The sequence below is a fragment of the Protomyctophum bolini genome (assembly GCF_963924005.1).
Source record: "Protomyctophum bolini genome assembly, chromosome: 12".
Lineage (NCBI taxonomy): Eukaryota > Metazoa > Chordata > Actinopteri > Myctophiformes > Myctophidae > Protomyctophum > Protomyctophum bolini.
The window spans coordinates 32,970,625-33,085,401 of NC_137873.1; the positions used below are offsets into that span (position 1 = coordinate 32,970,625).

General features: G+C 42.2%; 11 protein-coding genes across 16 annotated transcripts; 5 read left to right on the forward strand and 6 right to left on the reverse strand.

Annotated features, from left to right (window-relative positions):
- Positions 1-380: 380 nt before the first annotated feature.
- On the reverse strand, positions 381-1,133 carry LOC308326224 (dolichol-phosphate mannosyltransferase subunit 1-like; the record flags this gene model as incomplete). The annotated part of the gene is made up of 1 exon (XM_080779032.1): positions 381-1,133. One exon carries the CDS (start codon positions 1,131-1,133, stop codon positions 381-383), a length of 753 nt encoding a protein of 250 aa, XP_080635158.1.
- A 5,856-nt stretch (positions 1,134-6,989) lies between these two features.
- lrrc8da (leucine rich repeat containing 8 VRAC subunit Da) lies at positions 6,990-14,640 on the forward strand. The gene is made up of 2 exons (XM_080778304.1): positions 6,990-7,476; positions 10,848-14,640. Coding segments are annotated over exons 1-2 (2,565 nt in total). The 5' UTR covers positions 6,990-7,475; the 3' UTR covers positions 13,412-14,640.
- Positions 14,641-15,517: 877 nt separating this feature from the next.
- LOC308325201 (uncharacterized protein) lies at positions 15,518-24,077 on the forward strand. 2 transcript variants are annotated; one of them, XM_080777640.1, is made up of 12 exons: positions 15,518-15,569; positions 15,999-16,170; positions 17,229-17,326; positions 17,492-17,597; positions 19,200-20,046; positions 21,166-21,232; positions 21,950-22,022; positions 22,329-22,473; positions 23,177-23,240; positions 23,369-23,493; positions 23,686-23,775; positions 23,923-24,077. In XM_080777640.1, exons 2-12 carry the CDS (start codon positions 16,058-16,060, stop codon positions 23,941-23,943), a joined length of 1,749 nt encoding a protein of 582 aa, XP_080633766.1. In that variant the 5' UTR covers positions 15,518-15,569; positions 15,999-16,057; the 3' UTR covers positions 23,944-24,077. The 2 variants fall into 2 exon arrangements, with proteins under 2 accessions (XP_080633766.1, XP_080633767.1); XM_080777641.1 differs by lacking the exons at positions 17,229-17,326; positions 17,492-17,597.
- Positions 24,078-25,000: 923 nt separating this feature from the next.
- Positions 25,001-38,521, reverse strand: znf644a (zinc finger protein 644a). 4 transcript variants are annotated; one of them, XM_080777639.1, is made up of 7 exons: positions 38,417-38,517; positions 35,486-35,650; positions 29,977-32,584; positions 29,232-29,837; positions 27,484-27,609; positions 26,185-26,287; positions 25,001-25,233 (listed from the first exon to the last, which is right to left on the reverse strand). In XM_080777639.1, exons 3-7 carry the CDS (start codon positions 32,567-32,569, stop codon positions 25,038-25,040), a joined length of 3,624 nt encoding a protein of 1,207 aa, XP_080633765.1. In that variant the 5' UTR covers positions 32,570-32,584; positions 35,486-35,650; positions 38,417-38,517; the 3' UTR covers positions 25,001-25,037. The 4 variants fall into 4 exon arrangements, with proteins under 4 accessions (XP_080633765.1, XP_080633762.1, XP_080633764.1 ...); XM_080777636.1 differs by having other exon boundaries at positions 26,185-26,323; XM_080777638.1 differs by lacking the exon at positions 35,486-35,650 and having other exon boundaries at positions 26,185-26,323; positions 38,478-38,521.
- Positions 38,522-39,594: 1,073 nt separating this feature from the next.
- hfm1 (helicase for meiosis 1) lies at positions 39,595-60,004 on the forward strand (the record flags this gene model as incomplete). Its single annotated transcript, XM_080779033.1, has 39 exons — positions 39,595-39,662; positions 43,648-43,769; positions 44,420-44,666; positions 44,979-45,316; positions 45,718-45,759; positions 45,876-45,946; positions 46,082-46,214; positions 46,805-46,956; positions 47,040-47,117; positions 47,521-47,676; positions 47,850-48,050; positions 48,137-48,225; positions 48,407-48,450; positions 48,894-48,995; positions 49,616-49,761; positions 50,460-50,554; positions 50,664-50,797; positions 51,274-51,321; positions 51,479-51,559; positions 52,737-52,828; positions 52,964-53,070; positions 53,177-53,224; positions 53,585-53,682; positions 53,835-53,969; positions 54,347-54,432; positions 54,587-54,670; positions 54,992-55,149; positions 55,479-55,582; positions 55,679-55,891; positions 56,193-56,270; positions 56,456-56,586; positions 56,837-56,916; positions 57,081-57,199; positions 57,291-57,392; positions 57,819-58,136; positions 58,566-58,647; positions 58,842-58,950; positions 59,567-59,724; positions 59,855-60,004. 39 exons carry the CDS (start codon positions 39,595-39,597, stop codon positions 59,919-59,921), a joined length of 4,716 nt encoding a protein of 1,571 aa, XP_080635159.1. The 3' UTR covers positions 59,922-60,004.
- A 947-nt stretch (positions 60,005-60,951) lies between these two features.
- On the forward strand, positions 60,952-70,555 carry cdc7 (cell division cycle 7 homolog). The gene is made up of 12 exons (XM_080777942.1): positions 60,952-61,089; positions 61,692-61,794; positions 63,491-63,577; positions 64,385-64,520; positions 65,166-65,259; positions 65,420-65,562; positions 65,973-66,321; positions 66,417-66,527; positions 67,357-67,538; positions 68,073-68,155; positions 68,456-68,605; positions 68,928-70,555. Exons 2-12 carry the CDS (start codon positions 61,698-61,700, stop codon positions 69,311-69,313), a joined length of 1,818 nt encoding a protein of 605 aa, XP_080634068.1. The 5' UTR covers positions 60,952-61,089; positions 61,692-61,697; the 3' UTR covers positions 69,314-70,555.
- Positions 70,556-71,654: 1,099 nt separating this feature from the next.
- On the reverse strand, positions 71,655-74,006 carry LOC308325711 (general transcription and DNA repair factor IIH helicase/translocase subunit XPB-like; the record flags this gene model as incomplete). Its single annotated transcript, XM_080778356.1, has 1 exon — positions 71,655-74,006. One exon carries the CDS (start codon positions 74,004-74,006, stop codon positions 71,655-71,657), a length of 2,352 nt encoding a protein of 783 aa, XP_080634482.1.
- Positions 74,007-75,589: 1,583 nt separating this feature from the next.
- LOC308326226 (protein transport protein Sec31A-like) lies at positions 75,590-78,883 on the reverse strand (the record flags this gene model as incomplete). The annotated part of the gene is made up of 1 exon (XM_080779034.1): positions 75,590-78,883. One exon carries the CDS (start codon positions 78,881-78,883, stop codon positions 75,590-75,592), a length of 3,294 nt encoding a protein of 1,097 aa, XP_080635160.1.
- Positions 78,884-81,508: 2,625 nt separating this feature from the next.
- Positions 81,509-89,077, reverse strand: glmna (glomulin, FKBP associated protein a). The gene is made up of 19 exons (XM_080777520.1): positions 88,998-89,077; positions 88,415-88,519; positions 88,050-88,175; positions 87,187-87,300; positions 86,822-86,930; positions 85,975-86,266; positions 85,785-85,884; positions 85,434-85,609; positions 84,908-84,961; positions 84,383-84,413; positions 84,140-84,229; positions 83,877-83,918; positions 83,616-83,689; positions 83,418-83,502; positions 83,136-83,245; positions 82,950-83,013; positions 82,163-82,298; positions 81,968-82,041; positions 81,509-81,850 (listed from the first exon to the last, which is right to left on the reverse strand). The coding sequence occupies exons 2-19, from the start codon at positions 88,451-88,453 to the stop codon at positions 81,770-81,772; spliced, it is 1,797 nt and encodes a 598-aa protein (XP_080633646.1). The 5' UTR covers positions 88,454-88,519; positions 88,998-89,077; the 3' UTR covers positions 81,509-81,769.
- Positions 89,078-89,128: 51 nt separating this feature from the next.
- rpap2 (RNA polymerase II associated protein 2) lies at positions 89,129-101,929 on the forward strand. Of its 2 annotated transcripts, none has more exons than XM_080777479.1 (12): positions 89,129-89,211; positions 90,397-90,445; positions 91,390-91,507; positions 92,203-92,301; positions 92,392-92,457; positions 92,594-92,682; positions 93,462-93,497; positions 93,871-95,035; positions 95,819-95,910; positions 96,827-96,907; positions 98,673-98,741; positions 101,430-101,929. In XM_080777479.1, the coding sequence occupies exons 1-12, from the start codon at positions 89,154-89,156 to the stop codon at positions 101,572-101,574; spliced, it is 2,067 nt and encodes a 688-aa protein (XP_080633605.1). In that variant the 5' UTR covers positions 89,129-89,153; the 3' UTR covers positions 101,575-101,929. The 2 variants fall into 2 exon arrangements, with proteins under 2 accessions (XP_080633605.1, XP_080633606.1); XM_080777480.1 differs by having other exon boundaries at positions 95,822-95,910.
- Positions 101,930-103,268: 1,339 nt separating this feature from the next.
- On the reverse strand, positions 103,269-107,287 carry gfi1aa (growth factor independent 1A transcription repressor a). Its single transcript, XM_080777481.1, has 7 exons — positions 107,214-107,287; positions 106,037-106,440; positions 105,587-105,730; positions 104,778-105,196; positions 104,497-104,634; positions 104,148-104,313; positions 103,269-103,926 (listed from the first exon to the last, which is right to left on the reverse strand). Exons 2-7 carry the CDS (start codon positions 106,146-106,148, stop codon positions 103,739-103,741), a joined length of 1,167 nt encoding a protein of 388 aa, XP_080633607.1. The 5' UTR covers positions 106,149-106,440; positions 107,214-107,287; the 3' UTR covers positions 103,269-103,738.
- Between the last annotated feature and the right edge of the window lie 7,490 nt (positions 107,288-114,777).

Consider the following 114,777-nt stretch of genomic DNA (forward strand, 5'->3'; position numbering starts at 1 on the left):
GTACATTGTATACTGTAGCTCATTGTGTTTATTGCGTATATCTTTTTTCTTTTTGGGCATCTTATAGCTATATTTACTATTATTGCTGCTACAATGCCTGAGAAACCAGACACAAACAAATTTTACTCTTATTCTTTCCTACTAAAAACAAACATGAACATCAACAGAGCTGTGGGTCTAACGCCATGAAGAAAAATAAATTGTGACATCATCATCAAAGTTCCATTCATTGTGCAGCTGTGAGTGACGTAAAGTTTGGACCTATAAATAATGTGACTGTTTTCACCTGTAGCTTCTGCTGAAACACGCAGCAGGACAGTACTTACTTACATAAGTGAAAGTATGACTTTGGGGTTGGTTCTATTCTAAGGTAGCACTGATCATGTCGTTGCAAAGAGCGTGAGCAGCCCTTTCAGAAATGATATGATCTCATTCCCTCCCAGCTTGGACTCTCCATAAACTCGATCCACGAAGGAAATCGGTACCTCTGCGATGGTGTAGTTGAGCTGTCTCGCTCGGACAATCATCTCCATGTGGAAGACATAGCCTTTGGAGACACACTGCTCAACCAGGCGCTCCAGCACCTTGTTCTTGTACAGCCTGAAGCTGCCAGTGACGTCTGAAGCACCAGGTCTCAGAAGCACTTGAGTCACAAAGTTGGCTCCTCGACTGATGATTTTTCTGCGCAGGTCCCAGCCATACACACCTCCATTGCCTTTGTACCGTGTCCCAGAGACCAGGTCATAGTTGCCTTCCTTCTGCTTCTCAATTAATTCTGGGATAAACTTAGGATGATGAGACAGGTCAGCGTCCATGATGATGACGAAGTTCCCTGTGGCATGCTTCATGCCGTGAATGTAGGCAGTGCCAAGGCCTAGTTTTGATGCTCTTGGTCGAAGAATAATTTTGTCCTTCCCATAGATCTGTTGCAGTTGTTCTGCTATCTCCAAGGTCCCATCTGGACTGCCATCATCAATTACGATAATCTCATAGTCATATCCACCTTCACCAAAGTATTTCACCAAAAGCCATGTGATCAAAGGCAGATTCTCACGTTCATTATACGTGGGTAACAACACTGAATATTTATCGTCATCCTTTTGGCTTCGTTTCGCAACACTTGGCCTTTCCATTGCAATGATTCGCACACCGCAAGTCTTGAGGTACTTGGAGGACAGTCTATGACATCATCTTGATGCACCATATTTGGTCATGAAGGGACCCGTACGGACAAGACAAAGATTTCTGATTACTATGAAAACCTTGCAAAACCTGTCAGTCCGTCCGCCCTTCCGTCTGTCTGTCACACCTCATGACTTGAATGGATTGGATTGGATGACGAACTAAAAAACTGTAGTACAAAAAATACGAGGCCCTGCCTGGCCTTATTAATAATAATAATTAACCGCAACCTCACCCATTTGGCTTCTCGCCCTCTGCGTCTTACTGGTAGTAGAGAAGATATAATGACTCAAACAAATTGGTACACATTATCTCTGGATTAACTCTGGGTCCTGTTCACGAGTGAGGGGAGGACGGATCGGGAGATCAGCTGGAGAATTTTGGAGCAGAAGAGCCAGAGTATTGTACTCGCTACTTCGTCATAAAGTGTGGGTCATGACCGAAAGCTGCTGCTTCCTCACACAGAAAGGAGACAGCTGGTGGTTTGGCTATCTAGTATGCCTCCTGACTGAGCCTCCTCTGGGAATGCTCCACTGGGAAGAGGCACGAGGGCAGACCAAGCACCAGATGGGGGAGGATTATATCTTCACACTGGCCTTGGAATGCCTCTCCAGAGGCAACTATCCAGAGTCTGGATAGTTGGGAGCTTTCTGCTGGAACTGTTGCCCCTGTGAACCGACTACAACATTTCAAGTTATATCAATGAAATACAAAAAAGGGGGGGGGGGAAAACAATGCTGTATAATATAGCTTCACTGCGTGGAAAAGGAGACTTTATGGTTATATTGGAGGTTTAGCCGCCTGCCTTGTCCGTAACCCTAAAATCTCTTTCACTCTATGCGATGCGAGAGTGCGGTCTAGCCAACACCAAGTCAGGACTCCTGATTCGTTGACCTCCACACTCGGGCTCTCGAGCTCTGTCCACAGTGTTGTTATAGCTAAGATGTCTCGCCGCAGTGCATCTACGTACGTAGTTAACCCTGGGTTGGCTCCCATATAGGTTTGCTTGCCTCTAGTTCCGTGTGCCTGACGCAGTGCCCTGCCAATCTCATTCTTCTCTCTCTGACCACATTTCTGATGTGATCCGTCCATGTGACACACCTAGTGCCATTCGTAGCATTCTTGTGTAGACTCCCCTTTCCTGTTGGGCTGTGAGGGGCCATGTCTCAGCCCAGTAGGCTGACTCCACTGTAGCGAACAAACACACACACACTCATTCCATGCAAAGCATTCCAGGCAAGTGCCCTCCGGGAAAAAAAATCTCTTTTTCTTAACTGTAGTGTATTATATTCTTCAAAAGATCATGTAGCATCATATACTAGCTATCTATTGCAGTTTTAAAAAGAATGATTTAGTTGGGTAAGGGGGGTTGTAGCAACTCATAATGTAATAATGGCTCATAAAATGTAATAAACTGTTATAATAAACTAAATGTAATAAAAGATCATAATTTAGTAATAAGCTCATAATGTTATCATTATCACGTACCATAATAACAGATTTTTGCATAATGTGTTACATTAAGAACCTTACATAGCGGCTGATGATGTAATAACAGTGCATAATGTAATGACGTCTCATATTGTTGAGAAAAGTGTTACATTGTAATAATCAGTAGGCCTACCATGCATCATGTCTATCATGGCCACGGGCCAGTATAATGGTCAGTTGAAAAAGAAAACAAATCACACTCGTGTGAAGTGAGTGGTGCAACTCCGTGTGGGGGCCCCCGGTGGATCCCCGGAACTTCCAGACCCACAGGAACGCGCACAGGGTGCCGCCCCGGTTCCGGCAAGCCGCCGAAACGGTCTAGAAATGACAGATTTATACTGTGTGGGGGAATTAGCATTTAGCAGACACCTCCCCCCCCCCCCCCCCCCCCCCCCCCCCTCTCTCTGTAATTAGCAGGCAACAGGCGCACGCGCGCACACACACACACACACACACACACACACACACACACACACACACACACACACACACACACACACACACACAGCAGTCATGATTAGGATAATAATTTCAATTTTATTTTATTTTATTTATATATCCTGTATATGTCCTGTAATGTCATTCATGTCGAATGTCATGTTTTTATGTTCTGTGTGGACCCCAGGAAGATTAGCTGCTGTTATGCACCAGCTAATGGGGATCCTAATAAAACTCTAAACAGTTCAACACTATCTCTCTCTCTCTCTGTTTCTAGCACAACAACGCCACTTTTGCCCCTACTGGTACTCTAAACATAGGTACAGACATAGGGACATAGGGGCATTGCTGTTCCTTGGAGTGGTTGCACCACTCAAAAAAATAAAATAAAGTAGTGGCGCTATTGCTAAGGAAGTGTATTTGGTTAGGCAATATCTATTGCTGTTATCTGTATCTTGAAAGACAGATCAAAGCTGTGTATAGGCCTATAGCATGTTGCAAGACCTATTTAGTATATATAAAGCATATAGGAAGTTACTGAACTGAACTCCCTGGGAAACCATGTGACATACAGATAAGTCTGGATGGCAACCGAGAAAGGTCGTGACGCTGGAGAGAATGCTGACCTCCAGGAAAGACTGGCAGGGTAACAGGGGCCAGCAACCCCTGTTGCAGCACTCGCAATAGGACACCAAGCAAGCTATACAGATCGAGCAATACCCCCGGAGTTTCCCGAGAGGAGGGGAGGAAGAGAGACTCGCTATAGGACAGATTCAACGACAACAACGACAGTGTCACAAACGCAGAGAAGACGAACAGTCTGGTGAGACGTATAGGAGGCAAACCATAGTCCTATCCTATAGAGACCTCTCAGTGCCTGAAATCCCCCAAGAACACACATCATGGCAGAGAGAGCCTCCTGTTGGGCCTCTTGCATATAAGAGAAAGGAAAATGGGCGGGTCCGCAGGGGGATGCCCTGGGCTTGGTGGTTGCTGGGGTGTGGTCGGCACTGGTTGGCTGCACCTGGCCGGCAGGACAGCATGCCTTCCCTGTTGGCCCGGGTGTGGCTGATGCTGTAGCTGGTGCTGGTTGCATCTCGGTGATGGCTGCACCCGGGGCGTCCCTCTGTGGATTTGTCTATAGCTGGAAGCGTGGATGAGAAGGGTAGTGGTTGAGGGTTGAAGCACTGTAAGGTTGGAGACCACCGGATGACCTCTCTTCCAGGCCGAGGCTTTATCCAATAGAAATGTATGTATTTACAAACTAAACAAACCAGCAAATAGGCAGTGAGAAACGTGGTGACGAACACCTTTAGTGTAGTGTCATCTATGTGCACAGATTCCACTTTCACTTCCTCAGACACACGCACACACACACACACACACACACACACACACACACACACACACACACACACACACACACACACACACACACACACACACACACACACACACACTTAACATCTTTATTTGTATTCACATTTTACAAGAAATTTCTTGAACACAAACAATAGTGGATGCGCAAACTTGAGAAACCTCTACAACAAGTGCTTCAGATACAGATCACGGGTACAGAAAGCATCGCCTTCTCCATATATGGCAACTGCCAATTATTGCAGACACCGAACAGAATTTTGCTGATGCCTTAGCTCTCGGCTTGGGCAGGCCCCTCACGACTGATTTGTGGACATTACCGAGGCTTCCAAATATGAACACAAGTAATTTATCTGTTAACATCTGTAGCCAAGCTGTATAATAGCATCCTTAAGACGCTGGTACTTAAGCACCTTGGTATGGAATGCCTCTTCCAGACTGTGGTCAAATGTACATGCCACTTCCAAAATGGTCACTTCTCTACTGTCCTCATCAACAACAACAATATGTATGTATTTACAAACTAAACAAACACCAGCAAATAGGCAGTGAGAAACGTGGTGACGAGCACCTTTAGTGTAGTGTCATCTATGTGCTGCACAGATTCCACTTTCACTTCCTCAGACACACGCACACGCACACACACACACACACACACACACACACACACACACACACACACACACACACACACACACACGTCTAACACTTAGTTTGGTTATATTTCACTCCCTGACTTACAAGTGGTTGAAGTGGAAAAATGAATGCTGAGTAATATACTGTGTATAACTTCCTACTCTGCCTTATGTCTTCACTTTAGACCGTCCTCCTCACTGCAGGAAATCCAGACACAAACAAACATACTGAGTGCTATAAGAGACGACTGCTGCCTGCAGTCTTACCATTATAGAGAATCATCGACTTGGTCACATGCAGGTCATAATATTGAATGCCACAGACGAAAAACAGTCCACACTATTTATCCATAATGTATAAATGATAGACAAGGGGTCAGGACAACGAGGCCTTTTCGTGGAGGGGTCAGAATGAAATTTGGTTTTAGACTGTTTTTCGTCTGCGGTACTCTTGCCATGGAAACAATATGTGCTTGGGTTTGTTTGGATAAGTGCAGACTCAGGATATTCCCAGCCAGTGTGGATAACACATTCCTAAAGAATAGTAATAATTATCTTCGCTTTCACTTTCAGAGTAATTAAAGGGATACCTACTACCTACTCCTAGTTATTTGTGTGGGTGACTGATCATCATGCACAGTGGTTTATCTAGAAAACACAGGAGGGGGGATTGGGAGGCTATATTGAATCGTTTATTTACTGTGCATTCCAACAACTGTAAACACGTCTGAGGTGGTTGCCATGGACATCTGGGTTCATTCCCTACGTAATTGCCCAATGTTGGCTCCACCCAGGAAACCCCATGTGGATGTACCGGTGTGACTGGTACACCACCAATGACATTAACCTTAAACCACCTTCACCCTCTCTGTCCACCACACCATCATCATCATGATGTCTCAACCACGTTCCCCCAGCCAAGCACCACAAACGAGCCATATGTCACTTTGACACCACCTGCAGGTTTGGAACCAGGGCAGAATGTTACACAATCAGTGTCATCAGAGCCTTGAACATATTTTCTACAGGCTCATGTAGAATGTTCCACTGAAATATGTGTGTAATATAATAACACAAAACATTGTTTTACTCTCTGACAATAGTACTGCTTGACTGACAAATAAAGTGGCCGTATAGGCCCACAACATAATGCCTATATAATAGAAGAGAATGACAGAAAGTTGTTTTGAGAATTATGAGAAAATGTTCGCCAGCCCAGCCGTACAGTATGTGGAAACCAGACCCGCAGGCTACTTTTTTTTTAACCTGCTTAGCTTGATCTCCCACAGGCCTAATAATGACATAAACCAAATGCAATTAAAATGTTGCACTGTATCAAAGTTTAATGAGATAATCCAGTCATATAGGTAGGCAGTTGGTTGGTTGTACATGAGCTCTAAGTCCATGTCTGATCTTATCTGCCTGGCAAAGCATCACACAGCAGACAGTACCCTCATATATGACTGCTTTCCTTTTTTCCCCCTCTCCTCTTACTTCCTCCTCACACACAGTACAAGGGTTGAGTGAGCAAGCATGAACTGTGAGTACCAGCAGCCAGCCCATTCTCCTTCTCACATTATCTGGCCGAGACCGGTTGAAACCTGTAGCCTACCGGTTGAAACTCAAGAGACACTTCCTGACGCTGTGCATCAGCAACCAAATCCAGACAAAGCTGGAAATATAGCAAGCACACAGGGAGAGAGAGAGAGAGAGAGATAGAGGGGGTGGGTGTTATTATATTATAATTAAATATAGGCACAGACAGACTACAGTGCGTCATGGCTGATGACAGGGGGGCAATGTATTCCCTTTAAGAGGCAAGTTATTAACAGTTCAGAATCGGGTTCATTGAGTTATCCTATAGTTTATTAACGTGCCATGAACACAAAGGGCGACAAGAGGGGACCAAAGCAGACAGTTGGACTAGTTCACTGTTCACGTTCACATTTATAACAAACAGCGCGTCATGTCGTGTTGTCTGGAACGTCGTTGAAGACACAGCGTTTAGATAAGCACCCACCACGTCAAAACTTCACCGTCCAATGAGAGGCGTCCATAATACCGTTCACTACGGGTTCCATGTTGGACCACCCTTTTCTTCGAATTACATGGGTAGCCCAGGCTGAATATCTGCGCATATTCCTGCAACTCGGTGAACTCGCGGACAAACGGTCCGTCCGTATGTCGTGTGTCTCCATTAAGTATGAGGGACGTTGCCGAACATCAGCCCTTCGTGGTTTTAAACGATGATGGACCCATGAATTGGTAGCGAGAGGCGCGCGCGAAGAGCGGAGCCAAACTGGGATGTAGCGTCAGAAAATAATAATTGGATCGAGATAACGTCACATAAGCAGTAAGTATATGTTCCGTTGGTATTTTTTTGTTGCCATATTTCACTGTTTTATTTATTCTTTTTTTAATTGTTTTATTGTCTTGTCTATATTGCAAGAAGACACCGATAAGCCACAATGTGACATAGCCTATTATGCTGGGACAGCGTTAACCTACGCTCTGCTCGTGTTACAATAGCTTACTGTAAGTCACCTGACCCTGTACAACAACATAAGTTCATGCGCAAGATGTTCCATTTCTTTTCACACGACAATTTAAGAGTTTTCTCCCTCGTGGTAACGTGACTCCAAATTGAAATTACCTAACGCATTACCGAATAGACTAGTTAAGGCCTGTTTTCCACATGGCCATGTCTGCGACCGTCACCTATTTCTTTGTTGAACCGGCTCAGCGGTGTGTGTTGTCTGTAGCCTACCGGGCCCTACCCGTATAGACTATAATGTCTCTCCCTCAGATGAGACTCAATTAAGTGCCAAGTAGGCTAGTACACTATGTGCTCAGTTGTGACTTGGCTATGTTCTTTGGAGGACTTTCCCCCCCGTCAGACTTTAAATTAATTTATACTGAACAACAGGTGTTGACAGTCAAAACCATTCCAAACATTTTAGAAAGGTAAAACGCCGGGTTGGGTAGACTAAACACTGCTGATCCATGCAGCATAAGGTTTAGCTATTCATAATTGGCTCAAGTAATTTCCCACGTTTGCTAGATGCTGACATGGTTGTCCTGTAATTCTTACTTTAGGCACTACAACTTGAGCGGAACAGACTGGAGGGCATGTTTTTAGTTTAGTTTAGTTTTTATTTATATTTACTTGCTTTGCTTATTGTTGTTGGGAGGGAAAGAGGGAACAGAAACAAATAAATGGATGCAAGAAGCAAATACAGGAAGTGCCACATCCAACAGAAGGGCACATTGATTGCATTATTTGCTTCACTAAATGAAGCACATGCGTGCCAAACTCCTGTGACTCACAACAGTTGGTAGACTTAGCTTTAGGTACATCAAAGGTTTCCCAGCCATTCCAGTAACCACATGTTGAAACAAGTCAGGAGGATCAGAGTGATTGCACAGAGCCTCTGCTCAGTGTTTTGATATAATTAAATAGGGCTAGGGGGGGGAAATAACGGAAAGAAAATAATTGAGAAGCACTGAGGATGAGTTAAATTAACATCCAAGCGTAGGTTGAGGTCTTTGTTTCCCTTCACTAACACCCTGCTGTCTGTGTGTGCGCCTACACAGTTCCACATTCACACTTGGTTGCTGTTCACTGTATCCACACAAGCAGTGTTGCCAACTCCTGCGAGAGAAATAAGCCAAATCTTCTCTCGAAAAACAAGCCAAAACAAGCCCAATAATATTGCCATATAATACTAATAAATAAATATTTTATGCATTTATCATTATAAATACTACCTATGTCTATAATTATGAATGTTTTGGTCATTATTATACTATTACAAATATAGTAGAGTCACCAGACCGATTCTGTCACTCGGTGTGGAAAAAAAACAAGCCAACTTTGGCGGGAAACAAGCCGATTTGGCAACCCTGCACACAAGCTGAGGGGAGCAACTCACTGCCCTGGAGCCATCAGGGCTCCACAAGTTATTTAAGGACACATTTAGAAGGACTCACTCTAAAAACTACCGTTTTACGTATGTGCCACAGTGCCACTGACTCTTCCCTTCCCTCTTAACACTTTGAGGGAAAGGAAGTTGCACTTAATACAATTCATCTGCCCAGATTTCACCAGTAGGACTATGCCAGGGATTTAATCCACCACAGAACTGTTGCTCACATATTTGCACCTCTAGTAGTGGGGCGGGTAAACTCATAATATTATATTATGGAAGGTTTTTATTTTATGATGAAAGCATGAAACTTTCTGCAGTTTGTCTTACTTGGGCCCATGTTAAACCCAGAAATGTTGTTTCCTATTTGTAAACTTGTATGATTAAAATGTCATCTATAGGCTAGCAGATGAGATAAAGATTGATTCCTAAAAGTTATATGTTGGGAAATTTGAGTAATTAGCATAATAAGCAAATTAATTGCTTAATGAGCAAATTAACTGGAAATGGCTATCATTTTGTGTTAGAAAGTCCATATTTGTGATATCCAGAAATTCACTGGTGAAGAGAGTCATGCAAACCATTCCGCATTAGCATAATTGGCATAAATTATGTAAAACGGGTACAAATTAGGAATGAGCTATTATTGCTTTTAGTCAACATATGAAGGTTATTTTAGAAGTTTAGAGTCTACTATTATGTTGATACATAAATTAATCTCTTGCCATAACTAAATAATGCAACCTTTCCTCGTTTGCATAATTTGCACAATTGTTTTAATAATTAGGCCACCTGTAATAGAGGCTACCTGGGAAACTGAAGGTCCCAGGTTCAATTCCAGGCCCTGGCAATGTGTCTAGGTATACATAAGCAAGACCCTTAATCCCCAACTAGTGACCTCAAAGGTCTAACCACTTGAGCAGCAATAACCTAATTGAAGCAGAAAACAGAATTTCCCATAGGAATTAATAAGGTCTAATACACAAAGATGAAGACGGAGAAGATGAGGAGGCTGAAGGGAATGAGGAGAGATGGCGAAGAGTGAAAAATACCATTGAGTGTGAGGTTGTGGTTCTAAGTGAACTCACTAATGCTTATTATGGTACCATCCTTGTCTACTCGGTCTGTGTCTCAGAGTAGGTCTAGGGCTGTGGACGGTTGCATTAATTGGAGAACAATGGCTTCTATAATAGCATGCTAACTTTCCAAGAATATAAAGCCTGCCGTTAGCTTGGATTCTCCATCTATGCTCTCTCTCATCTCTCCTAGATGTTTTTAATGTTATAACAATGTCATAACATTTATATCCTAAAAGTTAACAGGAATCAACGTTTCTGTAGACTATTGGGGTTTAAGTTTCCATTCATTAGAACAAAACTTCCATTTAACAAACATAATATATTATTATAATGGAGAATAATGGTGCAAAAAGTGGCAAAAATGCAATTCTGAGGTCAATGACCCCTCAAGGTCACCAGAGGTCAATCAGAAAGTGATTCCAAGTCTGAAATCAAACCTTCAAGCTTTAATCATAAAATGCACAATTGGTTTTGTGGTTATCTGCCCCACTACTCTGGGCGTTGTGTTTTGGGGGTTTCCTTTCATGTATGACACATGTTTCTCAGGACAGTAAACCTCTTTGGAATGTGTTATCTGTACTTTTGGACTTTAAACAGAAAATGATGCATCACCATTTAAGTGGATATGTTTTCCCTAATCTAAATATTTTTTGCTTCTCTGTTTCTCAAGTCTTCTCATCTAACTCATAGAATGATTCATTTTTTCCTGTGCATTGCAGTGATGTTTACTCTCACCGAGGTTGCATCCCTGAACGACATCCAGCCCACGTACCGCATCCTGAAGCCATGGTGGGATGTCTTCATGGACTACCTGGGGATTATCATGCTTATGCTGGCCATCTTTGCCATGACCATGCAGATTACCAAGGACCAGGTGGCGTGCCTTCCCTGTCTGGAGGAGGAGTCATCCACATCGGAGTCCGGCTCTTACACAACACAGAGTCCACAAGAGGCTGCTTCGTCTGGAGTCACTGGGACAACTGTGGTTCCCACTGCGCCACTGGCCTCTAAAGACTTACCAGACAGTGCCGTGCACGAGATCCATGTCACACACCAGCACAGCGTGAAGGCACAGAAATATGCCGGGCAACCTCAGCCGACGGGTATCAGCACCAACCTGGACTATCAGCAGTATATCTTTGTCAACCAAATGTGTTACCATGTTGCCTTGCCCTGGTATTCCAAGTACTTTCCATACCTCACCCTCATCCATACCCTTGTGCTCATGGTCAGTAGTAATTTTTGGTTCAAATACCCCAAAACAAGCTCAAAGATTGAGCACTTTGTTTCAATTCTGGGTCGATGCTTTGAGTCTCCTTGGACGACAAAGGCCTTGTCTGAGACGGCCTGCGAGGACAATGAGGAGAACAAACAGAGGTTAACTGGCACCTCCTCTGCACCAAAACAGGTCTCGTTAGAGGGGAAAGAAGATGGCACTAATGCCAACTCGTCTACACCCATGCTGGGAAACAGTGGGGTTAAGTTCTCAGCAGATAAGCTAATTGGTGAGGTTCCAAGTAGTATGACCATCCTTGACAAAAAAGATGGAGAGCAGGCCAAAGCATTATTTGAGAAGGTGAGGAAATTCCGTGCACACGTGGAGGACAGTGATTTCATTTATAAGCTCTACGTAGCCCAGACTATTGTCAAAACGGTCAAATTCATCTTGATATTGTCCTACACTTCAACCTTCATGGCTGCCATTGAATTCAAACACCTCTGCGAGCCCGATATAAAACACCTGACAGGTTATAGACAGTTCTTCTGCACTCACAACATGGCTTTCATGCTGCGAAAGCTTCTCCTCAGCTACATGGCACTGATAATGATCTACGGAATGGTGTGCTTGTACTCTCTTTTCTGGCTGTTCAGACGGCCCCTTAAGGAGTACTCCTTCGAGAAGGTCAGGGAAGAAAGCAGCTTCAGTGACATTCCGGATGTCAAGAATGACTTTGCATTCCTCTTACACATGGTTGACCAGTATGACCAGCTGTACTCCAAACGCTTTGGCGTCTTTTTGTCGGAGGTCAGCGAGAACAAGCTGAGGGAAATCAGCCTCAATCACGAGTGGACCTTTGAGAAACTGAGGCAGCTGGTGAGCCGAAACACGCAGGACCAGCAGGAGCTGCACCTCTTCATGCTCTCTGGGCTGCCCAACGCCGTGTTTGACCTCACTGACCTCGAAGTGCTCAAACTGGAGCTGATCCCCGAGGTTAGGTTCACCGCAAAGGTTTCTCAAATGACCAGCCTACTGGAACTGCACCTCTGTCACTGTCCAGCCAAAGTGGAGCAGACGGCCTTTGCTTTCCTCCGTGACAATCTTCGCTGCCTTTATGTCAAGTTCACTGATGTGGCAGAGATTCCAACTTGGGTGTATTTGCTGAGGAGCTTGAGGGAGCTTAACTTAATGGGGAACTTGAGCTCAGAAAACAACAAAATGATTGGCCTTGAATCCATGCGAGATTTGAGACATTTAAAGACATTATACCTGAAGAGTAACCTCACAAAAATGCCCACGAACATCACTGAGCTGTCTCCACACCTAATAAAACTCGTGGTGCACAATGACGGAACAAAACTATTGGTACTAAATAGTCTGAAAAAGATGACAAATCTTGCAGAACTGGAGCTGCACAACTGTGAGCTGGAGAGGATACCGCATGCTATTTTCAGCTTGACCAACCTACAGGAACTTGACCTAAAATCCAACAACATTCGAACCATAGAGGAGGTCATCAGCTTCCAGCACCTTAAGAGGCTAACCACCCTCAAATTATGGCACAACAAAATCATCACCATTCCAGCATCCATTGGCCAGGTGAAGTCTCTGGAATCACTCCACCTCTCTCACAACAAGCTAGAGACCCTGCCCCCGGCCCTGTTTACCCTGCCAAAACTCCGACACCTGGATGTGGGCCACAACTCCATCACCGTACTCCCGCCAGACGTGGGTCTCCTCCACAACCTTCAGCACCTTGCCATCAACTCCAATAAGCTGGAGGTGCTGCCCAAGCATCTGTTCAGGTGCACCAAGCTCAAGGTTCTTTGTCTCGGGAACAACGGACTCACCGTGCTGCCGGAGAACGTGGGCCAACTGGTCCAGCTCACCCAGCTGGAGTTGAGGGGGAACTGCCTGGACCGACTGCCTGCCCAGCTGGGCAACTGCCGTATGCTTCGCAAAAACTGCCTGGTTGTAGAGGACCACCTCTTTGACACCCTGCCTGTGGAGGTGAAAGACAGTATCAGCAGAGAGACCAACGTGTCCTTTACCAGTGGTTTATAGCACACATACCAATAACAATAGACCCCCAGGCAGACAGGCAGCTCCCTGATGGTTTGTTGTATCCCTGTATTATGGGATGAGATATTGGACTTCTTACTATTATTACTCACTGAGAAAATTGTGTTGATTATTTTAATTAACTGTCTTAGTTGCACTATATATGGATAGTGACTAGATTCTTTTTTTTTTAACTTTTGAAAAAGTTACAAAAACGTTAGAGCGTGCGATAAAGCGAGAGTGCTTTCCTCGTTAAGTGTGTCTGGTTCATCCAGCAACTCAATTATTAGCATCTCACAATGTTCCATTTTAAAATGTTTAAAACTAAAAAGCTTTTAGCAACATTGTGTAATATTCCATAATCTTTTTTTTCTTTTTTTTTTTGCTGAAATGATTTGTAGATTTAACATTACATGGTATTGTACTAGGCACTCAGGTATAATTGTATCCATGGGGAACAGTCTTTCGCCTTAACTGCTGCTATTTTTACAGTGAGGGCATTTGCAACAAAAGGCCAAAAATGTCCTTTTTTTATTGTCAGTGTGTGTGTGTCCACAGACCTCCATCCATCCATAATTAAGAAGAGGACAAAGTACAATGTTCTCTTTTTCAGTAGTAATTCACTTTTGTTGAAATCACATTACATTCATGTTCCTCAATGTCCTGCAGCTAACAAAATTATTTTGGTGTTGATAAGGCCACAGTGGGAGTTTGTGGAAGCTGTCTAGACATAAGGCTAGTCCCAGCTACTAAATGACAAGAATTCTCATGTGGCATGAAACAGAACTGAACTTTTGCCCTGTCACGGCAAAGATTGTATACTGACTATGGCCTGTAGAAATGTCTTTGCACACTGAAAATGCAATGTTTGTTTAAAGATTGCTGAATTTTATTTGTGATTGATAGCACATATTCCCAACGCATACCATGATAAATGTTCTTTCTTTCTTTTTGGTGATTGATAAAGACTTGATAAAAGGGAAACATCTGTTTTCTGACCAGCTTCATCATATTTTCAAATGTGATTTGTCTTGAATAATGAATTGTACTGATCTTACTGAAAGTACATTTCAAATCCTGTAACGAAGCTATAGCCTATGTCTGCCTTCATTCTTTCCAATGTATTTCCAATGTAAGTTTTCTTCACAGATAGGCTATTACAACTTGAATGAATACACAAGCAAAGTTCATAACTTTATGGCACAATAAAACGAGACAAACTTGTATTGTTATTCATTGCTTGTGCTTTGTTATGGAGTTACATTTGTGTTTACCATTTTAAACACTATCTGCATATCAACAAGGTCTCACCTGGGCTGGCCTTAGAACATGTATAATCAAGCTTTGCTCATACATGCAAAGACAAGGAAATCCAATATGAGGATACCATGGTTGTTATGTCACCTTGGTATTATGTCTCAAGGGAAAACCCGTCACGAAATAGGCTACACGCCTAGCCTTCATTACTTAATCTGTATTTAGCTCCTTGAGCTAAGATTCTGATAAAGGCATTGACTGATAAAGGCATAAATTGTGCCACAGAACAGATATTTGAAGAAGTATTGCACTTCAATCAATCAAGGGTGATAATAAACCTCCAATAACTGCATGGCTTATATAGACCAACATCCAAATAAAATAGAATTGATGTAAAACTCATGCACAGCAAATTAACAATATCATTGATTCATTTTCATGATTTGTTTAATATCCTTAACAGACATTGTATTGAACTGTACTCTCCTGTGCTTGTCTTTGCAACGCCACACCAACAACGTTCATTCATGTTTATGTGCAAGTCAACGCTGCCATCTGCCGGTGGATTATGATTACGTACTAAACCCAAAGCCTAGGAACAAAATGAAAGGAAAAGATGTACTCTTGACATCGAAAAGCTGAAAGCAAGCTATGCCTATAAGAAAACAACCTGTGACATGTCTTCTTTTATATTTAATTCCTGGATCGATTATATGACAAAGCCTAAGGTCTCAACGGTTCATAAATAGTTTTTGTTCAAGAGCGGGTCAATGTATTTCATCGAACTTCCGGTGCAAGTCCTTTCCCTCATGTCCTGTCCCTTCCTTTCATTTTGTTCCTTCCTAGCCCAAAGCCTGGTGACGCGAGGTCACTCTCTGGGTGATGCACACATTCAACATAACCCAGAATCACAACTATTACTCGCATGAGAATTGGACACTCAGGTCTTAACAGTACGTTACATATAATAGGGAAGCACCCGACAGGAAAGTGTACAGAGTGTGGAAGAGAGGAACAAGAAACCGTAGAGCATGTACTTCTACATTGTAGGAAGTACAGTAGTGAGAGGAATCAGTTGCTCTGCCGGCTGAAAAAGGTGAAACATCAGAACTACACAGTGTCAGGTCTTCTGGGAAAAGAAGCAGGCAAAGTTTACCATTACATTATTAAGTACATAAGAAATACCCACTTGGTGAATAGAATATAGGAGTTTTGATTTATTTTATTGGTTTGCTGCTTAGTCCCTAGTACTACACAGTCCAGCTGGTGGCGGTAATGCACCTTGATAGGTTTGCCAACCGCCATAAAACCCGAAAGAAGAAGAAGAAGAAGAAGAATCACAACTAACCAGCTAAACGGAATGGTTTTGGACAAACTGTACACATTAACAAGATGAATAACCTCAATTCATTTCCGTATAGGATGCCTGGGCCATCTATTGGAGCAAACCAGGCACAGCCACCGCAGAAGAAACAACAACAAAAACAAACAGTTGAATCTGGAAGGTAACGATAGAATGTGGGCTCAGACTATCACCTGGAACGGTTTTAGACCTAGAGTAGACCTTTAGAAAGTTTCAGGATTGTAAACCCGACAACGTCCTTGCGTGACATCTAACTGATTAAACAAGGCGGGCTCTCCTTAAAACGAGGATGATCTTGAACGATTTGCGTTCAAATGCTGGCATGTGAGATTCCATATTCCAGCAAATACAATGGACTTAAAATACTCGCTAAGCTAGCTAGCTAGCAGCTACCAACACGATCAATCTACATAACAACGAAAACCAATGCATACTGTTCATCACTGGCACTGCCGTACTGTTAAAGACCCTGCAAAGGCAATGAAATAAGTTGTTTCTAAATACATAACTGTTAAATAGTTATGGCTGAAAACATGTACGTGCAATTATAATTCAAATGATTCACCCTATATACATGGTCAATCACTGTGGTCAACTCTATGTAAAACAAAACAATGTAAAGAAACTATATATGTATATATATGTGAGAGTTATTTGGAAAATAGTCTGAAGTAATTTTAACGATTTGAACATGCACTTTACATTTATCAGCACCCATCAGACCTACATTTACTTTGTTTATGCCCATGGATGACTGCCTTTACTAGGTTTTGTTAATAAGCAATTGTCGAAATATTAGGCCTTAATGTTAGCCTAAGATTTAGACTGAGTCGTACTCGTAGCTGTATTTGATCCATTCTGATTGACAATCTTAGGTTACCTTAATGTAAAATGTTCAAGCACGTTCTAATCATGGCTACTTTACATTACTTCCACTTACATTTCGGAAATAAATAGCCATTGAGAGGTTCCCACTGTTCCTGATACCTTTGGCTTTGGCTGGCTACATACACACTAGCCTATAGTTTATACTGTGGTGTGACAATCTGAGAATACATCATTTATTATAATTACTGCTTTAAATATTGCCATGGAAGTGGACTACTTAGTTAGATTGATGTCGAACTGTGTATTTCTGAATTACACATTTTATGTTTTATTTATTATTCAAGAATGTTATTCTTTATACACACCAATTAGAGCCAAGTGGGTGGCGTGGAGTAAACAGGCAGGTCAAGTCCGTCTGCACAACGATACAAAGAGTATTACAAATGAACCTGCACAACCTGGCGAAACAGGTATGAATCTGAATGTTACTTTTAGGTTAGTGGGTTTCTGGGTTTGTCTCAGTCCTAAGAAAAGGTAAAATTTAACCTTATATTTATTGGTATTTACTATTTCTTATATCCTATGGGAGAAACTCATAATCATTACTAATTCATTTTAACTCTTGTAATGGACAGAATCACCTGGAGCTACCGGATGGAGGAGTTCATTTGCCCCATTGGTTCCATCACATCCTCTGCAGGATACCGCGTCTCAAGACAAAAGTACAAGCAGTTCAGAGAAGTAAGACATGGCAAATTAGTGGTCAACAGCCAGTCATTAATTAATGGAAACACATAACTGGTGCCACGCATTTCAGCTGGCATGCTAGGACAGGGAAAGGTTGCAGTAGTACCATACACCCTGAAACAGAGAAATGTGGGTCATTTGGGAATCTCTCTACGTCGTCCTCAGACGAGCCCTCCATCGGCGTCTCCAGTCATCTCGGTTCTCCATACATCTGGCCAGCTCATTTGTGCTTTCTGCACCAGCATCTTTCTTTAGTATGTCCACATAGGTAGGTGTGGGACGTCCTCTTGATCGATGCCCGTGTGTTGGTTCCCACAGTACAAGATTTTTGGCCGGGAGTTCTTGGTGTCGGTGGCAGTGGCCAGCTAATCTCATCCTCCTTACTGCTATCTTCTCTGTTACACTTGGTAATGCTCCATACAGACGCTTGTTGGTGATGTGCTCGTCCTAGTTGATGTTCAGTACCACACGTAACATTCTGGTGTAGCACCCGTCCAGGGATTTCTGTAGGGCTTGTGTTAGTGTCCAGCATTCACAGCCATATAGGAGAACAGACTCCACGGTCGCAGAGAAGAAACTGATCTTGATATGTCAGGGGAGGTTGGATTTCCACACACTGATCATACCATTAAGAGCTCTCCAGGCAAGTGCTTTCCTCACTTTAAGGTCCTTCTCTGTGGATCCGACCCATGCGCCCAGGTATTTAAAGTCACTGACTTCCTTTAGCGCAGTACCCTCTATTGTTGTTAGAGGCAGATGTTCTTGGGGGATGTTATAGGTTATGACCTCGGTCTTCTTTGCATTTAGCCTGAGGCCAACATTAGCGCACTCTGGTCAGGAGAGCCTGTGCCTGCCTTACGTGGTCAGATAGCAGGCAGATGTCATCAGCGTAGTCAAGGTCTGTGAGGGTTTCTGCAGGGTGTCTCGTAGACCTTCTTGGTACGATAGTGAAGCCGAGCTCCGGCTCCCTTCCTTTAATAGCTAGTCTCAGAGCATAGTCCAAAACTATTGTAAAAAGGAAGGGGGCTAGGGCGTCTCCCTGCAGCACTCCGGTTTGGATGTTGAATTCCTCACTGTTACCGTCCGGCGTTGTCACTCAGGCTCTCGTTCCTGTGTACATGGTCTCAATGGCTCGGAGCAGGTTCGAAGGGACATTGTAGGCCTTGAGTATTCTCATCATCATTCCTCTATGGATTGAGTCGAAGGCCTTCCTGAAGTCTATGAAGCATTGCACGGCTGCTAGGTTGCTCCTCTTTACCTCTTTAATGATCCTTCTTAACGCAAGGATCTGTGCTAAGGTGGTTTTCCCTGAGGTGGGGCTCGATTGCGCTCCTTATCCTGTTCAGTATCATGCGGTTACACATTTTTGCAATGATACAGGTCAAGCTGATACCACGGTAATTGTCAGGTTTTGAGAGCTCCAGATTTTGGTACTGGGATGATGAGATAGAGAGAGACCATATTTCTGGCATGATGTTTTTCATTAGAGCCTGGAATACAAGCATTATAACAGAGACAAATGGTATATGTGATAGACGCACAGTCGCACACACACCCCTAGGACTAACACACTGAACCATGTTCCATTTCCTTCAGGGCTGAGATCTATGACCCATTCGATCGTTACTCGTCAGAATCCGAGCATGAAGACCAAGAAGGTCCCCATCCCAAACGCCATGCATACGAGCGGTCCACTCCAGGCCCTGGTCGCCATGATGACCATCAATGGTCACCATCTCACTCTTACACAGATGATTCCTTCCAAGTTGGGCCTAACGGCCCTGAAAACAGAGGCAGAGGCCCCAGCCCTGACAGGAGAGCCCCTGAAAACAGAGGCCGTGGCCCCAGCCCTGACAGAAGAGTAAGACCCCCTGAATACAGAGGAAGAGGCCCCAGCCCTGACAGGAGACCCCCTGAGCAGCATAGGGGCCGTGGCCCCAGCCCTGACGGAAGACCCCCTGAGCAGCACAGAGGTCGAGGCCCCAGCCCTGACAGGAAAGCCCCTGAGCAGCACAGAGGTCGAGGCCCCAGCCCTGACAGAAGACCCCCTGAGCAGCACAGAGGTCGAGTCCCCAGCCCTGACAGAAGACCCCCTGAGCAGCACAGAGGCCGTGGCCCCAGCCCTGACCGGAGAGCCCCTGAGCGGCGGTCCTATAGCCCTGATGATGGACCACATTGGCGGGCAAGTTATGCTCAAGTCACACCCCACGCAGACTGCAGAGAATCTAGCCCCGACGCGTTGCCTGAGTGGCAGGCACATCGCACTGAGAGGCAGTCACAGCGTCAGAATTCCAGTGCAGAGGAAAGACTGCTCGACATGCTCAAGTCCATTCAGGCATCGGGGACAGGCAGAATGTTCTCTAGAACAGTCCAGAACGAGACATACAGTGGACAGAGTACCAATGGCGAAGAGAAAATAATGGTCCATGAGGTCAGGAGGGAGGTATGTTGAAGTCCGACCAATAAGCGGCAGGTTCATACTTCATAGATACCGGTAGTCCTTTTTGGGTTTTTCACTTTACTCTCTATCTGACTGGCAATGATGTCAGTGCTGTCATTTCTGTGACAGTCTCATGTTTGTTACCAAACAAGTAGTATGAGAATAGCTTTTAGGACCTGTTATCAGTGTATGGTCATGACTCATGTTAAGCCAGGTACAGTACAGTTTTAGGCCCTGTGCTTACCTATATGTATTGTATAGAACACATACACACATGTAGAAAAACGTTGTGTTATTGAGGATGAGGGACTGCTGCGGTAAATCCAGTAAATAATACAATTAAAAGAAAAATCACCTTGTGCAGTGCGGACTGCTATTTCTATATTCTGTTCACTTGAGTCTGCACCCGTCTATCCTTCTCTGAAACTATTGACAGCTCAGGACTTCAGTCCCGTAGTATTAGGGTATTGAGAATGAGCATATGTAGTAACTAGAGATGCTCCGATAATCGGCAATGATGATCGGCAATTTACCTGGAGAAACCGATCTTTTACATTACACAATTTAAGTGGTATAAATGTTAATCAGATATATAGTATCATTTCGTTTTTCATCTTTGACAGGCCAACACATTCTCCCATTCCTCCCCACACACAAGAACAGTTTTGGCGTGGGTTTTGACATATTATACTTTTGGAAAATATTATAATTTGGTATCGGTATTGGCCGATCATGAGAAAAACAATCTGTGATCGGTCCCAAAAAATCTGATCGGAGCATCCCTAGTATTAACATCACCTAATGACTTCAATTAGTTTTTAAGCACACTTACATTCTGTGATGTCAGTGTTTCCCCTAGCCAGAAGCTGGGGGGGGGGGGGGGGGGGGGGAGCTTTCACACATGCACGCAGCACGCTCATGCAGAGCGTGTGCATGCGTCAGACCCGTGCATACAAAATGTGACATTTTTGTGATTTTATTTGCACTTTTTAGCGGTTTCTTTGTGGTCTTTTACAGTCTTTTGCGGTTATTTGCCCTTTTGCTGCCTACAAAAAATTGTAACTTTGAATAATTCCTTTCCCCTTAATCTTTTGTATGTGATCTCCTTCCTGTCCTTTTCAGAGTACTACTGTGAGATCATTACCTCCACCACAGGCCCAGATGGACCAGCCACGATTTGTTGGAACAGGTAGGAGATTGTCGTGAAACTGTGGGTCCCTAGTACACAACAGGACGAATAAACAATCTGAAAAAATGCGTCGTAACTCGTGAATATTTGACGTCAAACTATAAATTTTGCATGATACAAAGGTTTGTGTATGTACTCATGACACAAACAGCATTTTGCACATACATTGCAGTGTGTAAGGACCTTCATACTTCAGCTATTTTAATGGCCAATCTACAAGCTCACAATGTATTGTACTTGTGGGTTAGGGTTAGGTCTGCTATTTCTGTTTGTGAACATGTTTGAAAGATGGGACACTAGGTTGAAGGTGGCTAATAGGCAGATTAGACAGAACTGCATTGTGAAAAGGTGTGTGCATATACAGTACTGGTATCAACTTTTTACTGTGGACCTGCTATTGTTGAGTGACATTCCTGTGACATTTTAAAGTTGTGAAAATATTTCACTACTGGCTTTTACTATATTGTTGCTGTCGGGCAGACACCTAGTATCGCCATATTAAAGTATTTGTACGTATAGATCACTGTGGTGCGTACACCCCTTGTGGTGCGCGAGCGCCTTCTAGGGGGTGGTGTGACATGAAAAGGCTAATGGTGGTGCTATAGTTTTATTTGAAATATATTGACATATTATGCCCATATAGGGCAAGTATATACAGAATATGTGGATAAATAGGAAAGACGTAGATCATACGTAAACGTTACACTCATTTGACAGGAGTGGAACAACTCAGACGTTCTCCGGAAAGGACAAGAACCAGGAGCAAAAGTCCAATAAGGGAAATGGAAACGTAAGAATGCAGAGTTGCTTTTTGTTCCATTTTACAAATGGGTTGATTGCTTGAACATGCAACGATTTAATAACTTTAGCCCTTGTCATATGATGAATGTTGTGAGCTTGTGAAATATTTCATATAAAATGTATACTTATTTATTTATTTTTGCTTCTCTGTTAATCAATAGGATATGATGTATAGAGATGATATATTCCACTCAAAAAGGTTGTGGACGTGGCCTCCAATAAGATAATTTAAATATCAAGAGTCGGCACAAGTTGACATCTTGTCTGACTCTGTGTTTTGTCTTTCTTTCAAAAGCCCCTTTACCTGTGAGCTGTGTATGGTACAGGTGGCCAACATGCAGGATCTGGAGCAGCATCTGGGGAGCAAGAGCCACTGGGACACACTAGAATACATCCAGCAGCAGAAGAAATATGATGACCTGACTATAGCCTTCTTGCAGGTAACCTGTTAACCCATTTCGACCTGAGGACGTTTCTACAAATGTCTTCTAAATCCTGACAATTTTCTGAAAAACCCATGTTTCTATGTCAGTGGTTCTCAAACTATTTCATGTCAAGGACCCCTAGAATTATATGTATTTGCCCGCCGACCCCATCTCAAAATATGTTGTTCCAGGGACCTCCCAGAAGCAAAGATTTGAGTTCAAAACGTTTGCTCTGAAAGACCTTCACGATTTTTCAAAAATAGCAGACCTACAAGTTGCACCAAGTGCCTTGCTATTTTTCAACAGCTAAAGCATAACATAATGCTTAAAACAGCAAAAGGGGTAATGTAGTTTTGAGTTGCTAGCCATTTATTATTTTAGTTTTTGGACACCCATTTGTACACAGTTTTAGTGTTGGTTTTCATTTTTGAGTAAACCCTGCCATGGCCTACACCTCCTTCCTTGAGATCTTCAACATTAAATCTCAACACATTTAACGTGAATGGATTTGAACAAAAAACATTTCTGTTACCTATTTTTGAACTTTAATTGACCGATTGACCAAACTAAATGGTTTGTAATGAAAATGTGTTTGTTACAATGAATCTATTTCCACTCTGTCGTCAGTTTACAGTAGATCTGTATGATCTACTGTAACCTTTATGTGTGTTGGTCATTCATGGTCCATGACTGACGGCTGCTTTCTGTTCAACCACAGGAAGTCATGATGTACAAAGTCAGACATGTCTGTAAACAGGCCATGGAGGAACCTGCGATTGAAGGTAAATAATCTGGAACTAAGAAGGGTGAAAGACGTACATGGTTTCAGATGTCTTCTCTCCAGTATCGACTAGATACAGTAGATTTAATCCCCAAATATATCATCATATTTTTTCTTATTTTGCGTCAGAACTGTGTGAAAAAGACCATATGACCAAGGTGGAAATGCTTCACTGTGCAGCCTGTAAAGTCTATGTGTCCAAGTCCACCGTACTTAAACACCTGAGCTCTCAGGAACATCTCTACAACAAAAAGGTACAGTATCATCATCTGCCATCCACATTTGAGTGCATAACTGAGCAGGATAAAACATTTGATCAGAACATTCTTCGTATTCTTATGTAGATCAATAATATATATTTTGAAGTTCACTATGTATCACTATGTAATCACTATGTATAATTCTTCACCAACTGTTGAAACTGGGCCCGTTTTCCTTTTTGGTAGGGGTTTGGATCGAAGCAGAGACTTGAGTGCCTCTGCAAGGCAGAAACCATGATGAAGGAACTAAAACCACAGTATGAACATTTTCTCAAGGTACATACTCCAACATTGAGTGACTGCCGTTTCTTCTAGTGGTGAAATGCCACATTTATATTTTAACAAAATATGTCCTGGTTTGAATTCTTGAATATCATGTTGTGTTAAGTAATGTTTCTAAATTGAAATTGTTCTTCCTTTCAGGGTTCTGATCCATTTGAATGACTATCTATGGAAAAATGGCCTAGGAAATGCTCTCCAGAGATTTAACCATAAAGACCAGCTGACTTTAAAAAACAGACCAAATAATTTAGATCCATTTTGACTTGTCCCAGCTTGTCACCAGTGATGAGTCAGGGTTTGTAAGTTTGATTTAATTTTTGAATTAAATACAAAAGTTCTAAAAACAAATTATGATCTGTGTACAAACAGTTTTTTAAGAATCCTTGCATTGACAAAAAAAAATGGTTGACAGCACAGAGCCCAAGTTTATCCTGGTTGCTTAGCCTTTCTTTTTTTTTTATTAACATCACAAAAAAATGTTTTCAGCATTGTAATCTGTGTGAGAGTACATTTAAAATTAAATTATTTAAAAACAGTATATTTTTTTGAAACAGTTGAAAACATTGAATATAGGAGACAGTATAATGGGCAGCCAACACTGGGTGTGCATTTTTTTAACCACCTTCAGTTCAAGTTTGTATAAAAAGAAAAATGCAGCGACCATAACTAGATAAACCATATTCTATGCATAACATGAATTGAAATTCATAATTCAGTTTTATTTTATGATCTCTGACTGTATTTGACTAGTTTTCAGGTAGTTTCTTTTAATTTTACAGGAGTCTACAACCAGTAACTATCTGCCATGAAAACAAACGGGCGGTGTAGTCCAAGTTTGAACACGTCAAATACAAAAGAGACCATATTTGTCATATCATGATTCTATGTATATTATAAATGTAAATATAGAGAAGAAAGGTGCTTCGAAACTGGACTAAAAGGGACTTTAAAACCATGTGATATCTGAGGTAAAAGTTGTCTTCATTAGAAATGGTTTCCACACTAAATTACTGCATGAAATAAAAACAGTCTGCCCATTCAGAATTTTATTCCATAAAATGGACTGTAAAAACAAATGTAACATTATCCAAAATAATTATTTTCTTTTTTTGTTACCTCCAAAATGTTCAAACCTGTAAAATATCTCCGACATTTAATGTTTTTTCTCCCATGGTTTGGCCAATATTTGCAGTTACAAAAGTGAAGGAACATCCAATGTACACACATACAGTCTAGTGAATTCTAAAAAGGTGGCTTCATGAGGCAGCGTTTGTTGCTGTATGAGAGCTGTCTTGGACAGTCACGTGGGTTGGGGGGTCCATGGGCAGTGAGGTGACCTCTACCATGCTTAGCCCAGTGTGGGGGACACTAGTGTTCATAATGTGCCTCTGTAAATGTTTAATCCAGTCCTCCTGGACCGCCAAGGGACCCTGGAAGACTAGGTCACAGAACCTGCAAAGAAAAGAGGACATGCAGACAATAAGTATGGTCCCATGCACGCATGGTACTCTAAGTTCATCAGGCCCTGGTTGATTCCACCAGAAGACCTCTACGCTGCCCTGAATAAGCAAACTGCCGCCTAAATAATCAGAATTATGTTGAGCATGTAAGCATATCCCAATTATAATGCAGACAAAGTCCTATCTTGGGATCAAATGCCTGAATATTAATTTATGGATATTGGGGTGTGTGAGTGAATATTTTAGTGGCTAGAAATGTGAATAACTGCAGCGTAATAGGTAAGTACTTGCTGGCCTGACATTTTCCTTAACTGGCAACCATGTCAAGTGAGATTTTCAATGTCTGCACTCAAATGAACTGAATTACTTCAAGTCACATATACATCTTTTATGCAGCAGGGTGCAAGTAAAAACGACAACATTTCAATGTAACTATAACATCTTCAGGTCATGACCTGACGAAGATGTTAGTTACATCGGAACATCGTTATTACTTGCACCCTGCATGTATAAAGGCTTTAACTGTCAGTTAAACAGGCTTGGAAGCCCCTTGTGCTTCACATTATATGAATGTTTGAAGACACATGGAATTGATAGGCTAAGTATAATACCGGTAGTCCACTATAGGCAGAAGTTCAGAAATCCAGTTAATTTATGACATACATGTTTTTGTTCTGCATGTCCAGCTCAAAAATGGCTAATGCCTCAAACTGGACCATTTAAAAAGAGCCTGTGGCTAGGTACAGCTCAGCATGCATCATCCTATGATAAAAACTGAATTGTTTGTCGTGGGTTCGAGTCCCGATCCCCGACGACCTTTGCTGTGTTTGTGTGTGTGTCCCGCCCATCTCTCTCCCCGTTTCCGGTCAACCAACTGTACATCTATAAAGGCAAAAATCCCCAAAATATCTTTAGAAAATAAACTGAATTGTGATCAACAAACCTGCAGGTGAGTCTATACATTTCCTCTGGAGTGTGTGACATGGGCACTGTCTTCTTCTTTGAGCCAGGCCTTGATCGCTGCCTCGTTGCTTTACAGTCATAAGCTGACGGACAGAAAACATTGCCATGCATCAGGTTAGCTCTGAATATATCAGTTCAGTGAAATTATCCAAGCCAAACGCTTAGGGCCTTATCAGCCTTTTGAACATACTGAGATCAGTCAGCCTATTAATGATTGTTATTAAGTACTCAAATATCACCTTCAACACCTCAAAATCACACAAAACTTCACCAGAATGCTATTCTCATGTTAGTGTTCCGACTTCCATTTGAATAATTTAGGGTTCAATTTAACTCCACCACCATGCATATACATAGTATGGGACTCAGTTATGGATTGTGGCACAATTAATTTATTTTTGAGCCAAATTCAAACGGAAATAAAAGCCTGGGTACCAGGTCCGAGGCTATGGCACAATTAACCTAGATCTAACATTACCGTCTACTTCACTCTGCAAAATGTTCCCTTATTTACATGTAATGGTTTATGTATGCATTTTATATTGTGTTGAAAATGTCTGTAACTAAGCAGATCGGTTGGTTACATTTTGAAGATGTAACAAGTAAAGGACTAGTAAGGCTTCATTTGTGGGACATACAAGGACAATCTGTTGTGTCCACTTCAAGGATATGTTTTCTATAACATTTTAGTTTTCAGTTTTATTTACCGACACATTCTACATAAGACTACTGTGGCTATTATTATAGGTTTACTGTCTTTGCCACCACTTAAACTTCCCACTATATGGCAGATTATCCATTCCAAGGTAAACCACTGGCAGAAACTACGATTTCTCATTGTCTGCCGACGTCCATTGGGTGCGAGCGAAGGGGAGCACTGGTTTGTTTTGACACAACAGTGTAATTCCCCTTGTTTATCGGTAGAGGTCATGAACCGCACAATAGGGCTTTAAAAACAAACCCAATGGTTCTTGGTCTAGCTAGCTGGACCCGTGTGATCCATCCTCTAACAGCCACTGTGGGACATCCTTTTCTGACCCTTGCGGGGCCCCAGGACATACAATACACTTAATCCCACACTGACTGTGCATTTTTTTATTGAGATTCATCTTACTGAATTAGTTTCTGCACCAGCAATAACATTGCTCTGTGGAACGTCTCTAGCAGATTCCCAGAACCCGCAATAAACTATAAACTACATCAACATCTAAGGATCTAGTGTAATCACTTGAGTTACAGAATTTCAAAGTCTTCATAAAGATACGGATGGCTCACTTACTGGTTCCTTCAAGTAAGGCAGTGTTTTTTCGTTTTGCATATGCCCGCAGGTGATTGGACAAGCTAACGCCACTGTGGAAAGATGCATTGCAATGGACACAAACCTTCCTGTTGAATTCACCTTTCTCTGCAAGAAGACAGTAAGACACACAATACAAGGTATAGTGAATAATACACATACACGCAGTCGAAAGATACCTTACAGATGGCCCAAGGCAGACGAAGAACCATTTTAAGTCCATCATTTATTCCTCCCCAAAAAGTCCTGTCCATTTAAGTTCATAATAATTATCCGTAATTTATAAATTATGGATAAGGGGACTTTTTGGGGAGGGGTCAGAATAAATGATGGACTTGGAAATGGTTCTTCGTCTCAACTCTTCATGGACATGTTCCCATGGTATCTCAGTGTGTACTCTTAGTAATTACTACAAATCACACTTGGTGATGGTGATGTCCACAAATCACACTTTCGAAACACAATCAGCTCTGCATAACTATAGTCCCAGGTTTTCAGAGGGTTACACCGTTTCCTGTTCCAGTTTATTCATATTTCACCATATCTTTTAAATTGCAGGTTGGAACTGAAAATACATATGACACCTTCAAATGTGTTTCCAGTTTGCTGCTGAGCCAATCAAATGAGGCTATGGGAAAATAAACTGGATCAGGAAACGGATCTACAGTATGACACCTTCTGAAAAATAGGGACTTACAGTAAATTATGAATATGCACAGAGCTTATTATGCAAGTTAAAAAATGTATGGTTAAACAAAAAAAATGTAGGTTTTTGTTTAAAGGGATCCTCATGACATAAAACGTTTTTATTCTTTTTACGTTTTCTGAGCTCAAATGCACCCAAAAACCTGAACTTTTAACATTCAGTAGATTTTCTGTGGTCTGGGGTTTTCTGGCTCAAACAAGTGCTCTTTCCTACATAACAATTTGCCAGAAGATGTCACTGTTGAGGGATTTTGCCTGTTTTTTGCCTGCCATTGCAGCTCAAAAGGCTTACACTCAAGACCACAGAAAATCCACTGAATGTTCAAAGTTCAGGTTGTGTGGGTGTAATTTGAGGTCATAAAACATAAAATAAAAATAAATGAATGTCATGAATCCTTTAAAAACTGGTTTAGCTGCAAGGACTATCATATTTACAGTATGATATGCCCCCTTACAGCTGTAACATCCCTGTTGTCTTCGCTTACAAAGTTAGTAGCACCTTCACCTTGATTGGTAGAGGTGCACCGATCAGGTTTTTTGATTGTTGTTCGATCTGCCAATAGCGATACCAATCTTGTGCGTAAGGTGAAAACTTTTATAAAATTATTATATATGTCAAAACCCACGTCAAAACTGTTCCTGTGTGTGGGGACGAAGGGGGAAATGTTTAGGCCTGTCACAAAGATGCAAAACGATATAATATATATCTGATTGACCACTTAAATGTTATAAAAGATCAGTTTCTCCAGATCAGGTAAATTGCAGATCACATTTGGAGTGAAAATCGATCAGATCGTGGCCAATTGAACGCTATTGATTGAATATTATACATTCAAAATGGTCTTTGATAAATCGCCCTATCAAGCCCTAAGCCAGGAAACTTTTGATGAAAATGTTGAAAATGATAACCAAATAGCCTATTTTCCGAATAAATCAGCAATCCTTAAGTAAAAAGAGAACCCATTGCGAACTCATTTCAGGTATTTAGGACTACAAACACTATCTGGCAAGTAATCTGTACTTACCCGATATTGACTCTGGCAGTGAAGAGACATCTCTTGAACCTGTACTATGGTCACCGTTTGGAGAAACTGGCATGGTGCTTTTTGACATGGGTGAACAACATTTCAATTTTGAATCCTCTTGACACTTCCTCTTTTTTAGAATTCCTATCAAGGCACTCGCACTCGAGAGTGATCCTTTAACCTCTAACTTGGTCTCTAAATGCTTATTGTCCGATGCCTCTCCCGAAAAAGAAAACTGTGGTTTGGCATCATTGTAAAGGTTCGGAATTGAAGTATGTTTGGAGATTCTAATGGGCGGGCGTGGTAAGCCATCGGCGTTGGCCAGCTTTGAGGGAGCGCCGTATCGGTAACGGACCCGGTTACGTTTCTTGCCCAGGATTTGAAGTGCCCTCTGGACCTCCTTCTTGTCTCGCATCAGCTCCCGGAGTAAGCATAACGGGGATTTGGTCTTTGTTGCAATGTTCCTACCGAGCCGTTTCAGGTGGCCTCGTATGTGGTTGGACTGCCCAGTCTTGTTATCAAACGAATCCCCACACAGTGGACAAGAGTGGGTGCTCTTGGGGACCTCAGATTTGGGGACCTCAGATTCTGACTCCAACTTTAATGCTGCAAAAGGAAAAAGAATATCAGAATATTAGTCAAACTGTGATCTGTGCATGCAGCATTATCACAATGAATTTCATGTTATACTGTTATACTTTCATGGCAGGCTACTAAGACATTTGTTATGACATGGTCACAGTACCCTTTTTTAATCGTCGAATTGCTGACATCCTGCGACGATTCCGTGGCCTCTTGTCTTGAGAAGCCACGTGCTCAGGAGGCACCACGTGGCGTGCGTTGTAACTCAGGCCGACCCTGTGAAGATGTCCTCTCACGTGATTGGACAGTCCGACGCCTGACTCAAAGATTGCAGGACAATATGGGCAGGTTTTGTGATCCGAGTCCAACACTGACAAGTCATCAGTGATTGGTTGTTCTATTACCAATGACATGGTGTTGGGCTCAAAGGTTTCTTCGTAACACTCAGTTTCTATGCACTCTTCCTTGATCTCGCACTCTTCCTTGATCTCAGGGTGGTGGTGGTTGTCATCATCATCATCATCATTTATATCATCATCAGGGTTGTAGTCATCATCATCATCATCATCATTATGTTCGGTCTTAATTTTGTCAAACAGTCTCTTAGATGCCTGCAGTGCACCCCTCATAGACATTCTCCTACTATAGGTGTAAATGATGTGTGGTTTGTCTTGCTTGATATCATTGTCAAAAGGTGTAGTGTTATCCTCGTCCTTGAATTGGAAAATGTCTTTTTCATCACAGTCTTCCATTTCTTCTGACAGGTTTAGCCTCTTTGGACTTGGCAAATGTTTTGGTAAGATGAAACAAGAGTCCTGTTCAGTAGTGTTGCGATATGGAGTGCTCATTTTTCTTTTAGAGGGTGACTTTTTCACAGTTGGCTGATCTGAGGTTGGCTTGGGTGCATCTTGGCTGTTGAGATCTTTTTTTGCTGATCTAGCATTGCTTGTAGAAGAGATACAATTGGATACTGAAGACATTGCATGGCCATTTGAGGATTTATTGGTATCTTCAACTTTTACTGTCAATATACCAGGCAACTCATCATCACTTTTCTCATCATGGTCCTGAAAAGATGTGCTACAGTTGTGCTCTTCTTTTCTCTGTTGCTCTTCAGTTTTCCTGCTATGTTTTTGTCGAGACAGGAGATTATTGATGGATTTGTCAAGTTTTGATTCTGTTAATCGAGGCTTGATTCTTGTATTTATAATCCGTTTCTGTCTATAATCTGTTTTGAAAATGTCTGAAACCTTATCAGAATCACAGGGTGCTCGTTTTGTTGAGGCCAGGCTTTTTATTGAGATTTTAGATGTGAACTCTGAATCTCCTGCAGGAGATTTGCAGGTAGGTGTGGGACATTCTGCGGGTGGTTGTGCATTTCTTTCACTTTCCTGTTCAGCTTCATATGCCTCATAAGTCTTCTGATGACGACGCTGAAGGTGATTTTTGAAAACACTTTTGCTAAAGGCTCGATAGGAGCAAAGTGTACAGGAGTAAACTCCGACATCCTCTTTAGTTTCCTTTGGAGATGGATTAACAGTGTGCTGCCTAATTTCATGTTTGTCAAGCTCTTTCTCAGACAGAGCCTTGAAGCTACACTTGTCACAGCCAAAGTGTCGCTTGTCCTTCTCGTGTGTCTTGGCATGCTGAACGAATGCATTTGGGCAGTTAGTTCCAAATGAGCACTGAGGGCAAAAAAGTTTACAATTTTCATCCTCCTCATTCTTGCCCTTGATCTCTTCAATGAGTCTCTCCCTCTTCTTCTGGTGAACTGTCATGTGCTCAAGGAGCAAGTAGCTGTATTTGAAGGACTGTCCACATTCCCGGCAAATGAAAGGCTTTGGCGACAGATATGGAGGATCTATGTGAGACTTCATATGGCGTTGCAAATGTTGTTCTCTCTTGAAAGTACTGTTGCATTCTGAACAAGGGTAACCTGATGATTTCTCCTCTGAGTGAGAGAGCACCTTCAATGGGGAATGCCTATGACCGATATTGTTCTCGTGTGAATTTCTTGATGGTGCATGGTATAGAATTTGCTTGATGGCCTTAGCAGTTCCATTGGGATACTGTGATACTTTGCTTGTTGGTGATGACTGTGGTTTGGAATGCTTCCTCGGGGTTCGTACCTTCCTGATGGGAATTGAGTCTACTCTGTCTTCTTCACCATCAGATGAGTCCTCAGGCGACTTAAGGCTCTGATTAGGATAAAGGTCTTCACTGGGATCCACCATAACCACCATGTCCATTTTCCGTTTCCTCTTTCTTTGGCTGATGGGGGGAGTGACAACTTTTTGTGGTTCCTCTCCGGGGGAATCATCATGATTATCCCACAAAAACTGCATAAACTCTTTGCGTGGGTCCCAATTAAGGTCACTGGCACTGCTGAAATTGTCTAACGAATCCTCTGGTGAATCAACATCAAATCCCCATATTCCCGTAGTGTCGATTTCTTGCACCGTTTTTAATGGGGTGATGCTCTTTCCCTCCTCCTTCTCCGTGGATAAACTGTTGGGTTCATGGGATTGTGTAGCCAGGTGTAAGGAAGGTCCATTTCCCAAGCCAACTGGCAACAATATATCTGTGTTTGATAGAACATCAAGGACATCATTTTGTTTCAGAGAAGGCTTGCCAAAGGAATCAATGTAAGAGATGTGATCTTGCGCCATTCTCACTGGCTCTTGAAGGAGTGTGAGAGCATTCATCTCATGATCTGCATCTTTGTCATCTTCATCAAGACCTGCCAGACATGACATTTCTGTAGCTGTGCCCTAGAAAAGAAAAATACATAATTTTAGATTATCCAAACGTAATACCATAGCACTAGACAAAGTGACAAACCAACAAGTCATTAGCTTGATAGCTCTACAAGAGTAACCATTTACCTAGTTTTAGATGAAAACTCAATGGGCTATATGCACACAGAATAACTTCTTACTTCCGGGTTGCTTCCCTACTTCCTTCACACTTCACAGGTGTTACAGATGATACTAATGAAGGCTCTGTTTCATTCTGGTCAAACAGAGCAGGGTGCTGCTATTGTGCATGTTTGACTCACTGGAATCACTCTGCTACACCAGTGCATCTCAAAGTGTCCTTGAGTGTGTTCCAAATGGCCCTGTACAGGTCTGTAACTCTGAGTGTACAAATGGAACCACATTTGTTCCATTAGTTTTGTATTGCTATTTTTATTTGCTAATTTGTATATATTGTGTCTTGTATTGACCTGCATTTTCCGCATTCCGCTGCTAGTTATTTTTTATATGAAGCACTTTTGGGTTGCATTTTATGTATGTATGTATGTATGTGCTATATAAAAAGGTTTATTATTATTATTTGTACAATTAAAAACTTTGAGAACCACTGCACAAATGGAACAGAGCCTTAATTAGTGTAATCGTTAACACCTGTGAAGGATGTAGGGAAGCAGCCCGGAAGCAAGGAAGCTTTGAGAAGGAAAGGCAATGGTCACGTGACTGGGCTGCGCCATGACACTTTCATGGACACTTTCATGGGAGCCAAACTCACACCGTAAGTTCAATGAACTGTGAATGGCAGTGAATGGAGCTGGCTGGACCAGTAATAAACAAATATTATTTCTGAACAATTAAGACCTTTGTCATATAATCGGTTCAGGAATATAAACGAAGACATATCACAGGTTGTTTTCTAATCACTTGCTTTTCGATGTGCACAGTATATCATTTTATCTGAGGATCTAAACAGCAGCACGTATCGTTTCTGGCTCCGAGGTATCGCAAGATTTGGCTGCCAGACAGGAAACTGTGGGAATACTCGCTATACTTGGTACACTCAGAAAGGTACTTTGTGCTCTTTAGATACCATAACCATACTTCTATAAACATTACACAGTGTACACATCGAAAAGCAACACAGCAGACAATAATGTGTTATATCTTCTGTTGTTTTCCAGAAGCGATTACTTTACAAAAGGTCTCACAGTGCATGTTCGGGTCTGTAAGTCCCGGGAAAGATGCGCTGTGATTGGCCAGTAAATCACTTGAGTGGCGTGACGTAACATGCCTTCCACCCTTCCGGCGTACTTCCTCTCCCAGTGTAAATTCTTCCGCCCCTCCTTCAACACACATCGCTCCAACGTACTGCAGCGGCCAATGAGGCATCTATTTTTTTTTAATATCTATGGTTTGGCTCCCATGAAAGCATCCATGAAAGTGTCATGGCGCAGCCCAGTCACGTGACCATGTCCTTCAAAGCTTCCTTTCCCGGAAGTACGAAGAGTTATTCTGTGTGCATATAGCCCATCGTGCCTACTTAAGTCCAGTTGGACTACCTGGCTCTATATCGTTTATATTTATTATTTTTCTATCAGTGATGTTGAACATTGGTATACGACTGATAACTAAGTCTAATTATTTTCAGGCCCATCACGTGTAGGGAACAAGGGATTCTCTTTGTCCACTCTATTGCATGACAAATCAGGTCTCAAAATCACAATTTGGTACATAAATAAAACTGAAAAAGTGGATTCGGCCAATATATTAAAAATCACACCCGTGTGAAGTGAGGGGCGCTCTTATCATCATACATCATCTCATTCTGGCCAACCACAATTTGCATCCTCACTTTTCTCAGCCAATCAAATCATTGCTATTATTCACACAAACACACAAAGCTGGGCGCCCCTCAAAAATAAGAACTGGCACCCATTGATTTAGTCAAGGAAAGCCCTAAACTCAAAGGTTCTAACACTATCACTGTAAGTATTAGTTGCCATCGCATTCTACATACAGTACTGTGCAAAATATAGGTTTAGTTATTTTGTCTTAAACCTTATTATGAAATACAAATTTAATAGATTTGTTTAGTATTCCTTTTGCAAATAGTGAACTATTACAGTGAGTGAGAAAGAACATACAAAACAGACCACTTTCCAAACGTTGTAGGTATTACATGATTATACCAAACGTGCTGATGATCCACAACATAATATAGCCTATAGATTGAACCATAATAATTAACTAGTAGAAAGTAGAAACAGCTGTGTAGGGGAAATACTAGAGCAGCCATACTAAAAAGGTGAGATTGCTGAAGAAGTTTAAAAGTTGAGGTTGCTTAAGACGGTTTTAAAAATTAATCTTACGCCATCACTAGAGAGAGCATAGCAACAAGACACAAGTTGGTCATCCTGCCGTCAGCAAGGTTTCTCAAATTCAGAGTTGTTTCCAGATGTTCTGTCCAACCTCTTCTGCAGAAGCACGAAGAAACAGGCAGCATTGAGGACTGGAAATGCAGTGGTCTGGTCAGCCAAGGAAACAGAGTGCTGCAGATGAAAGACACACCAAGTAGACTTCCCTTCACAATCGGAAGATGTCAAGCAGCACCAGCAGATCAGAACTGGCATAAACCAGTCAGACCCTATAGTACACCCATTTACAGTCTGGACGAGAGAAGATGTCTTCATGGGGTCTCTGGTGGCTCAACCACACACTGACCACATGCTTCTTATGAGTTGGCCCAGGTGTGAATCTGACTCTCTTGTCTTTCTCTCTGCCCTAGGTTTGTCTACACTCTCCTATCTAATACAAATGGCAAAAAGCTAAAAATAAATGAATACAAAAGGAAGTGGTCTTCATGGAAGACTTGCAGCCAAATCCACTCCTCCGACATGGAAACAAAACCAGGCGACTCACCTATGCATGAATACACAAGGACTGGACTGCAGGTGGTCAGGACTGATGAGTGAGATTTTTAATTATTTGGCTCTAACAGAAGGCATGTTCTTTGCCGAAGGGATGGAGAGTGCTCCAAGCATGGTGAAGTATGGGGAAGGTTCCTTGCAGGTTTGGGGCTGCATTCTGCAAATGGAGTTGGAGATTTGGTCAGAATTAGTAGTCTCCTCAATGCTGAGAAGTACAGGCAGATTCTCATTGATCAAGCAATACCAAAAGTGCAATGACCCCAAACACACAGCCAGAGTCATAAAGAACTATGTGCAGGAAAAGAACAACAAGGAGTCCTTCAACAGATGGTATGGCCTCAACAGATCCCTGCTCTCAACATCACTGAGCCGTTCTGGGATTGAAAGGTGCATTTGAGACCACAAAAGAACTGTGGCAACTTGTCCAAGATGTTTTGAACAACCTACATTCCAAATAGTAATAGTAATAGTAAACAAATTGTGCATAAGTGTACTTAGGACTAGTTGCTGTTTTGGAGGCAGAAACCAAAGATTAATTGATTTAGGGTTTTTCTGTTTACTACACTTCTTTCATCTTGTTCATTTCGGTTGATTTCCAGTGTGTGAGCGTCAACCGGTTAGATTTTATATGGACTGACTGAACCGGTAGTCCGGTACACATAATTTTGAGATGTGCTGGCAAGGTAAAATGGGCTCTGTTAGGGCCGATTCATACTCCTATTTTACCGCTGTTTCGGCGCTGTAGTGCCGAAATGATTTCGGCTCGTCAGAAATTTTCAGTAGCACCGAAGAGCCGACTTTAGGACGAATATTAGAAAATATTATCATTGCTTTTATGAAAAGAAAAGTACAACCCTAAGTGGTCAAAGTCAGTATTATCGGTCCAGTTTGACCCTGAAAATCTAATCGGTTTGTACATTTTCAACCCGTCCCACTTTGATTGAATTTCTTTTTTTTTAAACATCTGTTTATGATGATTTTTGTTGATTGAATTTCTGAACAGTTACACATGGTGTTTGGCTAGCAGAGGTCGCTAGTTAGAAAAACTTGGAGGTGTAACAACTACTGAACAAAATGTTAGAGAGGCACTATATCGGACATCTTATTGGGGAATGCTGCAGCCTTCATTTTCAATAGAAACCAGCTACATGAAGCTATAAGTGATGCCAGATACATGTTGCTTTATTGTGATACGAATCATATGATACAAATCTACATTGAGCTGGTCCCAAGTTTTTGTCTTTGGGCCAATGACACTGTGAAGCAAACCATTTGAATTATTTATTAATTTTTACCCACAATTTCCACTCCCCTTCTCTTTCTTGACAATTCATGTTCTGTTCTGCTGCGAATCTACAGTATAGAAGAAAAACTCATTCTGGCTATTAAACAGTTCCTTGTGCCATTTAATTCAACCCTTTTTATTTACGCAGTGTGACTTGAGCAACACACTTCAACATAGACTCGCCTGACATGTAGGTGACCACACTAGTTGGCCAATTTGTAGATGGTTACAGCTAGTAACTAGTTTTTAACGCATCAACACTAACATAACATAATTATGGACAGTCAACAGTAACACTATCTATAAGCACAATCCTGCTAGCTAGAACCAGAGCCATAGAGTAAGATAGAGTTACAACAACTCTGTTCACTTCATGGGGCCAGTCCAATGGCGGCTCTTCTACATAGACTTCTATTGGCGAATAGTGACAAAGGCCTGAACCGGAAGTTGACGGAATGCATTGGAGTCTATGGGCTTTATAGTGACAAACGAGTTACATGAACCACATGACCGGGCTGTTTTAGGCCCCTCAATGTCGTAACTCTTGCCTTACTTAACTATAAATGTCACTTTAAAAATTGTTCTAATTCTAAATAATGACGACAACGGTGAACAATATAATTGAGATCCCTTTCAGAGAAATTTGATGAATTATCATTCATCAGATTAATCAGAACACAGATTCATCAGAACACTGACAACCAATTAATATCTACTTAAAATTTCAAGGCATGATATTCAGCACATCACTCACATTCAACATGTTTATAGAACCTTATTGTATTCAGTGTGGATTATTGTTATATTTAATTAACATTCTTGGTGTGGGTGGCAATTAAGGCCATACATACATATAACAGCTTTATGACACAGATGGTATATAGGCCTGTCCTGAGATATATATATATATATATATATATATATATATATATATATATATATATATATACATACACTACATACATACATACACTTCATATCATGCACACATTGAGCTACCAAGTTGGAATTTGCTTGATTTGGTTAATTATTTACATTGTTTTTTGTTTTCCCACAAAATGGAAGCTATATATGAATGAATCTAAAATTACAAATGGCATTTTCAATGAATTAATAATGGCAATGGTTGCCATGGAAAAAAAGTCGTTGGATTGAGATGTTTTACACACATGATGGGCAATACATCTTTCAAATCCGCTCTTTCTCCGGAAAAATAAAGGCTTTTGTAATGATCACACTCACATCACATTCACAGCACAGTAACGTTAACTGCAAAAGGGGCAAACCTCATAATGGCTTGATGAGCGCATATGGACTGTATTCTACAGCTAAAACTTTCAGCACTGTAGTTGACTTGCATACCAGCCCAAAAGCTAACCCCTGCTTTGTAAATCACCGACATAGCGAACAAATAGTAGTTTTCATGGTGTTCTGCAAAGGGATCATATTGCATTTTGTTCTCGTTTGTGTCACGCTGTGTTGTTGGATGCTGCTTGCAGGAGCTGCAGCCCATTCCATTTAGGCTGTGTTCCATACCAAAACCCAATCCTTAGGCTACATTTACAGCTTTATGTCAATTATGGCTCGCATTTACAATACATATGTCTGTATATAAGTGAAAGACAAGGAAAACGTTACCTAGAGACGACGTGGATGCAGACAAGGTGCACTTTAAACGCTGCATTGAATTATTTCTTACTTTCGTCTTCCATCCATTTCACACAGTCGCCATTTTCCGTGGTGGTCTGGTGTGGAACAATCCATTTCTTTTCAGAGGTTGACCATACCCAATATCCACAGAATAGTCAAATACAACGCAGGCAACTTCTCTAAATATGCATATCCTTACAATCAATTACATTTATACACTTTACAATTTCAAAATAATAGGTTTATAATGTTCATCTTCGAGAACATTCTTACATTGTATCGCTATGTCCCCCACGAGACGAGATGGTTCATTCCAGATAGGAGGCATACAAAACCTGAGTTAATGACCATCTCTTTAGAGGTAGCAGATTTTTTTTTCTCTCCCAGCCAGGTTGATAACGGTTAATCACAACATTCATTCATATAATAAAGTGAAATTTGATTAATCCCAACCTGGATCGATATCCCTGGCATATTTATATCTCAATACGTTGGCTATTTGAGGACTCCAACATTCCCAAACCAACCTAACAAAGATGTTGCCATCACACAATCCCCTGGTGGAGGGATATTATCTGTAGTATAATGATTTATTCAATTATTGTCGCTCTCATGGCGGATTTTCAACACAGCATAAAAAAACGTGAAAGGTTTGCAATGAATGAATGTAGTTTCCCCGAGAGTAGCATGCTCATTTCATTATCAGCCTATATTTTGATAGTAGACTATTAATAACCTATTAACATCCTCTCGCGCGAGGATACTGTGTAGAAGAGTAGCGATAGGCCCCACACGTCTCGTGCAGACCAACTCTGTGGTGCAGAGTAGACGGTCGTTGAGTTTAGTTAGCAAACTGACTTTAAGGTCAGCATCAGCAAGTTGGTAGCTACACAAAGAGGAGAAAACGTGTAAAAGTACAGGTTTAAATTACGATGTTTAATGTAATGTCAACACTCACTCACTCACTCGCTTACTTTTGACGAATAATTAAGTTAACTCATTGTTCGTCTGAGAGGCTGCTTGACTTGACATAAAGAACAGGTAAGCTAGCTAAAGAGTTGTCCCTTCTCTTATAACTATAAGGAACGTAAAATGACAACGTTTAATAATACATTAATATTCTAGCTATTGTTTTTTCCTGGTTTCAGCTGAGTTAATCCGGTGAGATGGTGGACCAGGGTGGCGCCTTTTCCTTGGACAACCTCTTCTTTGAGAGGCCCATTGTCCACAAAGTGTAAGTAGAACACACAAGCAAGACCTATAACAGTAGGGCTACATAGAAAGAAACAATATTAGCCTAATGTTTTCTAAACAAATGTTTTTTTAGCAGCTTTTTAAAGGCATTGATTGACTCTGCATTTTTAGGGACAGTCTGAGAGTACTAGTAAGGGGGAAGGGGCTACATTTTGTTTTCATCCTGGACCTGGTGTGTGTGTGTGTGTGTGTGTGTGTGTGTGTGTGTGTGTGTGTGTGTGTGTGTGTGTGTGTGTGGGGGGGGGGGGGGGGGCATAACAAGGAAACATCCATCATATCCTATCCATGGTGAAACTCCCAAACACCCTAACAACACACCAAATTCAACAACTCATATTAAACCTTAGTTAGGTTTAATATGAGCTGTTGAGTTTAGTGTGTTGTTAATAGAGAATTAGTAGTTTGGTGTGTTGTTAGATAATTAGTAGGCCCCTACTGCAGGCTTATAGGGAAGCTGACATGAGTAGCATATTACCATGATGATGACACCCATATTATGGTGTGATAACACCCTTTCCAGAATTACGCTGTTTGTTACATTGTACAACCCAGAGTCATGAATAGAACAATCACATATTTATTCCTCTGAGTCTGAATCACTATATCTATTTCTACAGAAAGCCGATGTGCCAAGAGGCTGATCCATGGCGGTTGGAAATGCCTCCATCTTTCTCTCAGATCCCAGCCACGCAGGACATCCTTAAGGAGGCAGAGAGTTTCAGTTTCTCATCCTTGTACAGTATGTAGTGTGGTTTCTCATCCTTGTACAGTATGTTGTGTGGTGCATAGACTTGAGTAAACATTTCCGTATCTGGCATACACAAGTCTTATAACAAACTGAAGGAATCCAACTGTTCAGTTGGATTCCTTTTCAGTATGGTATGAAAATCAATTTGCTCATTCTTTAATAAGGCCTATTCATTCATACTCCATAAACAAAGTGTTTGGGTGAGCGGTGAGTTGCTTATCACCGTGGTGTGACGTCATGTTGTAGTTTTCTACATGTACTACAGTATGCCTTTTCTACGTTTTTTGTCTAAAAGGACATGCCCAAAATAGGGATAGATTATTTCCCTTTAGTGATTTTTTTTAATGACTGTGGAATGTAAACAAACAAATCAAATCTATATATTATGAAGCCATTAACAGATAAATGTGTCTGCTTATGTGTACTATATACACTTATAGAGTATGGCTGAAGCTGTGAATAGACAATGACATGTATTGACAGTGGAATGGTCCTTCAATTGTAAATAAAGTCAACAATCCTGAACTCTACCAAAATATCAGTAGTGCAATTACTGGTACTGACTACAGTACTTAACTGTAATGATCTTCTTCATATAGATTTCTCCCAGAAGCCTGATCAATTGTGGCCATCTTTGACAGACTCAGTTGACACAAGCGTCAAAGTCACCAGTTCTCAGAGATTCAACAATGCAGAGGAAGTGACAGAGGAAACCAGGGACGGCAGGTGTAGTGGCCCTCGGGTGGTTGAAGGGTTCATGGATTCGTAGTTTGGTGTGTTGTTAGATAATTAGTAGGCCCCTACTGCAGGCTTATAGGGAAGCTGACATGAGTAGCATATTACCATGATGATGACACCCATATTATGGTGTGATAACACCCTTTCCAGAATTACGCTGTTTGTTACATTGTACAACCCAGAGTCATGAATAGAACAATCACATATTTATTCCTCTGAGTCTGAATCACTATATCTATTTCTACAGAAAGCCGATGTGCCAAGAGGCTGATCCATGGCGGTTGGAAATGCCTCCATCTTTCTCTCAGATCCCAGCCACGCAGGACATCCTTAAGGAGGCAGAGAGTTTCAGTTTCTCATCCTTGTACAGTATGTAGTGTGGTTTCTCATCCTTGTACAGTATGTTGTGTGGTGCATAGACTTGAGTAAACATTTCCGTATCTGGCATACACAAGTCTTATAACAAACTGAAGGAATCCAACTGTTCAGTTGGATTCCTTTTCAGTATGGTATGAAAATCAATTTGCTCATTCTTTAATAAGGCCTATTCATTCATACTCCATAAACAAAGTGTTTGGGTGAGCGGTGAGTTGCTTATCACCGTGGTGTGACGTCATGTTGTAGTTTTCTACATGTACTACAGTATGCCTTTTCTACGTTTTTTGTCTAAAAGGACATGCCCAAAATAGGGATAGATTATTTCCCTTTAGTGATTTTTTTTAATGACTGTGGAATGTAAACAAACAAATCAAATCTATATATTATGAAGCCATTAACAGATAAATGTGTCTGCTTATGTGTACTATATACACTTATAGAGTATGGCTGAAGCTGTGAATAGACAATGACATGTATTGACAGTGGAATGGTCCTTCAATTGTAAATAAAGTCAACAATCCTGAACTCTACCAAAATATCAGTAGTGCAATTACTGGTACTGACTACAGTACTTAACTGTAATGATCTTCTTCATATAGATTTCTCCCAGAAGCCTGATCAATTGTGGCCATCTTTGACAGACTCAGTTGACACAAGCGTCAAAGTCACCAGTTCTCAGAGATTCAACAATGCAGAGGAAGTGACAGAGGAAACCAGGGACGGCAGGTGTAGTGGCCCTCGGGTGGTTGAAGGGTTCATGGATTCGTAGTTTGGTGTGTTGTTAGATAATTAGTAGGCCCCTACTGCAGGCTTATAGGGAAGCTGACATGAGTAGCATATTACCATGATGATGACACCCATATTATGGTGTGATAACACCCTTTCCAGAATTACGCTGTTTGTTACATTGTACAACCCAGAGTCATGAATAGAACAATCACATATTTATTCCTCTGAGTCTGAATCACTATATCTATTTCTACAGAAAGCCGATGTGCCAAGAGGCTGATCCATGGCGGTTGGAAATGCCTCCATCTTTCTCTCAGATCCCAGCCACGCAGGACATCCTTAAGGAGGCAGAGAGTTTCAGTTTCTCATCCTTGTACAGTATGTAGTGTGGTTTCTCATCCTTGTACAGTATGTTGTGTGGTGCATAGACTTGAGTAAACATTTCCGTATCTGGCATACACAAGTCTTATAACAAACTGAAGGAATCCAACTGTTCAGTTGGATTCCTTTTCAGTATGGTATGAAAATCAATTTGCTCATTCTTTAATAAGGCCTATTCATTCATACTCCATAAACAAAGTGTTTGGGTGAGCGGTGAGTTGCTTATCACCGTGGTGTGACGTCATGTTGTAGTTTTCTACATGTACTACAGTATGCCTTTTCTACGTTTTTTGTCTAAAAGGACATGCCCAAAATAGGGATAGATTATTTCCCTTTAGTGATTTTTTTTAATGACTGTGGAATGTAAACAAACAAATCAAATCTATATATTATGAAGCCATTAACAGATAAATGTGTCTGCTTATGTGTACTATATACACTTATAGAGTATGGCTGAAGCTGTGAATAGACAATGACATGTATTGACAGTGGAATGGTCCTTCAATTGTAAATAAAGTCAACAATCCTGAACTCTACCAAAATATCAGTAGTGCAATTACTGGTACTGACTACAGTACTTAACTGTAATGATCTTCTTCATATAGATTTCTCCCAGAAGCCTGATCAATTGTGGCCATCTTTGACAGACTCAGTTGACACAAGCGTCAAAGTCACCAGTTCTCAGAGATTCAACAATGCAGAGGAAGTGACAGAGGAAACCAGGGACGGCAGGTGTAGTGGCCCTCGGGTGGTTGAAGGGTTCATGGATTCGTAGTTTGGTGTGTTGTTAGATAATTAGTAGGCCCCTACTGCAGGCTTATAGGGAAGCTGACATGAGTAGCATATTACCATGATGATGACACCCATATTATGGTGTGATAACACCCTTTCCAGAATTACGCTGTTTGTTACATTGTACAACCCAGAGTCATGAATAGAACAATCACATATTTATTCCTCTGAGTCTGAATCACTATATCTATTTCTACAGAAAGCCGATGTGCCAAGAGGCTGATCCATGGCGGTTGGAAATGCCTCCATCTTTCTCTCAGATCCCAGCCACGCAGGACATCCTTAAGGAGGCAGAGAGTTTCAGTTTCTCATCCTTGTACAGTATGTAGTGTGGTTTCTCATCCTTGTACAGTATGTTGTGTGGTGCATAGACTTGAGTAAACATTTCCGTATCTGGCATACACAAGTCTTATAACAAACTGAAGGAATCCAACTGTTCAGTTGGATTCCTTTTCAGTATGGTATGAAAATCAATTTGCTCATTCTTTAATAAGGCCTATTCATTCATACTCCATAAACAAAGTGTTTGGGTGAGCGGTGAGTTGCTTATCACCGTGGTGTGACGTCATGTTGTAGTTTTCTACATGTACTACAGTATGCCTTTTCTACGTTTTTTGTCTAAAAGGACATGCCCAAAATAGGGATAGATTATTTCCCTTTAGTGATTTTTTTTAATGACTGTGGAATGTAAACAAACAAATCAAATCTATATATTATGAAGCCATTAACAGATAAATGTGTCTGCTTATGTGTACTATATACACTTATAGAGTATGGCTGAAGCTGTGAATAGACAATGACATGTATTGACAGTGGAATGGTCCTTCAATTGTAAATAAAGTCAACAATCCTGAACTCTACCAAAATATCAGTAGTGCAATTACTGGTACTGACTACAGTACTTAACTGTAATGATCTTCTTCATATAGATTTCTCCCAGAAGCCTGATCAATTGTGGCCATCTTTGACAGACTCAGTTGACACAAGCGTCAAAGTCACCAGTTCTCAGAGATTCAACAATGCAGAGGAAGTGACAGAGGAAACCAGGGACGGCAGGTGTAGTGGCCCTCGGGTGGTTGAAGGGTTCATGGATTCCTCCCGGGATGCCAATCAGTGTGGCAGAGGTGGAGATGAAACCCCGCTGGACTCTGGTCACGGGGCTGTCAAGGGAAAACATTTCACCCTGGACTTCAGCCAAAGACCTCCTCTACGGAGAAGGCAAGCATTTTTATCCAGGAAAACAATGTACAGTAGCTAAATCCGAATCCCTTTGGTTGTGTTTTGTACATTCAGTAATTTCAGTTGCAGGCACAGTATAATAAGAGACATGCAGGATAGGATGCTTTTTCCACCCAAAGATAAAACATGAGAGTTGTCACGTGTGATCCTGAAAAGCCATTTAGTCTATTTTAGAAGCCATAATGTTTATCCTGCTTATAGAAGCCTCGACCTTTCATGACCTCAATTCTTCATTTTCTCTCCTCCGTCTCTCTCCAATCTCTCTTCCCTCCATTCTTATCTCTGTGACAGTTTGTTTAAACCCCCCAGTGGTCAGGTGCTGAACAGCGGGGGCGACCTGTCAAACACAGACGACCTCAGTGGCAGCAGTCGGGCAATGTCCAGACCTCAAACTTTCCTCAGTCCGGTTACCATGGTGACAGAGCCTCCTCCTTTCCAGCCACCGCCAGGGAAGGCTAGCCAGTCAGCTCCTCGTTTCTCCCCCTGTCCCCCCTTCCCCCTCCCCCACCAGGGCTCATCTGCAGTGAGTGGCCGCCCCCCGCAGAAGGCAGCACGCGCAGAGGCGCAGGACAAGGGCACAAAGAGAGCCCATGTTCTGCCCATGACGCCTCAGCCGCTTCACATAGAAGGTGCATTGACACAGACACAGACCCATGAGTTCTGTGCAGAATGTCATACTTTCATTCAATGTTCCACATGTATTTGATCTATATAACTCTGGTATGGCTGCTAAGGTTAAAAAAATATGCCTATATGTTTATGCTACCACTTACCATTATTGTAGTTAATAAATGTCTTTATGTACCATGTCTGTACCAACCTAGCGGCCATATTGTGTTAGATTATAATGAGGTGAAACAAGGTGAGCTCTCCCCACTGACCACTTCATTATACATAGCGGCCACTAGGTGGCAGGCAATTCCAAACCTCTTCTACATGATCAACTAGTTTTAGCTTGTCAGTGGATGTAGTAGAAAACAAAGAAAAAGGTATTGACTGAAAACAATATGATCTTTGTTTTGGTTTTTAGGTTCTTCTGAGTCTGGTGTACTACGACCAGTCTCTGAGATTCGTATCCTTGCGGTCCTGTGCGTCAACTAAATTAAAGATGAAAGATGAAGTGACTTGCTATGCTGGAATGTGTGGAATGTAACTTTACCTTGGATTTCCTTAATCAGAATAAAACAGCAGCTAATTTTAGATCAATTTTCAAAGAGTTCCCCTTTTTCAACTATGTTCAGTCAAAAGCATTGGATGATGTAAGTGTATACTGTAAGCTTCCTCCATGTCTTTGACTCCTCAAATTATCACTCCACATAATTTAAAGGCATTTGTGATACTATATAGCAGCACATATAACACACATGAATTGGTTTGTTCTCTATTATTTGCAGGTTCTTTACACAGCTAAGAACTTTGTATGCTGCGCCCCCACTGGCTCTGGTAAGACAGTGCTGTTTGAGCTGGCCATCATCCGCCTGCTGATGGAGACCTCAGAGCCCTGGACAAATGTCAAAGTCGTGTACAGTGAGTGCATTATGGCAGTGGTACCCAAACCTTTTCATGTGAAGGACCCCCACAGTGACACTCATTAGCCTGCGGACCCCCCATTGGAAAATATATGCCAAATATTCCCATAAGAGAAGATCTTTACAGCTCTGGCAGTGATTTTTAATTTCAAGGACCTCCAGTTTGACATGCAACAGGCTACGGACCCCCCATTTAATGGCATTTCTATCTCTAAGACCCCAATTTATATTGTAAAATCAATGTTAATTTAAATTCTCAGTCAAACGGCATTATTAGGCATAAGGCATTATTCTACGTTTGTGTATTTGTGAGATAATGCACATATATAAAAAGTAGGGCTGGGACTTTAACTGATTAATTGAGATTAAATAATTACCGAAACAATAACGCGATTTTTGTTCTGCAAAAAAAGTTTTTGAACCTTACCAAAATCTGTTTTAATTGACTAAAAAAAGCTTCTCAGGGCAAATATTGATATGCAATTAAAATGCGATTAATTTTGATTAATTAATTACATTGTTTCAAATTAATTACGGTAGATCGAGTCCCAGCCCTAATAAAAGGATGCTCCTTTCTGTGTTGGCCAGTGGCCCCGATCAAAGCTTTGTGTAGTCAGCGCTTTGAGAATTGGAAGGAGAAATTTGGTCCTCTGGGGCTAAGCTGCAAGGAGCTGACTGGAGACACCGAGATTGACGACTTCTTTGAGATTCAGGATGCCCACATCATCACGACCACACCTGTGAGTGACACAACACACATTATCAAGTGTGGGCGGGGGGGTAATTGATGTAAATTCCTAATCTGTTTTTCTTTTGCTATCAGGAAAAATGGGACAGCATGACAAGGAAATGGAAGGACAATTGTCTGTTGCAACTTGTCAGCCTCTTCCTCATTGATGAGGTCAGATAGTTTCGCAGATATTCTATCAATTAACTTATATAGGTTTATTACCTATGTTTGGTATCGTTTATGTGGTGGAATTTCTGTCTAAATAGGGTGTTCTAATACTGCTCATATATCCAGGCTGTATTAGAGAAAGTGTTACATTTTATTCAACATGTAGAAATGCCAGCATCTAATTTTATCTCCCAGCTGGTATGTATTCAAACTGCATAAAAAATAAAGTATGAACAAAAAGCTGTGTCTAGTCTAGTACTAGTAGCCACCTCCTGTTTTCAGATCCTCCTTGTTGTGTCCTTGGTGTGCCTTGGTGCATTTAGCGGTATCTCCCCTTTTCTTCTTTTCCTACCCCATGTTTCTAACTGCTGCACTACTTTTGGCAACTGAATTGACCTTTTACCAGGTGCATGTGGTAAAGGACACGTCTCGTGGGGCCACTCTGGAAGTGGTGGTGAGCCGAATGAAGGCGGTGCACACTTATCGGACAGCAACAAAGCCACAGGAAAACCTCTCCATGAGGTTTGTGGCTGTGTCAGCCACCGTACCCAACATAGCTGATGTACGTGGCTGGGAAGTGTTAAAGAGCATTATAAATAATATTGCACGCATGTTTATGCCCTGACGTTGCTTGAATGACTATCAGGAGTGTCTGTCTGAAATCATTAACAGCATTTTATATATGTCATCTGTATAAAAATGTAACGTGATGTTGGAATCGTTTGTCTGTGCCAGATAGCAGATTGGCTATGTGATGAAAACGGCCCAGCCACCTATCTAGAGATGGACGAGAGCCACCGTCCAGTGCAACTGAGGAAGGTGGTGCTTGGATTCCCATGCGGCCCAAACCAGACAGAGTTCAAGTTTGACCTGTCACTCAACTACAAGATGGCTAATATCATACAGACCTATTCTGACCAGAAGCCTACATTAGTGGTAGGTGGCAACACAGCTAAGCGTTTAGAAAAATGTTGCTAGATTGGATTACCAAGTCTCATGATTATATCTGTGCTCTGGTATAGTTTTGCTCCACGAGGAAAGGTGTCCAGCAGTCAGCTGCTGTTCTGGCCAAGGATGCTAGGTTCATTATGAGCATTGAGCACAAACAAAGGTAGGTCAAATCATCTCGAGACACACACACACACACACACACACACACACACACACACACACACACACACACACACACACACACACACACACACACACACACACACACACATAGGCCTATACTGTATATGAATACTATTCATTGAAATATTTCTGTGTGTCTAATTTATAATCATTTGCAGGCTGATGAAATATGCAAACTCTATCTTGGATTCAAAATTGAAAGGTATGATTTTTTGATTAAATAAACTTACCTGAGCTGCTGAGAATAAATTAGCTGTCACACTTCTAAACGCAGTGTCTACTGTCTATAGGTGGTGCTTCCCCTCCTAGGGTTGGCTTTGGGTTTGGCTTGGGTTGGCTCTCACGGTTTCAGTTTGCTCGCTGCACGCAGTGACCTGTCAGCCTCATCCTCCTCTAATGTGAATGCTTTATAAATACTCTGGGAGACCTATAGACATATTAACAGTTGCAGCCATTTGTGCCGCAGCCCCAGCTCAGAATTGAAATGCTCTGCCAAGTGTGATTACAACTTAACGTTTTTTTACTGTATGAGAGGGCTGTGTGTGTGTGTGTGTGTGTGTGTGTGTGTGTGTGTGTGTGTGTGTGTGTGTGTGTGTGTGTGTGCGTGTGCGTGTGTGCGCGTGCGTGTATGCGTGTACTTTCCAGACCTGGTCACGTTTGGTGTTGGCTACCATCATGCAGGGGTTGATGTTTCTGACAGGAAGGTAGTGGAAGCAGCCTTTACCCATGGAGACCTTCCTGTCCTCTGTGAGATCTGTTAATTGTTTGCTGAACATTATATGATAATTTATATGATAAAGATTTCCTGCATTCATACTACTAGTACTACTACAGTAGCAGAAAAGGAGTAGGTTATTATGCAAGCCAGAGCCATCTAATAGAAGAGTTACGATATAGAGGGGGCAGAAACCGAGCGCCCGAGCGCTGTTCATGCAGCCTGAACTGAGACAAGCTTTAATGTTTATGTTGTACTATTACTACAAAACTATCTCAAATAAAGGGATTTAAGATCATTAAAGCTGGGCTGTTGCCTGAGTCCAATGCATTTCTGCCTACTTCCGGCCCAGGACTTGGCCCAGTTGGTTGTCCCCATGCTCAATTGAAGTCTATGTAGAAGAGCCGCCATTGGCCCCATGAAGTGAACGCAGTTTGCGTAACTCTGTCTATATCTAAGGCTCTGATGCAAGCTACGGTCATGTTGTCATTGGCCTGCTTTTGTATGTATTCAAATACATAAAATGTTTCTGTATGGGACAGAACCATACACCGAGGGCGAATGTAATGCTCTCATTTGTACCAATGGTCAGTAGAGTCACCAGCTAGTACATTTCTGGTCTTTTTTCTCTCTCTCTCTCTCTATATCTCAGTCACCACTAGTACTCTGGCTATGGGGGTGAACATGCCAGCCCACCTGGTGGTGATAAAGTCTACCATGCACTACATGGCAGGCTCCTGTGTGGAGTACAGCGAGGCTGACATGCTGCAGATGATCGGAAGAGCTGGGAGACCACAGGCAGGTGGTGCCATATAGTGGCGACATTTGATTTGACAGAACGGACGATATTGACTTCAACTGGTGACTTGTGTAATGTACCACGCCATATTAACTATTCACAGCGTAATGGCTTTATTTTATCCAAAGTTATTCAAACATTACCAAACTTACCTGAACAATTTAGTCGTTTGGTCGGCTAAAAACATTGTTTCACTGTTAATGTCTGTAAATCAAAGATGTTTCATTTGTAAGTCAACCTTTGTCCACTTTAAAATGCTTTAAAACGCATTGGTGAGGTAGCTTTGATAAAAAATAACCAGACAATGATACTTAAAGTATGTTCTATTTTGTATCTCAAGCTAGTTTAAAGTCCCTGCAAGTTGATTTTCATATAAAATGTGTAATGAATGAAAGTTGGTGTCGGCAGTTCGAATCCCGGCTCCTCCTGTCCACATGTCGAAGTGTCCTTGGGCAAGACACTGAACCCTACATTTTCTCCAATGAGTTGGTCGGTGTGAGCTTTCCACCATTGGTGTGTGAATGTGAGGACGCTGGCGAGTCGCGACTGACGCCGCTTCACCTCCCAATGAATGAACCATTGTGAAGTCACAAGTGCTTTGAGCACTTGGAAAAGCGCTATTATATTCATTGTTAATGTCAACTAGTAAACTGAATTGTATAATAAGTTGCTCAGAATTTTGGATTTGCACTTCTAGTTTGATACATCAGCGACCGCAGTGATCATGACCAAATTCCAGACCAAGGACAAGTACATGACGTTTCTGAATAGAGCGGAAATCATTGAAAGCAGGTACGAAAAAACAAAACTCTTCAGCTCTCCTATATGTCGCTTTCAAACTTACACACATACTAAATATAGCCAAGAATATCCATATCAAAAGTATACCTCTGTCACCCAGCTTACATGGTCACCTGGTAGAGCACCTGAATGCTGAGATAGTCCTCCAGACCATTAGTGACGTCAACATGGCTTTGGACTGGATACGCTCAACCTTTCTCTACATAAGAGCCCTCAAGAACCCCAAACACTACGGTCAGAGAAAACAACCTGCATTACAATTAGCAGAGATTAAAATAGGGTGCCCAAAACGCAGTTCATAGTTAAGGGACGCAATAAAACAACGACCTCTGCATCCACGGGATGCACTACTGTACTACTGTACTGTTTTTTTATTCTAGTTTATTTTGCTAGCTTTAGTAATAATACCGGTAATCATTTATTCTGTTTTCTACACGAATATAACCACATTATAACCATATAAAATGAAATGGGAGTTAAATGCTGCAATTTGTAAAAAATAATGGCAAAATATAACTCCTAATGTCGTTGAAGTGAGACTCATAAAATGTCCCTGGGACTCATCTAAAAGACCACCCCTGCATCCCGGGGACTCATTACATTTAAAACCTATTTACATCACTGAATTAGGTTGCAGTTGTGGTTATTTACAGAATTGTAATTGGCCATTTCACTTAATACGAGCATTCTTATTGTTGTGTTCCCAATAGGTTTCTCCACAGATCTCGATAGATATGGAATCGAGGCCAAATTACAAGGTGGGATACGTCTGTTACACTCCATGTTTTTAATAGGGTTATAGATTAGTTTCTTGGGCTGCTGTAAAAGGTTTTACACCAGAGGCTATTTGTGCTGAGTCAGTGCAGACGACCTAATAATTGCAACATAAACTAAAGTACAGTCCCTGTCCCACAGAGCTGTGTCTGAAGGACCTCAACTCCCTGTCTTCCATTGGTCTAATTACCATGGACGAGGACATCAATATTAAACCTACAGGTAGAGAATCCTGAAGGTTTGATCATGAACATACGTAAATGATGCTATGAATGAAAATATGCATATCCTTACACAGCACAGGTATTGTCCCACATTTAAGTACCAGTTTTCACCATGGCCTTATACTTCCAGCTTTAAGTCAGTGATTTAATGTTTGGTTTGTGTGTGTTGTGTTTATTAAGATTTACTTTGTTTGAGCCTGATCGCTGATGTCTTTAGTTTATGCCCATATATGGGCATGCTCCCTTTTGTAGCCACTATGGAGCTAGCTGATTTGCATGACGACACATTGAGGTGAGACAACACACTTCATATTTGGGCGTAGCTGCATTGGGAACTCCTTATATGGTTATGGCTGAGTCATAGTAGTGACTTGGTCTGCCGCATGGCCCTCATGGCGTCCGGCACCACGTTGTGGAGACTCCATGTTAATTTTGAGCAAGGCTGACACAGAACTCCATATGGGCATAAAAGGCACACAGACAGACAGATACAGAAAGGGAAACAGACAGACAGTCGGGTACAACCGGTATTGTATAACTGGGTGGGGCATGCATTTCCAACTTGCATCATTCCTGACTTGCATCGTTACCGACTCACCGAGTAAGCCGGTCTTTTATTTAGAATCAAGTAAAGAAAGTTACAATATTTGATGTCACAGATTTAAAAAGTAGCACAAGATTAAGAGTTAACTGTAAACTCAATAATGCCAAACACATTGGCATATTATCTGCCATTATGCAGAAAAATATGTGGTTTGTTAACATTGTCTTTTAACCCATTCTGGGCGGGAACCCCTTTTGATGTTTTAAGGATTATGTTATACCTTATACCTTATTGAAAAATAAATGATCTACAAGCTCATAGCGCGGCACCGAGTGCAGTGCTATGAGCTTGTAGGTCTGCTATTTTTGAAAATTCGTGAAAATGTGCCTCAAATCATTGAATATATATTCTTTCAGAGTGAAAGTTTTTAACCTGAATCTTTGCTTCTGGGTGGGGGGGGCAGACGGGGGTTGGCGCTTGGCGGCCAAATACATATAATTCAAGGGGTCCTTGACATGAAATATTGAGCACCACTGATACAGAAACATAGGTATTTCAGAAAACAGTTAGGATTTAAAAGCCATTTTTTTAGAATCGTCCTCAGGTCTAAATGACAGTATTTATCTTCCAGAGGCAGGCAGGCTGATGGCCAGGTATTTTGTTGCCTTTGACACCATGAAACAATTCAGCAACGTAGTCGGCACCGAGACTCTAGCTGAGATGGTAGGCTCCCCTGATGAAACACAGCATTCTTTGTATAATATTTGGAACGGCCATGTTTACATGGAACTGTCCGTGAAAGTGCAGGCAGCACATATACGCCAGATTGTTTAGAAAATCAATGGCTCTGTGTAACAGATTGGGCTGGTGGTGAAGGGCAAAGAGTTCAGCGATGTTCAGCTGAGGGTGAATGAGAAGAGAACCCTGAACACACTGAACAAGGATAAGAACAGGATCACCATTAGGTCAGAAAATAATAACCAGCATGTTTAAAGTTCCTTGGAGCGAGATTAGATCATTTGTTTTTTGTTGGATCTGGCAATGAAATAAATGTCATACATCTTTCCCCAGGTATCCTATGGAGGGGAAGATAAAGAGCAATGATATGAAAGTTAACTGGTAGGTATAGATTTACGGTATGCTTTAATTCAGTACATTCCTGAGCTGTGCCCTAGCGAGGGAACATAGGGCTGGGAGAACGTATGTTCTCTCAGCCCTATGTTCCCTCAAGACCAATCTGGGAACACTTTATTCGTAAGAAAGGGAGAGAGATTACCTCAAGACTAACAACAACACCCCCAGTCCTGACCCTAACCCCTAACCGCAAGCCTAACCCTAAACCAAGGGAACATAGACCTGAGGGAATGTAGGCATGGCCCCAGTAGGAAATGGATGTCAGAGTTTATAATTTGAATATACTGTATACATACCATATATGCGAGTGTGTGTGTGTTGTGAAAGCACTGTACTTGTATACAGTTTGATTCAGGCTCAGCTGGGCTCCATCCCAATCCAAGAATTCGGCCTCACGCAGGACAGTGCAAAAATATTCAGGAATGGAGTGCGCATCAGCAAGTGTATGTACAAAAAATAATTCACAATTTCCTCAAATTTTTGTTTTACAGTATTTCCACTTCTGCATTGGTTACATCATTACTTGCCAAGTCACTGGTTCTGGAATATCATTGTATATATTGTTTGGTAACGATTAGATTTTACATGTCACCAGGCTTGTCAGAGTTTCTCAACCAGCGGTCAAAGGCAGGTTTCACAGCTCTACTCAACTCGTTGCTCCTGGCCAAGTGCTTCAGAGCCAAACTATGGGAGAACTCACCCTATGTCTCTAAACAACTGGAGAAAATAGGTGGGGCAATGATTATATCAGTACATGAATGTAACAAAAATATATATTAAAAACTCAATCAGGAAACTATGCTGGGGGAAATCGTGTGTATGCGCGCGCGCGTGCGTGTGTGTGTGTGTCTTGTTTGCGTGCGTGCCTGCGTGCGTGCGTAATAACCACCATGTATTCCAGGCCATGTGTTATCTGTCACTGTCGCCATCTTGTGTGAATGCAACAATGTGGTTGATTAATCAGACACATATGTAACTGACTGACTCAAAATCCAATTGCATTAATACTGTCTATATCCATATAGATACATATATTGTACAGTATGCTTGCATTTTTGTAGACATAAACTATTCAAATATGTGCATAACAACCACTATGTGTTCCAGGCCTAACCCTATCGACTGCTATGGTGAATGCTGGACTCACCACTTTCAACAAAATAGAACAGACCAACCCCAGGGAGTTAGAGCTGGTCAGTTGGCACAAGAGTTAAAAATGGTGTTGAGTGTTGAGTCACACACACACACACACACACACACACACACACACACACACACACACACACACACACACACACACACACACACAGACATGCTTTTACAGTTGTCCACTTGTGTTTTTTCCAGATTGTCAACAGACACCCGCCATTTGGAAATCAAATTAAAGATTCTGTCTTACACCTCCCCAAGTATGAAGTTACTTTGGAGCAGGTAAAAAGGGTTACACAATCTAACAAAAAAGAGCAAGTTTAACATCTGTTTGTGGATCATATTATTGCTTGGATTATGGACTATACCAGTCTAAATACATGCAGGTCATTGTCTACTCACAGCTTGGCCCATACTATATCGTACATAAACACAGACCATTTTGCTATTATTGGCTATAGTTTAGAGGTCACGGTTGTCGTATGTTTGTTTACATTTTGTCTGTATGTTAAAATGCTATCAAACGTAACAAAATAACTGAATGTTAGCTATACAAAACCGTGTGGTTATGAGACTAGTATCTCCTCTTGTTTTATTCCCTAGCTGCCGAGGTACAACTCTGCCACAGCAGAGATTGTGGTGACGATTAACCTGAAGAACCAGCAGCATCTGCTGTCCAAGAGAACAGCTCCAGACTACCACTACGCCACTCTTATCATAGGAGACTCAGACAATAATGTCGTATTCCTACAGAAACTCACGTGAGGAAATACAATTACACAACTGCTATCTACACTAACTGAATCTAATGCTTTTAAAACTCTTATTATCTCTCTTATTCTCTCTCTCATTCTCTCTGTCCCCTCACACGCACAAATGCACCCCCAAATGCACGCATGCGCGTGCGTGCACACACACACACACACACACACACACACACACACACACACACACACACACACACACACACACACAGCCATGTCAAAACCACTTTTACTTCACACGCACAGTCTGAGCTGTATTGTTTAGGGCGAGGCAAATTACGACATAGTATTTTGTCATATGCACTCATTGTTTAATTTCCCCCCAGGGACTTGGTGTTGCTGAAGTCTGGCAGCTGGTCAAAGAAGATTGAAGTGTTGAAGGCCTCCAAGGGAGAGGAAATCAGTGTCAACCTGATCAGTTCAGAATATGGTCAGCCTGCGAAGCACAGCAAATGTCTCACTTTAGCTTTGACCGTTGTAGTGTTTTCGTGAACAGAATTTTCACATTTAATTTCTACTCCGGTAGTGGGTCTGGACATCCAGCAGATGTTCAGCGCATTCTACTCTGGGGCCAAGAGGTTTGGGGCTGAACCCAGTGACCCTCCACACCACACTCAGTGGAAGATGCAGCGTATTCCTGGTAATCAGAGAACACAAACCACTGGACAGAGAGCCAATCCCACCGCACTGACGCCTCAGCCTACAGCACAGGCTAAAGCTACGTCAGCTACAGAACAAGGTAAAGTATGCATTACAAACCCATACACCAAGAGGTACATACAAACCCTGCCCGGAGGGCCCGCACCAAGATATGACCATTCATGTCATTTTGAGCTTGGAACTTCATTGTGGCCGTAAACGTTTGAGCTTTACCCAAACGTTAATCATCTTTTTATGGGTAGCCTGAGCCTACTGAACATTCTCACCAAGTTTCTTATACGAATAATAATGTATATGTTTTGTTGACTAATATAATAGTGGATTTATAGTGTGATATATCTTACAGTACAGTAGTTGTTGTTTTTTCTCTTGATATGCAGACCCTGCACAGACAAATGCCGTTAAGAGACAGTGCAATCATTTCTGCAAGAATAAGGACCAGTGTGCCCATGACTGCTGTGAGTATATTCACACACCATACATACGTGTGTGTGTGTGTGTGTGTGTGTGTGTGTGTGTGTGTGTGTGTGTGTGTGTGTGTGTGTGTGTGTGTGTGTGTGTGTGTGTGTGTGTGTGTGTGTGTGAGTGTAAACTTGACCTTGTCTCACATGATTAAACCAGTTGTCTTTCCTGTGTTTCTAAGGTAAAGTAGGAGTAACAGTGTTACAGAAAACGGAGAAAACAGCGAACCAGGACTACAGCTTCTCTTCCTACCTCAGAGACCTAAAGAATAGAAGTGACACACTGACTGAAACACCTGTCAAACGACTCAAGGTGCTGGGAAATACAGGCAGACATCACATAATTTAAATAGGCGTCACCATTTGCTCTCAAGGTGGACCATTGCTCTCAATTGACTTTTGAAGGAGTGAAAAAAGTATTAGTTCTTTTAGATTTGATCCATGACAATGTTTGGAACTCCATTGTGATCTTAACCACAGAGCCACGTTACTTGACTACCTTTCTTTATTGCTGAAATCAGTGTGCTTGGACTGTGCTTTGACGCTCTGTTTTATTTCTCTAGTTGAAGATGAGCGTGGAGGCCGGGGGCAATCTGCAACAGTTTTCCTACAAACCTAAGGAGATATTACCATCTCTCTCCAGGTAAACACATTTCCAGCGTTTTAGTCAATGCTGAATCTCAAACAGCAGAATATGTCCACATTCACCAAAAAGAGAGAGAGAAATAATAGATATCAGAGAATAAATACCATCACTGATGATGGGGTTCACTTACATTTGTGCCTTTTTTTGCATTTTACTTTAAGGTATGGGGGAAGTCGCTATGAACCTTCAGTGACTAGTCAAATTGCGACTGTGGATCTGACTGATGAGGACTCTATAATGCCACAAGACAGCGCTTATCTGGAGGATGAGTATAGCTATGGTAGAGATTTCAAATTATTTTCACTGTTTAAATATGCGTATGTCTCATGTCCACCTCTCTTACGTTCTCCTCCTCTCTGTTTCTTTTTGAGACGATATTGACTACCTGGACAACATGTGCGAGATGGTAGAACAGAGTGGGGCTGCTCCACCGCCTGCGCAAACCTCTGCTGCACCTCCTGTTCATTTCCAAAGTATGTCGGATCCTCATGGCTCACTGTTTTTTAAGGCTCACACTTAATCTGCATCCTATTGTTAAATTATACATAATGTCAATACATTCTCTATGTGTGTTAAGAGCATTTACTCGTATGCAGACCAAATCGCCTTCGCAGAAAAATGTTTGCCGCGCTGGTACTGTATATGCAGTATGTCACTCCAGAAATCGGCGTTGGAGAGTGTAATGGACCACGCTTGTCTTTCTAAATGATGTCACTGTTTTCAGTTCAACAAAAACATATAATTCTGTTAACATTTTAGGCAAGACATTGGACATCTAATCAGCCATTATTGATTACCATAGGTTCGATATTTGTAGTGCCATAACGTGTGACCCACTGTGCCTCTTTTCACTGGTAGTGAAAAGCCAGTGGACTAACAGTGGATGCTTCTGTTTTCAGGCTCCTCAGTGTGGAGGAGACCAGGTACCAGATTTGGTGACTGTCGGGACCTGAACCCTGTTGTAAACCAGAATAATAGAACCTACCCAGCTTCCTCAAAGAGCTCTGGCAGCACAGTGTCCAACCAGAATGTGGAAAGTGGTTATGCCTCTTCCCTACAATCGCCCAGCGTTAACTTTGACCTGGGAAGTGACTGGGATGACTGGGATGACTTTGACGATGAGTGTTTGGAGCATGCCAGCAAGACGTCTCTGTCCATTTGTACCCATGAAGCTAAAACACAGGTCCAGCAAGCTGTGGGTTACAATGTTCAAAAAGGTACATAGCATTTTGAATATCATTAAAGGAATGAAGATTCAATTTATTTTGACTAGACACATTGTATTGGATTTCAAGACACAATACTGGCCACATTGGCCAGTTATTATAACTGGCCACACCATAGAAATATACTTACATTCATACAGTAGCAATGCTGTGCTTGTTCTGTGTCAAACATGGAAGAGGGAAGTCCATTGGAGCTTCCATTTTTTCAATATGATGTTGGTTGTAGCGATTATCATAATTGTGCCCCCTAGCAAAGTATGTGGCTGTAAACATGGAATTGCTTATGAACTATCTATACTTTTATATCTGTCGGTCACACACACATGTTGTTTAGTTTTGTGTATGAACTGTTGATCTATGCCTACAATATTGTTATGCACTTCTTAACAACAACTGAACCTACTTATCTCATATGTGCAGACGGTGCCACCACATCAGCACCACTACCCACCAGTCTTGCACAGGCTGAACCACGCTTGAACACAGCTAACACACCACTCAGGTATCTCCAGCAAATCATATGCTTAATAGTAATTATACTAAAATAATGTGATATTATAAGCCGTCAAATTACATTTAAGATATCTTTTCAGGAATTGCCAACACTTCTACTGTACTTAGACCCTCAAGCAGGTCAAAGCAAGTGGGATTTCAATACTTTTGGTTTTGATGTCATGAGATTTATAATTGTTTTAGGTTAATCTCACCATCTGTCACTCCTGCAATCAGAGGATCAGGAACCCCCTCCCTTACAATCAGACCACAGAAAAGACTGACTCGTCCTTGGGACCAGCTGGATACCAAGGTGTGTGTGTGTGTGTGTGTGTGTGTGTGTGTGTGTGTGTGTGTGTGTGTGTGTGTGTGTGTGTGTGTGTGTGTGTGTGTGTGTGTGTGTGTGTGTGTGTGTGTGTGTGTGTGTGTGTGTGTGTGTGTGTGTGTGTGTGTGTGTGTGTGTGTGTGTGTGTGTGTGACTGTGTGTGTGCTTCGCTTGCGAGCCCCCTGCGCCACAAAAAACAGGCACAAACATTCCTTTGTCCCGATCTCTATTCACACACTGAATGCTGCTGTGGGTAGATCGAGGATATAACCTTATGATGAGCACTTTCACTTTTTACTGTATTATCTCGTGCCATGTCTATGCACATGCACTTTTATGACCTATCGCATAGCACTTTAACGCCAGCACTTTAATGGTTGTGTGCACCTTTGTACTCTGGTATCCGCTATGTGAACTGTTTGTTTGTTTGTTTGTACTGTTTCATTCATTGTTTAATGTACTGTCTATGCTGCAACCCAATTTGCCCTTCGGGGACACTAAATAAACTTGAACCTTGAACCTTGTGTGCGAGCGCATGTGCGCACATATATTATATACTACACTTAGAAAGTCTGTGTCACATGTATTTTGTCTCGTTGTGCAGGCACAGAGCATATTCAGTCCACAGTTAACAATCAAGGCACCAGAATCACTTCCGGTGCAAAATGTGACAAGAAGGACCCCACACTGCCCACAGGCTAAAGGGTTTGATTTCTTCTCAAACAGTGGCCAAACCACACAGAGCTCACCTGACATAATCAGGTAGACGGCATTTCCATTGTACTTTATTCCATGTTGACATTTTAAGCTACAGAATATTATATTTTTAAAAGAAGAATACAATTTTATATTAATGTGTTATTACGCTTTTGCATTCCGCCTGTCTTTTCAGGTTGCACACTGACAGCAGTAGCAAAGAAGAGGAGGCTTTTCTGGGGATATTTGATGGAATATTTTAGACATGCTTGCAGCTTGCTTATCTGATTCTGACATGGTGGATATGTGTCATGATATAGCATGTTTCTTGTTCACTGTGTTTTTGTGTAACAGTGTTGTTTATAAATATACGGTATGAATAGTTGTACAATATACACAGGCAAATATTCAAATGTGTTTATTTATTTTGAAACGGAATGTAAACTAACGAGCTTTCATTGGTTTTCTCTAAATGTGTAACTAAACCTGTTTTTAATAGAAGTAAAGTTGATATTCAAAGGTAATGAGGATCGTGTTGTGCTAAATTTATGCTCTGTCATACTACAGTGTTGTGCGCTAAGTTCTGCCAACAATAGCTGATCTACAAACTGTTGGGAGCTTGTAGATTGTGTATTTTCAGCACGAGTATACATCAGGCTTTTTTTCCTGTGAGGAGAGACTCATTCTGTTGGGATAAAGAAAATAGACAGTAATATGGAAAAACAGATTTGCCAAGGAATATATAATGAAAGAAACCGGAAGATTCAGTTAGTGTTTGCAAAGAAAAAGAGTGCTACATAGCTCCAGTGGAGGGAAAAAGAAATGTTTCGTTATTTTGCTGTGTCTGCATCTGATAAAAGTAAGAAGTGGAGGATGATGACAGACTCTGAGAGAAGGGATTGTGTTGTTAACCAGACTGAGTGAGACTGACATTGTGGTCTACTCTAGCCAGTTTGAATGTAAAAGACATAGGGAAACATCCAGATGACTTATGTAGGATACTAATTACAGGCAGCAGCAGTTATTCAGGGAATTTTCAGATATGGGCATATAGATTTATCTATTGTGTCTATTTTCTATGTCTGAGGTGAATTTTCTACCTATTTTTGGAAGCCAATCTTCTCCAGTCAACTGGTCAAAAGTGTGAAACAGTAAAGAGTAAGCCCTTGCCTGTAGAGGGCGGCATTACGCTTCTTAATGTACATTATGCCGGAAATTAAAAGAAGCTCGACTGTCTCTGACGTCACTTTTAGCGCGGAGTTTGTTGTTTACTGTTTTACTGAAGACAGACACAGGTCTTCTCTACATGCAACGGTCAAACTAGATAACTCTCCTGGAGATATTTGTGCTTATATACTTTTAAAACTTTATGTCGTGCACTTTTGCAACGTGTTCATCTGAGAAACTGTTAAACTTTACAATCAAAGACGGGTGAGTTTATTTGTTAGCGCAAATTGCGCTAACAATTGTTAGCGCAATTGTTATCTCACTAGGCTAGCTCAACTAGCTTGTTGCTACTTTGTTAGCTTTAGATTGATTGATTTGATTTATTAACAGTTTGAAGAATTACAGTACAATTCAAGAACAACTCAATACAAAGACTGTTAACTGTGAGTGGACGACCCAATATAGCATTACACTTGTTTACAAGAGAGTCCACCTTGTTCAATTAATCAAAACATTTAGAAACGTATAAATATACACTTCTATAAAGCCAAAAAAAGAAAAAAAGCAGAACTGGAATTAATCATAAGGGAGGTAAAAACTAGTGACGCTAGTTTCACTGCTAGTGAAAATGGCATAAACAACTACCGATGGATAAAACATAATAATGTTTATTTTATTCCTTACTCATGCAGCAGTCTGAGGTCAGTATGTTTTGGGTAAAGGGTCAGAAAGTTGAGATTCATCACCCAGTAAAAGTTAACTGTACAGTAATCATGGAACGGCCATCAGTGTTACCCTACTGGTATGAATGAGTTGATGATGGGCAATTAGCATTAACTGAGCATTTCGATTTAATTTCTCTTTAGATACACATGTCTCTCAGCATGGAGTTGCCACCTCTTAGCAATGACAGCATCGCCACAGAGGGGCGCCTGGGGAAATCTGCTCAAAGAAGAAACAAAATATCAAGTGAGTTGGATTCTTGACGGTTGACTTGACACACATTTTACATGCATGTGTATAAAGGATGTGGATGACTAGAGAGAAAAATCCATGCATGGTGTTTACGGTTTAGCTTAAGATTTAGACTCGTAGTTTTATTTAATACTCTCATGACTGCAGTAAAATGTGACAGAAGTAGCATGTTAAAGCACATGCTACTTATGTCACATTTTACTTAATAATAATTCATATTCAAAATGTTTCAGATGTATAAAAAAAAATCTGAGATTATGGAATGTGTCTGGTGCTGGGACTCTGGTGCAACGCACAGGTCCTGGGCCTGGTGAGACGTAGGAGGGTACTGATTGAGGGTAGCTACTGGGACATAAGTCGAGACTTGATCACCCATGCTAGGTCGCCTGAGTGAGGGGTATGATGTTGGTATACCCGAAAACTCAGGATTCATCACTGAGGATACGTCCCCGGTGCATCCATGCGATGTCTTTTTTTTAGTTAATGATGATGGATTGATGATGGTCATGGAAGGGAAACCTTCTGAAAGCTTCATGAGCTAAATCAAAATGGGTCAATAACAACCTCTCAGTCATGCAAGTGTTAATCAATTCTAGATAAATGTAATTTAAAGTGGGTGACTATTATCACAAGAAAAGACGAAATTACCTACCTAGCTTCCATCCTGGAGGCAAATCTTTCCTGTGATAAAATGACTATCAATATTATCAAAAAGGTCAACCAAGGAACAAGATTATTGTACAGAATCTCCTCACTGGTCAACAAAAATACTTTGAAGACCCTAACAGGAGCCCTCATTGAAGGTTTCCTTGACTATGCAATGCATGCACCTCCACAGCACCTCAAAGACCCTAAAAACAAGGCTTCAGACATCCTAAAACAAACTAGTTAGGCTTTTAACTTGGCTTAACTCTCAGAACCCACCTCACCCCCACTCATTTTTATTGGAATGGCTTAGGGTTGACGACAGAGTGCAGCAACTTGCAATGGGCCTTCACTACACCTCTAAGAGTTTTTTCATGTAGGGACAGACAGTAGGCTGACAGGAAATGGGGAGAGAGATGGGGGGGAAGACATGCAGTAAAGGCCGTCGGGATTGGGAGTCGAACCCTGCGGCACACTGCCAGACTGGATTACCAGCCAAGCTGCCTGGACCACTGAGCCATGGCCCAGGCTGGGATAAATTAATTTTAATGTGGAACGCCCTACCAACAGCCGTTATGGACTGTGAATGAATCCCTAGACTCCTTCAAAACCCCCCCATACTGCAGTGTATATGTTTTCCCTTCTTTTTTTTGAGTGGTGCAACCACTCCAAGGAATAGCTTTGTCCGTGTTCACCTATGTGTTCACCTATGTGTTCACCTATGTGACTATGAGCATCATATAATGAGTACCAGTAGGGGTGCTGTTTGCCAGAAATAGAGAGAGAGAGACAGTGCTGCACTGTTGCCTGCTAATGAGAGAGAGAGAGTGAGAGGAGGGGGGGGGGGGGGGGGGGGAGAGGGTAGTTGCACCAATCGGTTCACAGGGGTGTGATTTGTTCTTAAAAAAAACTGTATATATGATTTCCTTTTTTTGCGTAGAAGTGTTTATTTGTACGTCTTTAAATGTTCTGATGAATTGAACATGGAGGACCCTGACTTAAACAAGTGGTGTTGTCGTGTTGTCTTTTCCCACTATTCCTGTAGAGGATGTGGAGATGGACATTGAGTACCTCTATGACGCTGTACCTCAGCTTGCTAAGGTTTTCCGCATCATCGACAAAATTGGAGAAGGTACGTGTTCTGCTTCAGTAAGTAAGTAATCCTTGCCGAGTCATGTGGCCCATAGAGCAGGAGTCTATATCTGTGTGAGACAGCTTGATGTACAAGTACGCCCCCTGGATCACATGAGTCATGACTCATGACACCAGTATGTTGCAGGGGCTTAACCCCATTTTATTTTCAATTATATATTTGCAGGAGTGTCTGTCTGCTATTAGGACTGGTTGGAAAACAATTTCCTTCAGCTTATACAAGGCCAAAACTGAGGTGCTCATTGTTGCCTCTGGTCTCTCAAAGTTCATTGTCATTTTTGATCAGGCTATGCACCTCGAGTTGACATGCACATAAAGTTAGTTATGCAAATGCATGCGCATACCCTCTATACATCTGTAACTGATGAGATTGTAAAATGAATAATAATATCTGTTTTTCTGCTTTGTTATATGTCTGCTTGTTTTTATTTAAGCACTATGTGAGTTTTCTTTGTGAGACTGAGAAGTGCTATATAAATAAAAGTTAGTTAACGGTACTTACTTACAATCCAACCCTTGATGCTGAGTGCCAAGCAGGGGGTCATTGTGTCCCATTTTGTTTATGGTCTCCTTTTATGACCCGGCCCGGGGGATCGAACCCCAACCTCCCAATCAGGGCCGACACTATAACCACAAGGCCAGTCAGTGTTCTGCTCACTTTGGGTAAAAATACAGCCGTTAAATACTTTTGTAGATTTTATGTGAGGAAAGAATGTATATCAAGTTTGACTTGTTGATGAATGCCTTTCTAAGTATTGACCAATCATTTGACTTACTGTCATACCAGGTACTTTCAGTTCGGTGTACCTGGGTGAGGCTCAGATGCTGGATGGGAGGAGAGAGAGGTTTGCTCTGAAGCATCTCATCCCTACCAGCCACCCTGTACGTGTCGCTGCTGAGCTCCAGTGTCTCACCGTAGCTGGGTGAGTAACAAAATGAGCACACATATTTAATTCTTCCGACTGCCTTTGCTGCGTGTCACTCCCCAATCTCCATATTTCCTGTCAGCCTACTGTCCTTTATTATAAAGGAATAAAAAAGTGTGTGTGTGTGTGTGTGTGTGTGTTTATCTCTGTTCTTTCTTGAAATGTTGTCATGAGATTGTGATCAATTTAATTGGGGTAAAGCATGCCTCTTTATTTGTGAGATATAAAGTATTTTAATCATTGATTCTCAGAAAAGCACATGCATTTTTTGCGAGCTTTTGGTCATAAACCTTCAGGCAATCTTTGATTATTTGAATCTAGATCTTCTCTACATTGCCCCTTTAATTTGTTGATCGACATGCCAGAGTCCTTCAACCATTATTACCATCATTGTATTATATCAATAGACCGGTGCATAACGCTGTTATCAGCAAACACGGTTATGTTCACGTTCATGCATGTTTGTCAATTATTTACCAAGAGTGAATGTGCTCATGCATTCATATAAATTTCATGTTGATCAAAGACAGATGTACTTGCAGTCTAAAGCCTAGGATTAACAATGCTAGATCTATTCTCGCGCAAATTAAATAGAGTTTGTGTACTCTGATCTCATGGTGTCACGTTTCATTTGTTTTACAGAGGCAAAGAAAATGTCATGGGTGTGACTTACTGCTTCAGGAACGAGGACCATTGTGTGATTGTCATGCCCTACATGGAGCACCAACCCATAGTGGTGAGTGTTGCCAATCGGGTTTTAGTTTTTTTAAAGCAAATATCAGTACATGCGTAGAACCATTAGAATAAAAATTGGTCTACATCCAAAGTAGATTATAGAGTAGACAAAATGTTTATGCAACGGGGAAACTAAAATGGCAATCGAATGTGTCTCTCAGGACGTCATCGGTCTGCTGAGCTTTGAGGAAGTGCGCCAGTACATGTACCACCTGCTGAAGGCCTTGAAACACATCCACCAGTTTGGCATCATCCACCGTGACATCAAACCCAACAACTTCCTCTACAACCGCCAGGACCAGACGTGAGTTAAACTGGTTAAACCATCGAGATGCTCAGGTTGGGTCATCATTACACTGTGTGTCTTCACTAGTCAGACTCCCTCTGGTGTCTATAAGGTGTCTCTGCCACACTTTCTTTGGTTGATGGGAGGAATAATAGCCTCATCCTTTACAATTCACTTTCCATTTCCAAATTTGTCATTTCAATATCAAAGTTCAGTTATTTTTTAACATTTAATTCCTAATGCTCTGATTATCCCTCGTAGTAGAGTAAAACAAATATTTTATCTTTGAGAGAAATAAAATTGGCCCTTTTTGACCAGTCGGAGCTATACAATATAGTTGTAGGTGTTTTTTGTAACTGTTTTTGAAAAGCGCTATATACTGCACACTTTACTTTTATTATTATAAAGAAGTGCACTTGTACGTGCAGGTATTCTCTGGTGGACTTTGGGTTGGCGCAGGGCACCGACGACACCCAGGTGGAACTGCTGAAGGTGGTGAAATTGAAGAGCGCCCCGAAGGGTGGTGGTGGTGGTACCACTGGGAAACAAGACGTGGCACAGGGCAAGAAGGCACCGGCGTCGAGACCCCCAATCACCACAGCCTCCACCTCACGAGCACCCCCTGCACAGCCCGCCAAATGTTCCAAAGCCCCACTTCACTCCACGCCCCTCCCCTCCTCCTCCACCAGCACATCCGTGGTCTCTTCTTCAGCCTTGGGGAAACCACTGATTAAGCGAACGTCTGTCACTGCCACCTCTCGCACGAAACACACAAAGGTGTCTGCACTGGGGTTTTAGAACTTTCTAATATCGGGGTGTATGTTTTCATGCACTATATTCTGAATACATCCATGTGTTTTTGTTCTGTGTAGAATTTGAAAGCATTATGTAATGCCGCCTCCACACGACCTGTGTTTGGAGAGAGAAACCTCAACAGCTGCACTCCAGCTCCCTCCACTAAACCAGCTGCCATGAAGGTAGAGGTAAGCAAGTTGTCATAAATCACTGAAAGGAATTTCACTATTAACAAAACCTTTCCGTAAATATCGCAATCCCTGTTCTGTTCCCATGTTTACGTAGATAATTACCAAATGGTAATATCTTGGAATATGTAGCTATACCACAGAGACCATTTTTTTTAAATGTATCATATTTCATTATCCTTTTTATTGCATAGAAATTACAATACAAATGTGTTGCGGTTTCCAGGCCTCAGAAGTGTACACAGTTCATACTACAATTCACTCTGCACACATGCATGTGCTGAAGAGCAAGATCAACACAGGCTGCACTCAATACAAGGCACAAACTAATGAATGACCTTGCAGAGGACTAGTGCCATTCTATTTAGATTTGTATTAATATCACTATAAGTCCTTTTATTGTAACCTATTGCTCATACAGGTTTCGGGCTGAAACCTTGCCCAAATTAGGAGTCGTCATGGATTAAAGTTGACTGATTTCAGTCTTTTGGATTCCATATAGAAGCCAGGCTGTCTGTCTTCTATGGAAGCATGTTGGGCAGCACAAATAGCCGATATACAAGCTCTCAATGCGCTTGTACAACGGCTATTTTCGGTTAATATTCTAAGACTAGAGCATTTGAAGCGGTCAAACTCATACAGTATGTTTAGAAGCGTCTTCCATAAAATCGGAATAGTCTCGGATATTTCATATAAAAGCAAAGGTTAGCCTCAGTCTGTGATTTATTTTCACCCTGAGATGAAATCCTGAGATCCACATGATTCGATCGTTTTTAGAGACACTTGATTCCAAAAAGCTTCTTGATTGGTGTTTCTTGTTCTCGCTTAGTTGGTGAAGCCAGGCAGAATGGAGGACCCAGCCCAACGGAGGTATGCGGCAGCCAGCCGGCGCCCCCTGCCTGCCAAGAGCCAGACTAGCACTCAGAAACACCAGAAGACTGCTGGCATCAGCCTGGGCCAAACCTGCAACTGTTACTCAACGGACCGTGTCTGCAACAGCTGCATGTCGAGGTTAAAAAAAAAAAACCTAAATGGATATGATCCATCTTCCATTGGCATGGTCACTACTTAATAAAGAGGCATAACATTCTTCTTTATGTTACACGTTTTTACACCAATTCTGCAGCAGGCTACCGGGTAGTTAAGTTGACCTTTTGTATTCCCTTTTGAGTAAATGACACTCATGATAATTATTACCCTATTGGCCTGAATATAACACTGTTTTTTTCCTGTGGAAATATCCTAAAAAAACATTATAATCGAGTACTAGACTATTTGACATTCAATATTATTTTCCCACAAAAGAGTCTTGGAAAAATGGGGGTCGTTTTATAATCCGAGTCGGCTTATATTCGGCACAATAGGTAAATTACATAATAAACATGGTGTGTGGTTTTTAGTGCTTTTTCAGTTCTGTCCTCCATTAGAAAGCGGACTGAGTCGGCTACGTCCTATACTTTGGTTTCATTCTTGATCATCTGGCTTCTCTCCCACGGTGTGTTATTGATGTTATTCTTCTTTGACTCCCACCCTGTTCTCCACCAGGAAGCAGCAGGTTGCTCCCAGGGCTGGAACCCCAGGGTTTAGAGCACCAGAGGTCCTCACCAAGTGGCCCAACCAGGGGACAGGTTGGTAACTCAAACCACAAAGAACATCCAAACGACACATATCGACACGCATCCTTAAATGTTTACACATTCAGAGTAAAACATTTAAAAGATGCCGGGGCATCTGATGGAGGGGAAAGGAACTGGTTGGAATAACGTGTTCCTTCCACACGCTACGTCCAACCGGGGAAACTCCCACCTGTCAGGCGAAAAGAAGTCACTGATTTAGAAGACATTTTGTAGAATCATCCTCAGGTCTAAATGGGTTAAAGAAAGAGGGAGAGAATGACTGTTTTCCTCCTTCTGTCTCTTCATTTGCAGCTATAGACATGTGGTCAGCTGGAGTCATCCTGCTGTCCCTCCTTAGCGGGCGCTACCCGTTCTTCAAAGCCAGCGACGACATGATCGCTCTCACTCAGATAATGACCATACGAGGCTCCCGGGAAACCATCCAGGCAGCCAAGAAATTTGGTGCTTATTATTCAAATGTTTTCCAGAATCACCCGATCACCATAATGTTGTCACTGTAGCAATAACACACAGTGAGAAAACGACACAGATGGGCTGTATTGCAAATGTAGTAGTTGAAGTAGGGATGCACAATATTAAAAGGTTGCCGATTACCAGTTAATTGTATGGTCAAATTGACAATACCAACACCGTTGTTTCCTGTAGGATGTACCATACCGATATGATTAATCGTGCATCCCTAAGTCGTTGCAACATTACTATTTGTTATTACATCTTGCCTATGAATGGCTGAAAACCCTTTTGGGTGTAATCTCCCACACAGGTAAGGCGGTGGTGTGTAGCCGGGAACTTCCTCGTCAAGACCTGAGGACACTGTGCGAAGCGCTGAGAGGACGGAGACCGCCGCCAGAGGATGAAGTCACGCCACGCTCCCAAAATGACAAGGTTGCAAAAGCAAGTCTAACACAACAACAACAACATCATCAGCAAGCCAAGGATGAAGCCAAAGGCAAGCCTGTTGTTCACCAGCACCTGGAGTCAGAAACCTCCGTTCACCCTGCCGAGCTAGAATGTGACGACGCGAGAGGCTGGGACGGAGTGCCTGGTGACGCGTACGCTCTGCTGGACCGACTCTTGGACCTCAACCCTGCTACCAGGATCACAGCTCCACAGGCCCTGAAGCACCCACTGTTCAAAGACCTATCCTAACCCGTCAGCTTGCAGCACCAGCACCCCCACTGTTCAAAGACCTATCCTCGAACCTTCAACGCAAAGTTAAAATCCTCAGGTAACTGTTTTGAATTCAACGAGCAGACATAATGAGTAAGTGACCAATTCACCCTCAAATGTATAAGCGGAAAACAGGGTATTTTTCCCCCTGTTCCTGCTAACAATGTAGACGCTGTTCCTCCCCTCAAATGGCAACCAGGCTGCAGGTGTTTTCAAGCAGGTGCGCAAAAACGCCCCAAGGCTCCCAGCGTAACAGGCCCCACCATTGTTTATACTATAGACCTACAATGCCGCTTATTGGAGGGTGGCTCGAAATGGAAGGTTGCATAATCCATGTAAAATGAAAGTATTGAATTGTTCAATTTAAAAGAAATTTTAAAACAGACGTTTTATCCTCACCTAGCTCCCTGTTTAATGTGACCAAATTACACCCACTTAAGCTCATCTCAGAATACAGGGTGTGACAGTACAGGTCCCATTGTTTAGAAACGAATGGCATGTGATGCATGTTTAATCTATATATACATTATATGTATACATTGGAGAGAGGGAGATTTCACATACGCTGGACTCGACACTAACCATGGTATGTGTGGACCTAGCACCAAAGAACTTATAAAACCACAGTGACTTAAAAAACCACAGTAAGTATAATGCAGCAATAATCATCAGCCACAGTTGCAGGCAACAGTGGTATTTCTTGTTGGTACGTCTTCTGTGGTCATTCCCACAGACTACAACCTGGACAGAAATCTTAAGAGCACATGACCAAGACAATCATCACCATGTTTTAAGTTTTAACATTTTATTTTTTGTTTGTAAGTTGTTTGTGGCAAAACCATGGTGGAAATACCTCATCCACCGACCTCTTGAGGGCTGCTGTCTGTGTCATGAATTAAGTTCTGAAAGCTCTTTACACAATGTTCATTTGGGATGGGACTCACTCCCTTAAAACCCCTTGTTAAGATCTCTATTTACCATATTCATATGCCGGCCATTTCACTGTTACAGTATAATACTCTAGGAGGATTTGTGCGAAGAGCAAAATGGTCTGCATAAGATCAGGTACAACCACAGTTAAAACCACTTGTGTGTCTGAGGCTACCGTATTCCAATTAAATGGCACAGCAGCGTAACTTGAAACTGTGTATTCTCACTCGTTAGTATTAGTGTTTAATGTTTATTTATGCCGTTTGTTAAAAACGGAAAACCATTTTTTAAATAAAATTCCAATGAACCAAAATGAGTGGAGATATTTAATTCTAACATCGCAAACAACAGTACCACTGAAATGGTAGCATTTAGATACTGAAATTGTACTTGATTTAAAACCCTCTACGGAATTGTAATCGTTTACAACTTTTACAAAATGTAGGCATTTAGCAGACACTCTTAATCCATAGTGATTTACAGTTAGCAGGATCAATACAAGGTAATACAAACTGTCTTCAAGAATCAATGCAAGCTAAGAACGTAATATCTAACAGTAGATCATCTGTGCTATGAGTATACATAATAGAGTGCTATGTGCTACGTCTACATAAAATATTAATGTAAATCACAGCCGTAAGGTGAGGGGGGGCTCTTATACATCATCTCATTCCGGCCAATCACAATTTTTGTCCCCAGTTTCGTCTTCAATGTTTGTTTTTACACAAACACTCAAAGCTGGACATGGGAGGAGCTAGCGCCCCTCAAAAAGGCTAAATTATAAATCTAAATGCAGTTTGCATACACCTGTACGTCCAGTCGTCGAGGTTAGTGCAAGTCTAGCCTCGATAACAAGGCTTTCATTCAGTGCAAGTCCTACAAGCTTTAGATGTAACGACCACATACAGAATGTAACGATATGAAAGGAAAGCTCCTCTAAACCGCACAAAAACGCTCCCTGGAATGTGCTAAAAGCAATTGTATTATATTTCATCATTAATTAAATGGTGACAACCAGCATTAAGTAGGTCTTATCATCGTACCATGACGTAAAAAAGACACTATGCCTATTTGCTCAGACACTGACATAAAATTCTCCATTGATTGGCAATTGGAATTTAATGTTTGAGTATGACGAAAATAGACAGTACTATGCTGATTTGCTCAGACACTGAAAATTCTCCAGTCAATGTCGATGGGAATTTCTTGTTTGTGTAGGAGGGAAATCTACACTAATAGCTGAATATTGGAGGGGCTAGTACCCCTCAAAAATGTAATAATTATCTTGGAGACACATTCTTAGCGTCATCTCCAGCTGCTCTTATCGTGTGTGTGTGTGTGTGTGTGTGTGTGTGTGTGTGTGTGTGTGTGTGTGTGCACGCCTGTGCATCTACTTGCGAAAGCGCTTAAAGAGTGGATGGATGTTCTTGCTTGCCAGGGAGCCTTTGCTACTCCGACTGTGGTGGTACTCCATGTAGATGGTGTCATCTGCACCTGATAAGGAGCTCATGGTGCCTAGTCGCCTCGAGAACTGTGGTCGTACGCCCACCTCCCCTGTCACCACTTCCTCCTCCGCATCCAGGTCTGAGGCAGCCAATACCTTCTGTAGCAGTTCATACTGCTCTTCTCTGGATGAAAACATGAGGTCTTCCTCCTCCATGCCTGCCATCTTAGTGATCACCTTGAAGCTATAGCCCTGGTCTACCAGGAACCTCTGCCTCTTGGTGGAGTAAGCCATTTCTTGGGTGTCCTGGGACACCAGGGAGTAGAAGTTGGCATTGTACTCCTCTGCCACCATTGCTTTCTTGGCTCTGAGCACTCTGCCAAGCCTCTGGGCCTCTTGTCTGCGGGATCCACCGTGAGATGAAATCTGGATCAGAACATTAGCCTCTGGCAAGTCAAACGAAGTGTCTCCAACCTTGGAGATGAAGATGGTGTTAATCTTGGGGTTGTGTTTGAAGTTCTGCAATATCTGCATGCGTTCCCCCTGGGAGGTGGGGCCATAGATATAAGGCTTCTTTAGTCTGATGGCATATTCCTTCAGGGCAAAGACATTATCAGCAAAGACGATGATCTTGTCATTGCGTCGCTCGTGGTAGCGAATAAGATACTGACAGGCACGGAACTTGTTGGGGTTCATGGTGTAAAGCAGGATACGTTTCTTGGTCTTAATAGCCAAGTATTCTCTGTAAAACTCGGGAGACATTGGGCACCACACCTCGGCACATTGGACCTTTGCAATATAGCCGTTGTTCTGCAACTCCATCCAGTTGGCTTCAAACAACTTTGGCCCAATCAGGAAGTTGAGGTCCACGATCTTGTCATCTTCCCTGACCAGTGTGGCAGTGAGACCCAGCTTGCAGTGGGCCTGCACAATGGTCAGAACACGACGGAACATCTTGGCGGGGATGGTGTGAACCTCATCTAGGATAATTAGTCCCCACTCCTGGCTACGCATCCACTCCATAACCCTCTCCGCCTCCCAGGATCGCTTGGTCGTGTGGCCCAGCATAGAGTAGGTGCTGATGGCCACAGAGCAACCGATGGGCTTGTCTTTGGCATCCGACGTAAACCTGCAGATCTGCGAGTCGCTAATGGTGGACCACAACTTGAACTGGGACTTCCATTGTTCTACTGACACAGAGGAGTTGCCGAGCACCAGGCAGCGTTTACGCACCGTGCATGCAGCCGTCACACCCACCAGAGACTTGCCCGCTCCGCAGGGCAGCACGATGACTCCAGAGCGAGCGCGGCCATTGCCAAACATCTTGCGCAGGCTCTTCTCTTGGTAGGGCCGCAACACGGCGGTGGGCTTCAGGTCCATGTTGATGTCTGGGTTGACTGTATCATTACGAAAGTCATACTCAGCCAGAAGAGGGTACTCGAGCTGGATGCAACGCTTCTGCAGATCTTCAATCATCTCCTGTCGAATTTCAAAGGACACTGTCTGAGTCTCCTCTTCCTCCTCGTCGTCCTTATCCATCTGCTCGTAGTAGCTGAAAATATCCTCGGGAACCTGAGGTGTGCCTTCAGCTGTACCTTCAGCTGTCTGCTGGGAAGTGGATGCCCCTCCCTTGTCCTGTATGGACTTAGAGATGGCAGATTTACTGTGGATAACCTCCGTGATGAGCTCGGTGTCTGCTCCCTCGGTTGTACGGAGGCGGCATTCACGGATCACATTGTCCTGCAGGAGGCGCTGAATCACATCAGGGAAGGCACTCTCGACAAAATACCTGTTGTGCTTGAGCACCAATTTCACTTTGCCATAGCTCATTGTGCAAAGCTTGATGAACTGCACAATGCCGTCAGGCACAGACGTTTTGCTGAGTTTTTGCAGGTATTCCACAATGTCGGAGGTCTGCAGTCCTACACTGACGGCCGCGTAGAGCGAATAGGCCGTCAGCTTGTATTCATGGACATGGGTGGGCCTGCACACAGGCTCTGCGATCGCCACTAAGAAATCTTGTGCATATTTATAAACCGGTGAGAAGGCCTCGAGGAAAATGTGTCCATCTGGAGCCACCCAGAGTGGACGTGCGGAGTGATCGTGCTTCAGGAGCATCTGAGCGCGGTAGTCTTTGGCCCCATACTCGTCTAGTTTGATGCCGGACTCGTCTACCTGTTTCCCTGCGGCTGCAGGTATGGTCTCCTCAGACTCACTGCCCATTGCCTCCTCATCATCTTCCTCATACGTACGCTTTCTGGACTGCTTGTCCCAATCTCCTTTGTCCCTTTTCCCCATTTGAGCAGCGTTTGAATAAATCACTTTTCGTTTCTGAAATTGTAATAATTGGGTGATAAAATAGCTGACAATTTTAGGATTTGAGAGGATTTCCACAAAGCCCGAGTATGATCAGGCACGTTAACATCACGACACAGGAATCCATAAAATTCAACCTAACTAGGTTGTAAAAGTGCGGGTTAGGTTGTGGTCATCGTGCTTAAGTAAAGTTAGTTTAGTGTCATCATGGTGATGTAAGGTTAGGTTACGGTTGTCATGTTAACCTAAGTGCCTAACTGTTAGGCTAACCCAACCTCTTACCTACGTATGTCCTTCAAGACTCCTGTGCAGTAAGTTGAAGCCTAGCATGAAAAATACTACTAAAGGAAAGGACTGTTATTCAAAGGCTAGGATTAGGACGACGTGCACAGTGGTGTCCGATTAGATCTTTAACCGGGATGTCTAACTCGTGTGGTTCAGAAGATGGTCTAAGGAAGCTAGTAGAGGTATCTGGGTGGTAAGGCCAGATACCTTGGGGTATGAGTCACATACGGTACAGACTGAGGTATCTGGGTTGCAAGGCCAGATACCTTGGGGTATGTGTATGAGTCGTATACAGTACAGACTGAGGTAAAGCAAAGCAAAGTTCTTTGTTTACCCAGGGAAGTGGACTAAGCTCGAGATGCTTGTTTACAGCCACACCCTGCTCATAGAACATTTCATGGTAGGGGTTCAAGCCTTACAGGTATATATTACAGATTTCCTGTGGAAATCTGTAATATATACCTGTAAGGCTTTTGAACAGACTACAGCAAGTCGATCAGTAGTACAGGAAGGCAGATTGTACAGCCCATCTGTGCGTAAAGAATGGGTATATGTCGCAACACAGAGATATGACGTCCTGAAGAGTGATTGTGAATGGGAGCAACGTCCAGAACCGAAACAGCGTCTGGAGTAAGACCGATGTCCTGAGCTAGAACGACGTTTGGAGCGTGGCGAGGAAGATGTAGAATAGATCATCAACTAGACCCTATAGTCCTAGTGGAAAAGAGGGTTCCTGTATTCCAGAACCTAGATTGACCGATGGACGACGGACATTACAAGATCCCCCTGCTCCAGTGGGAATGACGATTCCTTAAATTCGGGACAAGGCCGGTCGCCACAGTCATCACCAAAATAACCAAATCGCCAAATTGAATGTTTGTGTAGGACAGAAATCTACACTAACAGCTGAATATAGGAGGGGCTAGCACCCCTCAAAAAAAAAGAACTAAATGAGATCATATTCACTGATGCAATTAGGGGAATCAATCAATCAAAGTGGTGATGAAGAAGGGATGTACATGTTTTCTGAGAGGGCACTATGTTTGAATAGCTTTCTTTAATGTTTATTGTGGATTTTCTTTAATATAATATATATAGTGCATATGGTGCTTTTTAATGTTTTATGATCTGTGTTCTATTTCTATATGGCTGCTGCGGCCAAGTCTCTCTTGTAAAGAAGATTTCTGATCTCAATGGATGTCTTGGCAAAATAAAATGGCTGTGTGTGTGTGTGTGTGCACACGCGCAACACCACCGTATGATTAAGTATAAATCACACTTTAGACACCCAGCTTGTTGGCGGTAGTCATGACTATTTTAAGGATGGGCATGAAGGCGGAGATCTCACTGAAGTTGCTGCTGCTGACCACCTGGGTGTGGACCTCCAAACCCCGCTGGTAGTTCTGGTTGGCCACACAGCGTCTGATTTCATGGAGCCCGCTAAGGACGTGCTGCGAAAGCGACTGCTCTCTCAGCTTGTCGTAGAGGTAGCCCAGGCGCTTGAGCGCATCGTCCAGCTTCCTTTTTGTTTGTGGATTCGCTGCTGCTAGTTGGCACCGCTGCACGAGGCTGTCGAAGGTAGTTCTGAGCACCACGTGTTCAGCAGGGATCTCCTTCTGCTCTACCATCTCTGCTGGCAGCTGCTGGAGGAGCTTTACATTGGGCTCCTGGGGGGCCCCCGGAGGAACCTGTGGTTGGGGTGTCTCTCCGGGGAGGGGCCTCACAGGGGCGGTAATGGCTGCAGGTGGGGTGTAGGGCCCACCTCGTTGATCATCACTCAACCAAGGAATGTTCCCTGTGGGAGGTGGAATGGCAGGAGGAGCAGGGTAGGGGTTGCCAGCTAAATCCTCAGGTTGTCCTGGACCAAGGGACTTGTATGGGCCAGTTGCCATGAATGGTGGTGGGGGGCTCTGGTTGTTCACTGCCGGAGGGTACATGGGTACAGAGGGTTTAGGCTGGGAGCTTGGAGGCATGGGGCTTGACGGAAAAGATGTAGAGGGTATGAAGTCTATTGGTAGAACCCCAGGGCTAGGCATGGGGGGCAGGGCCCTGGGGGCACAGGATGGAGGCTGCAGTGAGGGTCCCAATACATTTGTGGCTGGTATAGAAGCATCCGGCAGAGGGAAAGCTGGGGAGGGATGAGCAACAGGAGTGGGCTGGGCTGAAGAAATGTCGACATTGTTGTAGGGGACGGAGGGCTGTTGTCCAACAGGCGCCCCTCCCCGAGCGTGGAACAGCCTGTCTTTGAGCATCATGATCCCTGGCTGGTCTGAGTTCTCCGGCAAGTAGGCCATGGCAGTTGCCAGGCTTCCCTCTGCAGCCAGTATACCAGCATAATAAGTTAGCTTTTCTACCAAGAAGGAGCTCTGTAGTGTCACTTCAATGTTGTGAAGGTGCTCAATTGATTTGCGCAGGACCATCACCTTCTCCACTAGATCCTCTAGACCGAGGGGGGTGGAGCAGTCCTTCTGAAGGGTGCAGCACTCTACCAGCTTCTCAACGTTCCCAGAGCAGATGTAACAAAGACATGCCTGCAGGCGCCGCTGTTCTGTCCCCTCGCCCTCTAAACGCGCTCCCAGAGTATCACACAGGTATGCAAATTCCTCTTCGTGAGCATAAGTCAGGAGAGCAGCAAGGGCCTCTTTCCAATTGTCCAACTCGCAGCTCTGCACGATGTGTTTCCAGTTCTGCGTCACCACTGACGATATAAGCATGGAGATGCTGTTCCGCTGCTCGTTCAGGTATCTCTGCTGGGTCTTCTTCAGAAGCTCCTCTCCCCCGCTGATCGACAGCAAGATGGCCTCGGCGTAGCGACCTTCATTCAGACATAGTTCGACAGCTCCCTCAAAGTTGGCCACCAGCAGAGCCTGGCCGATCAGGCCATCAGTGTCGGATGAGACGGGGATCCGGAAGTTGGGAATCTCCTTTGGGATGCTAAAGAACCAGTCCAACTGTGAGGAAGGACCAGGTGTCCTGATGTCACCTGTAGCACTGGCCTCAACAGACACATCTGTGGAAAGCTGCTGCATCTTTTCAGCCAAATCTTTAGCATCCACTCCATGTCCGTTGTGCTGCATGTTCTTCCCCAGGCATTTTGAAATCTTTCTATCCAATTCATCTTTGTCGAAACCCAAAAGCCTTAGGAATTTAACGTGGGTTTCATGTTCAAATTTCACCAGAAGGAACTTCCATATTTCCATATCGGCCTCTGTCGATGCATTTTGAATCTTAGCCTGGCAGTAGCTGATGAAGGAGCCCGACTGCAGTGTGGTCTGCAGCTCCACGGAGCGCTGGAGGAACTCTGTCTCCGTGGTCACCTGACTAACAAATACCTGTCTGGGAATAAGGTGGGGCCGCTGTTCTGGAGCCAGCTTGGGGTTCTCAAACATGATCAACTTCCCACCGAAAGCAAACGAAGCCCCGACTGGCCTGCGGACCCACTTGGGTGGCTTTTGTAGAGGGCGAACAACGGTGCTCTGCCCTGCACATTGTGGAACAAAGGCGTCCATTGAGTCTAATGAGGATGATAACTTATCAGCAGTAGTTGGCTGCTGAGCCGCCACACTGCCTCCCATCACAGAGTATACACTGATCCTCCCGTCAAGCGAAGCTGCCGACAGCAGAGCTGGGTTCCTGGGGCACCACTGGACATCGAAACACCACTCGTTGGACGTTGGCAGTTCATAAATGACATCCCCAGTATTCGGATTCCAGCAGAGGATGCGGTTGTCTTTAGCACTACTGAGAAGGAGTTCCGAGTCTGCTTGGCTCCAGGATATGGACAGAATTCCCCTTGTGTGATTCTCAAAGACTTTGAGGGGGGATGTGGCAAAGCGCAGATCCCACATCTGCATCACGGGCAGACGGTCATCTTCAGAGGCCAACACCAACTGCGTAGCCACATCGGGGTGCCACAGCATTCCTGAACACTGCATCCTATTGCTGTGGTTGCCGATCTTGATGATGGGCTCATTCTTTCTCAGGTCCCAGACCACCGTCTTGCCACTGCGATCAGCGGAGGCCAAGATGTGCTGGACCTGCCTGTTCCAGGACACCACACTGATGTCTTCAGCAGGCTGCGTCTTTGTTCCTGGCATAATTGGGCTGTTAAACTGGTTGAGATCCCAGATGTATATTTCGGAATCACTGGCTCCGGATGCCAGGAGATTGCTCTTGAAGGGGTTGAGGTCAAGCGCTCTGATAGGACCCGTGTGTTTGTCAGACTGTCCCACGATCGTATTATGATCCCACGAAGATATTATGGCTTCTGGGTTATATACCGTTAGCATTCCGTTCTCACTGCCACCAATCAGTCGTCCCCCAGAACCGTCTGCTCCCATTTTAAAATCAGCCCATATGATACTGTGCAACCTGTTTGAGATTGGCAGCGATCCTTTGAGCTTCATGTCCAGTGAGGGATCGGAAAAGTCCATCTCAAATATCTCGAGTGCAGCAGTGGTGTTGAAGGAGGCATCAAGCTGGTGAGCCGACGTGCCTAATGCCAGGTAGATGGGATGGTGTGTTGCAGGACTCCACGCCTGGTGGGCTGTCCTCTGAATCTCCTTCAGTCTCATCTCCCTGCACTGATTCTGTGTTTGCAAGTTGCACTGGTGTCAAGCAAAAAGCAAAACACAGGTTGTAGACTTTAAGGCTACTAGCTACCTGGGGTCTGATTTTAAGATTAGCTCCCTCAACGCATCACTATAGATGTCACTATGTCATCAGCCATGTCCAAATACGGAGTTTCGTGTCAGTCTTGTTATTTGTTTCCATTTAGGTATTTTTCAAATTTGTTATAGATGAAATTTGTTTTTCCATTTTCCTTTTAATTCCTAATGCTCTGATTATCCATAGTTGGAAAGTGTATATATCTCTGCTGTCGGGAAGAAACCACCAACCAACTCCAAAATGTTCATTTTTCAGGAAATTAAAAATATAAAATTTAAAGGGAATGAAGAAAACTTTATATAAACAAACATTGTTGGTTTTGTGACGTTATATATTGCCAATTACTTGCATGAGACGGGGAGTGGTGGTGGAGTTGAGAAAAAAAGTGCGCTTGTATAGCCTATCCAGGTATTTCTATAGACTGTTTCTGCTGTGATTACATATTAAACAGAATTAGAGTGGTGCCTGTTGGGCACTGGCTTACTGGGTACGATGCAAGTTGGAAATTAATGCCCCACCAAGTTATGTACAGTATGTGTCCCTTTTATGCCCATATATAGAGACCCATGCCTCTAGTACCCGTTCCACCCATCTGTCTGTGTCCCTTTTATGCCCATATGGAGATTTCTGTATGTCTCGCTCTGTGTCCCTTTATTCCTATAGTCTGTGGCAGGCATGCCCAAATATGGAAGGTTGTGATGTCAGAACAGGCCAGTATGCCCAAATATGGAGAGGGTCGATGGGGTGAACGGTTCTCGAGTTACGTGTATTACAGCCGTACACAGAGACGTGGCGCATTTATTGATAGAACAAGGAACTACTCAAGAGTTTGTGGTAATTCCTTCCATTGTGTATCTTCAATAATCTGAACCAACAACCCAGTTATGAGACTATTGCTCAAGACTCCCCTTGAGTAGAGCGCACCTCTTATGGAATTGATCCGGTAGGAGTTGTCTCATGTTGTGTGTATATAAACTGTGTTTACCTACAGCAGTGATACTCAACCTCAGGCCCGCGGGCCACATCAGGCCCGCGGGACCATTATGACTGGCCCACCAATGAAAATCTGGAAAATGAAATAAAAATAAATAAATCTGAATGAAGTTATCTTTAATTACATTATTATAAGTAATACTATTAGAGTTGTACTATTACTCGAAAGAAAATAAAAGCTTGGGGGGGGGGGGGGGGGGGGGGGAGATGCAATGCAAATGAAAGACATATACTGTGTATCCCTATTCCCTGACATAATTTTATAGCTAAACGGACAGAATTCTATTTTATTTGAATGATGAAACCCAGCTGCCATTAATAGTTGGAAATGGAAATTGCGGAAATGGAAATTGCAGAAATGCGAAATGGAAATTGCGGAAATGGTAATTGCGGAAATGGTGGAAATGGAAATTGAGGAAATTGCGGAAATGGTAATTGCGGAAATTGCTCTTCAGTTATAGCTATCTATTTTCAGGTAGATTGTTTTATTTTACTCAGTCAGCCATATCACTACTCATTTTTTTTCATGAAAAAGGTCATAGCTGGGTAATCTATTTTCAGGCAAATTGTGTTTATTGTATTTTATTTTACTCAGCCATAACAATTTATTTTCTGTTAACCAACTTGCTGGCTGGCAGGCAGGCAGACAGCTACTCATAGACAGACAGACAGACAGCTACTCATGGAGAATTGGACAGGCAGGCAGTCAGACAGCTACTCATAGACAGGCAGACAGACAGCTACTCATGGAGAATTGGACAGGCAGGCAGACAGCTACTCATGGACAATTGGACAGGCAGGAAGGCAGACAGCTACTCATAGACAATTGGGCAGGCAGGCAGACAGCTACTCAGGCTCATTTTTGTAATGTGGCCCACAGGTAAATCTATTTGAGTATCCCTGACCTACAGTATATACATATTTAAATAAATCTAAACAATCAAGTATTCTTTGGGACTTTAGGTTAAGGCAGTTTTTAATCTGACTGTAAATAGCTACTCTGGTATTATTACAGAGAACTGTCATTACATTATATACAGTTTAGTACAGTAAACCAACCAGTATGACCAGAATGTGTGCTTCCACCATCATATAGTAGAAATCACACATATTGGTGTCATCATAATCTGTCTCTATTCTCATCATGTTTCAGTAAGGACTGAAAACCTTTTATTATTACTTGCGCAAGCAGAGCGGCTGGATATGTATGTCGGTTGTTGTCCACCGACCAATAAGGGACCACCATTCTTGATGACGTAACTAAGGTACGTTTGATGATCGGCTGGGTATGTATGTACTGTATGTCGGGGTAGTATATAACGTCAATAGCAGGTCTAAAGGATTTAGAACAGCAGTTGTAATAGACAGCAGTACTTGCACGCTCTTCTTGCGCGTGCAAGGCTCAAGTTGGCACCTCGGCAGAGTGCATTTCTTTTTTTAATTTAAGATTTTATCCCACAATTTTGTAGCAGCTTGTAGATCTGGGCTTTGTGAGGTTGTAGAAATGAATATTCGCCCCTAGGATAGGGAGGCTAGGGTTCAAGGTGATTAAAAGGTACTTTAATTTCATGGAATACTAATGGTTTGGATGTTTGACTCTGAGACGAGTTCCAACACACTTGCAAATCAACAGAATGTGACAAAGTCCTTTATGAGTTGTAGAAAAAGAGAAAAGAAAACAAATAAAAATACAACAGGTATCTCCTCAAATTGCAAATGTAAGGAACCCATACATACATATGGTAAATGATACCGATATGTTTAAGTAACATAACTGAAAACACAAACTCTGTTGCTTCCTAAGTTCCTAAGGACAGTTCTTCTATCCGCGCCAAAACACTCTCCATCATGTCGAACGTGTCCAGGGCTGAGTGCAGAGCCTGTAACGAGGTAAAAAGTAGTAAACGTGTTTTGTTTAATTTGCTAAAAAGACAATCATGTATTTGCATTTGTATAAATAAAATTAAAATTAAAACATTTAGTACATCACTAATTACCTGTATCTGTGAGTCTTTAGTCATGTTTGCCAATTTCTCCTCACCAACAGTTACGGAAAGTGCTGCTGAACTGCCTGTGGAAGGAATCCATGTGTGCAGTTAGAAGACTAGTTGTGAGCAGTAAGGATACATAGGGGGTTAGTGTAAGATCCTGTGTGTTCATTTAATTCCTTTACACTAAATAAAACCTGGTACCTATATCCTTGGTCCTCTTGTTGTCCATGGTGCTTCTGAGCTCCATCTCATAGTGAGCCCTGGACATGTTCACACCAACACGCAGGGGCTTCAGGAAGCTCTCCTCGATCTTACACAGCTCTGTCCAAATGCCCGTCTGGAAGCACGAGAAGAGAAGACATCACATGACAAATGTGACCAATATAATTTATATACTATAGCGGTGGTTTTCATATCAAGGTCCATTATTTATTTGACATTTGAGCCACGGACCACCATTTGATGAGATTTAGCCTCTCCGACTCGGACCCATAACTTAGAATATTTTGTTATCGTTGGATAAGAGTGTGTCCACAATTCTGTATTGATGTTGGTACCATAGGCAAACGTTGATCAAAATAACAATTCTTCTACATTCTCTAATTGTGTAGACTTCTTGTAAATTAAGTAATGCAGATGTTATGCAATAATTTAGCTCTTGAGAGCATAAAATTAAACCAAATGGACCCATAAGGGTCAATTTAGTTTAATTGTACACTCTCAAAAGTTAAAGATAAGGGTCCATTTGGTTACCAACTCTCCATTTAGCTGGGGACCACCTGGAACCCCCTCAAGGACCACTGGTGGTCCCCGGACCACTGGTTGAGAACCACTGTACTATAGTATCTAAGCCAGTGTTTCTCATCCAGTGGTTGATAAACAGTGGACTGTACCACGCTCGCACACATTTGTGTCCCGAGATCATGGACAAATCTAAATTCATGTCCCAATGCACAACCAGCTGTAGATTGTCTGTGACTAAAGCTACCTGGTTCTCTGACTCTTTGTCTCTGATGACCAAATAGCGCAGGAGGTTCAGAGATTCCATTACTCTGTGAAAAAACAAGAAAAAACAGACGTACTGTATACAGTAGTAACAGTACTTATTATAAGCTTTACTAGCCATGCTGCTACCCAGTCCAGACAAACTGTGTGTGTGTGTGTACTGACTGACCTGTCCATGTACTGTAAGAGGTCTGTCTCTGGGCCATCAGGGAGACGCAGCACCTGCCGCAGCAGGGGGAGTAGATGTGTCCCCTGGAACCACTCATTACCGTTTCCTGGCTGAGGAGAGAGACAGAGGCACAACAGATAAAGTAAGAATGGAGACAAACACAAGATCCCACTGCCTGTCTGAGGCTTTTTCTTCTCACATGACACAGCCATATTTAGCAGATTTGTACAGTAGCAGGTGTTGTACTGCACACAGAATTCTGCCTTTGCACATTGGTCTTACCTTCAGGGAATAGTCTATCTGGTTTTTGATGTTTTTGATGATGTATCCCTCCACTCCTGAGTGGTTGCTGATCCTAAGCATAGACCTGAAACAAGACAACCAAGAGCATAGACCTGAAACAAGAGAACCAATATAGTGCGGCAGAGTGTGGAGAGTGAGATTTTCATGTGAGAATTTAAATAGGATACTATTACTTACTGTAAGAATTTGTACTTGGCCTCAGTGTCAAACTTATCGATACTCAGCTGTAACACCTGTAGACCTTTAGTTCTCTATCAACAGAAGAAAACGTAAAAATGTTGAAACCAATCATGTGTTCGGTTCTTATGTTAACACATGTTCAGTGCTTAATTGTATCCATAGGAAATTGTATTTAGCAGACAATTCTGTTTGTAGATGGTTTTAGTCTTGGCAAAGAATGAAAGTGACAGTTATGAAGGAAACATTTGAAACACTTACCAAATGGTGTGCTGGACATAGTGTCATGACTTTAACCAAGTTCTGAAAATAAAACAAAACACATGCCAAGCCACCATTTCAGTTATGTGCAATGGTTGAACAACTGGTTATGTTTACCAAAAACCTTTGTATTTCGTTTTCCACAGTAAAACAGTAGTATAATAATTGTATAATTGAATACAGAAAGATGGACAGGATTTTAAAGCTACAATCTGTACATTGTGTTCACTGTCTCTCTCTGCTGACATTTTTGTGTACTGTACCTGTGGGACACTGATGAAGGCTTTGATGTTCAGAAGGTTTACAGAGAGACTGGCATCCTCGGTCCTCATCAGACTTTTCTGATACAACTCCTGGTGACCGAGAAACATACACTTTCAATATACAGGAAGTAAAAAACGAGCATTATGTAGGCAGTTTTATTTCACACAGAGGCTTATGGACTTATGTCCACCCATGCATTAATGGGACTAAGTAAGTAAGGTGATGCTTAGGAGAAGACTTACCAATCCTTTCTGAATCCATGTTTCCTCAGTTCTAACAACAGAAAACACGGGTAAAACATGGGCGTACAATGCTGTAAATGCAATCTATAGGCTCTGTGCTTAACTGTAGTCCAGGCAGGGCTTCCCAGAGGTGGCATGCCTATTTCCTTCACATAGCTTTGTTTGATTGCCTTGCAGAGCCATGGGGCCTTGTTTCTGTAGCAACGTAAGGCAGATTGATCTACGACTACACCCACTGGACATGCCGCTAGTATGTCGCAGCGACCCCCAATCCAACCCTTTATGCCGAGTGTCAAGCAGGAAGGCATTGGGTTCCCCTTTTAATCTTTGGTATGAACTGGTCAGGGATCGAACCACGACCACCCAATCTCAGTCAGAGCTCGACAATAAAACTGCTGCTGAGCCAATCAAACAAAGCTTTAGGAAACTGTACCAGAAAAGGAAATGGGCATGCCACCCTCTGCTAAAAAAATGGGTTTGTTATACTGAGTAATGTACACATACTGTATACACTACAGTAGTTACCTGGACAAAAGCAGGTTGATATGTTCCATATTACACCGTAGGAGAAACACAGGGCTGAAAATAAATAAGATTATACAAATACATTATAAATTCCATTATTAGCTAGTCAAAGTGTGCATAAGTAATGAAGGCAAGGTGCACATTTTAACTGCTGGTAAAACAGTTCTGCAGCTGTGCTAATGTGTGCTGTGCTTCTCTTCCAGGCTGTTGTGGGGACATGTGTCAGTGACTTTATGTTCGTTTGAGCACTTCTGAGAGCCACCTATCTCCATGTGACTTCTCTCCCTCACTTTGTCTCGGGAATTCCGAGCCAATCTAATGTGTGCTGTACTTCTAGGCCAAAATGGGCAGGAATATTTGGAGGTCATAAAGTCAAAATGTTACTTTAACCACTTTGTTTGTCATGCAATGCTTGTGAGCTTGTTGTAGAAAGATCTGCTACTATTGATTTTCTTCCCCATACATACGGACACCAGGGTTAATATGGTAAGCATAATTCAGCAAAACAAGAATAAGGTGAATTTACCTGAACACAGCAGGCAAGGCAGCAAGGTGATTGACAAACAGAAGATAAGCCAGGCTGGCTAACGACTCTTTGGGGTAGCGCACCTCCTCTTCCAGAAACCCTGGCACCGCTTTCCTCTTCAGCCCAGGGTGGAACACCAGGTTATGGAGCGGCTCCCCAATTTGTGTTAGACTGAACTATAGAAAATAGGCATCCGCACACACAGACACACACACATGCATTTCCACACACCAGAAGAAAGGACGGAGCACGGTCACAATTCCAGTGCAGCAAACATACCTGCAACTGCTGTCATGTGCTTGTGCTATATTACACATCAACTTAAACAACTTTTTTTTATTGGGCTCCTACCAATATCTCTTCAGCGAAGTCCCTAATGGGAGACACAGCCAGGGTGTCTGCATCCGTCAGCACAACGCCCAAGAGAGGCTCACACAGACTCTTCATACAGCTACAGAAAGACAGAAAAAGCATAGATTTGATTACCTATTATTATAAACCGAACGAATCTGAGCTGTGGAACAAAGAAAATCCCACTTACAACTTCAACAGTTCCGTCTTCAGCTCGTCCTCTTTAACCAGCAGACACCCGTCTTTTCCATCCACAGCCATGTCTGGCGTCTCCTTGTGTAATGTAAGGACGTTCTGCCTGGCCTCGTGTACAAGGGGGATGATGAAACCCCGGAGCACGGTGCAGCAGCGGCACAGGGAGAAGTTGTCATCTTTTTCTTGCTCTTTGGTCTTGGGGACCGGAAGCTTGGCCACCTGCTCAAGCAGAGTGGACAGAACCATGCCCAGAGACGAGGCCTTACGGCTGCCCAGACGCCCCAGCACTGTGAGCGAGAGTGAAGAGAGGCACACAGAGAGAGAGAGAGAGAGAGAGATATCCAGGGAGTGTTGTAGGATTGAGGGTGAGGGGTGGAAGCAAGTAGAAACAATAAACTCCGTTTTTTTGCACGCCAATTTACAACTGAATTTAGGCATTTAGCAGAGGCTCTTAATCCAGAGTGATTTACAGTAAGCAAGGACAACACAAGGTAATACATAGAAATAAATAATCTAGGATCAAGAAACTATCATCACCAGTACTAAGTGCAAGTATATGTTGTGAGCTTGCAGCTCGGCTATTTTTTGCATGAATCGGGTGGTGGATGTAAAGAATGAGCCGAAAGATGGAGGTGTTAAAGACATATCATTTCTGGGACAGAGAGCTCAGATTTTGTGGCTTCTCCAAAACACATGTCACCAACTATACAGTATTTATGTTGACGTATGTGTGTAAACATAAGAGTAAGTAGCCTTGGGAACAAAAGGTTCCGAGAACTGTAGCCCATATGCATGTAGAATAGTTGGGTGTAAGTATGTGTAAAGTGAACTATCTTCCTTGCCGTCTTGTAGTGGTTTCCATAGGAGGACAATGGTGTCTGTTATGGTTTCCGGGTGGGCCTCATCCAGCTGCTCCAATAAGCCAACCAGCAGCTCCTTGGGAATACAGACCTGACCAAATACACAACAACAACTTTTAACTTCAGGACCATTTGTCACCATAAAACTATCTTTCATCTATACTGTAGGTTTCTTTGACTGGTGCCATTTTAAACGCAATAAATACATATGAAATAAGGACTGAGAATTGGCAAGGTATAGCTGCCCTATGCAATATGCAAAAATAACAACAACAAAGCCTAATTTGTTCTATTTTCAAGTGAAGAAAATGCAAGATATGGCATCAATGTGGGACTGAGAAGCAGACCTTGATCAAGTGTTTGAAAATGGCCAGGCAGTGAGGAAGATTCTTGTCCTCCTTCTTTATAAGAACTTGGATCAGAGGAGGCAGCAGGTTCCAACCCATACATCTCACTATGGCCTGAGAAGGATGAAGGGACTACATATTAGATATTACACGGTTTCATGGGGTGAACAAAGATAGGCTATATTGGAAAATAACACACAGAAAACCAACTAAATAAGCAGTCATAACAAATGTAGTACATTTCCATATACAGTACATGCCATGGCATGGAAACAAGAATTACATGTGGGTTTTTCCACCAACAATTTGGATTCATATTATTGGGCAGCCAATCTGGGAACTCATTCACATTGTGTGTGTGCACATGTATAGAGCAGGGGTTCCCAAACTTTTTTGGACCAGGTACCCCTTTTGGGGTAGATATTTTTCCAGGTACCCCCTCATCCTCGCAACACGGATAACAAATAAATGTATACGTCTAAATGTAGACGTTTAAATGTAGACGTCTAAATGTAGACGTCTAAATGTATACAGACGTCTAAATGTAGACGTCTAAATGTGTACGTCTAAATGTAGACGCCTAAATGTAGACGTCTAAATGTAGACGTCTAAATGTGTACGTCTTCTCTTATGGGGGTCCCTGGCATATCTTTTCAAATGGGGGTCCACGGGCTAAGTAGTGTCAATTTGGGGGTCCTTGACATGAAAAAGTTTGGGAACCACTGCTTTAAACACTTTAGCACTTTATGAACATGAACAAAATAGATGGGTCCCCCCTGGAACTCCCTCAGGTACCCCTGGGGGTCCCCGGACCCCACTTTGGGAACCACTGGTATAGAGTACACACAAACCCTCTTCCTTACCTGATTTTTGTCATCCACAACAATACTAAGGACTTGAGCAGAGTCTCCCTCCTCTATGCAAGTCCGTCCGGCAATCATAAAGACATCATAATCCTCAGTGGTGTAGTCATCACTTTGGACTGTTTGCTGTATGAAAGAGAGGGCAAAAACTGGATGTGATTCTCTGTCTTAAAAACACTTGGGAGGGAAAGGAAAGGTACTATGTTTACCCAGGGTAACTGGACTAAGCTCAAGAACTTGTTTACAGCCAGGGGACTATGTTTACGGTGATTTGGATGGATGGATGATAATATATGGCTGGACGGACAGACAGACAGACAGACAGACAGACAGACAGACAGAGTCTAGTTGCTATTGTGACTTACACATCTTTGGACGACATCACTGAGCTGCTCGAATGCCATCACTGCTTTACAGAAATGGTCTTTACAGGATTGGTTGTCTCCTTTCAAACTGAAACCATGAGGATTCTATGGAAGAAAATGTATTATTATTAATATAATAAACAACACACAGACAGCCTATTGATGTTCACGCTGTGTAAAATATTTCTTAACACAAAAGTGATGTTCTTTGTTGATTGAAGGATAACACAAACACTTGTTTCCATTGTGGTCCTGTACATGAAGACAAATCTTTGTGCTGTTTGTTGTGCTGGTTACAGTTCAAGTTAAACACTTTGTTAAAAATCTACCCCTGGTCCAGTGCTTACAGCGAGTCTCGCTGTAAGCACTGGACCAGGGCTATTAAAAATCATACTGATGACAACTGTCAAATGTAATGAGACTGGACTGATTTCAAGAGAATGGTGTATGTATTGATGTGTTAGCTTAGCAGCATACCCACCATACCACGATATTTACTTTATAGAAGTCCAACGCTAATGAATGTGTTAATGTATTGCTTGTTGATGAAGAACGTTTTGAATAGATCATTATGTTTACTTACATGTCAGAGAGGCTGTGGCGTGAACATGCATGGCTGTGGTGTGAAGCGAGGAAGTGCTTTTGCGTTTGACTGAACTAATCTGGTCCCAAAGACTTGCCGTAGACTCAAACACGTCATAGTTCAGAGGTGAACTTGGCAAAACAACAGAGAAGCAGCATGGAGGACAGTGAAGAGAGAAGACGGAGCAACCGCTCCTCAAAAACCTCTGCAAAAGGTTCGCTTTCATTTAAATTGGAAATATCTCGAAAAGTCAAACGAGTAATTATAGTTAATGCTCATTCACTGTTCGTGTTGATAGAACACCTGTTGTTGTAGGCCGGCGGCCGGCTGACACGTTATCATTCTCATATGTACTAGACTAGTGTGTAGTGTACTAGTGTACATCAGTGGTTCCCAACCTTTTTAATGTTTTTATACTGAAGTACCACCTCAGAAAAAAATTGGCTTTCCAAGTACCACCATAATAACTGATGTTAAAATACCTTTTGTTCCATTCCTAAGCCAATAATGCTGCTCTGACAGAACTCTGTCTAATCACTAATCAGCACTAATGTGATTAATCCGTTCTCAAATCTTCTGATAACGGCTAGGTGTGCTGTCATCATTGTCATGCCCATTTCAGCACGGCTGGATAGCCTATTTCAACCAATTGCTTGGTCAGAAGAACTAGTACCTGTAGTATAAATATAAATATTTCATTCTTGTCTTTTCTGGGCGACGTCTCTGTGTACCACCAGAGGGGGGATGGTTGCTGGTTGGGAACCTCTTGTGTACATCTTGTGTTTTTTGGCTGGCCCTATTATGCCCTAACCCTAGAATTGAATACATACATTATTACATGTATTCTAGCTCTGGTCCATAGCGCATTTAGAATGCAACGCATTAGAGCTATGGACCAGAGCTACATATATTCTATTATTTAACCCAGCAATAGAACACTTATTTCATTATTATTTGCTTGTAGTGCTCAGTGTGTAGTGTGTACTATCACTCAACAATTAATTGCTGTGACTTGGGTTCAGCTCTTCAGTCATATATCCATTTGAAAACTACAAATATTTCCACAATAATAATGTATGCGAATCATGGCATTCAAAGCAGCACTATCATCTATGATGATTTCACTTTTACAGAAGTGTATTTGTACGTCTATAAAATGTTCGGATGAATTGAAAATGGTGGACCCTGGCCTGTTGTAAATCAGTGTAATGCTTAGCCTTAATCATGGATAGTCCACAAAGTAAACAAATGTAAACTTACTTCAACTACTACACATGGGGCACACACACACACACACACACACACACACACACACACAACAGGACTGTCTGTCTGTAGTGATCACTGATCAGTGTGTATTTAATTTAATCTATTCTATCTATTCCTATCATTTTGCCAGGTGACAAAGCAAAGAAACAAGCAATGAACGCTGAAGAAGAAGCAAGAAGGTGTGTGTCTGTGTGTGTGTGTGTGTGTGTGTGTGTGTGTGTGTGTTTGTGTGTGTGTGTGTGTGTGTGTGTGTGTGTGTGTGTGTGTGTGTGTGGGGGGGGGGGGGGGGGGGGGGGGGGGGGGGTAGTATATGTATATTATCAAAGATGGTCTATTTATGAAGATGGGCGAACATCATTGGAGCCGCAAAATGGTACACAAAGCCTACAAATGGTCTCCTAAATATAGTAGGTGTGGTTTGCTTCTCCCCGACCTCCCCTCCCCCTCTCCCAGGCTGACAACACTGACAATGTGGAGCATTGAGAGCATTATGGCAAATGCCATTTCCCAAATCAGCCCCCATCAACCAAGAGTCTAAGACAGTTCTGGAAAATTATATTATTAAGCATTGGAATACACATTTTATTTCACTTGTATGTCACTGTGTCCATTGTTATAATATTCACATATTGTCATCTTAAATATGGGGCCAGATCCCCCTATGTGTTGTCCGTCAAATTGCAGATGGACAGAGAGAGGCTTCCGGACTCATCTCAAAAGAAGCCATTTTACTATGAATATCTTATAAATATGGTGTGCCTTGTGATGATTGGGTCCAGTATTTAGTTCAGTGACCATGGAGTTAAGGAATGGTTCAGAAGCTGTGTTCACGTTCATTCTCCCATTGGAAATGAATAGACTCCAACATTCTTCCCGTCTCCTAATAATGTTACCGCCCACCTCACGCAGATCAAGGTTCTTTATTATTTGTCTCCCGAGGAAGAAATTTGTCTTAGATAAAGGGCCCGCATAGGCGTAGCCCTTATGCCCATGTCGCCGCAGTGCAGCGCCAATACGGGAAGTAAAGCAAAGTTGGCCTCTCTTGCTAATTTTCCTCTTAGATATTATTCTCCACCAATTGCCCCACCCCCTCATACGACTCCATTTGTTTGTCCAATGACAGGAGAGAGGCTGTAAGGGAAGCACTGATGGGCAAGCTGGATTTGGAGAAGAGAGCTGTTCAGATTGTGGAACGTCTCCTATACGAGGACAGTGTGACTGAAGACTTTCTTCTCGACTGTGTAAGTACTACAGTCAAATAGGACTGCAAATATAGATTATTTACTTAGTTATTAACGTACAGTCGAATAAGACTGCAAATATAGATTATTTTCGTGGTTATTATTTTATCGATTACTTTTCCGATTAATCAAATAATCAATAAGCAGGGTTTAAAATAAATATAATTTATGTATTTTGACAAATTGATTAACCACTTAAACACTTGAAATTCTTCCGCAGGCTAATTGGGGAACCCTGAATTAAGCCCTTATACTGTACTTTGTATTGTGTTGTGTAATAATAGTGAAAGTAGCCGTTCTACAAGTTAACAACACATCTCATCACAGTACCTTGTGAGCATTTATATCGGCTATTTTTATTTTATTTACTTATTTACTCACATATATAATTTAACCCATTTTGGGCGGGAACCCCTTCTTGGTGTTTTAAACATTATGTTATAATTTAGCTATTGAAAAATAGCAGATCTACAAGCTCATAGGTCTGCTATTTTTGAAAAATCGTGAAAATATTTATTTCAGAAAACTGGAGGATTTAGAAGATTTTTTTTTAATTTTGAGGTCAGGCCTAAATGGGTTAAAACATAGTAAGGAGATGTGGTCACTCAAACCATTAGATCATCTTAGCCACCCATATTGCATAGTACAGTATAGTTTACTGTTTTTCACCAATTCCCTTTCTCCTCCTCTTGCAGGCAAAGTTCATAACTGCAGACAATTACAAAGATGCCATAGAGGAGAGATCCATCGTTAAACTGTGTGGCTATCCTATATGTCAGAATAAACTAGGGAAGGTGAGAGCCCTACATCTTTCTCTATCGTCACTACACTTTGTATAGGACAGTATGTTTTACTGTAATTCATTTCTGCTCTTTAATTCATAGATCCCTACCCAGCAGTTCAAAATTAGCACCAAGACCAATAAAATATATGATATCAGTGACCGCAAGGTAAGTTCTGTGTACACTGCAAAACCCTTGGTTATTTTTGTATTCGTTTTTTTATGTATGGATAACAGATATTTAGCGTGTTACTTTTTGTAGAAGCAATTCAAGTAATAGTTAATATTGCCTCCCTGCTGTTCAGAGCTTCTGCAGTAACTTCTGCTACAAAGCGTCCAAAGCGTTTGAGCTGCAAATACCAACGACACCCCTGTGGCTCAGGCATCATGACGGGTAAACGTACACCATACAACATGAAACACTGATGTGACCGTAGAATACAATAGAATACATGACGGGTAAACGTACACCATACAACATGAAACACTGATGTGACCGTAGAATACAATAGAATACATGACGGGTAAACGTACAACATACAACATGAAACACTGATGTGACAGTAGAATACAATAGAATACATGACGGGTAAACGTACACCATACAACATGAAACACTGATGTGGCAGTAGAACACAATAGAATGGGCTACAATATAATAGAAATGTAAAAGTACAACATGTAGATTGGCTTCATCGTGTCATATAAGGACCAACAGACGAGATTTGATGCAACACTATCGAAACATGCTAAGACACAAGGACATGACATAATGCTTATATACAGTATAGTATTTGAGAAATAGTATAATTTCAAGAATTATGATGACAAACCTCTGTGAATGCCTGCCAAAGGGCAGTTGATCAAATTCATTAACCCATTTTGGGCCGGAACCCCTTTTGGTGTTTTAAACATTATGTTATAATTTAGCTATTGAAAAATAGCAGATCTACAAGCTCATAGAGTGCCACCGAGTTTCGCGCTGTCTGCTATTTTTGAAAAATCGTTAAAATGTGCCTCAAATCTTTCAGAAAATTGTCATGATTTAGAAAACAATTTTTTGAGGTCAGGCCTGAATGGGAAAGAGAATGTTGACCCTACTATTTTAAGGCCATCATCTTATGTTGTAACTTGTAATCATCATCTTGTCTTTATTTTAAATCCCACCAACAGCCCTCCAGAAATCACTTTGATGGAGAAAGGAGATGGGTATGTATTATTATTTTATTTAATCCACGATTTAGATTCAACCAAAGGATCAAATACAAAAGAGGCAGTGTGTGTCTTATAAAGGTGTTCCAAGTCCAACATTGAACATAATATTATACTATAACAATATCTACACAATATACTTCCAGTTGAGCTATATAGTCGCTCTGAGAAGATAACTGATTTCAACTGAAAACTGTATTGTGACGACATGAAATATCTTGATTGAGTGATACGGTTGTGCGCAAAGTATAAATAATAGGCACTAAAAACCAACCCTTGTCGACGGCCTATACCCCGGTAGGGGTGTCAGGCGTAAGTAAGTAAGTAACTAAAAACCAACCCTTTTTTTTACCTCCTTTCCTGTGTTCAGCGGTAGCTCAGGTGAGGAGGTGAGGCTTTCAGCGACGTGCCTTCGCGAGGAGGACATTGAGACCCCTTCACTAGAGCGTCAGGGCCCTGCAGCCGGCTCTGTCCACAGCGACGCCAGCGACGAGGAACAGGAACAGGACTTTGTCTCCAGCGTGGTGTCCCAGCGAAAGGGACCCAGAGTGCACTGGGGCGAACTGCCCAAGCGCACGGATGAGGGTGAGCAAAGAAAGCTTGGGAAACCGGCGAGGCTGGCGAATGTGGAGGGAGAGAAGGATAAAGAGGAGACCCAGCATCGAGGAAGAGAGACGCTAAATAAGAATGTAACTAAACAGAATAGTAAAGAGTGTATTGCCTCTAAAACAGAACCAGGCGCAGACATGGCAAGACACAAACAACTTAATTCTATAGGGGTGGATCAGCCCACTGTGCAGAAGCTGGTCTGCGAGGAGCGAGGTCCGCTTGACCTTGATTCTGTAGAAGAGGGAGTAGCTAAGCTTAATTTGAGCTCTAAAACAGAGGCAACCACCGACGACGCTCCTCCAGACAGAGATCCAGCTCTGAAGCAGGGTAAACTGCAAGAAGAACACACGACTGCAGTTGTCCCGTCTGCCTATACCGAAAACAGAATTAATTTGGAACCCTCCGCTTCACCTCAACCACTCCCCGCGACTCAGGGCGACACCAGCGCAGCCCGACCAGGCCTCGACATCACCCAGGTGGGTATGAGCCAGAGAGGGGCTGCAGGCCTACGCGACCTCCTCCAACACCACTCAGCCCGGGCTGCCGGGCCCGACACCGACCGGCAGAACCTACTAGAATGCCTGAAAACGACTCTGCTGGACTGGACGACCGCGGAGACACTGACATTCCTTTACGGTGCCGGCCCCCGCCCGGGCTCGCCCCCCGTGGACGGCAGGGAAGTAAATGAAGAGAAGGAAGAGAAGGAGGAGGAGTTGGATGAAGATGACTTGGAGGCGGTGGTAGAGGGAGACGGAGGGGTCGAGGCCAGGCTTCCAGGGCAGCAGGAGAGGCCGTGGGCTCCAGTTCCAGACTATGACGGGCTGCGGAAGCAGACCCAGGAGATGCAGCTGAGGGTCACAGAGTTTTACCAGGGCACCTGCAGGACGCAGCCCGAGGAGAACAAACAGCCTGCAGAAAACACTCAGGTGAGAGAGGTGCTGGAGAATTACCGAAAGCGTAAACATACTTTATTGAAAATGGAAATGATTTCAACGTCAGTCCCAGTTATCACTTGGTAGAGCGTGCAGCCGACCCGGTTAGTCTGACCCGAGGGCCCGTGCTGCTTGTCCTTCCTTACCCACCTATCCTGCTATTTCATCTGTCTCCACTATCACTATCCAATAAAGGCTTAGAAATGACCCCACCTTTCTCATAGCATGGGGAGATTATGAGGGTGGAGGATGTCAAGAGGTGAATGAAGGAGGGGGGGAAGATGTGAACATTGGTTTGTGTCGCATGTGCCACTGGCCACACGGGGGCGCTGCAAACATCTTGTAGAGCAGGGACGATGGAAGGGGCCACAATATTTCCACACTCACTCCAGAGGCCCACATTGCATATCTATCACTGTCAGGAAAAAATAGCCAATCTCAAAACGAGCTTGTAGATCAGCTATTTTGCTATATTTTATTTTGAATTGAAATCCTGAATAATGTTTTGCTATTTTTGAATTGGAATCCTGATGAATTTAGTTATACTATGAACTTAAATGCAAATACATTGGACATAACAATTACTAACTAATCATTCAGCTACTAATATAGACTGAAGTAATTTATGTGGGTCATGTTTGCATGTTTGGAATTGTAACAGCTGAAATCAATAATATAAATTAAGTGAAGGTGGGGGCATTAAGTGAAGGTGTATGTTGTAGAGTAGCCTTCATCTACCTAATGGCCTTTACTTTTTTTGTTTTGTCTTCTCTGCAGCAGAGCTGGAATGAAATAGTTTTGCCCCTCATTGACTCCACTGCCCAGCACCATATTCAGAAACGCATCGCTATGGAGAAGCTCACCACAAGGTGTGTGTGTGTGTGTGTGTGTGTGTGTGTGTGTGTGTGTGCACATTCATGCATGTTCTTTTCTTCATGTGTCAAAGAAATGTTTACATGATTACAACAATGTAACATTTCTTCGTGTACAAAAGAAGCTGATACTTTCATTCACGTGCACAGTTTCTTGATGTAACATTGACATTAATAAACCTGATGGCTATAGCAAATAGCTATAAAGTTTTATAGCACAACAGTTTAAGTCCAAATTTTATTCTCACCCCTTCACAATATTGTTATTCGTCTATAGTACTTGAACCATTTATCATCTGCTGTCCTTGTGGCTAAAGGTATGAATGGGATGGGTGGGACATCATTCATTTGGTTTCAATTTATCGATTCTAGTTGGACCTCCTATAATTTTACACAATCACCCCCGGGATTCCTTCAAAATAGGAGCTCTGGGGTGCCGGGAAGACATGGCCGCTTAGATATTAAGATATTATTTTGCTTGCTTACCTTTCTCTCGTTTTAATATTATCGCTAAATAATCCATCACGTTCTTATTTTGAACGAGAGGCAGTTGAGAAGTCAGAAATGAAGAGCTTAGTATATCCATCAGGTCAAAACCACGGAGAGCGCTCTAGATTAGGAGAGACGAGGCATTCTTTCTGCCGCGGTACAATGACTAGGAAGTAAGCGGTGAGCGCAGAGCGAAGCGTACGGCGGCCTTAGGGTCTAACTCCATCGCGTGATATCATTGAAGATGCGCTATAGGACGTGTACAGTACACACGTCCTTTGAATCCGTCGGTTGGATTCCCTAGGACGCGAGGACAGGTCGGATGGACGGAACCTGTTAATGAAAACTAAATTGACTTTTCTTTTTTACTTGGACGTGATCTGCTGTACATATAACTGACCTTTCTATCTGTGACACGTCTCAGTCTCATAAACGTTGTGGGCCCGATGCGTCTCACCATACATGACATCGGAAGGGATCTTAACAACCTGGTCAAGACCTTCAGGTGAGCACACCACACTTCAGACTTACTGTACCCCATTCCCACTCACAGACATTCCTTTAGTCCCTCTAAGGGTCTTTTCAACCGTAAATGTTTTGTTTTGAGGTGACGTCGTACACGGTAGCTAGTAGATAACTAGTACTTGGTCATGTGTATTTATTTGCTTGATATAATAAAATGACACAAATCGAAAGCTTGTACCGAACTCGAACATACTTCCTGCCATAGACATTTTGCAGATTGTGATTGGCTGGCACAGTTTGCCATCAGCAGGAAGTGGTAACTGGCAGAATGCTGTCGACTTCCCATGGCAGTGATTTAATAGCAGCACAGTAACACATCCAGTAAGAAGCCTACTTCCAGGAATTCTCTTTTGGCTGCTCGCTGGTCCCACTGCAATGGACGCTAAGAGTTGTATAATGTACACAGTCCCGTTGGAGAGCCATTCATCACCACTCTATTGACAGAGAGGTTTCCGGCGGTTGGTAGGACCTCGTCAGATTTAATGATTGTTCTCTTTTCCTAGTTTATACACTGTCAGTGTCAAACGCTTGTGTGAATTTAGTGCCTACCAGATTCATATTGATATGCTGTAGTAGTGGCACAAACATGTAGTGCTTTGCCACTGTTTGTTGCACCCTTAATTGTGCTAGGAAAATGAAATAAAGAAAGAATAATCATAATAAAAAAGTTATTAAGGTGTCTCAAGCTAAGAAAATGTAATGTTTGAATTTGAATGATTTAGTCTCCACTCCTTTTTGTCACTCTACATTCACACACCAACAGCAAATGCAGCTATGCAAGGTACCAACCTGCTAATGGGGACCAGTTACCTCGTGAAAAGTGAAACTGAACAAATCTTAACCATTACAATGTTCGGCTTTACTCTTTTTGTAACAACAGTAACGCATGTATTACAATTGTCTTTTTTGCGAAGGTTGATAGAATCTCGCCACTAGAGACTAGTCCACGTGACCGTAGTTTTTATCAGCTTTGCAAGCTGATAAAAGCATAAAAAGTTGAAATATGGAGATACAAGGTTTCTGCCCGACATATATTTCATTGCCATAATCACTGGAGGAAGTGGGGAGAATAAGGTCCATGTTAATCTCGTGGCAAAGTGGAGATATTTTACTAAATGTCCATTTTCTGCCACTGTTTTCGGACTCTCGAAGACTTCGTTCAGCCTTCTTTCCCCTTCCTCAGTTGTACAATGGCGTCTTGTAAACACTACTCTGGCCTCAGAGCACTCCATGTAGGAACACTGCACAACGGACTGTTGGACTTTTATTAATCATAATGCCTGTCACTTCTCGGCCAGGGCCAACATTCTTTAGACATATTTGTCAATTAGGCATGTCCCGATACACTTCTTTAGTTTCCGATCTGATCCCGATACCACAATTTCTGTGTTAGCCGATACCGAATACAGAGTGTTGTGAATAACTATCTAGCTATATGTCTCATGTTGTGCACGTGTTTATAGCAGACTCCTCACACAAATGTGGTTAGACTGGCATATTCACCGATACCGATATGACAAATCAGGACCAATACTTTACCGATACAGTATCGGGACATCTCTAATGTCAATTATGTTATATCTGTCTTTGCTCTTTATATAAGGTAAAAACTATTAAAAATGTGTCCATGAACTCATAAACTTTCTGTCAACATTAATTCCTCTACATGTGTTCACATACTGTATAGAAAATGCAGAAAAGCCTGTGGCATAAGATTTACTCCAATCATTTCTTGTTTTCTGTAGGTTTACCAACACCAACATAATCCACAAAACCCCAGAATGGACACTGATAGCGCTGGTCCTTCTCCATTTGTAAGTGTTTTGTGTGTATTGTGCTGGTGCTTCTACATTTTATGTGTTTATTTGTATTTGTGCTAGTGTAGTGCTGCAACTATTCTTGCTCAATTATTTCTCAATTTTCCTCCACGAGAAATGAGATCACAATTCTCGCACGATTCTCGTTTTTTCCATGAAAATATTGCTGTTGCTGAACATTACTACATTCAAAATGTGGCAAACTACTGTGACTTTGAACATCAAAGTGATTCATTTAGACATCTTAAAGTCTCTCTAGGGGCAAAAATATATGGGTAACTAAAATGAATTGGACGACCAACTAGTGCTGCACGATTCTCGCTAAAATGTAGTTGTCTGATTCTAGATCTCGACCTTTTTCCGATGAATTGTGCAGCACTAATTTGTGCTTAGACTGGAACAGCATGAAACTTTCTGTTAAATGTCTGCCACAGTAACACGCATACTAGAGAATGGAACATCTCACTAGCATGTGTGTTTTTCGGTTTTAGGTTTGTATGTGTGTGTTATGGTTCCATACGATAACAGCTGCACAGCCTGTTCCCTAGCAAGGCAGGAGAACAGGAGAGAGGGAGGGGGGGGGGGGCATGGAAGAACATCTTTACAAATCTTTAAACTTAACACCACAACTGGAGCAAAGTGATTTTTCTGAGTGGATCTTCACTTTGCAGTTGTACACAGTTGATCGATAAATGCAATCAGTAGAGTAGATGATGAATGGATGGTCCTGGCATGTGTATCAACTATCAATGCTCTGTTTTCGATCTTCTATTGCAATATTTGGAAAAGCAATCATTTCCCGTGACTTCATACAAGTGGTTAAGAAAATGCGCAAATCAAAGCAACCACACATTGTTCTCTCTGACCAATCATACGCATAGCCTAGACCTGTTCTATGTCACTGTGGGCAACTTTGTCTCTGTGTAATTTATTCCGGGACATTGTTTTCCTCTATAACAAACCCTTTACTTTTAGTTTAGAGTTCTGTGGCAGGCAAAACGTGTGTGTGTGTGTGTGTGTGTGTGTGCACAATTTACGGACAGTTCCGTGCTGCTCCTGTCTTGAGTACACACAGACAACTCCTGGCCTTATCTCCATCTGATTGCTCCCTCTATATCCGTGATGGAGTAGCACATACACAGGCCCATGTCCTGTACACGTTCAAAGCTAAATACACACACACAGAGACAATCTAAATACACAGACTATAAAATGTCCTGGGAAACATTCCACCTGATGCCTAAGTGAGATGATGACAACAACCATTTAAACTACAACTCTGATTTATAACAATCTGGAGTATTGGACTACTACTACTTGTACTACTTCGAGGAGTGTTTGAACATGCTGCTTATTTCTGTTCTGACTTTATTTGCATTGTGGCATTTTTAAAAAGAGGTTAGATTTTGTATAAAGCAAGGTTTTCCCAATTGTCGCTGTTGTGGCCAGATTAACAAACTGGAAGAAGTTTGTATCGAGATTCGAGAAACTGACATCCAAAGTTTTCGTGCCACAACAGATCTCTGAACAGTAAGATAGGTTGAGTAGATTAATAACTTCAAATTGTTTGTTTTCACTGTTATGTTTTGGGTCAAGAAAAAGTTATCAAACGTTTGGACAAATATTTTCACCTGCTCAATGCTCATCCAGAACATTTTTGTTTCACATGAACATTAAAGGCACAGGAATACTGCATGTTATACCTCTATGGGTTTGAATTATAATACTGACAGGAACAGGGTATGTTCATAATGTCTGCCCGTGGCTAATCTTACATATATACTACTACACTGATCAGCGTCAAACGTCTGTGACTTCTGCCAAGTAATGCCCTGATTATTTTCAAATCGACAACATTGTTCTTTTTTAATAATCCCAAATCCAACGTCCCTCCATGCTATGGCCAGTCTAGAGCTGTACTTGGAGGGCAGTATGTCCCCATCTCCATATTTGAGTTAGACTGACTTCATCAATATGAACAATGTCATTGTCAGAGATTCACAGGGAAGGGAAGCCAAGCCATTCGAATCTGCGTATAACAAACAAAATGGTCTTGTGAACATTTCACCTATTTCAGCTGGCTTTGGTCAGTTTGCACCACCCCATCGTCCTTTTTCCTCATCAAGTCACATGCCGCATGTCCCATTTTATTTGTACTGTATGATTTCATTACTCTCCCGAATCAACTTCCCTAACCTGTGCGTCCGTCATCCCTCTGTCATGAATAATTTGGCGTGCTGTCTTATCTATCTGCTGCCTGGCAGCTGTGAGTGTGGAGTTGGTCTGGCCTCTATTGTTGCGGCCAACTGAATAATGGATGCCCCCACCCCTGCAACTCTAGACCCCGGGGTGAACCGGAGATTAGCCAACAGTACACCTATACACAGGTAGACTGGAGAGGTAGAGCTGGGGGAGGGAGGAGGCAAGGTATAACCAATAACCATGCTAGTCGAAGCGTGCAGTACTATGAGCTGGAATCCACAGCTCGAAATAGTCACTATACCCATAACTGAAAAAGAATTGTATGCAAAAAAAAAAGTATAGTTGTGTGCTAGAAGCATACACACAAATACATACTATAGAAACATGCTGCAAGAATTTTTTTCTTGCTGCATTGTTTTAAGAGCAATTTGGGTTCTTAATTAACATACGCTACATTACAGTTGCGTCTGCCGTGTGTTTTAGGTTGTCTGAGGTGTCGCTGGTGGTGCGTGAGGCCCTGGAGAGGCCGGCGTCAGCAGAGTACCTCAACGCCTTTATGCTGGAGCTCAAACTGCAGCAGCAAGATCTACTGGCCCTGGTCCAGCAGATCAAAACCTCAGCTCTCTGACAGATTACAGATGCACACTCTCTGCTGATCTATAGAGCTGCAACTATATGGTTATTTCCTTTTTGTTTTTTTGTGTGTTCCTCTTTCAAAATGTTTTCTGTGTGAACAACTCGATTTAGCAATTTAGCGTTGTTTGTACTACAAAAATACAAAAAAAATTAGATCTACAAGCTCACAACGTGTTGCATTTCCACAGTTTTTGAAGTTTAGTTCGATTAACAGTTGCTCCCTGACTATTGACCCTGCAGCAGTACAAAACCCCATCAGCTCTCCAACACACTTTCTTGCTGCCATGCACATACTCAGGATGTACAGTATGTCTGAATACAATACATGTAAATAAATGTCAACAGTTCTCATGTTTTGTGTGCATATTTTGCAAGTGACAATAACCATGAATGTAATCTGTCCACCTAGTCCACAGTCTCCACACCAATGATCCGTGATGCAACAAAACAGTTGTAATATGTTGCGGAGAGACATTGCAGCGATCTGAATCGCCATGTTGCATGTTGCAGCAGTTTTTGGGCTTCTGTTGCAAGTGATTGCAAGTGGTTGTGACTGTAAGTTGCAACTCGTTGCATTGCAAAACATTGGTGGACTGGGCTTTTGATGGCTGCTGTTGTCTGTGAGTATCATTCTATTCCTGAATAGATGTTAGGTATTTTTGCGGATTGAAAGTTTCTTGGAATGCATTTGATCAACATTTTTTGCATATAGGCCTACTGTTTCTGGACAGTTGATCCAGATTCCATTCTATCTGTGTTTAGATAGCCTATATAACAATCTACCGTAATTCCCATTTATCCCAATCACTATATAGTATTTGAAGAAGCTATTTAAATTGACAGGTGCATAGCAACCCTGTGCTCAAGTAATCGCGTTATCTATTGTAAAACAAACATGGGCCTACACAATACAATGTAGGTGGATGCGTCTAAATCAGATCCTAGATGGTTTAAAGCTCAACCAAATAAATCACACCCACTGGGGCAACGTCATGTGGCCACGAGGATGAATGCTATAAAAGAACTGGTGGAGTAATAAAAGTGACGCTATTTTCTCTGGACTTCCTTCACTCAAGGTTTATGGTATCATAACTTAATTTGTTGGTCGGGTGAAAATATTTGGTTTTGACCAGGTGGCTCTCGCTAGGAGAATTCCGGATTTTTTTTTTATATATTTATTTTTTAAATCCGGGAGATAGCCTATAACTTTAAATCGGGTTTTATTTCGACCAGGCTGTCATGTATAGCCTTGAAACGTGATTGATTGCTTATGCTTCTAATTTTTACAATGCACACATATTGATGTTTAACTGGAGTTTTGCAATGTTTGTATAGCTAATATAAAGGCCAATTCAGAAGAAGGGTGTTTTGTTTAAATGCTATAGGCCTACTATATTCACTATTCAACTTGCTGTATGGTATAGGCCTAACATAACGTTCTGAGCATTTCACGAGAAAGTTGCCTATAGTTCTTAATTTAAAGCTTGAGCCTCCCATGCACTAAGATTTTCGAAAGATTTTTAAACGACTATATTCTAGTCTAATAGTCTTTTAAAAATCTATCCAAAATCTTAACGCACATTTACATCTTATCAAGTTAGGCAATTTCATAGCATATCAATGATTTTTAGAAAGAATGAGCCATGACATGTTGCAAGCAGCATTTGTTGACAAAAATTGGTTCGGGGTGTTCGCCCTTTCCCGTTTTTCATTTTTTAATGTGTATTTAAAATGTTCGATATAAAGGGTCATAATCATAAAATACATGAGTGATTATTTTAAAAACGTATGGACATTCAGTCATATGCTGCTATTATGTTAAATCACTGCTTTGCTTAGGCCACTCATTTTGAAAATGGCATCAATATATAGCCTACCCACTTGTAGCCTAACGAAAATTAATTATAAATAACATTTATAAGAACATTTTTAGAATACTTTCAATAGACTATAGCCTAAATAAATTCGTAGGCCTATCTCCATTAAATCAACCCAATATAGCCTATAGTGTATACCTCAGCCAATAGTAGGCCTAGGCCTACATCTGACAGCAGTAGAAAACGGAGTATAGGCCAACAAACAAAAAATAAAATAATACAATTTCTGCATTCAGTGCATCCAAAAGAAAGTGCGTCTCGAGTACAAACAAGCGTCATTCAACACTGCACTTTGAGTCCATGTTGCGTCTCCTTGTGTCTCCTCAGGTCAACTTTGCGCTGGAAGCCCTTGCCACAGAGGTCGCAGCCGAACGGCTTGAAGCCGGTGTGTTTGCGGCTGTGTGTGATCAGGTTGGAGCTCTGGCTGAAGGCCTTCCCGCAAACCTGGCATTTGTGTGGCTTCTCACCTATAGTGTGCAAAACAAATCACATGGATACTAACGGTTAATAAAATGTCGGTGTTAATTGAACTCGCAGGGTAGGCAGAAGACAGAACCATGAAGTATACAATTATGGGCCGAGTTGGGTCTATAGTTAGGCATAGCAGTTTACACGCTGCTGCCGGGAGTTAAATTAACAGGATTGTTTTTGTATATGTTTTGGAAATGTCATGCCTTATCTCTCTCACCTGTGTGAATGAATGTGTGTTTCTTCATGTCTGACTTCTGGTGGAACCTCTTGCCGCAGTACTGACAGGGATACGGCCGCGTGTCCGAGTGGATGAGCAGGTGTGTAGACAGCGTGGAGGAGCGCTTGAAGCTTTTGCCGCAGATTTTGCAGTTGAAGCTTCTCTCCTGCGTGGGGGTAAGAGAAAACAGATTATTATTTTATATGTTTGCATATAGGCCTCGCCTAATCAATTTAGTCTAAATGAGTTATGGCTATATAGCCTACGCTCGTCCGTTAGGTCAGGCTCGTTAATAATTAATCATATGCCTATTTATGATAATGGTATTTATGCGCGGTCTGTAGCCTACCTGAGAATGAACGGCCCTGTGCTGCTCCAGGCTCACTGCGTGTCCAAAGGTTTTGCCACAAATGTCGCATTCGAAGGGCCGCGTCCCGCTATGCGAGCGTCTCACGTGAACCTCCAATCCGTGTGGCGTTGAGAATACCTTTTGAGAAAACGATGTTGGAATGTCAAGTCATGCAAATGCAACTCAGTGTCACCATGCCATTAATTAACCACCATGGCATGCAGCATTTATTTGTTTTTGTCAATATATTAAAATCCCATAAAGGATATGGCTTATAATACCTTGCAACATTTGATACACTTGTAGGATCCATTTGGCTGAAGTTTAGAACCGCTGATCTGGTGTTTCCCCTCCGACTTGGCTTCAGGGCTGCTGCTGGGCTTGCTGTGTTTGCGATCCAAATACAGCTCGTCGCCGACCCTCGTACCCGTGCTGTACATTTCGTGCATGGCCGCTGAGGAATAGTCCTGGTAGAATCTGCCACCGAGGCCCCGCTGCGCGTAAAGGTGGGAGTCGGAGCCGCTTTCCTCTCCATAGCCGCTCAGTGGTGGTGATTCGTGATCCACGGGGGCCCGATATGATGATCGCTGAACCAGATGCCTGAGCTCAGAGCCCGGGTATGTCCATGCGTACGGCCGGAATGGAACGGTGCGATGGTGACCGTCGTCTGTTGATGCCGGAGTGAAACATTTCTCTGAATCTGAAGAGGGGGAATAAGAAAGAAAAATATGATTTAATGTTATAGGCCACTGGTTCTCAATGTGGGGGTTCTTTAGAGCGAAAATTCTGTGAAATGTTTAAATCCTATGTGAAATTCCAGCGAAATTATATTTTATCCTCGACCCTATTGCCTATGAAAATAGGCGATCGAAAATGTGTAACAACACAATTAAATCTCTTACAAGTTTGAAGTCCCACAAAAGCTTTTCAGTCTGCAGATGGAGGTAATTTGGGTAAACTTCACATGAAAATGTGAGAACAGAACACATATAGCCTGTATATATACGGTTCCTTAAGTCTTGACCATTTGTAGTATATAGGCATGTATACGAAATTACAGCAAAACAATATACAAAATGTGGAATAATACCTGGCGACGAGGAGGGAGACGGAGGACGCCAGAAGTCATAGTCCGCGGAGCGGTCACACACGCTGCCCTCCAGGCTGAGAGGAGAGCTGGAGGACAGCTCAGCTCTCCGCGGAGACGAGTCAACATCCTCCTGATCACCGCTCTCTGCTTATAGAACGCACAGGATATATATGCATATAATTCCACTACTTTACAATGTGAGGCCTATATGTAGTAGAATAACACGTTTATTTTCTGAGGTTCCATGCATTTAAGAAGAGTCCAATTAACACTGATGAGTTTGTGTGAAACAGATTTAGAGTGGTAGAATAATAACAAGAATCATATACTGCTAAGGAATTTACGCACCATGTTAAATCTTAGACTTTGACATTATTGTTTTTTACCAATTACGCACGGCATGTATTGGCACTAAAAGATATAAGAATGCCACTGAGCTGAACACCATACCTGCGCATACATGAGCCAGAAGTGCGTCCAGTCTGATGTGCTCGTCATCCAGGTACCGTGGCTCGTGGTAGCTGTGGGCCCGTTTACTCTTCACCAGAAAAGACCTCGGCATAGTTTATTCCTTCGTGGGGTCGCGCGACGTCCCGTGTCAGAGTCAGTCAAGTCACTGTCTCTCTGTCTGTTTGTTATGAAATCCTCTCGGTCCACACACTGGCCTGCAAGACTTTATCTCTGGTCAGATTTGAACACCATTGGTTGACAGACGATCCCAGCTTTAGGGATTTCTGGCAGACGATTACGCATGCGCAACACAACTGTATCGTTTGACAGGTGTCGTCGGGCAGGTGGCCAAAAAGAGAGCCCTGTCCCCAAAGGTCTCCGACCGGGGTTATAAGGCCCTATACCTGTAAGAGTGGAAACAGATGGATAGTATTTCAAAAACGACATTCTGGAAGTGATAGGCCAACTCGTCAAAGGAAGTCTATAAAGTCATTATTTAACCGAGATTGGATTTTGCGCATAGCAGCTGTTACAATTATATAGCTGAGATTTCATTTATAACATGAACTGACTTATTCAATCAGACAATGACAGACATTGTTCATTTTAAACGCCAGTGATACATAAAATGCTTCTATAAGGGAAGGGAAGACGTGCGCATCAAAATGATTTAAGGGGCTGGTTGTGTGTGTTTGTGGATTTGCCCAACGCAAGCTCTCCTGGATAATGACCTATTTGTTTCAGCAAGGTAAAGTGATCTCTGGTCTGGTGACAGTATCCAGTGAATGACACGCGAACGGCACGGTGAGCGGCCTGTCTGCACAACAGCCTGCTAATGGGGACCCGAGGTATCCCTTACAAGAGTTACTGCCTTGTCTTACCCCCCAATAACTTTAGCACTATTGTTTTACATATACTCAAGCTCATATCCCCCAGCATTATGCCGAGAGCGTTCGATGGGGGGTTTAAAACCTGGAAAAAAAAGAGGAGAAAAAAAAACTGTCCCTCCGAAATCAGAAAGCCTCAAATCTTTGCGGCTATTTGAATATTCAAGGTTGGGTGAAAGCAAAGCGTTATCGATTTCTATAGCCCATGAGAAAAAGGTTTGTTTGATGCACCTGCACGTAAACCCGTAAGTTGAGATAATAACCAAGGCAAAATGAAACACGATACTCACAGCAGTCAGTCACTTTTTCAGTAGGCCTAGAAGCCGTCACAAATTCACAATCTACAGCTGCTGAACTTTTAATCGCTGCTGTCCTGTTTGTCATTATATAGACTATTAGTATAGCCTATTAGAGAGAGAAGCAGGCAAGCAGTCACTCCCTGCAAGAAGATGTTGACACCCCCTCCCCTTCCTCTCTGCCCCCCCCCATACACACACACGCGCGCGCGCACATGCGCACGTGCACAAAATCTGACGTCCAGGAAATTAGTTTGAAGAACCAAAAATGATCTGATCATATCGACTGCATTGAATTGCGCGCTACACTGACTATAGCTACCAGAGTAACCAGACAGTGATTGGTTGGGGTCTTATAGGCTTATTTGTTTATTTATTTTAGGCTATAGGCTACTCTAAATACATTTTAAAACGTGTTTATTTATTTGTATAACTCAACGAAAACATTAGGCTCAATATAATACTACCGTATTATATCTCGTCCTATATGCCTATATAAATAGCCTATATACTTTCCTCCATTGCATAGGTATTTTATTTAGTTTTTTGGGCTTTTGCCTTTATTGATGGTGGACTGACAGACAGGAACCGAACGCGCAATGTGCGGTCAGGCTTCATTGGGCATGGGGTTATTTGGCAAAGTTCTGAAACGTCTGTTCTGACTGATATCGTGATATGTCTCTTTTTAGGCCATGGTGTAATCGCAGACTTTTTGCGTGATTTCTAAAATGCTCCTGTCCTGACAATACATTTTAACTTTAAGATAGCCAACAATAATAAATCGTGTTTTTCTATCCTTCCCCTGCCCCGGAGTGTTGGGGGATCTCACGTTATAGCAGCATGAAGCTCAGGGGTTGGTTGGGGGCTTTTGTGCGTGTATTTTCATGCTCCAGGTAGTTTGTGTGTCGTGCCCGGTAGAGAAAGCTGGGCATGTTTGCTATCACTGAACTCCATGGTTGTAAAATTCGTTGTAATAATAAAGGAAGCTTCAAACTGTGAATTTACACCTCTGCCTCCATTCATGTAAAGCGAGATGTTATCACATGGGAGATGGTCATTTTCCAATGGGGCAGCAATGGTTGCCTCACAAGAATTGTAGGCCTATAAGGGATGCTATTGCACCATTTATTATTATCCTCTCTAAAATCTAAATTAACCTCGCTGAAACCTGTCATCAAAAGGGATGCATTTTGTATAGCCTATAAGCCTATACTGCAGTGTAAATGTTTCGATATTGAGTATGAAGGAGTCGGGCGTTCTTAACTATCAGACCTTGTATTGAACTGTACGTGCTTTTTTTCCTGCAAACTAAACTAGGCCTATTCAATCAATCAAACAATCAATCAATCAAACGCTCTCTGTTCTATAACTTCTGCCCGGTTCTCAGCGCTGCATGGAGCACTTGAGCTGCAGAATGCGCGCGCGCGTGTGTGTCTGCACTCTGCAGTGTGTGTGTGTGTGTGTGTGTGTGTGTGTGTGTGTGTGTGTGTGTGTGTGTGTGTGTGTGTGTGTGTGTGTGTGCGTGCGTGCATGGGTTGAAAAAAGAATCTCCCCAAACACACCTTTACAACAAAACAAGGCTACTTGCATCATATTTTGATGTTGTATTGTTTTTATTCAAAACATTCATTACAAAGTGGTGCTCCTTCCTTTGCATCAGTTAGCCTACTTTCCATCCCTGCTGATATAAGAGCTAATGCCACAGACGAAGTCCACACTATTGATCCATAATGTATAAATGATATAGATAAGGGTTCAGTTCAGGACAACGAGGCCTTTTCGTGGAGCGGTCAGAATGAAATTTGGACTTAGACTGTTTTTCGTCTGTGGTACTTATTGTACAGTGCATAACCCAAACTTTGACTGAGTGCTCATATATCCCCGGGTCTAGTTTATTAAGAATACTGGACAACTCACCCCGGTGCTTGCCTGTTTTTCCTGCCGGAATTTTCCCCAGTGAGGGGGATAACTTTGTAATATGCTATTGGCTGTTTGTATTCTTTTTGGAAAAATATAAAAAGATACTCATGTGGAATTGGAAAGGCTATATCATTTTACTTATATTGACCCTATAAACAATTTAGTATTATGTAAGGGTTTTCCCACTCAAATGGTATACCTTGTCAGATAATCCCATGCACATATCCTTAACAACTTCTGTGAACAGACTTCACTGTAGTAGCTTTTCATGAATTATATTTGTACTGTCTGCTGTCATGAAAGTTTATAGTTAGAGAAATTCAAAGTCCAGCCGTCTGCTGTCCAGCCTCTCCCACCCCTCACTGGGGAAGATTCTGGGAGGAAAACAGAAACGGAGTGAGTTGTCTTGTTACCGTTTATTAGTAGTATAGCCTGTCACAGCAGCTGAAGGCCTGGCTGCCATGACCATGAAGGCTCATTCTGTATATAGGCCTAGGGCCTATAGTCAGCCAGGGCCATCTCTGCCCTTGCCGAATGCAGTCCTTCAGTTTGTTGCATCTCCTAGAGCTTTAATATGGTATTGCCTCAGGTGACAACAATATTCCCATATAGGCCTATCTATATTTGTCACTGTGCTGTGCTCAATGATTCCATTGCCTATACAGTACAGTATATGTGATCATCAAATTACAACACAAAGTCATGACATTTCATATAGAGCTCTACAACAATATCTATATTTTGGTGATTCAATGGTTGAGGTCAAGAAGGTCAATAATTGATACATAACTTCTGAACATTCATCTAGGATGACTGGTTGCATTACATCAGTTTCACTTCCCTTCATCAATGACTTAAATATTCATATCAATCCATTCAAGAACATTAAGAAACTGATACAGTACTGATACAGTACTGATACAGTACGGATACAGTACAGTACAACAGCTATTCTGAACCAATCCGCCAATTCCAAAATCTCCCCCCAGATTTATTTTGTTAAACTTACAATTCTTACCATTTGTAACTCCTTGCAACTGCCATTTGGGATAATTGCAAGTATATAGTTGCAGAGTTCATGCGACTGGCATTTAGATTCACCTGTCTGCAGAAATGTTTCGGCAACACAATTCTACCAAAGGATCGATAAACAACAAAATACCTCTTGCAATCTCATTTATTCAGCTAAACGGTCTTCACAAGAACAGAAGAACAAAACAAGAAAAACACAGACACTCATGCAAGAGTGTTGACACTCCCTTCCTCATGCCCTCCCAACACGCACGCACGCACGCACACACGCACGCACACACACACACACACACACACACACACACACACACACACACACACACACACACACACACACACACACACACACACACACTCTCTCTTTCTCTCTCTATCGATCCATCTCTCACTCTCTTTCTCTCTCGCTCTCCGTACCTCCATGAGTCCATGACTATTCAGATGAACCAACAGTGTTGCCAACTCTCATGAGAGGAATAAGCCAACCCACCCCCAAAAACAAGCCCAAAACTAGCCAAATATTGCGAGAAAAATAAGCCAAATATCACCTCTAAAAACAAGACAATATATTCCCACTAAATTAAAATAGATGCATATTAGTCTCTACTTATTAAGCCCTGGCTAAAGTATGTGTAATGTTATAATAAATAACCAAGCCACAAAAACACAATTCAGAATTGTTTCCCACAACTCTCGACCAAAACAAGGGAAATAAGCCAACATGGCAACATTGGGGACCAACTGCAGCCACCAGATAGGAACCAAAGTGTGAACACAATGCATGATTTACTGGACAGCCCCCACCCCAAACTGACCACAAGACAGTTTGTCATGCAGGGGGTTCATAACATCTTGTCCCCATGCACCAACCTTGTCATCTGAAAGCATGCCGTCTCTAATCAGAGTTTATGGAAAAAACAATCGTATCTATCTATCTATCTATCTATCTATCTATCTATCTATCTATCTATCTATCTATCTATCTATCTATCTATGCCTACCTACCTACCTACCTACCTACCTACCTACCTACCTACCTACCTACCTACCTACCTAATTATAATGATTTCCTATTTGGTTGGGGGATTTTGGTTTTCTGTGAAATGTAAAGGATTACGTGTGCTGAACATACCTCTTACATCAGTCAGTTCTGCTATTTTGAGAATAGCCAAAATGTCAGCTTTGTGTGATTTCTAAGAAACTACCTCAAAAGTGTTCAAACCAAAACTACCATTAGTTACACACTCAAAAGATCTCTGAGCATGTGCCATAAACAGTCCACAAATCATTCCGACAGAATCCAACATCCATCACTGTGATCAACAAGTGCCCTTGTTAGCCAACGGGCCCATTTCTGGTTGTAAATTCAACCCAAATACTAGGGACCCCATCGCAGGCAGCGGCCTGCGGACATACAGGGACCTACTCACCGCTTCCTGGTCATTGTGTCTTTTGGTATTTGTTGGGGGTCGCGTTGGTCATTTGAAAGGTTAGAGTTCAACAACTGCATTCAGGTCCTAAGTCTCCCTGTCATTGGTTGATATACTGTAGGCTAGATGTTGTGGTCAGTGCAGAGAGCATGCAGATGACAAATGATCTACGCATAGGCGTACTAATTAAATAATTCCTGTTAGGTGTTCATGATTGTCGGCTAATAAGAACTTTTAGTTTGGTGTCACTGTCATCTAGCAACATACATGTTCACTTTTTCACTGAGAGCAAGCTAGTTCAAAATAGATTGTTGCTTTTACATGTTGTGAATGTGCTGAATGTTCCCTTTTCTGATGTGCTGAAATCTGTGGTCTGAATCTCAATTCGTATTTACTCTGACTTCGTGGGGTGTATATGTCTTAACTCCACAGCAGAGATACACTCTTGGCTTTCACAAATAAATTACGTGTAAGCAGCCAGCAGTCTGATGTATTTTTGTCTGTTGTCAAAGCCAGGCGAGCAACACATTTTGGTTTAAGTTAAAAACTGATTTGGTATTGCTGATGATCTCTACTGCAGTCAGAGCAGCAGAGATCTTTAGTAGTAAGTTGAAAACTCTTTAAAATGTACCTCTCACCCCGTCATTCTGGATCTCTTTGTTCTTGTTCATGGTCTTACTGACATGCACTTTCTCAAATCCTCAGTGTTCATTTATCCATTTGGAACTCTGTTAGCAGCACCATGGCTCTGGCCTTGTTCTCTGAACTAAATTGAAGAGTAATTTACTGTATCATTTCACTACGCTGAATTGTGTGATCTATGTTTGCTCTGTTTCTCCAATTCGGTTGTTGTCTTCTGACTAACATGTAACATACTGCAGTGGCAAATGTTAGGAACTTAGGGGGACTGCATGCCCATGAAGTCAGAAATCCCGTTAGTCAGACCTGCGTGGCCCCTTCAGACGACATGCGTGGCCAGTTAAGACTCATGCGTGGCCGGTTAACACTCATGCGTGGCCGGTTAAGACTCATGCGTGGCCAGTTAAGACTGAGGTTAGGGTTTGGGGTAATGGTCTGACTAAATATCCTTGCAAACAAAATGCAACATATATTCAAAGTAGCACATGATAAAAAATAATAGAATAAGTGTGACCTGCAGACCACTACTGCACAGGGACAACTGGACGGTTGCTTTACTTCATTGTGAAATCAGAAGCATAGCAACAAGTTCTACACTTGAGTGACTTGAACTTTCCTAAAAGCTTAGACCATTTGCAGATTCTGCAATGAGAATGACAGAGGAGAATCTTATCTGTCTCACATGGCCAGAAAAGCAGAAGACTCTGGTTCCTTTTTATAGCATTTACTGATAATCTGATCAACCTTAGTTTTGACAGTTAACTTTTTGTAAAGCAATCTTTCACCACATTTATTTTCTTCCCGTGCAGGTGATTGTTTTGACTTTTTGTCTAAAAATCCCCTGAACTTAAACTGAAGTATGCACATTTTATTATGTACAGTATGTTTACAAATATCATCTTTATGTTCTGAGAGGACTGTGTAGGGAGAGAAAATGGATGGACAATGGATGTCCTTAAATAGAGAATTAAAAAGAAGAAAATAGGACCAGTAACTGAGTAATGAGCATTGGTTAGCTCACTTTTACTGGAAAAGATTCAAGTCATGAGAAGCACATAAAGACCTTGTATGGATTTTTTTGTAGTTCTCTTTCTTCCATGGCTCCCTGTAACCATTACCAAAACCACTCACACTGGCAGAGATAGATTATATTGGGATTCTGTACGACTGTGGCTAAATCAAGAAGAGATGCTTTTGTTGATATATTTCCCATTACCGGTATTAGCGGTATATGAACAGCAACACAACACTGTTGACTCTTTCATTGACTTAATATAAAACAAGACAGAGAATTACACTTATTTCCAAGGGCTCTGGTGATATCTCTACATTTCGGAATGCTTCATGTTAAGTTCTTACATGGTACATGCTGCTATTGTAATGTGTTGGCTGCATGGAGTAGTCACTACTCCATCGGCCGACGGCTTCAGCCAAAATTAGTATAGCCTGGCATGGCCAGACTAATATCACTGCGTAGGTATTAATCTGGAACTTCAGTGTGGACTCTGTGGAATGGATTTATTGGTGGTGGTGGTGGTTACAAACAGATTCCAACATCACAGCAAAAAAGTATTTGAATAGTGGGCTCTGATTGGTTACCCACAACTCTGGGGTGAGCGAACTGAGGAGTGCCAGACCAATTTCCCCAGGGATTTTTTTCCTGTGGCAGTATGGTCTGGTTTCCAGGCCAAAATTAGTAATCAATAGACAGCATCTACCTATAGTTTGGGAAAAAGTGAATATGAGGCATTAAGGAGGCTTACTAATAATTGTCAAATGCCTTGCTGTGATAACAATAATGACCAATTTGCTGGTTATAGGTGTGGTCAGATTTTCTTTAGGTTCAAGAACAGTTCATGAGCTGAATCCCTCATTTAAGTTTCTCATGACTACCATCCTGCCTATACCGCCCCAAAACTATGATTTAATAGTGAGAAGATTGCCCACCCACAATTATAATATACTACTATCAATATGAATGAAAAGGAAGTTTATTGTCACAGAAAACTTTGGCAAGATTATTAAAGATTAAATAATCCGTTAGGATCCATTTGGTTCCATTTGTACACTCTACATTAACATTGATTTTTTACAATATAAATTGGGGTCCCAGAGATAGAAATGCCACTATGCACATGCATTAGCCTAGTCCATAGCCTAATGCATGTCAAATTGGGGGTCCTTGAAATTAAACTGGTTGAGAATCACTGCTAGAGCCTTAAAAATCTTCTCTTAATGGGGGGTCCCTGGCATACCTTTTCAAATGGGGGGGTCCGTGGGATAATTAGTGGGGGTCGTTAACATAAAAACGTTTGGGAACCACTAGTAAAATACTATGGGCGACTGTAACGAAGACTCTCACTTCCATTCATATTATCGGATCTGGGAGAGTTGTTCATTGGATATAGCCTAGTCTCCATACATGGGCATATTCGACTAGGACGCCGGGCTATATATATCCGACTAGCACGTTGGCGGGTTATACTTATGACATTATGAGTTTCTGATCAGATCGATGTGGTACGTAGTAGAACCCAGGC

Coding starts and splice junctions, on each gene's coding strand:
- LOC308325201 (XM_080777640.1), top strand. CDS start 16,058: ATGAATAACCTCAATTCATTTCCGTATAGGATGCCTGGGCCATCTATT. Junction 17,598..19,199: donor AGTACAAGCAGTTCAGAGAA/GTAAGACATGGC, acceptor CATTTCCTTCAG/GGCTGAGATCTATGACCCAT. Junction 23,776..23,922: donor AGTATGAACATTTTCTCAAG/GTACATACTCCA, acceptor TCTTCCTTTCAG/GGTTCTGATCCATTTGAATG.
- znf644a (XM_080777638.1), bottom strand. CDS start 32,569: ATGTCATGTCTGGCAGGTCTTGATGAAGATGACAAAGATGCAGATCAT. Junction 27,610..29,231: donor ACTGCCAGAGTCAATATCGG/GTAAGTACAGAT, acceptor GTCTTCTTGCAG/AGAAAGGTGAATTCAACAGG. Junction 26,324..27,483: donor TGCCTTACTTGAAGGAACCA/GTAAGTGAGCCA, acceptor ATATATTCAGAG/CTAACCTGATGCATGGCAAT.
- cdc7 (XM_080777942.1), top strand. CDS start 61,698: ATGTCTCTCAGCATGGAGTTGCCACCTCTTAGCAATGACAGCATCGCC. Junction 63,578..64,384: donor CATCGACAAAATTGGAGAAG/GTACGTGTTCTG, acceptor CTGTCATACCAG/GTACTTTCAGTTCGGTGTAC. Junction 67,539..68,072: donor TGCAACAGCTGCATGTCGAG/GTTAAAAAAAAA, acceptor GTTCTCCACCAG/GAAGCAGCAGGTTGCTCCCA.
- glmna (XM_080777520.1), bottom strand. CDS start 88,453: ATGGCATTCGAGCAGCTCAGTGATGTCGTCCAAAGATGT. Junction 88,176..88,414: donor GTGATGTCGTCCAAAGATGT/GTAAGTCACAAT, acceptor TCTTTCATACAG/CAAACAGTCCAAAGTGATGA. Junction 85,610..85,784: donor ACTTCGCTGAAGAGATATTG/GTAGGAGCCCAA, acceptor TATTTTCTATAG/TTCAGTCTAACACAAATTGG.
- rpap2 (XM_080777479.1), top strand. CDS start 89,154: ATGGAGGACAGTGAAGAGAGAAGACGGAGCAACCGCTCCTCAAAAACC. Junction 91,508..92,202: donor AAGACTTTCTTCTCGACTGT/GTAAGTACTACA, acceptor CTCCTCTTGCAG/GCAAAGTTCATAACTGCAGA. Junction 96,908..98,672: donor AACCTGGTCAAGACCTTCAG/GTGAGCACACCA, acceptor TGTTTTCTGTAG/GTTTACCAACACCAACATAA.
- gfi1aa (XM_080777481.1), bottom strand. CDS start 106,148: ATGCCGAGGTCTTTTCTGGTGAAGAGTAAACGGGCCCACAGCTACCAC. Junction 105,731..106,036: donor TCTGGCTCATGTATGCGCAG/GTATGGTGTTCA, acceptor TTCTATAAGCAG/AGAGCGGTGATCAGGAGGAT. Junction 105,197..105,586: donor GTCTCCCTCCTCGTCGCCAG/GTATTATTCCAC, acceptor CCCCCTCTTCAG/ATTCAGAGAAATGTTTCACT.